Source organism: Lepisosteus platostomus, chromosome 7 (assembly GCF_059453375.1).
Source record: "Lepisosteus platostomus isolate fLepPlt1 chromosome 7, fLepPlt1.hap1, whole genome shotgun sequence".
Lineage (NCBI taxonomy): Eukaryota > Metazoa > Chordata > Actinopteri > Semionotiformes > Lepisosteidae > Lepisosteus > Lepisosteus platostomus.
In genome coordinates, this window is record NC_142617.1 from 62,637,889 (window position 1) to 62,780,959 (window position 143,071).

Consider the following 143,071-nt stretch of genomic DNA (forward strand, 5'->3'; position numbering starts at 1 on the left):
TGTTGCAGTGACAGTATGGGGTAGACTACAGTAGAAAATTGCACTATAGGAAAGCAGGCTATAGTGCTTTAGTTTCTAATGCAATGTGCCAATTAAACTGTCTGGGATGATCCATACAAAGTTTGAAGTTGGTTACACAGTGGTTTTACATGAACACCACTGTAAATATTGTAATTGTATTTTCCCCAGGATAACAGGATTTGGTCTGGAATTAAGTGGGTAGACTGTTTTAAACATGAGCCATTTGAGGTTTACTCTCTGATGTGATCAATTCTTACTGTGGAATTTTGTTGTGAAGGACCATATCTGATCATTCCTAGGATGATGCCTGCTGACTCTGAGGTGGCATGTAAACCATTTATGAACCCTGGCAGTTCAAAGAACTGTTAGATGGCCTTAGGTTTTTTTGAGGAACCCTATTTTGCTAAATGTTTATAGGATGAAAAGCTACCACATTTTCAATTATTTGACCAAATGTCCCTTCTTGAATGGAAGGTGTCTGTGGTAGAAGCCACATTTTTCACCTGGTGTATATTACCATCACAGCAGTTGTGTGGTGCAAAATTTTAAAACATCTGGGTGATGACGAAACCTGCCAAGATTCTCTTGGTAGAGCATTTCTCAAGAAGAGCAGATATGAATTGAGACCAAAATAGTGGTTAGAATGCACTCCTGGTTTTCATGCCGTTGTAAACTATAAGTTTCCTTATCTGTCATTAACTCTGTCAGCCAATTTTGAAGTTGATCGACTACGCTATCCAGTTTGAAAAGTAATCCAGAAAAATCCTTACAAGGGTTTTTAGTTTTATCTCTTGCCTCACTTTGTTTCTGAGGGAAATGGTCCTCTTGAGTTATCTGAGCCACTAAATTGTATTGGACTGCAATAAAGTTTTACTTTTTTTTTCTTTCCAGGGCTGAAAAAGACCAACAAAAGAACAAAGATGTCATCTACAAACCAGCTGCTGACAAAGAGGAGGTTTCAAAAGTATAACTGGGAACCCCAGAAGCAATAGTCATTGAGGCAGCAGAAATACACTGGGCAGAGGCTTAACTTTCTTCTCCTTAAGGACTTCTCCTGCAGATCTCGTCAGTTTTCCGTTGTGCACCCTTTTCTTCCTTTACATCCAAAACACTCGCGGCTCGTATTTTACTCCTTATGCTTTTTGGGGGGGGGACTAGAGACTTATTTTGGAACTGGAAATTTAAGTGGACTACTGCAATCCTTAAATCATATGCCATTTACTTGAGAAGAGAATTGTACAGTGCAAGGACTGGAGATAAGCTCACCACAGTTCCATCAAAGTGCAGCACTTTTAAAATGCAGATGTAGGATAAAACGGAGGCTTGTCTTTGATGTGCCACGGGTTATTGCTACAAACCCCCTCCCCCAAGCTTGTCTTGCAAAAACTCAACTCATGCAAAGTTCTATTCTGTGATAGGGGGCAAGGCAGCAGGGTGCCATTTTGCTGACATTTTTAAGGAGAGGGTCATTCCAAGAAAAAAAGACTAGAACAGGTTTTGAAGAAAAAGAAAGCATCTGTGTTGTAACAGTGGAGACCAATCTTAATTCCCACAGTAATTGGGCTAGTCTTCCATTATGTTTGCAATAAAGCAGTATTATCATAGTGCTGCAATGATGGATAGATGTGAATTATAGATACAAAGCTTTTGTTATTTAGGCTGGCTGTGGGTCAACCCTTGACCCCAATGTACAGAGGGGGGGAAGGAAACAGCCAATTGGTTCAGTATCCTTCCACCTCTGCCTTCCACAGCACGAGACTAGCATCTTGCTGGACCAGCAGAAAAGAACCTTTTGTGCTCTCCTTCCGTTGGAGCTCAGCTGATGCTGAGAATGGACGTGTTCACAGTGAGGCTGCAAACAAAGCCTAGAACAAAAAGCCCTTTAAAGGATTATTTAGGTATGGAAATGGGGATTTTTTTTTACTGCCACTTCCCATATGTCCTACAAGATCTTAAGTAACATAAGTTGAGTCTAGACCTATGATTTGACCTCAGATTCTGAATTTAGCATTGCAACATTTCTAGAATTTTTAGGTGGGTTTTGCTACTGAATCAATTATGCACATACTGGATTTAAACTTAAAGCATTTTTTTACAATAGAACTGGAACTATTCCCAAAGAAGCTTGAAATTGATCACTTCTTAAACTGGTTAGTTGTAACTGTTGTGTGTATGTGGATTGTTTGAAGATTTTTTTTTTTCTTTAAATTCAAGAATTTGTTTGGAATAGCAATTTCTTTTTAGATATTTAAACTTATCACTGCATCTACTTACATTTCAGCCAGCCTTAGGGGGATGGAAGCATGTTTTAAACATTTAGCAGATAAAATACTTTTTGTTTACTTATAACAAAAAAAGCAAGACGATTAGCAGACTCCTAGGCTTCTTAATCACAAGTTCACAAATTGTTCTTTTTTTTAATATTAGAAGTCTTTTGAAGCAAGCAATTCCTCACACAGAGCAAGGTATTGATGAATGTGCCATACATTGTTCTAGTTGCAAACATCAGAAGCCCAAATTAAGGTCCGATGAGGAAGGTACTCCTGGATTAAGCAACATTGTCTCTTTTTAAAATAAACAGGCAGCTAATAGATTTGTGAGACCCCTTCAACTGGGTAACTTCATAAGGAAGCAGAGGAGGGGCTCAGATACTCAGGGATCAGAGAAGGCAAAAACTAGTTTGTCTTTAGTAAATGTGGGTGCTTGTGCTGGGGAAAAGAGATTTGCCTGTGGCTTCAGTATAGAAAGCCATGGGCTGATTTTTATGGTTTGTCTGCATGGTTTCACTTCAAATATGCCAATGTCATGTACAAAACTTGGTCTTCCCTGTTGTTACTGCAGTGGTTGGTATTGTTTGAAACGGCCAGATCTGTGATGTCATGGCTATTGTTGCATTGTTCATTTGTTGCCAAATGGTTTTTAATTGTACAGTTACGTTAGATTTGCCTTTTAATTGTAGCTTGCCATGTTCATTTGACTCCAAAAAATTGAATAAATAAGCTGCCACTGAGTTTCTTTTACAGTGCAAATACAGTACCTCAAAACTAAAATCCCAATCAACTCGATAGAACTGCCACCATCTTGCCTCAACAATATCTAGCCACACCCATTGTCACTCTCCCCAAAGAATAACAGTGTGACAAATGTTCTGCTGGAATAACCCAGTGTATTTCATATTATGCAATATTAGCCTAATATTGAGTGATTTCTGAAACAAACCCACTTCTTAATTTGGTGCAACGTAAAGCATCTTAGCTTACCACAAAGACCCATTCCTGGAACGTATACAGTATTTCATGAGAAGCCCATACTGGCTTCAATTCGTTCCCCCCCCCAACTGAAAGATAAATTATAGCTTCGTGGAGCATGTTTATGATGGGCTGAGAGGGTATTTAAAATATTAGCACCCCTCTGGTAGAGAGACTGAAGTGGGGGGGGGGGGGGGAGCCCATTCCAAATTATGAGCATTGCTAATATACATGATATCTACTGTGTTACCCTAGTAAATTGGAGGACAAAAAAAATCAGTTACCCAGATCTTAGACAGCTTTTCCTGTGCCCTTTAACGATCATGTCTTTCTAATAATCCCCATTTCTGAATTGGATTCATCACTCTATTCTTTCCTACTGAGAGCTGGTGTGTGATGAGGGTACTGGTGCAATTTGGCTGCTGTCACATCACCCAGGTAGGGCTACACACACTGGTGGTGAAGGGGAACCCTACTGCCTGTAAAGTGCTTTGAGTGGAGTGTCCAGAAAAGCACTTTATATGTGGAAGGAGTATTATCGAAAACCAATTTACTGAGTAACTGCAGTCACACTACAACACATGCCACACTGCCGTTACAGGATAAAGGAAAATAAAATCAAATTCGTTTTCATAGTTTAATAGAGAAAAGTGCCTTAAATGCATGGAGTTCCAAGCCCCCTACTAAAAGAAAAGAAATTCAGCAATTAAAATGTTCAATCAATCATCACAAGGCCTGGTAGCCAATCAGCCCTAACCTGCCTGGCAGTGAAAACCCACATGGAAAGGTTAAAAACAGTCAAACTCCACACCTCAAATTAGACCAGGAAGAATCAGCATGCAAACACTTTTATATGAAAGGTTTCCAAACAATAATTTAGGTCTGTGGAATATTTCGAAGTCACTAGTCCCTGTGAAGCCTTCAATACTTTATCAAGCAATAGACAGTTTGCTTCATGAATGGGCCTTCTGGAATGGAGCTCATGAAACCAGTGAAACCAACTGGCCCTTCCTTTCTTCTGGTTATTAGATTTCATGGAATGTTTATAGTGTCAAGACAGGAAGTCATCTCTCCAAAATCACTTTACTTGGCAAATTTAACTTTATCTGTCCTGTCCCAACTTACACTAGTATAAATATACTTGCAGAGACCTACTGTACAAACCTGTGCAAGAACAAATTGAAATTTTAGTATTCTATAATAACATTCAAAAGGGCTAGGCAAAGGCTTCACTTTGTTTGATAAGACGGTAAAAAATTACAGTAAAGAGGAGACTGCATGGAAGTAAATAAATCAAATCACTATATATTTTTGTGAGCAAAGGTGTCTCACATTGGTACTATTTACGAAAGCTATAAGGTACGTCTGGAATAAAAATGCATGTTCAAGGGATGCCAAAATCTCTTCCAATTTTCATTTGTAAGATCAATTAAACTACAAGAGTGCAGTTAAAGCACTTAAACACCAGTAAGAGCAGCCGGCTTGTTTTACTGCTCTACAGGTAGCATGCTTGACAGCTGTAAATGACTTTAGGAGTGTACTGAAAGGTCACCTCAGAGTACCTCAAGTGCATAACAGTGAGGAAATGTTCTCAAACACTTGTTACCAACTAAATTTTGCCTGAGTTGTACTGCAGAGTTTGCTTTTGAAAAGCTAGCCAGACAGCATTCACTTTCTACTAACAAATTCGTACAAGAAAAGCATAGTTTATTTAAACTGAGCTATAAACTGCAGTCAAGAGGTAATGTAAGACAAAAGCATCATTCATTGAACTCCAGCATAACTCTTAATCATCTTTGGACTTCTTGATTCTTACAGTTCTTTTTCCTCACCTAGATCTGAATCTGATCTGAATAAACACTCACTGCTAAAACTCATCACTATAAGGTCCAAAAGATCAGAGAGAGAGAGAACTCCTCTCCCTGCAGTGTCCATCTCCTGGTCAGGCATTGTCACTGGGGAGGGTTTGCTGAGGTACTGTTCTTTAGAAGGCAGGAGAGGTTCAGCATCCTCTTGGTTTGATGAAATTAGTAGTAGAGTCCTCTGGACAGGAGGTCAGGCCTGTTACCATTTGGAATCAGACATAAACTGCCTATGCAGTCAGGAAGATGCCTTAATCCAGATCAGACATTGAGGAACTCCTCATTGATTTAGTTCTGCAGAAGAATAAACTCTTCTGCCATTCAGGGTAAGGATAACCACCCTGATTGTTCGTGAAATCCAAATTATGACATGTTTATTCCTTTTGTTTTTAAACTATTTCCTTGAACAGTTTCAATCAGAACTGGGCTGTGACAGTGGTGGCAAATCCAAAAATGTACAAAAAAAATACAATAAAAACTAGTGAGAACTGGTGTGAAGCCTTTCAATTTGAGCGATAATGTGAAAATGCTTTCTAGAACACTCTCCCCCTATATTACACCAATTGTACAGGATGAAACAGAAGATTACAAGCTTGAATGTATACGCATGCTAAATTTCACTCCATACTCCTGCAAACAGATTTAGAATCAGGACACTACCTACCAGGAACGTGATCAGAAACTCTGAGGTAACATGATTAGGTTGGATTGCTACAAAAAATTAGCAGCACTAACTTATAAAACTGATTGTTATTAACAAATAAATTGCACTATACAATGGTATACAATGGTTTCAAACTACACATTTATGAAAAACAATCTTACGTCAATTGTTGTAGGATCGTTTGAAAAGGAATCATTTCATTTATACATTAAGTTGCAAATTAAGTTGTGTGCACAGTAAAATGGCTGATCTTCTTAGACCAGATAACTGGTTATCACTACAGTTAATGTTTCTTTAGATTATAAATTAGTGTATTAAGCTTCAATGGGATTAGAATACAGTATAATCAACAACTACATATACATTGCAATAACTAGAATTTTAAATTATCAGGGATGCAGATTTTTGTCATCTTTTCAACCACGAAACAGCTAAAATGCGGAAAATGTTCTCAGCCTTATCATTTAAAGCACAACAGCACACCATTCGTCAGACTAGCAATGAGGCCCCATTAATGAAAATGCTTCAGAACAAAGAGCTGAGGTACTATGTACAGTGGCTAAGTATTAGGTATGGTTAGAAAACACGGCTAACTCAAAAAAAGACCTGTTCAGGGAAGGCACAGTAACAGAGAGAGCACAATCCAACTGGTGGCAGAGTACAGATTCCACAGGAATGGAAAAACAAAAATGAAGTAACCCACCACTACATGCTCCCTGACTGGAGGAAAATCATACCAAAAAGGAAAGGCTGAATACAAGTAAAAAAATAATGCTCACAAATCAGATGTAATTTATATAGTTTCCCTAGACTTCTTCCAGTTCAAACAAATCTTATTTCTGCATGCCCAGATTCACATCCTGTTCAGATCACGGGCAAAATGGATTGGGTAGCATCAACAGTCCACACACTGACAAACCAATAAGTCTACTACAGGTTAAGAAGTTGTCTGGGCCAGAAACCGATGATCTCAGAGGCAGACGCACCATCATCCTCTTCTTCAACATGTGATCCATTCAGAACAGTGAGACAAAAACCCATTCAGCAGGACAAAAGAATGAAGATTGTTGTGTTGAGACTCCTCAAACTCCAAGCGTACCTGGGGATTTGGAGGATTTCCAGTGCCTATCTACCCAGAACCTTTCACCACTACCACCACAAAATGCATGTACATATGACTCAAAAAATAAAAAAAATGCAAAGATTTAATTTAACCAGTCCTTAATCGTTTTGTATGAAAAGAGTTTTTTTTTTGTGCAGAGAGTCCCTGTTTGTGACTCTGTTATCTTGGCCTGTGGTTGGCCAGCAGAAAGTCCTTGTCTTTGCAAGTTAAACAGAGTTTTAGGTTCCTCAGGGATCCACCGGCACAGGAGAAAGCCCAAGAGCCCATGAGAAACATTATGACATAGGCTGGTATGAGGCTGCCTTCATACTGTGGGTTCAGGAACGTCTGAAATACAGCAAAAAAAAAAGTCACATGTGAACAAACACAGTTTGTTCACAATTTGAAACAGTAGCCTCAGAGAAAACACTGCTTCAGCAACGAGCAGTACAGTCGTTCTCAACCATTTTCTCTGTGAAGGACACTTACACATCCATCTCCAACAGGCCCCTCCCAGCAAAAACCCATCGCAAGCAGTCATTCATGATGACCTAACTACAACGTGTCCCATTCAGCTTTGCCAGGAGCTAACACCTCCTACGTCCCAGGAATACTAAGACAAATTTCAGGGAGTAGAGAGGTTTTTCCCACAATTAAAAAAGAATCGGGATGCATTTTAATCTTTCTGCGGGTTTTTCCCATTACGCTCTCCTTTGTGTCACTCAATTGTCTCAATTATGACATTTTTCCCCACAACGCTATCACCTGGCTTCAGGGGACACGCCGCCACGTCGTTTCACGGTACCGTAACCCAAGGGGGAACGCTCATTTCCCACAAACAGATCTTCACTTCCGTGAAATACGTACCAGGCAGGACACGAGCAGGTGGCTCAGAACAACGACAGCCACAGACCACCACCTCTTCTTCTCACAGGAATCAAAGAACACCACACCCCAAAACATATGCAGCAGAATGACGGCCATAGTCATGAAGGCTGAAAAACAGTGTTATTTAAAAAAAAACTTACTTTTATCAACAAACCTGATGCAATCAGCAGCCTGACCCATACACAGCTCATCTCAGATTCTGCTTGGCATTTAAATACACTGTGATATCTTGTGATGCATGAATCTCCCTTGATGTAGTCTCTTTCTGTTTATCTTGTTCGGTTTGTGCCCACCTTTGATCTCATAAACAATCTGAACTTTAACCCCATTTTGAACTTTAAATCTGTATTTTTTTCTTCCAAGTGATCAGTGAATATTGGTTTAAATCCACACAATGAGGACTTACAAATGTAAATAAGGGGTATTTTCAGACTTCATACCATGATGCAATACAAAGTAAATTTCAAAACAATCCTTGTTGCTTTCCTTCATTATACATTAAGCACAATTTGCCAGTGAAACAGCCCGACATAAGCTGAAACGGTAGCATCATCTAGTGGACAATGTGAAAACTTAAAAGCATTACTACAAATATTACAAGTATACTATTTTGCAAAACGGCTTTACACCTCAGCTGCTAAACTACATGTAATTTGTTTAAAAGTGTCATGTTCTGTATTTACACACTTGCAGGACGACAGTGTGAAAGACGTTTCAACGCATCTTCCTTTGTGTTAAGTTTGCAATTTATAACGTTTTTAGACAGATCTGTCTGAGTTAGCATTCTTTCAAATGACCCTTTTTCTGCTCTTTTGACATACTTCTCTCTCCCCTGCTAAAGCTTCTTCTATTTAATTAGAGACAAGAGCCCACTACCCTTCCCCTAATCTGGCTTAAATAAGATAACCTTTTCATTATAACATCCAACTAAAGGTGTTTAAGGAAGTTTTTAAATGTAATTTTAGCTACTGTCAGAATCCGGAAGTTCCTTACTAAAGAGATATAGCATAACCGTGATGGCAAAACCTCACATAAGTGATACTCATCATTGGTGCTGACACTAAGCATGCCTGCCTTGCTATACCAGATCTGTGTTTTGTAAAGGGTATCCACTCCTGTTTTACATGTTATTCTGAATTATTTCGATGACTGGCTGAGGTCCAATGTTTAGCATTCACTTCCATGACATTACTGGGCTAGGTGATGCTGTGATTTACTTCAGGTACTACAGAAAAGCCTTCCTTTGGTGACCTCTAGTGGCCATTTCATGCAATCACACTCCAAGTTAGTTTTAACAGAGTGAATCTGCTAGGACACCAAACAACCCATAGTTAAACACTACAAGACACCAAAGGGGGTTTCTGTTACCTATAAATAGCAACAGGAAATGTGTCCCATTAGTCCTAAGGCCTATTTCAGAAAGCACATTGGACAGTCCTTCACAAAATTTCACAGTGAGGCAAAGCCAAGTCAACCATGTAAAACAACCACAATAAAGGTTGATCTGTGTGTTACAATGATTTCTGTAAGAAACGATCTGTACCTACAATCTATAGCCCCCTTTTTCTGTGCTTAAGCCCCTGTCTAATAGTACTATTAAGTCCTATAAGATGTGATAAAAATCAAAATGAGATGTTTTGAGTAAGAGGTTAAACTGAGGACCTATTGCTGTTACATTCATTAAAGATCCTCTGAATTTCTTTGTGGAAGAGTAGGGGTGTTTACATCGTCTCACGGTCATATCTATCTAACTTGTTTCAGCTTAAGCCCCGATTTCCCGCTTTCTGACACACAGGGAAGGCCTGGGAGCGCACACACGCTCCTCAGTTTAGAACTTAAAATGGGAATCGAGGGCCGAGAACCGAGAGGCAGCAGGTCCAACCACTGCTTCACTGCGCCGCCCTTAAAGGGCATGACTGTGTATTTATTCCAACTGTGCAGGCAAGGCCCGAGGCACTGAGGTCAAAATGACCTGCTTGGCTGGATATGAGCTTTCTTTACCTGAGGATATGAAATAGTGCTGCGAATCTCCGTGAATCCCCACCGCGCCGGGGCCGACAGAATCCGCCAGGATGTTGACGACTGAAAAGGCGCCGCTCATGAAACCAAACCCCAGGCCGGACACTGGGAAAGACAGGCCGAGTCAGACTGCGAGCAAGCCGGCAAAACGCCGAACGCCCGTGGGCCAAGATGGAGACTCACAAGCCGACGACAAAGACAAAGCGCTAGATTGCTACCCTCCCACACCCAGGTCCCTGGGGCACAGCACCAGAGAAAGATGCGATGTCTACACACACAGCGATGGAGGAGGAGGAGACCGTTCCCAGTGACTCCCAATACACTGCACCCAACTCGCACATACCGAAAAGGAAATGAACCCCACAAAGTGCTGCAGACTTCTTTTGTCTGCTGCACAGACTGGTCAGTTCTAGCTATCTGGTATCGGTCACCTGACAGTTCCACACCTCGTTTCTTTCAACATACCATAGGCCAGCTGCCGCAAAGAAATCGGCATTGCATCTTCTTGACTGAGAGCCAGCAAACCTTCATTAGCTTTCCTGGATAAAAACATAGTAAAAAAGGAATAAAGCATTAAGTGTTTTCATTACAGGTTTATCTTCAATTGCATTCTGAAGACAAAAAGCATCAGTGTCAGAGTTCTTTTTAATGAAAGCCCCTGAAAGTGTTGCTTAAGGGTTTACATTCAGCGAAAGTAAAAGAGGAATGTAACTCAAGATAAAATGACTCATTTTCCCAGGCTGTTATTACAGAAGTGAAACTACACATCATTTTTCATTTTTAACTTCTTAGCTGCTGTTTAAAATAGCAGCATATTTTCTAAACCTTAATCTGCTCCAAGCATGTCCACATAATGACATCTTCTAAATAAAATTATAATATTGTAATTGTTATATAATTATCAGAGCTTTGAAACTCATCATGCAAGTGGCTGATCATGACTTTCCAGTGAGTCATACAGCCCAGCGAAGGACAACAATCATTACTTAACATGCCAACGCAGTACTGTACATACAGGCAGGCTTCTTGTGGTATTCAACAGAAGATTAAATCACCTGAATTTTCCTGAAATTTAAATTCATCTCTCAAAACATGCTTTGTGGTCAACCACTGTTATGTCTATTTACATTATTTGTTTCATAGCATCAAAACAGCTCAAAAACAAGCTTCTAAGAGGAACTAGTTTAAGAAAATATTCATGTTATGTATGCTTGACTGCATTATGAACATGCATCTCCTGAGCATTTCTTTGCTGTCACCTATGAGGGATCTATAGAGCAGCAATTGTTAATGGGAGAAAGTTCACTTGGCATGTCAGAGCAGAATCTAAAACCAGCCATACTCCTGAACACTGTTGAACCAGACCAAACACACAAAAATACAGACGACAAAACCAGCATCCAGCTCCTTTGAGGAGTAATACAGGGGGTGAGGTGGGCTTACTTTAGCAGTTTATAGTAACCAAAGCGGAAGGTCTCTTGCAGCAGCACAGAGAGCACCACCCCGAATATTAGGAGCCCTTTCTGTTGGGAGGGGCTGTCTCTGTTGCTGATCTGGACAGCGATGAACCAAACTAGGGAGGACAGCAGTAACGACACCAGCCAGAAAAAAGCCCTGGAAGAAACAGCAAAGACACAAGGCCTTAGTGCAAGCAGCGAAGCTCAAAGGATTATCAAGTCATTAAACAGAAGGAATACAAGACATTTCTACAGTAAGTAGCATAACCTGATTAAATATCTCAGCTGTGCGTGTCATTTTCAGTCGGCTAGTCTTATAAAATTGTGAGAGACTGACGCTGGATTTGGTAGCCTACCTTCAAGTCAAAAGCTGGTAACTTGTTGACTTGTAGTACTTCAGTCTTAAGCCTTCTGATAAATCACGAGATCAGCTAGCTAGACGATATTAACGACTACCATTTAAAAAAAAAATTTCGCTTGATCAGCTGTTGCGCTTTATTTACACGTGGTTCAGTTGGGACAAGGACATCAAAGCCCACGGATTCGCAAAGGCTGTTTAACACAGAACATGGAGTTCACCGCAGTAATGTCTTTGATGTTTTTGATAGCAGTTCTACAGACTTAGGTTACAATACAACCTAAGAAGCTAAAATACATTATGCACCAATCCAACGGCAGTGTTCGGACTTCCGATTGCTTATATACAACCTATGTAGGACTTGTTCAAATGACTTTTACCGATGTCTCTTGATAAACTCATTTATCCACCTATGTAGTACTTGTGTTGATATAGGTAGTGAGGTAGCATTGTTTTAGAGATTGTAGCATGACCATTTTTCTCCGAAATTATGTACGACATATGCTCAGCCCGTATTCACTGAATGTCTACAGAAACTCACCTAACACTAAAATAAACCTTTTTTCCTGTCTCATTACATGGCCTGCACGGACTTGCCCCGGCAGACGAGCGTTGTTTGCGATTACCGGAGGAACACACGAAGGGGCTACGTGCACCGTGAGCCACCAACCAAGACGATCGGCGGCCAGTACCTTCCTCCTTTAAATAAGTCACGTTATTTCAGACCGCACACTCACCCAGCAATTAGAAAGATGACTCGCAGGGGATCCCTGGCGATGGTGAACACGAACAAAGCGATAGCTGGGCCGAAAGCGATGAACGCACAGCCGAAGAACACCGATGTTGTCATTTCTGGGTTGGGTCCGGAATGAAGTTGTTTAAATCTCTGTCCCCCGCAAAGCTCGGCATGCGACTCCCCACAGCGCCCAAACTGCCCAACACGACAACTCTCATATGAATCGCCACTAATTCGGATCAAAAAAATACAAATCTTCACGTGTATTTTCTCTCTCCTTTTAGTTCCATTCAGAACAGCACAGCACAACCGATGCTGCTCCTACCCTAGCGCGACCGCAGATCGCATGACCCTGAGTCGAGGCCGCCGACGGGTTTCAGGGAGTAGCGCCACCTCGCCGTCGGATGACTGAATGACAAAGGCTTTAGGGAGCCGTGCGGTGTTCTATGGATGTAATCCGCAACGCAATGTTTTTCTGTCATCTAAATTTATTTTTTTCCCCGTTTTTATTATTAATGAAATATTGAAAACCGTGAATCCGTAGTCACAGACGTTTTGCAATTCTATTGAAATCATGTGTGGTAAAAGACGATTTTCATCCCTCGCACGAAACATTTAACTCCATGACCTCCGTTGTATCGGCTACATACTTATTATTTCGAGCATTCATTGTAAAACAGCTGAAGGCAGAGTTACCGAAGAAGCTGCATGAAAATAAAGCGAAAGCCTGTCAGCGGCAAATCCTGTTTGAGAGTCAATGTTTCTTTGTTAACTGGCGCTCTGGCATTTGTTTCGTGTGCAAATTCAGCAAATTTGTAATTTAGAGACAGTCTCTGATATTTCCGGGTTAGGAGGAGCATGCATGAATCTACCACTTACTGAATCTCCCTTTCTGTCTGTTGTGATCCTTGCTCTCTCAGTGTTAGTGAACGTCTTGGGGACAGTTATTGACTCTGCTGGACAGTGTATCTCAGGCAATGTATCACCAGCCAGTGCTGAAGAATCGTCGGACGCTTTTGGAACGAGCAGAGAAGTTTATCTCTGACATTTATTTCACCGATTGCAATCTTAGAGGAAGGTAAAAAAAAACAGTGAATCTCCTTTACTTGTCAAGGAGCTACAGTGCACAGTGTTTTGAGGTTGCTCCATTAAAAAAATACCGATACTCTGCTTAGAATGGCGGTAGCATGAGCAACCAACCATATGATTAAATCGAAAAATTCAACCGTGTCTGCATTCAAAGCTTGGAACACCCCCACTTCGGACATTGAGCACTTTTATGCCACTAAGAAATGCAGTTAACAAGACCTTTGATCGCGATAATGTAAAAGTATTGTTGCATTTGAATGAATGCTTCTTATCTTTATATTACTGTTATGTACTTTAGTGACTGAATGCATCAGACCCTTCTAAGCTGTCCTGAAATTGACCGTGAGTTGGAATGGACCAAAACAAACCGTGAGCTGAAAAGTTACTGCACTCCTTTCCCTATTTGTAACAAGTATTATCATGTCTTCACAGGCTGTATGGTGACAGTTGTCCATTAGAATCTCTCTCTGTGTTCCTCACCCCAAAACGAATCTCATTCTCCGAAGCTGTGACACAGACCTTTCAGCCGTGCAAGGTTGGGGACAGTTTTGGACCTACGTGAGTAAAGATTCCAGGACCATATTCGAGCCACCATTGTAACTTTGTTGACTCTCTGCTTTTCTTTTTGTATCACAGAGCTTTAACAAAAAGGAAAACTAAATTCTAGCGTTCTTTCTAGGTGGTGGACATGTTGGTTCAAGGTGTCCTTGACAATACCTGATTGCTGGGCGGGGAAGGAAATTCACCTGCGATGGGAGAGTGATGGAGAGGGGATGGTGTGGAGAGATGGGCAGCCTGTTCAGGTTGGGGAAGATTGCTCTTACACGTGTACTGTAGAATGCTGCTGCAGCCATGGTTTCAAAATGTAATATGCAATCGTCTTCTCTTTCTTAGTGCATTTCACAGTCAGCAGCCTAATGGAGATTTTAACAAAAGCTTTCTAGGGATGACAACAGCCAAGTTCAGTAGCACTCAGCTGTCTACAATTTCAAAATCACTTCTGACATCATTTCCTCACCTAAAACATTATATAGTGTTCGTAATCTCCTTCTCTCCCTCGCGTACATCTTTTTGCATCTCACCTCCACCTGATCTCCACCTCTGCAGCCGCCCCTGGGTCACTCCTCACTCTGCAGGGGGGTCCCAGCCTCCTCGACCCCTGGCCAGGAGATCAGCCCTCAGCCGAGGGGGTTATGCCAGATTTAGACTAAAACACTCCGTAATCCTTTCAGTACGCTTCATTCTTGGGTGTTGTGAATCCTAGTGACACCCAGGAAGAGAAGACTTCTGGTTCGATCTCTTAAATGTACAATAAACACATGAAGCAGCAACTGGATTCGCTACTGGAACATCAGAATGGACACAAATGAGAGAAGGTTATTTGGTTTGGTGTCGGTTACCTAAACAGTATCAGGACCAAACCCCTGAAAAGGGTTAAAGTAAGCAATCAAACCTAACCTCTATAGGTCTGGGGGTGGGAGATAACAGGAGCACCCAGCAAAAATCCACACGGATATAGAGGAGCACACGATTCCATATGGACAGGCACCCAAGCAAGAAATCCCAAACTACTGGCACATAATTATTAGAGTCAGGGATTGCATTAGCCCCTAGAAATTCCATCTTTTTTCTTTTTGTCTGTGTGTTCTGAAGAAACGTCACCAATACAGCCTTTTTTCTGCCTCCTGAAATGCAGGGCTTAACAAAAGAGGGCGAGAAAACGAGCTATATTTTGTCCGAGAGCCTCCGGGAGGAGGAGGCACACAGGTGAGTCTTGTCTGTTCCTGAGTCTAAATTATTTCCTCGTGATGCTTTCAACATCAGTGGCACCTGTCGGCTTCCTGGCAGTTAATCTGCTTGGACCTGCTTTAAGAAATGATCATAAATTGAAAAGGTCAATCTGCAGTTGCTGACGTCAAAAGCAATATGAATTCTAATAACGATTGTTTTTCACTTTAGACCAAAATTGTATGTGCGTTGTTTATGAATGGGTCATTTTTGTATTTACCATAGGTTCTAATGGTACCAAGTTCAATCTCCCAGGTGGAGTCTTCATCAAAATTGATTAGTTTCCCTCAGTTTGTGAAGTTTGTATACTATCTCTGCTTTTAGCAATGGAATCAGTAAGCTTATATTTAAAGTGCCATGCTCTTAAACTGAGTTTTGCATTGTTAGTCATACATGTGAGGTTTTATTGGGTTTTTCCATTCCATCCTGGAAAGCTACTGTAGAACTGTGACACATGGGCCTGGTCAGGGCCAGATTTTGGTGTCCGTAGGCCAGAGGCACATTCACTCTGAAATGTGCAAAAAGAGAGGTAAACGCCACTTGAATGACGTCACCTGACATGACGCACTTTAAACTGTCCCAATGCTAAACCAGGTGATTGACGGAGCGAGTCGAGTGACCATCACTGCCACACTTCTAGTGTCTAGAACAGCCGCTAGAGAGCGTGTGGCTATTGATTTGGAGCACCTAGATTTGATTGCAAGCATGTTGTTTCAGCTCATTTTTCGTTAGTCACTAGTGTTTCCCTCCTTCGTAGGTCCTAAAAATGTCATAGGCCCCGAGGCACTGTGCCTATAGTGCCTCATGGGAAATCCGGCACTGGGCCAGGCAGTGGTCTTGAGATAACCACACTCACTCCTCTATGTTGCAGTGTCACCCTGTATGTGGAGGTGGCCTGTAATGGACTGTTCGGGGCAGGACAGGGCTCGATGATTGCGCCCCCTGACCCCCACAGGAAGTACTCTGTCCAGAGGGCGGAGCTTGCAGTATTCAACCGGGGCGTCCAGGAGCTCCTGACTGACTTCGAGATGCTCATTGATGTTGTAAAGGTGGGGAACAAAACCAATCCATTATCCAACTACCCAATTCATAAAGCTGACTGTAGCTTGGTTCATGGCTTTGGGCTTGCATACTTAGAAATTTGTTTTAAAAAGAGTTGTACTGTGTACAAAAGTTAGAAGTAGCTATGGTAAGTAAACTTGTCAATAAAGAATTAGGTTATAAATACTTCTACCAAGAAAAGCAGGCTCCAGGAATTTCGATGCATAATAGTGAACAAAATCAAATACAACAATACAATTCATAATACATCACACCACCTGGGTGCCACATGTGTAATTCTTCTGTCTGCTTTGTACTTGTTTGGCCTCTGATGTGGACCAATAGGTGCTGGGAGAGAATGAACAGCGAGGGTACCAGGCCCTGTTCACGGCCAACGAGATGGTGAACCTCTGTGACCCCTCTGACCCCAGCACTTTCTCTGCTGCCCGCCACTTGGCAGAGGTGTTCTTCAGCCAGAGGAATGGGCAGAGCCAGCACACAGTCCACGCCATGGGCCACTGCCACATTGACTCCGGTAGGGCTCCGACACGCCCTGTTCTCTGCAGGCACGCACCTGTCCTCTCGCTTCCTCACACATCTTGTTCGCATCCGAGCAGCGATTCTTTTAGAAAGTGATAAATAAAGTGATCTTATTCTATTTGCAGATTTGTTGTAAAAGTTTTAAGATCATAATTAACATACTGATTTAATATTTCTGTTTTGTGCATATGGGAATATATATATAGAGAACAATAAAATTGTTAACTGTGTCGCTGATTTTACTGCAACACTGAAGCAAACAGAAGTGTACGTTTTCCAGCATTTAAGTACCAGCGTGACAGGGTAATGCAGTGCTCATTTGATTATTTAGCAAACTTTAATAACCCTCAGAGAACTGGACCCGTGGCTCCGAGTGTATTTTGTGAAGCCTGCGCTCTTTATTCTGGTCATCCCCAGCCTGGCTCTGGCCCTACGAGGAGACCATCCGGAAGTGTGCTCGCAGCTGGGTGACGGTCATCAGGCTCATGGAGAAGAATCCAGAGTTCATTTTCACCTGCTCCCAGGTACTGCAGAGACCCCCCAACCCACCCGCCTCCCCACCCAGCCTCGGAGTCCTTGCCTGAAGAATAAAAACAATCTGTGTTTTACACAGACCCTTCAAAAGCAACCATCCTGAAGAATGTTACAATACGTCATAAAGCCTATTTCACAAGATAAAATGAAAGACAAATATAAAAGGAGATACAAAAGGTAAAATTCTATCAAAAAAGCCTTTGTGAAAAAAACACCTCTGTATGTTCTGTCTGCAGGCCCAGCAGTTTGAGTGGGTGAGGAAATGGTACCCTGGCCTCTACTCCCAAATCCAGCAGTTTGCCAGCAGAGGGCAGTTTGTACCTGTTGGAGGCACATGGGTGGAGATGGTAAGTCGGTTGACGGGAGCTTCTGCCAGCTGTTGATTTACAGAGTGCCTGCTTTCCCTGGTTAATCAGATGGGCAGCTGGGCTGCTGGGAAAACCAGGTTTTAAATGTGTTTTAAATGGAAACATCCTAAAGGCAGAATAGTTTAACCAAAAATGCTTTGTCAGTAGCTCGTCATAAGCTGACCTGAGTGAAATTACGCATTGCAATGTCAACTGAAATCTGTTAAGAGGACTTTTTTCCTACTCTTCAAGTGGTAAAGTAATGATACAGACTGAAACAGAGGTGTTGTGCTGAAATGCAGTGTATTTATTCTTGCTTGTGTATTTATACTTGGAAGTATAGTTACTTAAATACAACCAGCAATCTACCAGTTTGTTTCCCAGAAGAGATCTCTGTATCGCACAGGCGTGGATCTTTACTGCGATGCCGTGATCTTTCTTCGTGTGTCTGCCAGGATGGGAACCTGCCTTCTGGCGAGTCTATGGTCAGGCAGTTCCTGGAGGGGCAGCGCTTCTTCCACCAAGAGTTTGGGCGGTACTGCACTGAGGTGTGGACAGATGATTGGCTAGTATTCAGATCATTAAAGTCTCAGCCTTGCACTGATTTTAATAGTACAGTGTTTAAGAACATAAGATTGTTACAAGTGGCAAGCGGCTATCTGGCGTATCTAAACCATTTGGTAGTTTGTAGCATATTTATCCAAAGAGAAAAAAGCTGTTTCTTTAAAGAAGCTAGGATTTCAGCAACATGGGTGGGTATCGTGCTCTATAGCCCTATAACCCTATGCAATATGACAGGCTAAGAGCATTTAATCTTTCTAGCCTTGAACAGAAGAGCTACGAGGGAACCTGTTTCAGGGATTCAAAATCCTCAAAGAGCATGGAAGAATCAATACAAATGATCGCTTCAGAAACTAAAGTGAAATCTGAACCAGAGGATACAAGTGGAAATCAAGGGGAAGTGCATCTAAAACTGTAAACAGGATGCACATTTTTTATACCAATGTGTACGGATGGAACAAACTGCTACCACACGTTGAAAAAACTCAGCGCAACTGCTGAAACAGACAGGCTAGATGGGCCAAATACTAGTCTTCTCCTGTATGTAACCCTTCTTATAGTCCAGACGTGGTCTTTTTCATGCATTCAGTTTTAGCCTGTTGATACGATAGGGTCTGGTATGCAATGCGACACTATATGGTTTAAAACATCTTTTATTTGTCTTTTTGGCTACAGTTCTGGCTCCCAGATACTTTTGGCTACTCTGCACAGCTGCCTCAGATCATGCAGGGCTGTGGAATAAAGAGCTTCCTGACTCAGAAGCTCAGCTGGAACTTGGTCAACACGTTCCCTGTAGGTGTCTCCATCACCAGCACAGCAGGTGGAATATGAGCCGCGAAGAGTGCTCTGGCCAAGACTTTGAATAGCAGAATATTTCATTATACTTAAATATAGAAGCTGGACTTGGCCAGGTTTTGCACTGCAATCTATTTCCTAACTCACACCAGACACCATTTTGTATTCATTAGCAAGCCATACAATAGAGAAAGTAACTACATTTGTTTTTGCATTTATGCATATTGTTGGTTTTCACTGTAGAAAATATGAAGTAAGGTCACACTTACTGATTTGTCTGTTGATTAACTTCCCTAGACATAACTTTCATCAGACATATGTGTGTTCTGCAAAACACACATAACTTCTTACGTTTTAAACGACAAGCTGTTCAAATTGTATTCACTTCCTTTTCCTCCATTACATTACATTTCCTCCACTGCATTATTCCAAGCAGAACAAGCTGGCCTGATATTGAATACAATGATTTCAGTAGCTCACAATGTTTATCTAATTGCAGTAAGTCACACTGAAAGAGGCAGAGCCTAAGTCTTAGACATACTGTATGTTCCTTGTGAAAGACTTGTGCGTGTGAATGCTATCACTCCACTAGATCTGAGCACGAGCTCTCACTCACAATAACCGCTCAACGTTTCACTCATTTGTCAGCACAACACCTTCTTCTGGGAAGGCCTGGATGGCTCACAGGTCTTGACACACTTCCCCCCCGGGAACTCGTACGAGATGAAGTGCAAAGTGGAGGATGTGAGTCCGTCTTTCTAGAGTTCTCCTCTGCCCTTCAGGACGTCACGGCTGAGGCTGCTGACGTAATGTCTGTCTGCATCCCTGCGTCCTGTCTTCCCTCCCAGCTGCTGAACTCGGTGAGGAACAACAGGGACAAGGGGAGGGCCAACCACAGCGCCGTGCTGTTTGGTTTCGGCGACGGGGGCGGAGGACCCACGCAGCTCATGCTGGACCGGCTCCAGCGAGTCTCCGACACAGACGGCTTACCCAGGTGAGGTCGCAGGGCGGAGCGACACAAAGACAGCCAGGAAACACTGGCTTCCTGAGCGGCTCATTCTGTGAAGCCATGCTTCCCAGAGTCCCAGAGCAGTTTGAAATCCCAGGATTCCAGGTGCACTACATAGAGGGAGCTGAAGTGACATTGAAAAGCAGGCCAAATGCCAAACAAGTTGGGGTGGGGCTTCTGACCAGTTTCCTGAGGTGCTGTATGCAGACCCAGGTTGACTCCTTGGCTGTGTGAACTCCATTTGGAGACAACTGTGAGGAGAATAGGTCACTCAGTTTATTCTCTGTAAGATCATAAATCGACCTCCTACATATTTATTTGAGAATGAACCAAATATACAGTTAAACAGTCCAGTTAGATGAAGTCAAAAGCTAAATAAAAATGTAGTATTTAAAAAATACCACAGGGGCTGTAGTTTCACTGTTTTTTTTTATATCTGTTCTCCCCAGTAAGGACCATACTAAGTACAGAACAGAAATCTGCAATTTCCTTATTTACATCTGCTGATCCCCTTTAGCACGGGACAGGCCCAGCATAGTGTAGTGTAGAAATCTCCATTTCATGGCAGTAACCACACAATTTAAAAAACGTTTCTGTACAGACCAAGACAATGTGCCCCATAGATTGTACTGCCACTGTGGGCCTTTCTTTTCCTCATGGTGGTGCTCTGTCTCTCAGGGTCCAGATGTCCACCCCCGACCGGCTCTTCACAGAGCTACAGGCTGATTCTGCACTGCTCTGCACCTGGACCGGAGAACTTTTCCTGGAGCTGCACAATGGCACCTACACAACCCAGGCACAGGTATTCACTGTATACTGTATGTGCCCGTCAACAGACCCCTACATAGTAGTGACAAGAATATTAAACAGAACAATCAAATTCTAAACAGAATTTTATCTGTGCAGTCTATTTCTTAACTCATGCCAGCCACCATTTTTTATTCATTAGCAAACCACACAATAGAGAAAATTACTACCTTTTTGCTTTTAATGCATGTTGTTGTTTTGTACTGTAAAAAAGATATGAAGCAAGATCACAGTAACTGATTCGTCTTTTTATCAACTTTGTTAAACATAAGAAAGCAATGGAGAACACGCATAATGTCTGTGTTATATTTAAAACTATAAACTGCTTGCTAAGCTGTATCTACTTCCTTTTCCTCCATCCCCTTCCCCTTTCCGCCAATAAGCTTGAATGCAGGATCAGTGTTCAATGTCTGTTCTTGTGAAGATGATATATTGTAATGGTAAGCAATGGGTATGGTGAGAAATGACTGTCTCTGTTTTTGTCACATGCGGTATTTAAAGAGCATGGCTGCTTTTGTGCTTTCTGTGCAAAGATAAAGCTGGGGAACCGTCAGTGCGAGGCTTTGCTTCATGACATTGAGATTGCAAGCAGTCTGGCCCTCTGCAGGAGTTCGGGCTTTCGGTATCCTGCCCAGGAGCTCCGGGAGCTGTGGAGGTAAAGCCGCACGAAGTCTCCTGTCATGACTGGGTACCTGGAGATCTGCTGAGCACTTACACTGGATACCACCGGAAGCATACTTCCTGTTTGCAGGAGATGCAGCAGAAGGATCTGCAGTGATGAAATGATTTCACAATGCTGAAGGCAGTGGGTGATCTCCAGACACAAGCGAAATGTCAGGCTACATGCCGCACAAGGTAGTTAAAGAAATCTGCTCACTGCAGGTGCCTCTGAGTTTTTGGACGCACATTAACATTTTCTTTTGTGTCTGGAGATTGCCTGTTGCCGTCAGCGGTCTGAGCTCATTTCCTCACTACACATACAGTACGTCTGCTGTGTCACACCATCTACTGTATACAGTAGCTGCATCTGCTGCATTCCCATCACGCAATGACTCACTGTAGAACCACAAAGCACTGAAGGAGTTCAAGTTGCAATAAAAATAAGTCTATTTCATTTGCATAAAAAGCATGACATACTGTAAAGAAAATGACTTCCTTATCTGCTGACTTCCTGTGTTGTGCAAAGTCGTGCACCTGTATGCTCACTAAGTTGCACAGCTGTCCTGTGTGGTCTTTGCTCTTCTCTGTTGCAGACTGCTGCTCCTCAATCAGTTCCATGATGTCATTCCTGGCAGCTGTATAGAGATGGTAGTGCAAGATGCTCTAAAATACTACCAGGGTAAAGAAAGCACAAGACTATCACAAAACGTGAAATGCAAATGCAATTTTATTCACTCAGTAGGAAATGTGTCACATATTGTATAATGATTGCACAATGAGATGTAAAATCAATCAGATTTCAAATACTGTTCAGGATGTCATTAATCTATTGTCATTGGTCATTGGTCTATGTTTTCTAGAACCAGAATACAGTCGACCAATTCGATTCTTGGCACCAGCGGTCACTGGCAGTGTGTGATATGCCTGAAATGACCCATAAAGAACTAGCACTTACATGGCTCTGCGCTATGGCTGGCTACAGTGACCAACACTACAGTATTTTTCTCCTCTGCAGAGATCCGCAGCACTGGAGCAGGTCTGCTGCAGGAAGCCTATAGAGGACTCTGGGGAGTTGATCCACAGGGCGCTGAGAGTATGGCTCTCAATACCCTGCCCTGGGAACGTACTGAGGTTATCGCATTGCCGGGAAGTGGAGGAGCTGAGCCAAAACTGGGTAGTTACAAAAATTCCTTAGGATTTGTAATCCTCTGTAGCAAAGGCCCTCTCACAAGCCGCTTTTCCAGGGGGTCATCCGTGAACTTTAGTAGCCAGCGGCTCTCCAGCTCTCTAGAGAGTGGTGGACAATGGGACAATGAGACACGCAGGCAGGAAGTGTGGGATCACGCCTGCCTCTGCTCCCAGCTGAAACTCTTGAGAGTGGTGACAGTGACTCACTGCAGGTCCTGACCCACAGTTGGAGTTCCCATGCATTAGGACGTTTTCTTTTTTCATTTTGATTTGATTTTGAAAGAACAGAAATGTTCTGTTTTGGTTTCAAGTAGAAGAATGGACACGTTCTTCACCAACTATATAAGATACAATAAGTTACGATTAAAAAGAGGGCATTGTATTTTAATTGTACTGAAATATTATTTTGCAATTTTATTTTTTTGTATTTTGTACTTTCATAAACTGACAGTCAAGTAGAAATCCTTTATTTTTTCACTAATGTCTTTAGGAAATTGCGATTGGAGTTTATTGCCGGTTTCTCTGTCATGTCTTCTCCAGCCCTGGTGCAAGTATCAAGTATTGGCTTTGCCACAGTGACCGAATCTGAACCTGTGTATCCTGTTACTGTTGCATTTCAGGTAATTCACCTCATTCTAGTGCTGTCAGACTGTTACAATGTGTCAAGTAGAATTACAAACACCTGCCAGTCCCAAGTGAAGTAAAGGAAACACATGGAGAGAGGTGAAGGAAGTTAAAAAAATATATACAAACTTGTTAAAACTAAACTGACATTGTAGGGACCACTGAGAAAACACTCCACTTCACCTTTGCAGTAAACCAGTCTGAAATTGAATTTAATGAATTCACAACATTATTTTTGGTTTCCAGTGACAAACTAAACACCAGTCCTCTGAGAGGATGCAGTGTTTTCACCGAGTTAAAACCTAAAATGTGTGATACAAATAAGAGGGGTAACAAGTAAGCTGGGAATAATGAAAGAAATGTGTAGCAATTCAGTGTTCTTCCTAGATGTACTGTTTTAGCATTCCTGTGAAAACCCCCCTGTTCCGGCTCTTCTTGCCAACAGGCTGATGGTTCAATTCTTATGGAGAATGGGATTCTACGAGTTGTCGTGGACAAGGCAGGAAATGTGGCGTCTCTCTGTCTTGTTAAATCAAACAGGTGAGGGCTTCCTTCGTACGTTTGAATTCTCTTTCCTAGGCCTTTATATGAGAAATCCTTGCCTTCACTTATCCTGTTGTCCTATCCTAAAGCAGTAAAGGGGTTTTCCTTCAGAAGAATAGCATACCTGCTCTGAGGAAGAGAGCTAATGTCCTGCTTCTGTTTTGCATTGTAGAGAAGCCATTGCTGATGGCTTCAGTGGGAACCAGTTTGTTCTGTTTGATGATGTTCCTCTATACTGGGATGCCTGGGATGTGATGGACTATCACCTTCAGACCAGGTAGGAGCATCTATCTGTGATCCAAAGAAAAGCATGTTTAGGCATCTAGATTAAATCCCAAAAATCAGGTCCTAACACTACTCATCTAACTGCAGGTAAATTTTCAGTCACTTTAATTTGTAAGCCCGTGTAGCAAAATGTCTTTCCTTTGACTTGGGAATCTCTGGAAGTCTGCAGCTCTTGGTCTGAAGAGTTACCCCCAGTTGTGTGTGCCCGGCAGGACGCCAGTGCGTGAGGTCCTGCGCCCAGCTGAGATTGCGTGTTCTGGTGGGCTGAGAGGCAGCGTGAAGTTCTCTCTGAGGATAAGCGGCAAGAGCTCCATTTCCCAGGAGGTCATCCTCGATGCCATGTGCCCCTGTGTCAAGTTCCACACTCAGGTATGAACAAAGCACACGTCAGAGACGCCTGGCTAAGAAGTCTGTGGATTTTGAGGATGCTAAAAAATTCAGTGCCAGTGAGTTGTCTTGGTTGGTTTTGTTGTCCTTGCCATTCATGCTTGAGCAAATGCTACCGGGAAGTCCATCTGAGGGTAAGATTTGCCATTGGATTACAACTCGATACTCGATTATATATTAAAAAGTTTTAAAAACACACCACATGCTGTTTTTGCAGTACATATTGTTGTGTTTTTATTACCTCTCAATATGAATCAGTTCTTGTCAGTGTTAGTCCTTAGAGTAGCCAGTTAACCATGTTATTTAATTGCTTAAGATTAATGGTCGGAGCTGTGGTAGCTCAGACAGCAAGGGCGTCTAGCTCCTGACTGGAAGGTCCCGGGTTCAATCCCAGGTAGGGGCAAGTGAGGTAGTTCTAATTCCTTCCACACAGCTCCCAGGTCCTCTCAGCCTGCTTTCCAAATGAGTACCAGGGTTTAACCCTTCCGGGGGTAACAGGCCGGCCGGAGCGTGATGCTGACCACATCACCACCAACTCCAGTGTCGGATGGTTGAGAACAATGGTGGCCCTTGCCCTCCAATCCCCTTGGGCCTTTATGGCCTGAAAAGGGGACCTAACCTACTGCCTATAAGAACAGATTATGAGCAGGATTACGTATTTCCAGTACCCTCAAAGCCCTGTGTTATAAATTATACATACAGTAGATCGCGGAATGGCTCACTTGACACCCCAGGTAGGGTTAGGGTTAGCATTCACAAACTACTTAGGCCATTTTTAAGGTCAGCGCTGGATTTTGGGGCTCAAGTCAGGTTAGGATGAGTGGTTTTTGGCCTCTTTCTGAACTTTTGTTTTCTAAAACTATGTGGCCTGGATGTCGCGGTGCACCACACCATAATTGCATCCTGAAACTGTGTCGGTCACATCAACAGTTGTAAACAAGCATTCTTGAATCTCATACACTTGCAAGAGCTTTGATCAATGGTCTTGATTGTTTCCCACTCATACTTTTTGGTTTGGGGAACATGTCAAAATCCGATGCCCAGAGAAGGTCAGATTTACAGTATGTCCAACCTTGCTAGTTGCTTACAAAGTTGTTCAGGCCCTGATGCCTGTGTCTGACATGAGGTGCGTCTCTCCTCAGGTTGACTGGGCCGAATCTCACAAGTTCCTGAAGGTGGAGTTTCCTGTCAGGGTGCGCAGCCCCAGTGCCACCTATGAAATTCAGTTTGGCCACTTGCAGAGGCCCACTCACCGCAACACATCCTGGGACTGGGCCAGATTTGAGGTAAAAGATAGGACAGCTGGCGGATGTATGCTAAGTACTGTAAAACATTTTGTGCTACCACTGTGCAATGAAGAAATTCGACACCTGAACTGTTTTTCTTCAATATAAGGAGCAATAGAAATACAATTAAAAAGATAAGGATTCCAGGGATTCACAAGGATTGTGTCCGTGCCGAAAAAGATATTGTAACTTAAACTGTACAATTAAAAACTCCCTCTTGGTCTTAATCTCTCAAATTTGTTGTTTCACAGGTTTGGGGACACAAATGGGCAGACCTGTCCGAACACGGCTTTGGTGTTGCGCTGCTTAACGACTGTAAATACGGATATTCGGTTTACAGGAACACCCTCACCTTGTCTCTGTGAGTGTCTCTGTGTCTTTGCTCCATGGTCGCAGTGCATGATAACGCACATAAACTGGGGATGATGTCGTTGGTAATTAATTCTTTTTCTTGTGATAAAGGATAAATCAGTCCATTTCAGTATCTTGAGTATTTTTGTTTTGGTTTCTCAAATGCAGTTTGGGCTTTAGGCTAAGGAAAGCATCATTGCTGTGTTAGAATGTTGATTACAAATGCCTACACTCCTGCACAGCCAATGAGTACCCCCAATAATGGAGAACAGACAAAACCTTGTGAATAATTTAAAAAAAATGTAGTGGCTTATCCAGTAAAGGCACTTACATGACATGCAGTACAAGCCTTGGTCATGTCTCTAGCCAAAACTGACAGACATTTCCCAAGTGCCCAAGTTCCGATTAGTTGGCAAGGGGCTTTCAGCCTCCTGGCAAACAGCTGCTCCTGTGGGCGACTGTAGACTTGCAGTGACTTCAGTGAGCGAAGGGCCGTTACTTCAGTCTGTATTAACCCTCCTATCAGACACTGTGGAGACTTTGCAGCATCACAAATGACATACTCTGGAGGTGAGCGTGTTGGAGACACACATTTATGTCTCTCATTCCCTCCTGAGCAGCTACAGCAGGGGTATTGAAGGCCAGTGTATCTTTGGGTTTTCATTCCAACTAATTTCTTAATAAGCAAAATCTGCTGGTTACTGGCTTAACTGGACTAATTTTACAGCTTCTCCCTAATCATTATGTGCTGCAGCTTCAAAGAGACCTAGGAAACGTGCAGACACACCGGCCCTCTGGGACAAGGATTGGACAGCCCTGGGCTGCAGGTTACTTTGCCGGAAAGCCAGGTCTTCAGAAACGATTGGCGATTCCAAATAGTTTGAGTGTGTAATAAAAATAGACTTGGCTGTTCCGTTCTGCTCTGTAAAAAAAAAAAGGAATGCATTTCCCTTAATGTATCTCTATTTTATCTCCCCTTTACTTCAGCCTTCGTGCTCCAAAAGCTCCAGATGCCAATGCTGACATGGGCCAGCACCAGTTCACTTACGCAGTAATGCCGCACGCTGGTAGGTCTTACCAAAGAACTTTGGGTTTTGAAGTCAGTGAACTTCATGTGCGTACAGTATATTGCCACCATTTTATCATTGAAAAGACAGGTTTCCTTCACTTTAGCTCCTCACCTGCCATCTTCAAAGAATAAAACATAGCAAATTGTCCCAGAGCAAATAAGGCTCGTTAAAAGTAGGACAAACAAGACGACAAAACTGAGGAAATGAGGGGAGGGTAAACTTTCCCTTAATTGAATCTACAATCAGAACAATGTTTTTTCCTTTTTCTGACTTCCAGGTTCCTTCCAGGACTCAGGAGTCATTCAGTGTGCTTACAACCTCAACCTGCCCCTGCGTGTGATCCCCATGGTGATAAGTGACCCTGCCAGCAGCTCCTGGAGTGCTTTTTCCTTGAGCTCTCCTGCCGTTATCTTAGAGACAGTAAAACAGGTACCTCTATGAAGGGAGCTGGAAACAACAAGTCAGACCTCACTCTGCTCACTGGAGAAAGGCTTAGAACGTTTTACAGTAATGCAGAGCTTTTCAAAGGGCTCTCAGCAGTCCGAGGGCCACGTTAGCTGTTGCTTGCCTAACTTCACTCTTCTGAGTGCAGTAAATGTTTCAGTTGTGATAAATGCCGACTCTCCCAGCTGCGCTTTCCTGTTGACCTTGCTCCCGTCTCTCTCCACCAGGCGGAAGATCAGAAAGACGCCCTGCTGCTGCGCCTGTTCGAGTCCCATGGCAGCAGTGTTACCGTGACCCTCACTACCGCTCTGCCGGTGAAAGAGGCTTTGCTGTGAGTGCGCCTCCATCCCCAAAACTCTCAAGCCCATTCTTATTTTTCCCACCCTAATCAGCTGTGTTTGTCCATCAGGGGAATTACTAAAGCTCTTTCGAAACCGTGGGCGTTTTATCATCATTTATTTAACTTTCCTGTTATTCTAAAAGAAGTCCGCTGTGGAATGAAAATAAGTGAATTTAATTACGTTGACGGCCGCTCTTCATAGTTCTGCTGACAGCACAGTTCAGTGGAAGGGAATTAAAAGAAATGGCTGGATTTTTGGATCTTGGTTTTCAACTTTCAGCATTTATTTTGTGATGGGATCGGCTACTTTTAATGAAATTAATGTACTTTTGATTACTGAACTGTACCAAAAATCATTTCTATTTTTCAGAAAATAATTCATTATTCCTTTGCAGTTGAGTACCCAGCTTGGAACAAATACCAGTGCAGGAAATGAGCTCTTGGAGATAACTCTCTTTTGTCTAACTGCTTTCTGGTCTCTCTCGCCCCACAGCTGTGACCTGCTCGAGCGTCCCGATTCGGCTCACCCTGCTGCAGTCACGCCCTCGGGGATCTCGCTCAGCTTCACCCCCTTCCAGATTGTCTCTCTTCTGCTCGTTCTCAAGTGAACCCCTCAGAGGTGCCACCAGTGACAGAAGCACAGCCCCTTGCCCAGCTCCCTTCTATCTACAAACCACCAGAAAGCATGTGTTTTTCCATTGTCCCTCACACCTTGCCTAAACACCTCATTCACTGAAAAAAAACAGTGTGAACATGTGTATATCTGACCTGTATCCAAACAGGATTCTCTTTAGAAACTTGATTTGTAATTCCAATGTTGGGGATAGCTGAATCATATAAATTAGGGGCCTTTATGATTTAATAGTGCAGAACCACAGGAGTATTTTCCCAGATCATGTGATTCAATCACAATTTTAGAGGTGCAAACTGTGACAAGGTAGTGGACAAGAAAAAAAATGATACATTATTAAATTCAATATGCTGTATAAAAATGTTTAAATAAACAAGTTTGAGAAAACCTTAAGTAATAATAGTGTTGTCAATCTTTTAAATGGTTTGTAATATTATAATGTATGTAAAAAGACAATTGTATTTTTTAATTATTTCCAAATATGCTAGGTATTACATTTATGGGGGCTCTTCAGAAAGGTCCTTCCCTTCTTACTTACATTTTCTAAACAAATTATTTTCATGAATTCTTAATTAAACTAATACTGACTATTAATATGAGTAAATTGATTGAACATGTGCAATATACATTTCCAGTAAAATTCAGCACAAAAAGGAACCACCCAGAATAAAAATATACTTTTTTTTATTAATGTTTGCTTCAAATTTTATCAATTTTAAAATACCAATTTTATTAAAAATATCCAGAGTTAAAAAAGCTTCCATTATAGTAGCTCTGGCGGTAGCTCACTTGAGTCACTCAGACCTCTTGTCCCTTGGACTGGTTTAGCTGGTTTGTTTAGCACTGGCTCGGGACGACTTTCTGATTCGCTTCTTTGAAACTAGAAATAAATGAAAACTCAAATTAATCAAAATAAAAAAACACAAACAGGTATGCTGTAAAAATGTACATCTACTGAACTTAGCACAGGTAGCGTTTCAGATGGAAATAACTTCTAAAACACTGAATTATCTTAAAATCCCTCTCCCCCCAAAACCTCTTAGGGACTGAGGCATAATCAACACAACAGTCGACCAATTCACTGAGGAGCAGAGATATCGCGGGATAAAAAATTAACATCACACGGCTCCTCCCAAAACACCCACACTTCAGGTCCCGAAGGCCTGAGCGCAGCCGTACGTCCCACTGGAAACACAGAAGCCCGAAAAACGAGGTTCTACACAGTCTTTTCCCACAAAGAGCATTCTGTCGTGCTCCGGCCAGCTTCAAAAGGCAAGGCCCGCTGACACGAACCGTCTGGCTCACTTTCTCACCTGCCTGCCCAGCTGTGGGAGTCTTCCTGCTCTGACTCATCTTCCTCTTCGGCACTGGTGAGGGCGTTCCCCGATCACTCTGGACCTCTTTCCCCTTCCTCCTCTGCTTCCTCTTCGACTCCTTTTCCTCTTTGACCTTCTTGGCTGGCTCCTTCTCTTGGACCACCTGGAAAAGCAGGGGGCATTAGGGCCGAGACCCAGGGGACACTAAACATCATTTACCCATTCCTAATTGACAGGACGAGAACCAACAAATAAGAAGTGCACCATCTGCCTCTGCAGCTCACCTGTGCATCATTCTCGCCATCTCCTGTTTTCTTAGCTCTCTTCTTGGCTTTGGGAGATTTGGAGGCTAAGGGAAAGAACAGTCAATACAGTTGCTAAGATTTTGTTCTTTTTATAAGTAGCCACCTAGAAAAAATCATTTGTGTACAATATCACTTCAGACTGACTGAAGCTAGATTACCATTAGCTAGTAATAGCTGGAACAGCTTTAGAAACGATAACATGATTAAAAAAATCGCAGTCAAGTTGCAAGTAGAGTTCTATAGTAACTAGACTATCAATAAGACTTGGACCTCCATATTGATTTTCATGAGGTATGACTCTGTCTCCCAGATAATGTCTTGTTATTGACTGTCTTTTCTGTCCATCTAACAGATTGTCTTTGGCTGTTGATTCTTATTAGGTTAGAAACTTCTGGCCGTGAACAACCCAGACAGAGAGCAACAGTGAGCTGACTTAATGCTACTTCACTATAACATCAGTACAAGGTGTTGTGCTCTCCATATGTAGAATGTAAATTCCTTTCTGTCCCTTCTTGATTTTCATCAGGTTCGACATGACTTCATCACCTATAATCATTCACCTCTCACACTAATGAGGTGATTTAGTGCTTATGCAAGTCTTGAATGACCATTTAATCAAATGATGCCAAAATCAATAAATAACCAAAACCTGTATATTTCTTTCTTGAAATGTGCCGGAATAAACAGAGAGATGCTTCTTTTACTGCTCATTATATAAGATTTTAAACTGATGTTGTCTCCTTCCCACTCCTCTGTGTTGTACAGATCGAATCCAAATGTTTATTACCTTTGGGTGCCATGGGACCAGGATCTCCCTAAAATTAAAATGTGGTAAAACAGCAATTAGAACAGATTGAGTGGTTCTTTTCACAGCACTGTATGTCTAAGCAAAGGCCTACAAAAATACATTCTTGAGCTGCCCACTTCTAAAGCCTGAGAAAAATCTTAGAAAAATTAAAGTTCATTATTAGTTTTTACAGACTGTTGTCCTCTTTTCATATTTTTTTTAACAGACAAAGGAAATAAAATCCCAGATGTTAGCCTTTTGGCCAAATACAGAGAGCATGATAATGCAATACCAGAACTAAGTAATTAGGAAAAAAAACATTTTCCTAATGTTTTGTAAGTACAGACTCTGTGTCTAAGCAATACAAAATACAAAAATTGCATTTGGTTCATTTATCAACACTCCTGGTCTTCTCACCTGGAACCACATTGTCCTGCCATTGTGATCCCTCAGGGACTTCATTCCTGAGACGTAGTAACACTGGAGCCACGCCTCAAAGTCAGAGTAATCTGCTTTCTCTGGGTCATACCCCTTTCCCCCTGAGACAGGACACAGACAGTGGTCAGTCTCTCAGGGAAACACTGCCATCGCTGGGTGTAATGATCGCAGAAATGCAGAAAGTGTTTATAACCTTAGCTGGTCTACTCATACAGTAAGTGGACTAGGAAATACATTACAGAATAAAGAAATGTCATACAGTTACACACGGGGCCATGTGCAACCCTGCCTTCCTTTTTGGGTTGAGCTGAGTTGAGCACATCTCGTCATGGAATGAGCTACTGTCACAAAGTATTATTGAGTCAAACCCATTCAGTAATGGTCTTGAGGATACTTTTTACATGAAGAACGATGACTAGCTGTCATAACAGAGAAGGGACCACTGCGGCAACTGTACCTATCTGAATGACTTCCAGAGGCACGGTGTGGCACAGGTTGAGGAGGTCTGGGCTCTCCTTTTTCAGCTTCACCTTCTTGCTCAAACTTATCTCTGGGCTCTGGAACACAAGACAGGAAACAGAGGAACTAGAGCAGCAAGGTTCGAAGTGGTTTTGTTTGAAAAGTGAGCTGAAGTGTCCTCACCTGAGGGGATGCACACCCTCCTTTGACAGGCTTCACATCCAGCTCAGCATAGTCCCTCGGCAGCAGTCCCTCCAGGACAGTCCGCGCCTTCACAAAGGGGGGGATCTTTAACCTGGGTGGGCATCAGACACGCAGAATGTTAAATTAAGGACACAGGGGTTGTAGATTTGAGTTCTTACTTCCAAAACTGCAGCTTTTTATTTGAACTAAAAGTTGGTTAGTATTTTGTTTAGGGGTAAGCAGATTCCATTTAGAAATTCTCTCTAACGTTTGACATTAACAGAACAGTAATAAGAGTTAACAGCTTGGTATGGGCTGTGCCCTTGCAAGTAATAAACATCCCCCGCTTCTTTTAGCAGTTCAAAGAGTTCTGGAATGTTAAGAAGATGAAAGGCTTACAGTGAATACTGTCCCATGCTGTTCAGAAATCCAAAACTTCGCTGTTGCAGGTCATCAAGGACCAAAGTCAGGAGTTGTACAAGTCATGTCAATAGTTTCTTGAATACCATTCACTGTGTGCTAAGATTTCATTATGTTTCTCAGATACAGATATTCTGATATTCAGATATTGTTATAAATTCTTGGGAGTTTTCTAGGATTGCTTTTTGGAAATCTCACAGAAGAGGAAAAAGGGAAGGGCATGACTTCTTTTGAAAATTTGAACAATACATAAAAAAGCTTCAGAAGTACACTTTTACACTTCTTCTTAAAAACAGAATATTAATTATTTAAATAGATTTGAAAAACTAGCAAAATGGAAAGCATATTTGAAGAACAGAAGAATTATTTATTGTATGGTAGGCAGGAATTCTGAGTCTGGCTCACCTGTACAGGATTTCTGCTCGCAAGTAGTTCCCAATCCCATTGAAGTATTTCTGGTTCAGTAAGGCTTCACAGATGGGCTTGTCAAACGCACGGTCTGAGAGGTTCGACAACACGTTGTCCCTACAGGGAGAGAAGAGACTTTCATTGTGCTCCTATTCTGGCCTGTTTAGCCCTAGGAGTTGCTTTTAGAAGCTGTGGTATCTCATGAAATGAGAAAATGACATTAAACAGCCTGTTGTTTATGCTTCAGACAATGTAAAACATAAACAGATTTTTTAAAAATATATCCTACTTTAAAAATACTACCTAGACAACATTACTGCTTCCCATTCTTTCCCCTCTCTATTACCGTACAGCAGGACCACAACACTCCCACATACAACAGGCACTTTGTGAAGACACCCTCTTAACTGTCATCTTTCCAGCTCTCAGCACCTGAAAATGTTCTCTATGTACAACTGACTATCGTCAATCACAAGCAGTATGCAGTTTCCCGAAACCTAGAATTGAAATGAGGTTTCCTTTGTTTTTCATGTCTTGTCAGTTGAACGTGCATTTTTTTGTTTATTTACAATTCCCCACTTATTTACAATAACCTGACGTACAAACTAACACCTCCAGCAAAAAAATAAAACTCATTAAGGGTAAACAGAAAATCATTATCGAGCTGATACTGCACAGTAAATACTCTGCCACATTTATTTACTTCGGAAACCCACACAGAACATCCCCCTATGGCACCAGGCCGCAGCAGGACTTTGTAAGAGGAGAGAGAGGTCTGCAGGCTGCGTCATACCTGAAGCTCTGGTACTCAAACATGACGCAGGGACCCCTCTCTGCCTGCCAGGTCCCATTGGGCTCCCAGCTGCCAAACCTTCTGATATCCACAAAGGACAGCACCTTCCTAGGTTTTTCCTTGGTGTAGAAGCGCAGATGGGCATGCTTGGGCAGCTCGTCCTGCGCCGTGTAACGGAAAAATCCCGACATTCCGAACCGGAAAACAATATCCATGGGCTTGCCGCCCCCCCCCTCGGCGCCCTCGTCCTTGATGGGCGTCAAGGTGAGCCGCACCTCCTTCCCCCGGGAGACGGCCGAGATGCGGTAGGCGGTGCAGGCGAAGGGCACCTCGGGGTTCTTGCTGACCTCCGACTTCTCCACCGCCCCCGAGAACACCACACCCCCACACACCCGGTTCACGAACTGGCTGGCCATGTGCAGCTCGGGGCCCTCGGGCATCTCGGGGTGCAGGAGGGGCAGCTGGGGGAACACATGCAAAGAACAGCAGAGATGTTTTGGTTCCTAAGAGGCTCATCAGTGCCAGTGTTTTGGCAGAAGCTCAAAGGAGAGAATACTCACTATGTACTCAATTTCAGAAAGGCTTTTAGAAAACAAAAGTGAAGATGCTGTGAACATTACAGAATTTGGTCCATTTTCTAACTGCTGTATCCAATATACGATTGCGGGGGAGCCAGAGCCTATCCCAGCAAGCAACAGGCACAAGGCAGGATACACCATAGACAGGACACCAGTCCAGAGCACACAGACACACACACTCACACCTGGGCCAATTTTCCAGAAGCCACTTAGCCTAGCAGTAGGTCTTAAGACTGTGGGGCAAACCAGAGCAAACACAGGGAGAACATACAAACTCCACACAGACAGCATCCTGGGAATTGAACCCAGGGCTGTGAGACAGCAATGCAGACCACTGCACCACGTGGTCTGTTTACAGTTTGCTCTCATTTACCTTTTGACAGACCCCTTTCATTAAAGAGTGCTGCTGTTCAAAATACATGCTTGTTGAAATATTGTATCTTCCTAGTCTACAGTGGATGCTCAGTCTTACATCAGGGGTACATCTTAAATCATGTGCAACTTCTACACTGACAGCCTACTAATTCTGCACTGATTGTGCTCCATCCGATAAAACAAGCACTTTAGTTTGCTTCCCTCTAAACTAACGATTATTTTGAATACAACGACAAGGAATACAAACTCTGCCTTCCACAGAGGAGGATGTGAACACCAACTTTACATTCTTTCTTACTCGGTGCACGCACTTGTGGTCTTCGCTTGTAAATCAAACCACAGCCGCTAATGTGTGAAGATGGTACCGCCATTAACTTACAAACTGGAAAACAACCGGTAGAGATTTGCATGCCACGGATGGATAAATTAGCGGGCAATCGGTTAAAAAAAATCAGTTTCCGTTTATTTTTCGCAGATAACGCAACTCTGATATTAAAAAAATAAAAATTTCATTTTAGTAACATGCGAACAATTGAGACTCATTTAAAGTTCGCAAAGTAGTTTAGTTTGGTTATTCCGGCAACGAACGCTATGTTGCACAAGAAGCCAGTCTGACCAAGTGCAGGTTATTGCACTATATAAAAATAAATTGAATTGAGTTATTGCTAGTGAAGAGTTATTTCGTGTCCCTCATGTTGCTGTTTTGATCCATAAAGTTTTGAAAGGTTTCCTCCCCGTGCAACAACGTACAGATGTCAACCTCACCTTGTTACAAAACTGTAACACAAAGACGGCATCATCGTTTCTACCAGAACGTATGGATTTAAACACATCCTACTACTTGATTGAATTATGAAATGCACGATAGACATTAGGCACGCAGTTACTCTAAATAGTCGGAGTATTTTTTTCTGTGTAAATTACCTGTAGCAGAAACGAAACGACCCGTGTCCGAGATACAAACAGAGCTCAGCTTCAGCTCCTATTGGATAACAGGGGGGACGCGAAATTGTTTTGATGGGGGCTGATGGGAAATGTAGTCTAGTGCAAATGATTTCGGGCTTTGGATTCAGTATGATATTGTAGCTCTCCGGGGTTCACGTGGGCGCCCCCACCCTCGGGGACTCGAACCCGGGCCTCCGGCGTCACTCAACAGGGATCCAGGCTCTTGAGCCAAAGGGAAATCTCCCGTCAGCTGCGGTCCCTGCTGTTCACAGGGAAGGGCGGTGACGTCAGCTCTCGCAAGCAACGGAGGCAAGGATCTGCGCCTGTGGCTGGAAGGTTGCCGGTTCAAATCCCGCAGCCGGCAGAGGAATCCTACTCCGTTGGGCCCCTGAGCAAGGTCCTTCACCCCAACTGCTCCAGGGGCGCCGTACAATGGCTGACCCTGTGTTCTGATCCCGGGCTTCTCTCCCTGTCTGTGTGTCTGTGTGTCTCATGGAGAGCAAGCTGGGGTATGCGAAAAGATAATTCCTAATGCAAGAAATTGTAAAGGGTTAATAAAGTGATGTTATAAAAAAAAAAACTCTCCCCCGCTTAACTCGCCGTCCTCGGTGAAGGGCTATCCCATCCCACATCCCTCGCCGCTGCCGCATCAGGTCGGACCCCACCGTCGGGGACTCGAACCCGAGCCTGCAGCGTCACTCAACAGGGACCCAGCCAGCAATGGAGGCCGCATGCGTTACAATATAATATGGAAGCCCGTTTCCGCCAGGGAGTTAAAAAAACGTGCTGACTTAGTATCTCAGAATTGCGACTTGAAAACTCAGGATTGCGACTTTATATCGTGGAATTGCGACGTGGAATTAGCCCATATTTCATTGTCTGTCCTTTTGTTATTGTAACAGATTCGGGTTCTAGGGCTTGTGCCCTCGCCGCTCCCACCCTAGTGTTCTTTAGCTGAGCTGGCAAGACCCGGGTTCGAGCCAATGCAGTGAGGTACTAACTAGGGTGGGAGCGGCGAGGGCACAAGCCCTAGAACCCGATTTTTTAACCTTAAAACTTTAAACCTGAATTTATGACCAAAAGATTTGCCTTAATATTTTCATTTACAGTTTTTTAAAATCATAATCACTAAAATTAAAAATAAAAACAATTCAGGTTATGTATCACAAGCTCCATGTTACAGAAACAATTATTAACTTTTGTCACCAAAGTCATTTACATGGAAACACTGTGCGATGATTTGTCATTTATCTTTTAATTTTGGTCCAACAGAAGGCGGTTTATTTTACACATTTCTCCACAGTAACACAAAAACGTGCTCGATGACAGAGTATCACCTGCAGAAGTAACATTTAAGGATTGCAACGCTATACTGTAATTCTTTTGTACACATACATTTTATGGTACTTTTGAACATCTATTAAGACGTACACAAATTAATTCTCTTAGTGTAAAAATTAATCTCATATTGGAAAAGGAACTAAATGACCCAATCACTCCCAATACACATGAATGCACAATTATACAACAGTATTGTTTGTACAGCTGTTGTTATAATTTCTATAAGTTATGTATTGTTCAGGGTACAAATCACATTGCACAGTCATTCACACAGAATGAGAAAGCACAGAAGGATAATTATGAGAGTGGCTGTTTATGTGTATAATATACACACATGTAAAATCCTAATATGACCAGGGTAAAAAAACAAAATCACAGCTTTTCTTCAGTTTAGGGAATTCATCACTGCCTGCGCTTGCTTGAGCTCTGAAAAAGAGGACAAAGAAGATTATGAATTTTTCAGGAATCAGCTGATGGAAAACTGATGAGGGTGATCTATAAATTATGACAGCAATTAAAGAAATTGAACACAGGTGAGAACTGTATTTCATTCAATAATATTTTACAAAAATAATGAAAATCACTCATTTCTGAGCTTAGACAAATGCATTCCCCAATTAAAGCTAAAAAATAAAGTATTATATTCTTAACCTCTTAAACAAATCTAGAGGTTTTGCTTAGTAATGCACAAGACTTATTTAATACATACTATTTTCCTTTTTGAAGATGCCTATAATTGCATTCAGGAACTGGACACATCTCTAGAAAGATGAGAGTGCTCACAGGTATTCACTCACCTGTGAGCAGGACGCGGAATTTTTCTGCAGTGAGAGAGATCATGCTGGTCTCTGTTACTCCTGACTCGGCACCCTGCACCTGGAGCTTGAGCAGTACTGTGGGTTCATTCACCTCCCTCAGCTCGCTGGAGCTCAGAGTGTAGTCCACCCTCCAAGACACTGACTCCAAACGGCTCACTGAAAAACACAGACAGAGTCCGTGCTTCAGCCTCATTATCAGCACAACAGGCAGGTCGACATCTGTGTAATGTGCAAGCAGTTCCCAGGCAGATACAGTACATCTGCTGCAAATGTTTCACCACACACAGAACATCCATCGGAATCCTAACTTTAAATACATTACTTTACCCACTCAACATAATCCTGGAAACCACATCTTTGTTTGAGTGAACTTCAGATTTATTGCAGGTAATGGTACAGATCTTTTTAGAACAGGCTAGAATGCACAATTGCAGAGTTTAACCTTCTTTCAGGTGTCTCCCAGAACACCACTCACTGAAGAAACAGCAACAACTGCGTCCTGTTTGTATGCAGCAGGTCAAGCAAGACCATACAAGCACTAGATGAAACAGTTTTACAAGCCGTGCAATCTATTCCATGGCCACAATTAAGTTCACTACTCACATCGCAGACTGCTCTCCCTCAGTTTCACCTGCAGGGCGGAGTGCTTGTCTTCATATGACTTACACAGTCCAGTTGTGTGCTCTAGACAGGGACACAGGGAACTCTGCATGAGGAGCAGTGAGCATATCCACTCCATCACAAAGACAGACACCTGGTTCTGAAACTTTACAAAATATTAAAAACATGTTTTCTGTAAATGAGTGGGTGTACTTACCCTCAAGAGTTCACAAGTGAGCAATTTACCATTGCATTTTTACATTTATTTAGCTAAATACTAGAGCGCCCAAAATAATTATTACCTTTTCATGTTTGAAACCGCTGACAATGTTTGCAACAGCAGACATATTCAAAGCTCGACTCTGCAATGTCCTGAATGAATATATTATTAATATTATAAACCTTCATTGCCCCTGAGGGGAGTTGCCTTGCACATCAAGAGCTCATAAACATATAACATACTGTATAAGACGATAATACAATCCAACAATGGTACAATACCATGATACTTAGCAAGACAAAAAAAGATTAAAAAATAGTTAGCTTATAAAGGGTCTAAAAACAACAACACTCATAATTTTTTCATTGTGCAACACTTGAATGCTTTTAGGTATAGAGGAAGTAAATCTTTATTCTTTAGACAGGGGATTTGGTACCTCCTTCCAGAAGGTAGGAGAGTGTATTCTAAAAAGAGTGGATGAGAGGGGTCATCTACTGTAAGATTTTCTCTGCAAGATTAATAATGTTTGTCCGTTAGACATTTTATTTAGTCCAAAGATGTGCTACTATATATTTTTGTTCAACTTATTTTTGTTCCACCAGGACAAAGCACCTCCCCAGTTTCTGAATACAAAACATTATGATGCTCTGAATAAAAATCCTATAAAAAGTGTCAACATTGTGCTTTCTACATTACAATCTCTTAACTTCCTTATAAAATACAACATTTGCCGTGCCTTCAGCACATACCTTTCCTTCAGATTGATGGTCCATGTCAATTTACAATCGATAATAGTGCCATGGTATTTATTTATTTAAGAATTACTGTTTCAATATCAGATCCATTAAGAGTTACAGATATCACAAAAATAGAACATTTCTTCCTAAAAACAATCATCATTTCATTTGTTTTGTTTGTGTTTAAAAACAGTGAATTATCCTGACTCAAATTATATAAATGATTTATCTCCTGTCTGTAATTTCTTTCAACATCACTCTATATATAAAATATAAAAAGTACTATAATATTGTTTCCGTGATTTTTAAGTGGAATCGATTGCTAGTTTTATCAGGAGTTTGACAAAAAGAATTTAACGATCACTTTTGTCTGTCTTTCATACTGGTAGAGAGTTGCTAACGAGGATTAATATATTCACCCTTGTCCGTTTCTCTAATTTAAAAGTACAGTGAGGAACTGTTTTTGCTGGAATGCATAGAAGTACAGATCTGAGTAGAAAGTTGAGAAATAACTCAGAATAAAACACCCACCCACCAGGAAATTAAGTAAAAGCAAAACCACTAACGCCTGCTGCTCGGTTAAGGTGCATTTCAATAGGCTCACAGAGCTCATACTGTACCTTTAGGAAGCCCAAGCTGTTGCAGCTCACTGGAGAGGGACTCACTGTCTACGTTATGCTTAGCAGCACTGGAGAGGATGAAACTCAGAACCGCAACGCTGGCTTTTATATCCCCACTCTCTGAGACAAGGACACAAACAGGCATCATCACGGGGATCAAAAAACAGCTCATTCTTTAACTCCAGGTCGGTCTGCAACTCTTATGAATGGATGTCAGGGCCAGCACTGAAACAAGTACCTTTCATGTGCTTACTACTTAAGACGTGAGAAGATGATAAATGTTATACCAACAAATACAAGTGATAATCAAGCCATTATCAATAGGCTTCATATTCTGTTGAGGGTTGTGGTAAGTCAGAGTCTACACTGGAAGCACAGAGCCGGGTTACGAGATTCTGCTCTATCCCTGGTTTAATCCAGGCCCAGAGGAAGATAAGGACAACACCTTATCACCTAACACTTAGCTGGCATGTCTTTGGGAGGTTGGAGGAAAGCTCTGCAATTGGCAAAAACCCATGTGAACACAGCCAAGGTGACTGAGCCCGGAATGAAACTCGGGACCCGGGAGCTGTGAGGCGGCAGCCCTACCTGCTGCGCCGTCATGTTGACCACAGGAGGTTGGTACTGTTACTTGTTCTCTTCCAGTGGTGCACAACTCCAGTCCTGGAGTGCCACAGCTTCTCCAGGTTTTCAATCCACATCTGGACTTAATGACATAACGGAGCTAATCGTGATTTCAATTGGTCCTCCTTAACATGTTTCAAAGGTTTTCAGCTTTCTTTGAAAGAGCCTCGAAACCCTGCTGGATTCCGGCCTTCAAGGACTGGAGTTGTACACCTAACCTTTAGAGAGAAGGTGGGACACAGGCCCTGGAAGGCAGAAGTTGCGTATGACTGGCTTCAGCCCTACATGAATGAGCTCCTACAAGACCTTGTCAAATGCTGCCACTATTGTGAATTTCAGGTATGCAAGAACAAATAACTGCGAAATGTGTTCAAGGAATCTTTCAGTTACGAGGAGTTTATGGGTCACAGATAGTGCTGGCATGTATAACATGTTAATTATGTTTCCAAATATAAACATGAAGAAAATCAAGAATGCAGATTTAAGCAAGACAAGTTGAAAGTCACAAACTTCTGTGGGAGGCACGATCACACAGTTATTAGCATTGCTACCTCACAGTGATGGGATCCGGGGTTCAGTTCCTGGTTTGCTATCTGTGTGGAGTTGGTATGTTCTCCCTGTGACCACATGGGTTTTTGGTTTCTTTCCACAGTCCAAAAAAACACTGGGAGGTGAAGTCACTTCTGGGGAAAATGGCCCTGGTGTGAGTGTGCATATGTGTCTTGTGATGGACTGGTCTCCCATCTAGGGTATACCCCTCCCAGCGCCCGCTGCTCGCTGAGATAGGCTCCAGTTCATCTGCAAGTCTGTATTGGGTAAAGCTATTAGAAAAATGGATGGATAGATCTTTTAACTGCTCTGGCCTCCTGTCTTAAAGACCTATCACTACCCAAACGTACAGTAATCAAAACAGCACTTACCAAACTTGGCATCTGAAGTCAGTTTAGAAACTTTATCATACTGAATAAAAAAAGAACAGAAGACACAAAACAGCCTTTTCATTCTGGAAGTCAGGCAAGTGTTCACGTTAAAAGGTGTTTCCTCGCATTAGTATATTAGCCAGATCTTAGTTTGTTTTAATCTTCTAACTATGACTGGACAAAATGAGAATTCAGTCTAGTACTGTATACTGATGTGCCTGTTTGGGGGGGGTTTGCATTAATTCAAGATTCAAGATTTTTTGTTACACCCACTTGTTAGGAATTTGCCTCAGTGTGCTCATAACAGTTAAACAATAAGACAATAAAAACAATAACAACAAAATCATTATACACAACATAAAACCATGAGGTAACAGGAAATAATCTCATACAATATTAAAATAAAATGAAATAACTAGTGCATTAAAGGGGTTTATAGTCCATTTACATTGTAAATATTCATCATAAGATAATGATAATTGGAATTGGAAAGCTGTTCAGTATCCGGATAGTCTTACAGTAAGTACTATTAAGGAAACTAAAGATTTGGGTCTTAATGGTCCTAGGTCTTTTTCCTGAGGGAAGGGGTATAGAAATTGAATTAGCAAGGTGTCTAGAGTATTTTCAATCCTTTGTGCTGCCTGCTTTCTGAGAAAAGGAATTCATAGGGGCATGAGTAAAAGAAGAGTTCTAAATCTAAACATAAAGACGAATAATTCATCAAATTAAAGTATACACAGGGCATTTCGGTGTGTTAAAAAAAAACATGATTAAAAAAACACCACAACGCGTATTCGGTTTTACGTGATGTGTTTTGGTGTTCTTCAGAAACTTCCCACAAGGGCTGATACTCACATCAATGCCTTCCCCGAGCAGGTCCTTCAGTACTTGCACACACAGCAGTTTCATCTTCACGCTAGACTGGAATATACAATATTCCTTGCCTTAGTATACGACACAAACTGGACTTTCAAACCCATTCTGCGCTGGGTTTGAATACTGTAATACTGTATATTACTAGGACAAATTTAGCAAATTTAGTTATAAACGAATACACTATACCGTTAAAGCAACATTAACCTACCAACATTTGAAGATTTGTGTTATTTTATTCTTAATGCATGATTAAGGGAAATCCGGTTCTTAAAAAAATAATTCTCTCTTAACATATTGAGTACGTTTTATAAGACGTGTGTAGATGTTTAATTTAATTTAGCTCTTGGTAACTAATTGCACCACAACATTTCTATACAAACTAAAACACAAGCAAAAATTTCACACATACAATCATAAAAACAAAAATCTATTCTTGCCACTTAACTATTTTCGCTAATGTGCTGATTTCTGCCAGCACCCAGTCCGGGCAGTCCAAGTCTCCACAAAATCGGAATCGCTAGGAAAGAGAATCAATATCACATTTCCAATTGTCAGTTACAAACGTCTTCTTTGTAGAGAAAAGAGAAATAAAAATATTGACAATACTGAGACATAAAAATCTATTTTAGGTGATCACATATAATCATATATAGATTAAATTCATCTACTCTTAATATTACGACGATCGCAATTAATTTATTTAATCCCTTTCAGATAACAAAAACTAAGAAAATCAGTAAAAATAACAGAAAGATTACCATTTTTCTCCCTTGCAAAACTACTATAGTCAGCTGATGCGAGTCGGAAGCAGGACAATAGATGACTTTCACGGAGTTGGACGACCGCTTTAGTCGTTTTTTTCAAAGCTGTTATTATGTGCAGCACATAAAATGAAGTGGTCTGGGAAGAGACCCCACATTTGAACAGTATAAAATAGACATAAGGGAATATCTCCAGATTTTCTAAATGTAAGAATATGAAAGCGATGCGAACTGTATTTTTATGTAACTCATTTAAAAATGCTTAAATGCATAATACAGTATATATGATACCGCAAATGCATACTACGTTGTGTGTATTGTATATATTATTGTTGTTACGATAAAAAAAAAGTTTTAAAAAGTTTTATTTAACGTTGTACTCGGGTATTTTCTGGACTAGGCGTAATCGCATCCATTTGGTTAAACACGAACATGACAAGTCCGAATTTTTTATTTTCCTCAGTAATAATTGCTTACGGACGTTATCTTGGCTTGACTGCCTCAGCTCTTGGGTTCTGGGTAGGATTCAAGTTCAAGTTTCAAGTTTCAAGTTTATTGTCATTACACTCATATACATGGTATATGGTATAACGAAATGCTATTTAGGTGAAATGAGCTATACAGGAGGTAGCTGTGTGAATCCGTGGGTTTGTAATAAACTGAAGTGGACAGTCGGGGGTAGCTGATGGAGAAGTTGATGTCTAGAAACGGAAGAGTAGTGGAAGATATGTTAACCGTATATTTGAGGGACGGGTGGAAGTTGGTGAAATGATGCAGAAAGTGCTCAAGCTGGTCGTTGGAGCATGTGGCGGCACCGACGCAGTCATCAATGTATCGCTTGTAGAGGTCAGGGACATAGCCAGTGTAGGAAGCGAAGAAGCGTTCTTCTACCCAGCCGACAAAAATGTTGGCATAGCTGGGTCCAATTCTGGTGCCCACGGAAACTCCATTAACCTGTTGGTAAAAAAGGTAATTAAATGAGAAGGCATTCAGTGTGAGAACCAATTCTGCAAGGCGTACCAGGGTGTGGGTGGGTGGATCAAGCATTGTGCCTTTGTCCAGCGTGTGCCTGAGGGCTGTAAGGCCATCATTATGGGGAATGACGGTGTAAAGAGATGTGATGTCCATGGTAAAAATGTAGCATTCGGGAGCCATGAAATTGGAAATCATTAAAAACTTGGAGCGCGTGGTTGGTGTCCTTGATGTATGAGGGAAGACCTTCAACCAGCGGTCTCATGAGGCTGTCAAGAAAGGCAGAGATGTAAGTAATCGGACAGTTGTATTCTGATACAATGGGGCGTCCAGGGGTGTCTGGTTTGTGGATTTTGGGGAGGAGGTAAAATTGAGATACCTGCGGATGTTCAATGATGAGCCGGTTCGCCTCCCGGGGGAGCTCCTTACTGCTGATAAGAAGGGAGATGGTGGATGCCACTTCCTTTTGGTAGTCAGTGGTAGGGTCCTGCTGTAAAGGGAGGTAGGCAGGTTAGTTGTCTAAAGGCTTCAAAGATATATAGGTCCTTACGCCACACCACAACAGCGCCTCCTTTGTCCGCTGGTTTGATGACGATATCATCCCTGTTGCGGAGAGACTGGAGCACCTGAATTTCTCCTTGGGTGAGGTTGGACCTGTGTTTACTGGGTATAGAGAGTGTCCTGGGAGCTTGAATGGTGCATTGGTTAATGAAATAATCGACTGGTGGAAAACGGCTCTGTTTAGGATTAATATTGTTAATGACATCAATAACCGGATTGTTGTCAGCTGCCTATGAAGAGGAATCGTCAGCAAAATGTGCTTTGAGACAGATTCTGTGGTAAAAGCAGTTAAGGTCGACTCTGATCTGGGGAATGTCCAGCTTCCTGGGAACTAGTACAAAACTGAGGCTTTTCCTGAGGAGGGATCGTTCATCCTGTGAAAGCGAAAGGCCAGAAAAAGGTGGCTTATGTATTTTATAGCTTATGTACGTTCACAAAAAGGTTTCAATTTGTTTTAAGCCCTCTGACCAGCAATACAGCTTGTGCAGTGAGGCATTGCAACTTGCCAATCACACAAAAGCTCGTTAGGTGCACTTTTACCCAACGAGGTCCAGGTGGAACAATGCCTGATCAGGTCACCTTTAAAAAGGCCTTAATTCAAACATTAGGTCACTGCAAGAAAAAGGCCACACTTAGTCAGTTTTCTGTGCATTCTATAATGCCTCGAATGTCACCAGGAGCAGCGTTGCCAGACACTATGAAGTAAGCCGCTCCACTGTGTCCCGACTGCAGAGAAGGTTTCAGCAGACCGGCAGGACAGATGACCGTCCAAGATCCACCTGCCCTCGAGTGACCACACCTGAGCTGGACCGACACATCAGGCTGGTCCATCTGAGAGATCGTTTCAGATCTGTCACCCGTACTGCTGCTGAAACTGCCAGCAGACCCAGTGCCCACTTCAGTGACAGGACAGTGAGGCTCCATGCTGCTGGCCATAGAGGAAGGCGACCTGTCAGCTCACACCTCCTAGACGTCACACCCAACTGGCTTGGGCCAGACAGAGGCTGCGATGGACTCGTCAGCAGTGGCATCAGGTCCTCTTCCTGGATAAGTCACTCTTCAGCCTGTTCCACGCAGACGGGAGGGCCAGAGTGTGGAGGAGAAGGTGTTGCATTTGTTTTTTCCATCAGTATATATTAATGTATAGTTTTCTATTTTGTGCTTATCTGTATTTGTGGAAAGAAAATAAAGTTCTTAAAAATAAATTGAAATCGGCCTCTGCACCAACCACAACCCTGTACGAGGTGGTGAGGGGGCAACTGGTTGCTAGAGAAAGGCTGTGGATTCCTAGACTAGTCAGGGAAAGGATGCAGGTAAAAGAACTGGACAATAAGATAAAGGGCTTCACCTGGATGGCAGTGCACCAGACGCTGGTGACCAGAGAGGTCCTCTATTGACACTTTCTCACCAGGAGTCTGTATTGCCCCTGGGACACGTGTTTGGTCGAAGAGATGCAGGAATGTGTGGTCCAGAGCTGTCCCTTCGCCAAAGCAGTGTGGGGCAGATTGGGCAACACTTTGCAACTCCTGGGAGCAGGAGCGGTGCTCAGTTACCAGTGCATCCTTCTGGGGCTGGCACTGACTGGATTGGGCAAAAAGACACAGTACTTGCTTTGGCTTCTTGCATCCCTGATAAAACAAGGACACTGGAATGCGAGGAATGCTCTCATCCAGCACAAACCAGAGTGGGGAGTGAGGGGGCTAGAGGAGAGGAACCTTGTGAACCTCAGAAGGAGGATGAAGCACAACGTCGCCAAATGGGGCTTCTCAGCCGCAATGGAGTGCTGGAAGGGTCTGTGGGCCCTGTACAGGGACTAAAGAGGAAATCCCTGTTCCTTGGAGCTCCTCCAGAGGATTGGGCGACTGCAGTTTCAGAGCCGGGACAGGAAAAATGCATGGACAGCAGCAAAGTGGTAGGGCTTGGAGGGACTCTCTCATTGTGCAAATCGAGCCCCAACATCCACTTGCTCTGATTGATAAAGGTCAATGGTTTGTTAGAGTGTGTACTTATTGTGAGATGTTTCTTGTGAAGTTTATTTTGATAGAAAAAAAAGGATAGTGGAACCAAGCCATTCAAGAGTACTTCCATTCCTAATTTTCTGAGAGACCATCGGAACCTTCACGAAAACCCTAAAAGACCTTACACTGTGCAGACCTCCGCTCAAAACCTCACAGAGGAACAGAGCAACACTCAGCACCAGCAGTATCAACCTCAACCCACAGAAAAACAGATGAATGACCCAGAGAAACCTGCACCTACCTCCTGGACCGCTCCGGCATCAACACCCCTAAACCAAACCATCCCAGCCCACAGGACTCAAAATCAGTGCACCCCTCAAACCTGGACCAGCAGCAGGATGGGACTAATGGAGAGCACCCCCTATCCCAGTGTATTGCCTGTCTAATGGTGCCATATACAAAAAATCATAAAATATTAAAGAAAAGAATCACATATGAAACCATGACCATGACAGGTGAGGGGGCCTGCCTGGTGTGTAAAACACCTGGTTGTAGCATTGTGAGTGATGTGGAGCAAAAGCTATTGACTTGTGAAGAGCACCCCCTATCCCAGTGTATTGCCTGTCTAATGGTGCCATATACAAAAAGTCCTCAAGAAATAAACTTTCACAAAGCAAAGCTGTGAAAAGTCAGTCTAAAACCTTTGTTTTTGGTTTGAACATCATGGGTGCTGTTTCTAAAAAGCTGTTGAGTACAGAAGAGGATGTTTCCTGCTGTCAGCAGTGTTGTATACTGTATATAGTTGACCCTTACCTGAATGAAAACAGGACATAAAGAGAGGGCTCCAGAAATAAAACAAAGCTTTATCCCCGCACTTACAGACTGGATAAATGGAGACTACTCTGAGCCTGTCTCTGTGCTGTTCTGCTTCCTATGGTAGTTTTTGTTCGCATGAACACCTCAATTAAAAACCTGAGGTTTATAAAAAGACAATTAGCTCACTGATAGGTTTATGAAAAGGTTGTGAACAGGTCTGAAGCCTTCGTGTGTTTTCCTTGCAAAGGTATTGCAACTTGGAGCTGTACTCCCGTCCTAAGTCAGAGGTATGGGTACACAACGCTCTACTGCCCTCCCACCTCACACAGACTGAGCTGTGCCTTCGCTGTGGGAAGCGTTCATTCCGCTCGAATACGCAGGGGGAAAGAAAATTCTACGTATCTATAGCGATGCTAACTTCACGACCAAAGCGTTTTTAATCAGTTTTTTTCGACAAAAATGCATTATGAGAGGATTCTGATTCTGATATGCATTTTACAGTCCTCTGTTGAATCTCAGGATCTTGGACCCAGACTCATAATCCGCAAGGGTAAGAAAAAAACAGCTATTAAAATATAATGTACATGTATTGACATTAGAAACATTAGTCTGTTTTCATTTTCTTCTTTTTTCCTTGTAGTCGTCAGGATATAGAATTAAATAACACTGTACAATGAAGGATTGTATTTGGAAATCATAAACAAATAGCGCTCAAAAATAGAATTTAAGGTGCGAACACCCTCTTCATTATATTGTAATATGTGATTTATTCGATTTAACTTGCGTCGATAGTTTCACACGCTTTCCTGAAATTAATTTACAGGATTATGAATTGGTTTTGATATACTAAAAAAATGATGTTGGTCTCGATGCGTCACAAAATTCAAAAGAATGTCTTTGCTATGACGCTGACATCAGTACATGATCCTTTCATGAAGGAGTATACTGTATGTACCAAAATGCATGCTAGAGTCTCTTAGCTTTATTTTTTCCATCGTAGTTTTAATGTATATGAAAATAAAACTCATCAGTTTAACAAACCTGTACATTTGCTCTATTCATTTGAGATAAGAAGTTTTGCTTAACGAGCTTGTGTTGTATTGAGTATTGTATCTGATATGTGAGGAACAAGGCATATGTCCGACAGACAAGGGCATAAACGTACGCTCCAAAATACAGAGTTCCCCCCCTCACGTTCTTCTAAAAAACGGTCTAAGAAAAATATAGAATCCAAAACGTTTTTCTGTGTAGAGACGTGTTTTTTTTAAAGAAAAGCAGCGATAACGTGTTGCATTCTCACATACAGTACGCCTCAATCACCAATCACTCGAACATGAATAATATAAAAAAACATCAAATTTTTATTTAAAGAATCACATATTTTATTCAGTTCGCCTGAGACGGCTTCCCAACAAGCTTATTCACATACCGCTGTCTCGTAGGATATGAGTCTGTAAATACAAGGGCAGCAAGAACGCAGACTTGTGGGTCGACAGGGGATGACTCGGCATTAACGGGGGAAATTCTCATCGCGGTTTCTTTGTAAAAAAACGGGACTGGAAATGTTTAAAACTAAGTTTAAAATGACTAATTTGTTGAGGACTATCTGTACTTGAACTGCAGGCAAAAATACAGTCCTAGTCACCTCTAATAATGTTATCTTCTAAGTGTAACATACTGTAGCCTAAATGTTGCCGGTTGAACTAATTTGACAACGATGCTCCTTCGCTTATTGCACCCTCCGTTAACCCAGCAAGTGACAGTAAAATATTCCAGTGAAATAACTGGGCAGTTCAAGTCACTTTAAGACTTTTTAAAGTGTTGTTTTTTTAAAGAAAAGTATAATGATCAACTTTATTTTATATAGCGCCTTTACAAGTGGTTTCTCAAAGTGCTTTACAGTAAGACAAAAGTCCACAGTGAGAGGAGACGGCATGATTACACAATCACAAAGAGGGTTTGGAATAAAGTAGGAAAGCAGTGGAGCAGACAGAACAAGTTAAATAAAAGCCTACAGTATACAGTATAAAGAAGAATGAAAAGAATGCCAGTGGAAAGATCTATACCTTTTCTTTAGTAAATACAGAACAAAACTGCAGTGCTTTGTGTCAGATGTCACAACTTTGTCTGACACCCCTATATGGATGTTGAGTGACATGTCTCAAACACTGAACGCTATGATGGCCGTCTATGATATACTGTTTCGAGCATTGTGGTGAATGGCTTTTGTCAGTCATCACTTTATCACTGTACTCTTAATGCAATCAGGAAATTAATTATTTAAACGACAGGATATTCAACATGCGAGTCTCTGGGGAACAAACAAGTTACACTTTACCAGCAGCTGGTGAAGTGGTAACAATACAGGCTTGAGGAGGGTATTACAGCTGAGAACACCATTGTGAACAGGAAACAGACAGCCACGCATCACAGGTGCCAAGATCTAACAGCAGCTTGAAGTAAGACAAGCAAGTAAACAGGTAGACATATCAGACCTCTTTTTCTTGGGCTCAAGTTCCCACCAAATGTGTTATGGTCCTGAGGCTTTGTCTGCTCCTGATACTGTATTTTTAGGTGTACAACCCTGGTAAAAAACAGACAGCTAAAGATTGAAATCCTTATACTTAAATGCTGTAGTTTCCCGATATCTTTGTACTTTGCCTTCCCATTTATTTCGAAGGTGCCTTGTGTTGTGATGGGTAGTTTGTCCCATACTTGTGGGAGTACAGGACAAGATAACCAGCCATGTTGTCAAAGCCAATACCTTGGCTTCCTTCAAGAAAAGGCTGGAAGAGATCCTAGGCTTAACTAGCTACTAACTACTAAACTGGCTAGATGGGCCACATTGTCTTATTTGCGAAGGTTCTTATGTCTCCTAAATTCTGTATTGCATCATGTTCCAGGAGCTGGTTGATAGTAGATTATGAAAACAACTACAAGAAAGCGAGACTAAGCTCTTTGCCTATTCCACAGGGAAGAAAAGATAAAGAGTACAGTATGTGTCTGAGAGACACAGAAGCAGATGTTATTATTAAAGAAAGATTAAATTCAGCACATTTTGAAACATCGATGCTATCAATACAGTGAACATACAGATGCCACGGAACTGGTAGAAGACAGTCTGCATGAACTGGCAACAATGTCCTTGGTTTCTAAATCTTAACAGAAAGCCTGATAGGAAAAACGACAACCTGCCTTTGCTTATTTCCAGATGACGACGCCGACAGATTATGGTACAAAAGAAATCAGAGCCACACTGTGTTCTTCCTCCCTGAAGGCTCCGATGACCTGTTCGTTGGTGTTACAGATGCCATCTACAGGATTGACCTGAAGCAGAACAACTTCACACAGGTTAATGCAAAACCAATGTTCAGACTTTTAGAAGTGGCAGCAAACTGTGAAACTATAGCCCAACTTCATTTCTCTAGGTCATGTTTCCAAGGCTTAGTCCAAGAGAGCTCTTGTGCTTTTTGGTTTCTGTTTCAGCTGCATTCTGAATTAATTGAGCTTTCTGAAGGCTTGATTGGTATAATCGTTTGATTTTAAGTAACTCTTCGCTGCTCTCATGTCATGATTCAGAATTCATCTCTTTTGTGAGTATTACTTTCAAGAAATGTCACAGCAAAACTCCATACCTATTCCAATTCCATTGCAGATGATTTCTAAATTATTTAATTTCAACAGTGACCCACTGAAGTATTGAGACTGTTCCAGGCTTGAGAAATGGCCTATTTGAAGGTCACCTATAAAAGTGTGTTGGACTATGGCTCTAAAGGAACACTACTGGTCAGCCCTGATTTATCACATGAATAATTTTGCAGTCCAGGATTGTTTAAGTGAAATACTCCAACACTAGGTGCTCTTTGTCACTGGGGCAAACAGTTTATTCCCTTCTGCATGCACAGATTTGTGCTGAATTCATCTGTGTCTTTTACAAGGATTTAGAACTATCAAACCATCTTACATGTTGCACTTGGAAATTCTGTCTCATGTACACTTTGGGCAACTGATGAACAGTTGTGTTAGTTATATTGTGTCTATTAATAAGGTTTTGCTTTCTGCAGAAATTCTCATTGAAAACAACTAGAAGAGACTGTGAAGAGGTAATTGTGTTCTCCTTCATGTTACATCTCTGCTGTCACATGTGTAATGTGCATATTTTGTTTAGTATTATAGCAGACTATAGTTACTATACTTGTAATATAATATTATATTGTATGTAATATATAATAGCATAGTAGTATGATTTCTTTTGTTGCTATTTTTATGTGTTAAAATCACTATGACATAAATTAAAAGTAAATTAAAACTATGACATAAATTAAAAGTTAAAATAACACCAATAATATTAATGTGAAAATTATGTACAAAAAGTAATTTATGTGTTTCAGCAAAAAGAAACCTCTAAGTACATTTTTGAAAAAAAAAAAGTACATAACAGAACAGAGATTAAACCTTCCTTTCGGTGCTTCACTGGTTAAATATTACAACTTGGTATGACAAATATCTTTAGCTGTGAGGAGTCTTCTCCAATTGTAGACTTCTCCTGTCTCAAAATAAACTTAAGAGTCACACTCCATTACCTCTTTTTGAAACATCTGCAGTATTAATAGCAATGAGCTTGTAGGTTTTTTCCGCAGAACTCTGGCCTGCAGCTTAATGCTTCCTGTTTAATGTTTAGTGTATGTTAAAAAATGAAGGAATTAACTGAGGAGTACATTTATGAGGGCCCATGCACCTGTGAAGGGCAGGAGTGAAAGCTAAAATTTATATCCAAGCAGCATTTTGTTTTTACACTCTGTTTTAGGACTCTTGTGAAAATGTCATCACTGTCATGCAGCAGTTTCAAGACAGCCTGTTTGTATGTGGGACTAATGGGATGAGACCCCAGTGTTGGAATCTGGTAAGTTTTTACTGGTTAAAGCAGTCCCCATGCTGAACAATGAGACAACAGCAGCAGCAATTGAACACCCCATGTTGTTAGCTAAGCGATATGCATTTCAGATAATTGATCATTGCTGTGAGAGTGACATATTGGCCATTTTTGTAATAAAGTGAGATTTTAAAGAACAAATAGTGTGCAGGGGACCTTTTCTTTTTCATGTTTATGTAGTACTACTGCTACAATACACTGTGAAAAGACAGTGAAGCTTTACAGCGTTTCTCACTGCAAAGCTTATGATAAAGTTTTACAAAACTAAACGTTTAATGATCTGGCCTTTATCTATTTTGGTCTCAACAATTTCCTGACAGAAATTATAAACCTCTGACTTTATATAAGGTTTTAAGCGGGAGTAGCTATTCTTGCCTTTGTTTCCAGCATATGTTTGAATTCACCCACAATAAATCATATAAAACCACATTTCAATTATGCTTTATCCAAAAATTGACAGTTGTGACTAGAGAGCTATAATTTTCTGTCACTTGTGAAAATAATATTCATGGGAGCAGGTTAATATACTATGACTCCTTGGCAATCCTGGTCAGTATAATTGGTACAGTGTATATGTTTCTGAATTACTATATGCATGAATGAGGTAACAAATGTCTTTGACTTTTGTAAAATGAGGTAATGTGATATATAGAGTCTACAACCTTGAGTTCACCAAGTCTGCATGAACAATAGCTTTTATCTTTGGTAGCTCTTTTTCATGCAAGACATAGTTGCATTGCCCTTACAAAAACTTCCAGGATAGGCTCCAATCTCTGCAGTCCTCACCAGGAATGAGCTACAGTATCTGATACCTCATACTGAAGGGATGGAAGGACTCTATGAAAATAAAGCATGTAGCATGGTAATGTCTGGAGTGACCACAATGCAAACATGTCTGAAAAAACAGTGGAATACTGAACCACTGAAGAAACAACACATCCTAAAGCATTTCCTTAAGATGTCTACACTTTATATGAGAAAAATATTTTACATTTTTGTCTGTAACAGTCTGCTGGATGTCTGCGTTTTCTTGGTACGGGTGTTGTCATTAAGAATGCTTCTACTGACTACATTTTGAGTAATTAAAAGGTATTTGTTTATTCCATGAAGCATCCTCAAGGCAGCAAGATTGTTGAAAACTGTGATGGAGTTGGGATTTCTCCATTCAGCCACACTCAGAATTCCTTGTCGCTGTCTGTAGGTAAGCCACTGGAACATTAAGTACTCTGAGCCTTAGACTTAAATGAAGCATATTTAATAGGTCTTATTCATGGCGTGTCTGACCTTGATTTTGCTGGAGCACAAGTCACAGGAAAGGCAAAGAAGAGTTTACACATAAATCCAAACTACAGACCAGACACTTACCAATGTGATGATTCAGACAGGGAACGCATTTCCTCCACTTGAACCAAACGTGTTCCTTGCCAATTCACTTCCTCTTTTCTGTGACGCCAGAGATATAAGATCAGGACGCTCATTAGCTAATTAATCAAACCGATCCAATGTATGGCAAGTACTCAGCTCCCCCTCCTCTCTGGCCTCCACCTGCTTTCCTGGGTCTGGACAACATGGAGAGCCAGTATACTGCCCCTCCTCCCAGCAACTGCTACTGGCTGTCCAAGCTTTTCCCAGGGACCACTTGGGGAAGAGGCTCCCTGATGACCAGGGCCAAAAGGCCCTGGAAGTAATCAAACGCACAGTAAATATTTGTTTCCTAGGAAATTAGTTCTTCCTGAATACGTGTACACTGCCGTGTCACTGTAAATCTGGGGCAGACTGATTAATCTAAACCAAATTATTCTGGAGCTCTAGCAGCTGTTTCGCTAATGACATCAGAGATGGGGAGAAATACTGTACACTGCTAGAGGCCACCGCCACAGATTTAGTAGAAGTGTAGCAAAATGGACAGAGAAAGTTCTGTTACAGGTCATCTTTACAAGATCCAGCATGTTTTAGCATAAAGAATGATTGATAAGCGGTATCTGGGATTAGCTATAGGAGGCTGTTTTTATTCCAGAATGGGTATTTTAAATCCCAATTCAAATGAATTCCTTTTATAACATGGAGGTATGAATTATATTCCATTACTTGTGGCTTCACTATATACCTTATTTTTTGCAACAAAATATTCCCATTTTGGTCTGCCAGAATCAATCCAGTTTTAATTAACCCTAAGGTGAGATTTTATTTTTCTTTATATATCTGACTTATTTTTTACTGTAGTTCAAATATCTATTTTCCATTAACTTCCTCTTGCATGAACACTCACTGGAGGCATTGTAGAGGATAGCGCCCTTGTTTTTGTTTGTTTTTGGAAATGATTCTAATGGATGATATTACAGTAGGGATGTGAAGGTTCACAGAGAGTGTCACCTGCCTAAAAACAGAACCTACGTCCTCTTGTTTTTGTCTTTTCACAGAAGGGAATCTGTACGCGGCCGCTCCTTTGCGTGTGAAAGGAGCGAACCTCCAGTTCCGGAGGATGTGTGGCAACAAAACGAAAGTCTGGATGTACAACAGCTGGACGGCAGGTGAGTTTACTGGTTAGTGTCCACAGCTGGTGTCGCAGTGTCAGGCTTCTCCCCCTCGGACTGCAGCGGTATCACCCTTCTTGACTGAAGGAGAGCCGAAGTTCTGTCCGTCCTCTGTTTTCACTGTGGCACAATCTTTCCCACTCGCTGGCATCATCCTGTTTACAGGACTAGGACAGAAGCCAAAGACCTCAAACTCCTTCACCCGGGGTTCAGTGACTAATGTATATTAGTGCTCTCTATTTTTATGCAATGTTTCGAGCTAATTATATACTTGGAGCTTGCCGAAAGCCATGTGATATTCAGCTAACCTTTAGATCATGAACTTGTAGAACACTATAGTACAGACAAAAGAGAAACTCTAGGATACTTTTCTGGGAATATCATGCCATTTTGTCCCATAGTCCCAATGATTAATTACCAATATTAATAATGGAGCGTTTCTGTTATCATGACAGAATTGTTCTTTATTGTTCTATTATAGACACCATTGTCGTTGGATTGTAAAAATGTGAAAATTTCCTATTTCAATTATTTTGTAAAAGGCATTGAAATTAAATGCCTTATCACAGAACTAACAGTTTTGTAGAGAGAAGGGTTACACTTTAAGATTAGACAGCTAAGCATCAATCCCTTACGCACTGGCCTTTATATAATTGTACCTTTAATAAAACAGATCTTCTAGGTAAGTAAGGGATGTGACGTGTTCAAAACGTCTTACAAAATCTGGGCTTAAAGCCCTTCTACTCCTTTCTAAATTCACAATCATAGGGTGGTTTATTGTTTAATCTCTCAACAGAGCCCACCTTTATTTTTGCCTCATGGGTTAGCAGACAAGAGGACCCTCAAAATGATAAGATTTACATCTTTTTCCGGGAGAAGAACTCAGACAAGAGCCCTGAAGCTGACCCATGGATTTCAAGAGTTGCCCAAGTTTGCAAGGTACAGTATTAACAGTCAAGCCAGCTACATCATAACCCACAAGATATACAGTATGTATATGTGCTATATGGAGTCATAACCTACGAGAGGATGGCACATACTTCAGAGTGTCAGCCTGCTGCTGTTATTTGTGTAACTGAAGGAAACCTGTGCCTTTTGTGATTTATTTTGTGATGTTTTAGTCACAATAAAACCTAGCTTAACCTGCTTGGCTGCGGACTAACCTCCTGACCTGACGGGCAGGTGCAGAGGTGGAGATGGGGTGGAGGAGGGATGCAAGAGACTTATGTGAGACACAGAAGGGATTATGTACAGTTCATTTTAAACTGGTTTGAAATTGATACATTTTTCAATTAGAAACATCAGCACTGGAATTTTTCAGAGGTATAGCTAAATACTGTATGGTCTTTGGAAGTGCAGGACACAAAACTGATCTGAAAAGCAAAGTCACAAAAAACATTATACATTAGTTGATGCAAACTGCTAGCTACATAATCAGCACTTTAATTACTGAGAGAGAACTCACTGTATTTGTGGCTCCTTTTCTGAAGGCTCAGTCAGCACAGAAAAGGCTGAGTGCGACAGTAATACTGTTGTTATAGCTGAGCTGTTCCTGCATGTACTGTACTGTGAACTCAAGACCTTTAATAAGTATGCTAACTGTAAAGCTGAGGTATGCAAGAAATTGTTTTCATTTGGTCAGCTCCCTGCATGTCTGAAAACCTGCATATCGCATTCTCATTTCACAAGCAGAACATTCACCATGTTCAGACTGCTGAGTGATCATTTCATCGAAGAACAGGTGAAAAAACAAAGCTATTCAGTGCAGCTGCATACAGCTATTGCCTGTATGTGTAGTGAGGAACATACAACATAGTGTACTGTACACTATCATTTGTATATTTATAGGTATACAGTAGGCTCATCATATATTTATATATATATTTTTTCAGATGTTTTATGTTCACTCATTCAGTAACAGAATTATGCAACTACACAAAATAAAAGGAATATGAACAACACAGACAACATAAATTCACCACAGTAATAAAATGTTTCTAGAATGTTATCATCATCATCCCATTTGTGTTTCAATGATTATTAATGTGCAGGAAACTGAAGGATTAATGGTTGGGGATTGACGTGGATGGAAACAGTCCACTGTGGAGATCTGTTTTCACATATTTAAACACTGCAATACCTACAAAGCTTCATTGTAATAGGAAATCCTGAAGTTTTTTTATTCCATAAATTCAAACAATCACTTCCTGCGTGTTCCCTCAGCTCCATCTGCTGCTGCTGTTTAGCTTTTCCCTTAAATGTTCATTTTTTTTATTTTAACGAGCACACCCCCTAGACTCCCAAGTCTTTGAACACATCTTAACTGTATAACTGGTTAATTGTACTTAATGTTTGGATTTTTACATTTAGTTTTCAGGGTCTCTACCTCACCTTTTGTACATAGAGGTTACATGTAAGTCCTGGGTAAAATAAAGCCTAAATCTTCAGTTTTAAATGTCACATACTGTATGAGAAAAGAACACACTGTTTTTAAACAGTGTCTTTTAAAAATATAATATCATTTTTTGGCAAAAAAACTACTAAATCTGGGCAGTGTGATTAAAGCAGAATTAGGTGTTTGTGAGGCAGAGCTGTCTTAGCTGTTGACTAAACTTTTGACTGACTAAAATATCAGTTGTCCAGTGTAGCTGTACAATTCGATTATTGTAATAACCAGAACCAGAACCTGCTATGTTGAAATATTGTTTCAAGTAACTGGAGAGAAAGGCAATCCTCCACCTCATTTAGGTTCCCCGGCATGTTTCTCCTGTTCCTGACAGCTCATTTCTCATCATGCTGTCTTGCCTCCTCAGGTGGATGAAGGAGGCTCCAAGAGGTTGTTCCAGAACATATGGACTTCGTTCCTGAAAGCACGGCTAGTCTGTGGAATTCCAGCAGATTCGCTTTATTTCAACCGTTTACAAGACATCTTTGTACAACATGCAGACAACTGGAAACAAAGCCGAGTTTACGGTCTCTTCTCCAGCAGCTGGTAAGCATGTTCCTTTCAGCTCAACCTCTTCACATATCCCTGGAGTACAGTTTTCTTAAAGACAATTGGTAAGCACCATGGGTAGTGTTCTGTAATGTCCTGGTGTTTCAATGTAAAAACAACACATGAAGCTAAGAAACATTGTCCTCATGTACAGTATGCCAAGGTGTCTCTCCTAATGCACGAACTGTCTCTGGATGTTTATAGGAACTCCACTGCTGTTTGTGTTTACTCAATGGAAGAGATTGACCGTGTCTTCGAGCACTCTGCCTTTAAAGGCTTCTCAGAAGAAATACCTAATCCAAGGCCAGGAATGGTAAGCAATTTTCTTTCCTTATGTGTCAGTCAACCAAGGTGAAATGTTTCAGTTAAATACATAATCTCTTGTTTATTTTTTAAAGGGAATGCTTGGTATATATCCTAGAGTTCAACACAAGGCTTGCCTGCACTTTGGATAACTTGTCAACATGTATACTTTTGCTGAGGTTACATTACACCACTTTTGCACCTTCTTATCTATTAAAATAGAAGTTCTGTGCATTGCTTAAAATTAACACAAAAAAACTAAACTGCCTTAAAGACAAAAGGGGATACACAGGGGAGGCACTGATAAATCCTAGAAGATAGTCCAATCTTTTACATTTACTTTACAGAAATCTTCCTGTTACTCCTCTTCAATTCATTTTTATTCCTTTTTCTAGTCTGTGGTTTTGGTCTGACTCTTCTAGCTATAACAGGTGCAATTAACCCAGTCCAGCAAAGACCCATTTGCTCATTTGCACATACTGTATGTAACTGATTACAGCCTAAGAGAAATGTCTGTTGTTGACCACATGTACCAATAATTGGCTAATATAAAGTGAAATAAAAGTAGGCTTCAATGAAACTTCAGATGTGCCGGGGGCCGTTGAATGAACCCCCATAGTGCAAAATTGTTTCCAGGGCTGTAGGGCTGTACTTCAGAAGTGAAGTCTTCAGTTAAACGAGGCAGTTTTCCATCGGTGTAGCTGAACTACTCTTTTGTGTGTGGCCAGGGCTGGCAGACATGTGAAAGAAAACATGTTTCATCCAAATGGACTGAAATCTGATGGCAGATAGGATCAGATTCCCCACTGTTAGGTTCAATATTTAATGATTAAAGACCCAAAGTGTTTAAATCTGCACCAGCTTCGTCTTAAATGCATGAGGTGTTTCACATCAGCCTGAAATGAAAGGTTGTGTGATGTGGCAAGGTCCAGATGTTGGGTGGGTGCCCCAGATGTTGCTACACTGAACGAGATGCCCACTGTCTAGATGTAAACTATAGTGACACTGTACATTACAATTATAACCTATAGGAGTCTCAGAATACTAACTTCTTGATTAAAAAAAATATTTGGAGATTTTAACAAAATAACTTAAAATATTTTTTAGAAGAAAATATGATACCTAGACTGAAATGTTTATTTATGTATCTTTAAATCTTCTAAAAAATGAATAAGATTAGAGTTACCCCGGTGCTCAATCCATACCATTGTATAGGAATGTAGTGTGGCCTAAGGGACATACTTTATTGTATCACAGAACATCTAACCTATAATTTTGGATTACTTCTAACACTGGGTGGATTGACACTCTGTCAAGATAACAGACATGATACAACCATTAAACCAGTAGGAAACTACAGAAAAGTGAGAAACATCTGGATGCTTTTACAGCAGTTAACTTCCGTAAGAGTTTGGGTGTACCAGAAATATCTTCCATAACATCCGACCTGTGCTCCCTGCTTTTTGTGTTGCAGGATCCTTGAATGACTTGAAATCACTTCCTAATTCCCTTTATTCTTCTTGACACCTGACCCCAAAATGGTTGTTCTTTCTTTACAAAAGCAGGCCCTTCCTTCCCCACTCGCTGCTAAACAACTCCAGGCTTTATTAAATCCGAGACAAGGCATGGCATGGCTCTCCTTTACAACGTGCTTATCAGAGTCCTCCTGACAGACATTCTCCATGGGTTAGCATGAGGTTTTCTACATAAAGTATGAAGTACTTGGTACAGATAAGCAAATATTTGTTATCTCTAGTTTTATTAGATGATATATTTAAATCTTTTGTATTTCAGTGTGTTTCTGACAGCAAGAACCTTCCACTGTCCACCATCAGTGTAATAAGAGACCACCCTGAAATGGAGGACTGGGTTCACCCTATCCAGCGCACGGCTCCATTCTATATTAGCAGCAACAACTATACAAAAATCACAGTGGATAAAGTCATGGCCGCTGATGGAAACTCACACAATGTGTTGTTTCTCGCTACAGGTTTGTCTCTGCAGTCTTATTAAAGTCAAAGTTAATTTTTCACATTGCTCACACGGCTTTCCTCTGCTTTCTGTCCCCAAAGGTAAATTTCAAAACACACAGGCCAAAGTTCAAAACTTTGAAAACAACTGAGGTGGCTCAGAAGGACTGGGGATGAGGCAAATATTTTTGTAATACATAGCCAGCAGCTCTATCTCTATATACAGTATATAGCCAGCAGCTCGACCACTCTTCAACTCACAACTGGTAGCCCGGTCTGTGTGGGTCCTAATGCCCCAGTATGGTGACTTGGACCTTTTATACTGGAAAAAGGCACCGTCCTTCTGATGAGATGTAAAACCGGGGTTCCACGGTCATTACAAATCCCAGGGTGTTTTTCGAAAAGAGAAGGGATGTTAACCCTGGCCAAATTTCCCCCTGGCCTTTATCAGTCATGGCTTCGTACTAATCCTTATCTTTGAACTGGCTTCATCACTCTGTTCTCATCCTCACTCCTCAGCCAATATGTGCTGAGCATACTGGTGGTGGTGGAGGGGAGTCCCCATTACCTCTAAAGCACTTTGAGTGGAGTGTCCAGAAAAGCGCTGTATAAGTGTAAGGCTATTTATTTTTGTTAACCTCTATCTGGGCAGAGAAACCAGGTAAGCAAGTGAAGCAGAATGAGAAAGATCTCTCTCACTGCTAGCCCAGAAGTACACCGCCTATTGTTCCTCACTTCTGACCTGTAGTGTATGCACTTCAAGAAACACACATGCTGCAAGTGCCCCTTTCTAATTTTTTTGAAACTACAAAAACTACTAAAAAGGAAGTTTCAGATATGGACACATTTCCTCAACTGAAGGTCTGTACAATGCGTGGAATGTGATAGGAACTGCCCTGTTTATACTGTTTATTGCCAAAGAATTGTGACCTTGAGTAACCCCTGAGAAAACACTCAAATCTTAGTATTTTACCTTTCTTCTTTCATTTTTGTTTAATACTTTCATTATCTTAGACTGTAGGCAACTCAAACAAGAGTGTTTTTCTTCACTTTTATACAAGTGATTTTAATAGTGATGTAGTGGTTTATATGTAAGATCACCAATCTGGAACACCAACTGATGCCTTTGAGATTATGAACTACAGTTACCTCTTATTCTCTAAGTGTCTAGAACCACTTTCTCTTGCTTAATTCTTCACCCCTCCCTATACTGTATCTCCTCGCTATTTTTGTGGAATTTAGAATGTAAAGTATGCATGTTCCACACCTTGGTACTTTGATAACTAGTATAACACAACATGTCTCACATTTTAATCTTCCAGTGCCTTGAAGGTTACCTTCTAACAGACCCCCTTATAGAACATAGAATAGAACATAGAATAGAACAAATATGGCTTTTGAATTTGAGAGTGGATTTTTGTCGGCAGTGTGCATACCTTTAATATCGACAAGTCTGAGGAATGGTCCTCTTTGCCTTGCTGATAAATGAGAGACATGCGATCCGAGCTGTCCTGCTCTCCAGATTTTCTGTGTTCGAAGTTTGTGGTCTTCAATTTCAAAATTAAATTGCATCAATATAAACTTCGCATTAATACACAGACTTCTTCCTAGTATTGTTGACTGAATTGTTTAAAAATAAACCAAGGATATTTGTGGTACTTCAAGATAAGAAAATTGGCCAATAAACTATAAAGAAAACAGCCTTTATTTTGGCAAGGCTTAATTTCCTGTGCATTATTTATATTTTTATAGACAAACCCCTGGTATCTACAATGTAGCATCCTCCTGTTAATGTCAGACTTAACAAAAAGTTATATGGTGATCAGTGCGGCTCATTTTTTTGTTTTAACTTTGAGATAAACCTTTATCATATACCGTTAAAACATTTTTCCCTGGCCTCGGCACCACTTGTTCTTAAAATTTCCTGTTACCAGATGCTAATTACTCTGCTTACTTCCTTCCCCACAGAAAGTGGAAGAATCCACAAAATCTTGGAGAAGAACTTTAAACCCTTCGTCATTTCAGAAACTCGCCTGTTTGACCAAAGTGTGCAAATACAGTCCATGAAACTTGTTCCCCAGAAGGTGAGCTTCTGAAAAACATCCTCACCACCTCACGGTGAAAAAGACACATAGATAAAAGCCAACTGTAAAAATAACATAACCACACTTACTGGTTTAAACTTCCAAAGGATTCTCTTAGATATTATCCATCCTGTTTTTAAATCTCTTACATAATGTATAAGTAATATCTGTACAGTTGATTAACATATGTAGGGTTATCTTTTTGTACTAAAAAATATAGTTATATATATTTTTATCTATAAAACCAAATAAATCTTACCCAATATGGTAAGAAGTATTGCATTGTACTATATCCTGGGCGAGCTTTCAATGAAAATTGTGGAAAAAGTAAAGTTGTTAAGGAGGTAATATTACAGGATTTGTGTTTAACAAGCTGTTGTTCATCCCTTTCCAGAAAAAACTGTATGTTGGATGTGAAGATCAGATAGCTCACTTAGACCTGCAAAGATGCAAAGACTATGGCGAGACATGCGAACGATGTGTTTTGGCCCGTGATCCGTACTGTGCCTGGAGCCAGTCACGATGCGCTCCAGTGACCCCGTGAGTACAAGAATATTTTCATATCTAATGAAGAATACAGCCGTGTTCTGCCCCCAGTGATAACACAAGTGCCTTTTCTGTTTTCATTTTGCAGAGGAGCCATTCAAAATGTTACAGAAGGAAATATTGATGTTTGCCACCAAGACAGAAAAGGTAGATCCTTGCACCAAAATAAACTGATATAATAGTTGTTTTCTTTCACCAAACAAAGAAATCCCCTGATATAATATAACAATGGCTTGCACATTTTGTGGATCTGTGAAGATGAGGATCTCCAGAAGATGTAAAAAAAACCAAGAGGCTCTTTACTCACGTTCTGTGTCCGTTCTTTCAGATGCAAGGAAGAGGCAGAAACGCAGCAGCTCTGCAAACTCATCCGGCCAGTACACCGTCCCTCTGAACTTCCCACTGTATCTGTCTTGCCCCATAAATTCCCTGCATGCCACTTACACCTGGGAGCACAATCACAAGAGGAGTGAGTGCCAGCAGACAGAGTCCAATTGCCTGCACCTCATCACAGCCATGAATGAGGAGGATTATGGGAGTTACGCATGCATCTCAAGAGAGCAAGACTACACGGAGGTCATAAGGGAGTACCAGCTAAATCCTGTCAGCATCAACGTGGCACCCCACATCTCAGCTCTTCAATCAGTCTGTTCTGTTGTTGCTTCTTTGCTTTTCCAGCTGGGCATTTAAAGCGATCGACTCAACTGGAATCATAGCTGAGCAGCTTAACTATCTCCATTTCAGCCTGGCTCAAGGAGCTTCACAAATATGGCAAAATGTTCTGAGTGAAATGTGGTGAAAAGTGTCACCCACTGATCACAAATTCAGGGAATGGCTCATATTTTATGTTTGATAAACACAAGCTGCGGTGCTAATTTTGTTGAGGCAAAGTGCTTGATGTCAACAGATCTCGTTTCCTCTAACTGGGCTCATTCAGTGAAGGTCCACTGGTTCACTGAATTTGATCCATGTTTCACTCGAACATCCGGGTGTTCTGCATCACAACTGTCCAGTAGAGCATTGACATATTTTGCTATAAAGGGAGACTAGCAGCAAACTACTGTATATTTAAAAAAATATCCTAAGGGAAACTTTATTAATGTGTAGTTGTGCTTTGCCAGGAATCTGCTCACATTAATACTGATCTGTGTTTTAGAGTCTTCATAGAATGTAAATACGTATACAAGGGTCCTCTGCTTAACATTCAGAGCAAATTTACATTTAGCAGATGTACAGAATTTGGTCCAACCAGGATAAGGAGGAAATGTTTTCATCAAGAGAGCAAGACTACAGTGAACACTCTGGTTATCATGCAGCCACTGTACTGGTTGTGACAGAGCCTGCCTGGTTCACTATGAAGGTGAAAACAATAGGGTTTGAAAAAATGAAGTGTAGATATCAACTGAACTGTGCAGTTATCATGTACTTACAGTGGATGAGTAGCAATAAAAAGAAGACAGAAGGCAGGTTATGAGTTGAGATTTGCCATTAAGAATCCATTTGGGTATCTCATTAACTTAGACTACAGGGAAGAAAGAAACATCTAAAAACCAAGAAGGGAAAAGTTGTTAAAGTTAAATCAAGACAAAAATGGTTAAGGTGAATTTAGGTTAAGTGTCAATATTGAAAATATATGACTTTTAGCACTATGGAGCATATGCAATAAAGTCTGTCTAGTCTACAGAACGATTTGGGGCTTTACAGAACTGTAATGAAGTACAGAGATGTTACAAATATTTATTATATCAGTACTTAAGATAAAAATGTATTTATTTTGAAGTAGATATTGAGAAAAGGACGTGTGCAAGCTATGTCTTTAACATCCCTGGAATAATAACTATAGAGTTGTCAAGAATTATTTTCTTAATGCTGTGAGAGTTTATTTTTCTAGGATCATTTAAATACATGGGATTTGTAGTGTGATGGGACATGTTGTGGGGTTTTTACAACAAAAGACAAACAGTACTAATGTACCACTTGGTGTTGGTTCTTCAGTTATTGATAGCGTAAAACACTGCCTTAACCCTGGAATGTATCTGGTTGCTTTTCTCTGGAAGGATTCCAGATATTTTCTACAATATGGTGACCAAAGTTGGACACAATATTGTTAATAAGTCCTTAATAGTGCAATTGTACTGTAGTTACTGTACTATAATGCACAATTTTGCTATAGATGTACATTATTCATTTTTGAGTATATTTCTTAACATTGCTTTTGCCTTTTTATTGCTTTCCTACAGTACATTCAGTACATTGTCTAGATGATAAAAATGAAGTTTCAACATAGACACCGGCCTTTTTGTTTATGAGGACTTTATACTGTAAGTGTCTTACCTAAATTAACCTCTCTTATCTCAGCGTTTTCCTTTTTATATTCATAGTTTGTTTTTTTGCTACCAGCATATAAAACACTACACTGTCTGCCAGGTATTTGCTCAGTCCTGATTTAGCTATTTTTTATTTCAATTGCCACTTCTGCAATGTTTGTTAATCCTCCTAATTTGGTATCATCTGCACACGTATGTTAGTTTACTAACTGTAACAGGATATACAGCAGATCACACATACAGTATATATTAGGAAGAGCAGTGGTCCTAGTACAGATCCCTGTGGTACTCTACTAATTACACCACCAAGCAATTGACCCAGATAACCAACCTATGTTGGGTCAGTGATGCTACAGTATAAATTTGTTTGGTGGACATTGGTTCATTGTTACATCTCTACAGTTGAGATAGTTATAGTTTATTCTTGACCAATCTCATACTGTGTTTGGTTCCTTTGTTTTCAGGGATCTTTGATATTGATATTGATCTTTGTTTTTGGTCAGTCTCCTTCTTATAGCTACTTATGTTGAGAATAATGTCTTTGAAAGACTTCTATAGGGTACTTAAAACCCCCCAAAGATATTAGAAAAAATATAATGAATTTATAGGGGAAATAAAGGGTAAGGATTAGGATACTAAAATGCTTAAAACTATTAAATTGAGATATGGGGTGTCTCCAGTCACACACACATACAGTATATAATGATGGCTTGTTATGGGGTAAACCCATGTAGAACAAATAATGTCTATTATATCTGTTTGTTATGGTGTGATTCACAAGTGTCTGTACATCATTAACTATACACTTGGTCATGGGGGCCATAGAGGGCAATAAATTGAATAAAAGTGAGGAGAAACTAGAATACAACTATGTATGCTACAGGTCGTGACAACAATGCTTTTATACTGTAGCAGGGTATTTGTGAAACCAAGAATTGGGTACAAGAAACAGTTTGAAATGATCTAATCAACAAATAAGTTCAACTTAGTGAAAATATCTGAGGTTTACTGATGGTGGGAGACAGTCTCGTGGGGGAAATAAGATCACTTTATTGGCCATATACAGTTTCTTGTATTAGGAATGTGTCTTTTCACATACTGTACCCCAACCTGCTCTCCATTAGATACACAGACACACAGACAGGGAGAGAAGCTTGGGGTCAGAGCGCAGGGTCAGCCATTAATACGGCGCCCCTGGAACAGTTGGGGTTAAGGGCCTTGCTCAGGAGCCCAACGGGGTAGGATTCCTCTGCCGGCCGTGGGATACGAACCAGCAACCTTCCTTAATGCTATTTAAGAAAAGTCATTGATAAAGGCAACTTCTGTCAATTACCATCATTCTAAGATCATTCAAAGGTGTATTGGGTGGCACAGTGACATGGCTGGATTAATTGGTGTGTAGGTTGTCCATGTACACTTGTGGCTGTGTGTGTCCTGAGGCACTCTTGCATGCCATCCTGGTTCTAATCCTGGTCTTGCACCCTATATTTCTAGCACAAGCTCATTATTGCTGCAAAACGTTCTAGGAATAGGTCGTTTTCTAATAATGGATGGATCTGGTGAAGACATAGAGCCCTTCTATTGTAGAAACTTTCCATGCCTAATGCTTTCTGTACAGGGTTGAGGACTGATGTAAGTGAAGGAAAAAACCTACGACAGTACAGCAAGTATTTGTAGGAAAACTTGAACAACCGGATAAAAGTTTGTCTCAAAAAAGTTACCTTGTCTTCTGTTACTTCACATTACGCAATCCTATATTAAAAGTCTTTAGAGTTATAGTGCATAGGTATACTCTGAGCACTGCTGCTTTTTCATCAAGTGTGTTCAGAGTTTTCCAGCAAGGAAGGGAAATTTATACCTCTTCAATTGTTAATGCTTGTCTCAGATAAATGGAAAATGCATTTATAATTTACTCCATGCTGCAAACTATTCTTATCCTCTTGTATTACTTTGCTGTCTTTATAAAAGAGCAGTGACTCCATAACAAGACTCACTGTTACATCTCATTTATACAGCACAGGGACACAATAACATAGTACAGACAGAAAGCTCTTTGTCATTGCCTTTCCTTTCTGGTGTTCTTTTTTAACGTGTTGCCTTTTTGGATCTCCCAATGACTTGAAACAGAAAAGGTGTTTGAATTGATCTCTCCAACTGCATATCACACAGACGTCCTCTTTAAATTCCCCCCAGAAGTAAAATACAAAGACAGTAAATGTCTTGTCATTCCATTATCAGACCATACCAGAGACAGGATTATTTATTTGCACCACGTCATCCAGCTATTATCAGAATGCCCTTTATTCTTGCCACAGGCCATGCCACAGCCTGTTCTGGAAGCATAATGCACAAGGCAGGACTACGCCTACCACAGAACCCAGGCACGAATACTAGGACCTTGTGGACATACTCATTACCCCTGACAGTGTGTCCTTGGATGGTGGGAGGAAACCAGTGCACCTGTAGAAACCCAGGCAAGCACAAAGATTACTCAAACCCCACACGGAAGGCCAGCCAATCTGGAATCAAATGTAGGACCTAAGAGCTGGAAGGCAGCCAGACTATTTACTGCCCCACTGTGCTGCTGTAATGTGTCACTCTTGATGCTGCTACTGTAGATATTAAACTGGTTAAAAGAGAAACCAGATTACAGTACATAACTCATAAATGACTGCATGCTGCTTTGCTAGGCAGTCTTTATCTTGATGATCACATCATCAAGCTCTGGTAAATTACAGTTTTCTGATTTTGGTCACAATTATTAACAGGAAAGGTGGAGTTACCATTGGAATTCTAAATATACCCACGCAATGTTAAAAGACACTCAAGCAAAGTTCAGCAACAACAACTGAGTCTTATGAGGAATCCCAAACATTAACTTTCAATATCTTGATAAATTTAAATATTACAGATGAAACAAACAAGTCAAGTAATACAAACAATTTTTCTGGTTGAAAGGTGCCACTGAGTATTTTAACTAATTCGTTGATAAAAAACATAATGTACATGTTTATTTGGTGGTAAGAGTAACTCTTTTTTTTACGTTGGGGCTCTGTAAAAAGGTTCTTCCTTTATTGTTTCCAAGACCAGATAGACGACTGAAGCAATTTTTATATTTGTTTTGTCTTATAAAAGAAAAGGGGGAAAAGCACAAATATCCAACTACTGTCCACTACGTACATAGTACAACACAATGTAGGCTGTGAATTAGAGCATCATACTACTGTCCTCCCCCCCATAAATTAAGATCATTGTGTGTATTTTTGTTTGTGCTAAAATTGACATGAAAAAAAACAACTGTCCCCTCTGACATCCTCTGCAGAGCACGTGCACGTTCGTCCATTGTAATTATAAGGTGATTGTGTTTGGCAGGAAAAGATGTTGTAAGCAAAAATGTTGAATGTATTGTAAATGTATTTTCATAAGAGCAATGAATGGAACCTGAGCTTTTATGTATTTTATTGTAACCCCAGGACAAGTAAGTGAAACGAAACCATCTGCACAAAACTATACACCAAGCAGAAATTCTTTTTCTGATCTGAATTGCTTTCAAGACAGATACTGTAGGAAAAAATGTTATCAGGAAGTCCTTGATCTTCTGCTGTATTTTCACCATCCATTTGTGCTGGACATGCAATACTGACGTTATATCATGTACTCACGCAATACTACATTAAAAGTTATTTTTTCACTCATCGAGATAAGTGGATTAAGAGTCACCCATTCCTCTCTAGCTATCAGACTCAATGTACAATTAAGGAAGTCATTCATCTCGAATACATTGTTGATTTATGGTACCAAGTTATTGTTCATTTGTTACTTAAATAGACATTAAAGGCTGGGAAAACATGGCACACTCATTGTGGTGATACAAACATTCCATATTCATGACGCAAGGACCAGAACAATTGCTTGTGATTGTTTTCAAGTCAGACGCCTCACAAATGTCTGGCACTCAACTGCATCTCATTGCTGACAAATGCAAACTACTATGGACAGGTAGTGGGAACAAAGACCATCATTAAAAACTGTGTGGCACTGAACCTGCTCGAGCAAGCTACTGAAAAGGCTTTTGGTCTGATGATGATTCTCATTTTCTGCAACCAAAAGCAAAAAGACCAAAGTAAAAGTGACAAAAAAATTAACATACAGTATAGTGCAGTGAACCAAACCATATCCTTAGGGAGCTGTCATGTCCACTGTGACAAAAGGCCAGCCAAGATGAAACTAAGCAAAAATTCTACTTTTCTGCGATTTCTGAATGCATACCCCATTAAACAGTATTCCATTTTGTTGTCAGAACTTTCTTTACAGTTACGTATTCTACAGATTCTTCATTATTGTTATGCTCATCCAACATTCATCCTAAAGTTGTGTTTCATAGAACACAGGATACACTTCAATCTGTCTTCCCTGAGTGTGCCTGCCTTAAGCTTCGGAATTCACACACCTGCAAAGATAAATCCCATCGTGTTTTGCCAGCTGCCTGAAAGCCAATGCTTATCTTTTCACAGGGATGCCTCATGATACCACATACAGCAAAATTCTAATTAACCTTTTTGAAGCCTTACAGATAAATGTAATATTTCTAAAACCCAACAATCTGAGACAGAGCTTATTATTAACACAGACGTCCCTGAGCTAGTTATCTAAAAAACACTTGGGAGCGTTCATATCTACTGTTTTCCGAGAAACAGTTTTCCATTTTCACACTGCACTAAAGAGAAGGAAACTAAATACCCTCTAAATTGTTAGTCCAGGCACTGGCATGAGGAAAATATAATGACAGAAAATTACCATCTCTCCTGAATCTTTTGTGAACACTTCCCTTAGAATTCCAGCTAGATTCCTTTAGGTATAGACTTTTCAAACACCCACAAAATTAGCCTTACAACTACAATTAAGATTTAAAGTTAACCGATTTGACTGATATACATCTGGGAAGGACTAAATGCACTCGTTTGGGGAATTTTTGTTTATATAAAAAAGGTTGTAGTAATTTAATTTGAAACAATATGCAACTTAAGATAGTTATGTTAGTAGCAACCATTGTCCAGTCATGTTCACTGGGTTTACACACACATTTCTAAACAGGAGAACCATGAATGTCTTGTCTGCTGAAGATATAGAAAAGAAAGGTATTAAAGGGATATAAGACTTAAAATAGATGCTGGAATAAGCCTAAACCGCTTATTAGACTGAGAGTTCCTGGAAAAGATGCAATGGAGAATCCTCTGTAATCCAAACTAAATCAGGTCATGGGCTACTGCATTTACAGTCAGCATCTGAGTGGGGATCTTAAAAGAGAAATTAAAGTGCACTACAAACCAGATGTATCTTGGACACTTTTGACATTTGATGCAATATTTTTTTTTGTCTCTTTTATGTTTTGGAACTAATTGTGGGCATGTCTGTGGATATTTCTGGGGACTGCATAACAGAGCTGAAAAAAGTCCAGTGTGAGGTAATTATTTCTGTTTCAAACTCCCCTGTTGCCAGGGCTTTATAGAACAGGTCAAAACCACAAGCTGGAAGACGCGTCCATTGGTTCTATTTTCTTCCTCGTGCTCTCAGAGGAAGTAGCCCAGCCTGACTAATGACAGCAGATTAGAGGAGAGGAGGGAACCAGGAGACAAGGTCAGCACTGCACAACGCCAGACTGCGGGTTTGGAAAATCAGCACAAGACTGCTGCTCCTCAGCTGTCAGTTTGCCATCTGCTCAGGTGGCACATGTTGACACCTCTTTTATTTTTCCATCACCTTTAATTCTATTTAGCACTTCTATTTGGTTAAATTAACTAACAGCATTGGTGCCATTTTAACCTTTAAAGACTCCCCTGGTAATAAATGGTAGCTGCTGTGAGTTCCCTCTACTAAACCTGCTTTGAACAAACATAAACCTTTTTCTTTTGCTCTGTCCTATCCTTGCATTATCATACTCGTGTCAGGCTTACAGTTAAAAGTGCAGTGCGCCCTGCTGATAATCTTTCTTATCTGAAATTTTGACTGCATTGTGGTCTGTCACCTTGAATATTTAGATATAAGAGCACCTGTTCACAATTGTACTGCCTACAGATAGACAAGTTTAGGACTAAAGCCTGTCTGTGCCAAACTAAAAGTCTTTGTTTAGTTTCATTACACCACGTTAATGGGCTAAACGAGTTAAAGGTGAGTTAAACTGTGAACTTGCAGTTCAAGGCATTTAACAGAAGGTTATCCTGCTGTCTACTCAATATACTGTATGTGCTGCTTTGGGAATCACAAACACTACTGGCATATGACCACAGAGAAACAGAACTTACTCTTTGTTGTTAAGAATTACCTCTTTGTTAAAGCATGCCTTTTATACTCAGAACAGGAGCCTCTCTGTTAGGACACTCGGGCTCTTACATTGAAAGGGAGGGATTGTGGCTTGAGGAAGTCACAAGAAACTATGAGAAAGGTTATGGCCGACAGGAAGCCATCCAACCCATCTTTCTCATTAAGTTGTTAGTCATTTAATAATACAGTGATCTTTTCTAGCCATTTCTGTCAAGATCCCAAGGATTCAGCTTCAACACCATGAGTAATTATTTTGGTCCTGCCACCCACAACTTTTCATATAATGAAATGTCACCTATTTGCCTTTCTAATTTTTAATCTATGTCTCTTGTCCACGTGGTCCATTTCTGTCCTTGTGACCAATAAAAACGCTCAGAGCAACTGAAGCTGCAGATGCAACTGCAATAGTATTCAGTGACAAACAGCAAGTGAAAAATACACTCAAATATGAGAAAATCACAGTCGACAAGCATGTTTCAGACTGTTCAGATGTTCTAGGAGGAGTTCTAAATTTCTTCCATTTTGATCTTAAAGTACAGCCTGACTTTAACCCACGGAGAACTAACCACAAGTCAGGAAAAAAGAAAAGAGAAGAAATAATAAATAAACATAACGAGAATGTTACTTCACACAAGAGGAAGAAAATTCTCCCGCTTTCCTTGATCCTACACATTATTGTTTTTCAACCTGGCAAACAAAATTTTTAAGATGGGCTTGTCTCCCTATACATCTGATACTAATAAGAACCACAGCCACAAGAGAAGGAAAACAAACCCAATCATCTCAGAATCATGCATGTAATCAGGGTGGATAGTATTTCTCATAACTCATAACTCTGATGCAGCTTACTTTCCTTAATAATTCAGTCATTCTGACAGCCTGAACAGTAAAGACATTGCACTACATAACAAGAAGAGCAGAGTGAGCCACACTTCAAACTACGCAGCTCCTCAAGTCTGAATCTGTCTAGTGCATAGCCACAAGAAATTAACAAAATATGTGCTTTTGGATGCTGCCAACAGAAAAAAACATAGGTATAAATGAGACAGTTCAGTCCAGAGAACTAAGTATTGTCCTACTTAGAAGAAACAATACCTTTCTAATTTCACCTTAAAAGGTAAAGAAAAGGCCATATAAATAAACATTGAAAGCCCTTTACAGTTACAAATGTTCTTTTATTCTTTTTTAGAGAATCAAAAGGCTAATTCACTGCTTATCGGCAGGATGATAAAAATGCAAAAGGCTAACCAAACTGCTCAGTAGTCCTAGTACTGTATATCCAACTACAGTGATAGACTGATTTATCTTACGCCAAATACCGCATGTAGCCAAATATATTAAAATAATAAGGCCCAGACACAGGCAGTATTTTTTCTCCTGAGCTTTCTTACTCTCTCTCAAATCCGATTTTCACGTGAAGGACAAAAATCCCTCTGTTTTCCTTTTGTTGTCAGCAATACGGTGCACAGGAGGGAGCCAGTGACAGGGAAGGTTCCGGCATTCTGACTAACGAGACTAAACAACCAACAGACCAGCTTTCTGGCTTTCCAGTCATTGCGTGACCTCGACAGAGATACAGACATGCTACAGAATGTGCATAAATACTAGCTGGTGATCATTCAGACCCCAGGAGAGTTTTCTTCAAGAACCCAGTTAAAACGTGTGTGAAAGAGCTCCAATGCGTATTGCACTAAAATACACGGAAAATGCAAAAGTGATGTTATTGAATGTTCAAGCCTATAAGAGATATTAAGGTTGCATTCGTTTGTTCTTTAAGTAAATATAATAAATTTGCTCACGCTCGACACAAAATGTAGAAAATTAAATGGTGCTGAAAATAACCTGGTGTTTCCTATAATTGAAATTTGACCTTGCAAAACTGTATGCCAAGACACCATCAAGCAAAACAAAAGGTGTTCTTTGGCTCTGCTATTGTTAGATTATGGTAAATTCAATGTCATTACATTATACCTAAATATAGCATAGATCGCATATTAGCTATAAATATCCTATACCAATGACTACTGTAACTGATTGAATATTTTGACAGCACTCCAGATTTTATTTTGTGAGCACTACAAATAAACATTTAATTTTGTCAAATTTCTTTGGAACGGAACATTAAAATTGTTCCCATGTCTTATTCTGATTGCACATCTGTTTAAAGGATGAACTGTATCATCCAGTGGCCAAAAAAAAAATACAAAGCCCAGATCAATACAATAGTTTGCAAGATACATCCAAACAAACATCTGAAACAGGGCGTATAGGCTTTATGGTTCTGAGAAAGCAGTCGGTCTGTTTCTGTAGTTTTCACCCCCAAAAGATCACCACCAAAAACACCAGATGAGACAAAAACTCTCCATCATTCTTTACACCTAGTTTCAGCATTCTTTCCCTTTTATTGCATACTCTAGTTTGCGATAATAAACTAACAAGTATATAATATAATAACACAGTGAGTGTGCGCAGGTGGTTTAACTCGTGCGGCGGCGTTTGTTAATAATCACTTGCTGCTGGGGCTGATTAGCTCGCTTATGATTTGGTCTTGACTGCCTGGTGGTCGTGACATTTAATCCATGCTGAAAAGAAAGAAAACAACGTTTCGGCTGTGGAGCCTTCTACATATGCTATATTGTTCACGAAGAATATTACTTTTACTAACCTGTAAACATTCGTTCTCCGTTTTACGTGCCAGCCTGCATTTTTACTTTACTGTACAAACTTTAAACGGAGCTGATCCATAATAACGTCCATACATGGACTGCAAACTGCAAGTTTGGCCACATGGTCTTCCGTTCAGCTAGGAAATGACGTCTCCAATGTTCAGAAATACAAAACAAAATCAAAAAATGAACAGAAATGGTATCTAAAGCTCAAGCACTTTTTATATTTGCCGAGGAAACAGAAATCCGAGACCGATGCAATTAGAGAGTATCGCGGATAGCAAAAATACAGAGTTGGGTCGTAAAATTGAACTCTACCTGTGAACTTCACGTCTTTTTAAGGGAACACCTTTACAGGTTACGGTGGCTATGAGTTATGTGAATAAATACAATATTATTAATTCCTGATGTTTCATAACGCTGGAAAGGAGAATGATCCACAGTAATCCCGCTCCACAAGCCATCGGTCACAACACTTCCAGCGTCCTGGAAAACAGTTTATGTGTTCCGACAGGGTGTATCACATTTGAGCTCTATACCTACAGTACCTGTACACATGTTCTTTCTAGCGTCCGCACTGTATTGGAGCGCCCTCGCCTGGCGCTGCGGCCCAAGAGCGCCCGGCTGGGGTGCCCGGCGAGGGGCAGGGACTGGGACTAGGAGAGCCGCTGGCCAGTAGGGCTGACCAGCGGAGGAACCGGTGTACACAGTCGTGAGATCGCCCGGACTCGTGTAGCTTCCCTGGTGTTGCACCCCTTTTATACATGAACCCAATTACCACCCTATACCTGTGTAACTGTACCCGAATTGACCCCAGGGTGTCGTAGGCTGTTAATGATTTTCTCTCTCTCTGCTCCTGTAGTGGTTGCTGTGTCGGACGCACACCCGATTAATAAGGCGCCGTGTTCTCCGTTCATAAGAGCCGGAATTCCCGTCGCGTTACAGTATGTAGGAAAATTCACTTTTGTAGAGAAAAACTTAAAGAATGGCTACGGCTATTGTAACCTTTTACGCGAAATGCACAAGACGTGGTCGGCTTTATTTTCAACAGGCGCGAAAATCTAAAACTTTTTTTTGTTTCTCTGTTAAGGAAAAAAATACATATTGGATGTCGTCCTCAAACAATTATGCCTTCAACCGCTTCTGAGGAGTGTTCTGTATTTTCATTATATATAAGTTACAGTTCTGTGTAAATATCTATATTTCAACAATTGTAACAACGATCGTATTGTAAAACAATTGTTCCTGTAAGCGGTTTTCATTTTCATTACCTTTGATCAAATAATTATTCAAATCACGGCGGAATTGCGAGATTTTCTGCACGGGTCATCGTTAGTCTTTACAATAATTTAACGGCAGAGGACGCCCTATTCCAACACATTAAAATACGAAAAAACAATCAGTTTGAAACGAGAAGTCGACAAATGTTAGATTTGCATTGTGATGTTTTCGTGCAGAGACAGACCGAGCAGATTACTGCGGATAAATGTATTTTTAATACGGGCTGTGGACAGTGATTTCATGAAATTGCGGTAAAGACATTTAAAGATGCTCACCCGGTTATTATTTTCAGGGACCAATACGGGCAACATTTAAAAGTATGTCCAAAGCACAATCGATGAAGTTTGTAGTCGACCACCGTTATTTCCGTTAGACAAAAAACCTACAGGCACTTCATCACACTGTAATACACCTCATTTACGACCGTGTTTTCATTATCTCTCTTTCTTGTTCAAAATGTTTCAAAACTACTTAGCTTACCCTGTGTCCAGTATAGATTTCGGACAGGGAAATGTAACTATGGTATGTTTCGGTTTTAACGTGGAAGAGAAAGTTGAATGTAACGTGTTATAGTTTTAAAATGTTTGTACAAAAATTAAGTGTGCAAGGGTGGTATTGGGTTTTCCACAATTCACAGCATTTCATTTCTGTAACAAAACAAATGTGTCTATGCGCAAATCGAATTACTATCTTTTAAAACTAGAGTCCTAGTAGATTAAAGCCTAGTTCGGTTTTTATTTGCCAGATGCAAGAATAAAGGTCGAATGTAATTTACAGATTTACTTTACTCTTGATGAACAATAATTAAGTTTTAGTAAAGAAAATTGAGTTTTATATAAATATTTTTCAACACTTATGTATGAAAACTTGATACAGTGTTTTAAGGGCACTGACTATATACAGTAGCATACATATATATATATATGTGTGTAATTTAAAACACTGTTCAAATACAAATATCAGTATACTGTACTATGAAAATAAATTCTCTCCTTGGAATCCTAATGGTTTTCTGTCATCTTGTAGTAATTATAGAGTCTCAGGTTGTTTCAAGACGTTTCTCGAAATCACCCTGATTGCTACTGATGATTAAAGGAGGCAGAAAACAAAAACACTCGGTGCCTCTTGGACATGGAGAAATCGGACGATTATGGACATGAACAGCTCTGGTGCAAGACTATAAAGAATCCACAAGACATCCTAGCTGTAACTATGACCGTGACCAAGACGTTCAGGGGTAATGAGATGGTTACTATTCCACTAGGAGAAAAGAGAAAATACCCAAGTTTGTGGTAAAAAAAGTGCTTTTATGAGGATAACGCAAACGCAATGACAGCAATAAGGATTCTTCAATGAACTCTAACATCATAAGGTATATTGATGATAATCGGATTGTTAATTAATAATAAGACGCGTAAATTGTGTTTATTTTGCCACTGGGTTTTTAAATCTAAAATACAAACTCCTAATGTTACAAAATGAAGCAAACCATTTATTTGTCTTTTAGTAACTCGTGAAAGTTTTGACCCCAAAATCTTAGGCGACCAGTGCCAAGTCGTACTTTAAAAAAAAACAATAATATTAAAAATTAAAATTAAATGTAATCCTTCCTGTGAAGAATAGAACACTATCAGAAATGTTTTAGTGTTGATGACATCTTCTGGCCGTGCTGAACTAGTTGTAAGTGAGGAAAAGATTGCAAACCTTTTAATCAAAACCTGATGCCTTCTGTCTAGAAATCCAAGCATACACGTGGACTTCATAAGCTAATTACAACACAAAGCGTCACTCAAGCGCAATGGCCAAAGGGTTAAGAAACCATCAAAATCGAATGGATATCATAGCTTTTCGTAAAACTTTTATGGTATGCGTTGAAGAAAACGTAAAATCCCGGTGGTGTGGTCGGATAGCTCTTATGAAAAGTGTGAGAACCGTATACGCTGTATAGTGCTGTATACAGTACATGTACATAAATTTGCACATCATACATTTAACATCTAAAGCCGTACAAATCTACAGATTTTGATTTACTTCTATTTGAAGAAAGCACTCAATGTGCAACTGTATTTTCATGCGAAACCTTTAGTTACAGTTCATCAAGGGTTTGAAATAAAAACAAACATAGCTAAGAATAGTGTTGATTTCTAATCCTCTGTTAAAACATTGTTTATACTTGTATTTATTATAAGTGTACCATTATAGCTGTGTGACCCTACAAGATCTGTATACTGTGCATAATGAGATGGATAAAAAACCCAGGCGTTGCATTTTAAATGTCTCTCATCGCAAAGAATATTAAAAAATGGTAGATATACAGTAAAAGCCTGCGTTTTTGTTTCTTTTTGGATATTTCAAGCTTTACAGAAAAAAAAACAATCATGCCAGAGTCCATACTGTAAATACTGCTATTAAAGTATTGCTTGTTCATTGGGCAAGCGCGTTTTGTATTACTATTGCTGTCGAAAGGATTACCTGCATTTCTGAATTTAAACCGTTTAACCGTTAAAACCTACAGAAGCAGTTATAGGTGTCAAAGGATGTGTTCCAGATAGCAAAGGGGGATAAAACGCGCTTTATATTAAGATCCAGATTGGAAATCGATAAGATTTTTCAAAAATATTTTTAATTTTATTAACCACGAGGTGGCAGCAATTGAGAATCGAAGGTACCATACAAACAACAATTAAAGTGAAGCGCTTTGTAGCAGTTCAAAATGCTGTAAATAAAGTCGAACAAAACACAGCAGCCCACGTTCCGTACAGTAAGTGACTCTTTAGAAATGCTGGCTGCTACACTTGCTAATTCAGCCTTTATGCTGACATTCGGATTGAAAATGGTTTCTTGTGAGTTATATATATATTTTTTTAAACCAATTTTAAGTGCATTTTGTCTATTCAAAACCAGACGACTAACGGGCGAAATTAAAGGTCTACAATTTAAAATGTAAAAAGTAAATAACAGACTGAAAAGCATTTAAAACGGTGTCAGTTTTAATACAATGTCCAAGTGGCAGGTCCACGGTTTGAATGAGAGGGAAAGAATATACCAAGACCGTTTATATATACCCCGATTTTTCTCTATGAAGAAATAAAGTTGTGTTAGGCGCTGTTATGATCTACTCTTGTTGTGCAAGACCCCGAAATCCTTTCAGTCCCGGGGCGTTTTCTTGCGTGATACGTTTTGCGTGTTTGCAGTACTTTCATCAACTATCAGCAAGAAAAGAAACATCTCTTCCGACATTTACGTCGTCAAAACCGCGGACTGCAATTGTTTGACGCGCAAGTCCTGTCACCGCTGTGGGCCCGCCAAGTCGCCGGATCGCTAGAATGCATCCACTGCTCGTCCTCTGTGCACTATCTGTCAAAACGCTTTTAAAATGGTCACTCTTCATTAGACCACGGCTGGTCTCTTCTGAGACGATCTCAGATGTGACACCGAGGCCAGCTTTTCCTCCGCGATGGTATAATAAAACTAGGAGATTGCTTTTCAGCAGCTTGTCAGGCGTGCCTTGATGTGAACTACATTAGGAAAAAACCCCAGCTGTGAATAAAAATACACAATTTTCTTCATAGAAGCTGCAAACCTTTATGTGAATTATCAACACAAGTATAATTAAATTCTGTGTAGTGCCAATCGTTCTCAGCTGTTTTTTTTCCTTATTTAGGCAGTATATGCAGTTTTTCTCAAATCTACACGCTTTGCAGCAAAAACTCCATGCCGCTTACACTCTAAAACATTGTAGAGAAAAGTATTGGCAATAATGGTTTATGTAGCCTACTCAGAGCAATCTATAATGTTAAATAAGTAAAGCAAAAGTTTGTAAACGTTACAGAGAGGATGTCTAAAAATCCTGTTTCACACAGCCACAAATAGTCATGCAAGCTCCAATATGTACTCGTGACACGATTATTTTATCTTCAGAAAAACGCGTGTTCTGTACCTCTGCTAACCTCTCAGGAGTGACCTTGCGACACAATGACCTGTCTAATTGCTCCGACTTTCTGGGCGTCGAAATCCCATTTTACCTTATTTCTGGTAATTTTATTCATTGAATGGCTAATCGACTCTGTTCTAACATGATCACAAGGAGGTCTTATAATGTCAACCATTAAATTTCACTCGGCGGCCAGTGCCTCTAGGGCTGATTTCCTCTAATGCTGAAACAACGTACTGTACCAGTCTTCACTTCTGTACGACCAGCACGCTTGTTGCGGCACGGTCTGGTTGCGTGGATTAGATATATATACACCTAGGGGCATATGTGCTGATTTTGACATACAAACGTTGCACAGTAGATTGTCTGAGATGACGCTTTTATGTTTGATTAATAACGCATGCAAGGGAACAATGAGTAAAACGTTATTTTTTTTTAGGAGAAATGTGTGAAGCAAAACAAATATCAATTTCCATAGTTTGCTGTTATTCAAAACAGATTTGAAAATGGTTAGAAATTGAAATCCGCGTTGTATGTATCCATATTTTCGGTAAAGAAATAAATGATATATATATAAAGCATCAGGAAACATACTGTAAGAGTCGCGCTAAATTGTGTGAGTACAAGACGCATCCTAAACGGGCTATTTACCTCATAGTTTTACTACTGTCAAACTATTTCACTGCAATTGAAATTAAGACTGAGATTCAGTCACGAGTCCGCCACTTGGTCACTCAAAGCTCCGTGTAGATTGCCGTCATGTAGTTTACTATATATTTTCACAATTCCGCCAACGTATGGGCTCCTCAAGTAAGTGTATTAAGGAGTGTAGGCTATGTAGGCCACAAGAGTTTATCTGGAATTATAGATGGCGACTGCCTTAGGGTCAGATACATCATTGGCAATTTAGAGCAGGCACACCTAGTATAAATGAGATCTGTAAATCTGTAATTTGTTAATAAACATATCTGTTTGACTAATGTCCGTACTGTGGTTAACTCACACAACATGCCAGCCGTTGAGTTGTTTGGGCAAGATTAGGCTAAGCAATGGCTTGCAAAATTAGGACGCACATTCAGTTGATTAGGCCGACGTGTATTTCTTGACTAGTCAAGAAAACACATTTTAAAAATGTTAAATTACAAGAAATTGCAAACTAGTTCGTTCATTCATCCCGCTTAGCTCTTTTCTATAATAATAATGATAATTTCGCAAATTTTCTGAAATAAAAAGCGGAAACCAGAGTTTCCTCTGTAAAGACAGCACCGCACCATTGCAAGTGCTTCGTTGTGCGTGTGTATGCTGTACTTTACTAATGAAACAGGCTACATTTTTGCACACCAATTTGTAGGGCAATACCCAATCAGTTTAGTCTGAAATATGATACAACCGAGGTAGCCTTAAATAAACACTGCAAAACACAATGTCTCCGTAGGCCCACAATTAGCGGAAAGGTGAGATTGTTCGCTCCTGGATTTGACAGAGACAGCCGCAGAACCGTTACAAAAAACAAGTGTGGTGACGCGTTAAAAAATCAGAAGAGATCCAGGTAGACAGGTGTGAATTCTTAAGGTCGAAAAATCAGAAACTGACAGAATTATGTCTTTGGAAACAGACGTAGAACGTCTTCTCTGAAGAGCGCAGCCGGAGAACACGTTCTCTTCACTTTTACAAATACACGGTTTGTTTCCTGGTATGTCCGGTTATACGGGAGACACCCTTATATTAGAAACAATTTCAGAAGTAATTAACTTATTAGGTTGGATACAGTTTTAATGGAATAGCGACACCTTAGTCGTGAGTACAAATCTCATGTTAAGTTTTCAAAGCACTTCTAAGAAAATATGATATAAAATATTTACTACAACACTAATAACACTCTTACTACTACTGTTAATAATAACAATACAAGGTAACGAAAGCAATGATGTCTTCTTTGGTTCCAAAAACTATTCCTTTGTGCCAAATCACCTGTTTTTTTTATTAGAAGGACAGCATTAGGTGACATTTTTATTAATGTTGCATAATCATCGGTAATTTAATCTGACAAGTTTACACTGTTTTTAAAGACGTCTAAAATGGTCGTAAACTAATTCAATGATAGGAGCAATTGTTGCAGTGATACTGTAACTACCAGTATTTTAACATATATTGTTTTTCAGTTAAAATTAAATTAGATTTCAAGTATCGATTTCAGAACCTTATCTTCCATCTTGAAATTGGCGGAAAGTCAAATCAGTCACTAGACTTGAAAATGATCATATTATGATCGTTTACTGTTGGCAGTAAAAGTCGTTATACAGCACTTCGTAAAAATGCTTTGATTTCCGTTTACTGACCCTTACGATGAACGTTTGAAATTAACTTTGTGTTGCAAAAACAAAAAAACAAAAACCCAACTAAGTTGAACTAAAATGAACACCAGAACAATACAACCCTCTTTCATTGTTTGGGGGAAAATAAAATACAATTAATTGAATGCTGTGGTTTCCTTCGATGTTCGCATTCAAGTCAATATCAAGAGAATGACATACAGGACTGTAGATGGGCTGATTTTGCAAAACTTACTGAGCTCCAGTGAAAGGTGTTGGGGCTGAAGATCGTTGAGATGAGAGTTTCAATAATAAAATGTTGATTAAAGAAGAAAAACAACCCCGAATCTAAACGATAAGCAATCTACTGTATATCGTGTGTCAACCCTCGGCATCTTCAGCGGGGATATATATGCGGGGTGGGAGAGGCTGCGCGCTCACCAACACGCCCCCTTACTCCTTGGAGGCGGGAGCGCGCAGTAAATCCTAGCCAAAGTGAAGCGCGAGGAGAAGGCATCCTCCGGATTGCTTGCCATCACACCGGGAGGAAAATGCCTTTTCCGCCAGCTATGATCAGTCTAATTCACGCCGCCAAAAAGTATGCAAAGGGAACCACTGTTTTCGCAGGAGAGATATCAACTGGTTGTTAATTATTTTTACGCGTAAAAGTGGCCTGCTAATCAGAAGGAACCTGCGAGGACTTGGACCATTAGTGGACCGGTAAGGATGTTTTAAAAAGCCGGCTGAAGTTCTGTTCCCCAGTGCTCACGGTTTGCATTCTGAATGTGCAATTTCAGTTGTTTTACTGTATATTAAGAAATATAGGATTGTTAACGGTTGGGTATTTCGGAGACATTTCCGTTAGCTTTTAATTTAGCACTGAGCACAGGGAGGGTTTGAAATTCTGTTATCCTTTAACTATAATCTAACCTTAAAAAGCGCTCAGGGCTGAAAGCTTTCACTTTTGACGTTAGCGTAGAGATTAACTCAAGATTTCCGTACATCGGATAGGCACGTTTCGTATTTCAGAAACAAGCTTTTCCTTCAGAGTAATAAACAAGGGGAAGTGTTCTTCAGCTCCACTGAAAATAAATACGAAGTATTCGCAGTTTATTAAAAGTTAAAAGACTTAAAGCAGAAATAAAGAAAAACTTTTCAGTACCAGGGACAGAGAACGCCGAGACCCTAAAATCCAGACAAGCTGAAGCAGAGCGTCGCAAAGAGCTTGTTCTTGTCTTTCTTTAAACCCTTACTACTGTACAGTATATCCATTAAACCCTGAACTAATTCAAGCTACAGCATACAAATGTTTATGATTAGATGGCTTCGTTGAGCAGAATTAAGACTTTTTTACATTGGATTACATTTTGACAGAATGCATTGCATGAAACAGTTATACAGTACATTGAATTTCAACTCTGTTTAAGTTCAACTTTTTATCGTAGCAGCAGACAACAGTATCACAGAAACGAGAGCAGTTGAATACGTTCTTGAGCATGGAAATGACATAAGGACAATTTGCTCAACTACCAATTATTTTATCTAAGCTTTACGGTTGACTTCTTTATTGGAGTAGTATTCTAAATTGTGCAGAGCTTTGAGAAAAGAGAGATTACTTTTCCCAGCATTTTTTCAGCAGTAGTGTGGGTGTAATAACGTTATGGCTGATCAAATGTGTGTAGTACAATTAGATATCACCCATTTCTTGTTAGGCTAACATAAATTCTCCTGGGTACTGGCATTCCCCACAATTGTAGTTATAGAAGTATTTTGATATCGCATCAGCAGGATGTGGACTAATCCTATGACAACACACTTCTTCCAGGTAACAGCAATGGCAGGGATGTACCTCTGCTACCTTGTGGCCTTGTGGACTGCATTCATTGGCATTGCACAGTGCTGCCCAGAGCCATGTGTCTGTGTGGACAAATATGCCCATCAGTTTGCTGACTGCGCGTACAAGGACCTGCTGGTGGTGCCCGAGGGGCTGCCGTCCAATGTGACCACCCTTAGCCTCTCGGCCAACAAAATCACGTCGCTTCTGTCCAAGTCCTTCATGGATGTCACCCAGGTAACGTCGCTGTGGCTCGCCCACAATGACATTGTCACCATCGAGAAGGGTACACTGGCCGTGCTGGTCCAGCTGCGGAACCTGGATCTCAGCCACAACAAGATCATACATTTCCCCTGGGGCGACCTCTACAACCTCACTGCCCTGCAGCTCCTCAAAATGAACAACAACGAAATGGTCAATCTTCCCAGGGACGCTTTTGCTACGCTCAAGGACCTGAGATCGCTGCGCATAAACAACAACAGATTCACGTCGGTTTTGCAAGGGACTTTCGACTCTCTGAGCTCGATGTCCCACCTCCAGATTTATAACAACCCCTTCACCTGCTCTTGCTCTCTCGAGTGGCTGAGGGATTGGATTACCAATGCCCAGATCTCCATCCCGGAGCAGAATTCCATAGTTTGTGAAACCCCCGAGAGTCTGAAAGGCACCCAGGTTGTGAAAATCCCCAACTTGAAATGTGAGGCCCCCACTGTTCGCATAACATACCAGCCCAACATTGAGAATACCGAGCTTTACGAGGGCTTCATGCTGATCCTGCACTGTGAAACCACTGGAAACCCCAAGCCAGACATCAAATGGAAAATACACGCAGGGAATCAAGAAATCGAGTTCAGTTTGAAGGCTAATGAAAATGAAAAGAATGACTTACCCATGGATAATGCTAAGCAGGGTACTAATCGCTTCCTTGTGTATCAAAATGGGACATTGATCGTCCCCCGTATGAGCAAAAAGGAAGGTGGTAGTTACACATGCTTAGCTACCAATGACCAGGGTAGTGAGGAGAGCTCAGTCAAAGTAGCAGTTGCAGGCATGCAGAAACACGCAGTCAATGCAATGCACGATGCAGTGATAGAAAAGAAGCAACCATCCGAACGCAAACCTGCACCGAAGAATTCTAAAAACAGTGTGATTACCTGGCCTGACGACGGGAGCAAGCGCTTACCAACTGGGGCAAGCTACATTGCTGTGGACACTGAAAATGAAGGCCAGGTGTCCAGAGTGCCATCTTTTACCAATAAATGTGGAGTCAGCGATGGCACTCAATACATTTCCAACCACGCCTTCAACCAGAGCTCTGATGAGTTCAAACAACATACCTTCGATTTTGGGGTCATTGCCTTAGAAGTCTCAGAAACCGAAGCTAAAGTTCAGCTTAACCCTTTTCAAGTGTCTGTGAGAAAAGTGCCCTTGGACATGTTGTACCTGTGCGTCAGTACTGGCAAAGGTCACTCTGTGGTGCAGTGGTCCAAGATTGAGGAAGGTGTCAATGCCTACCGTTTCCAGGGCTTGAATCCTGGCACCAATTACACCCTGTGTCTGACTTACACAGGAGAAGACTGCCAGGTCCAGGTGGTTTTCACCACTAGGAAGAAAATTCCTTCGCTGCTCATCATAGTTGTGGTGAGCACGTTTTTGCTTGCCTTGGCCACTGTTCCCTTGTTAGGGGCCACCTGCTGCCACCTGCTGTACAAATACCAAGGCAAGACGTACAAACTGATCATGAAGGCCCAGAACCCCGATCAGATGGAAAAGCACATGTCTGCCGATTTCGACCCCAGAGCTTCTTACGTCGAGTCGGAGAAGAACTACAACGCCAGTGAGTCGGGAGAGGGCGAGGGCGAGGGCGAGGCCGAGGGCGAGGAGGCGGAGGGAGAGGAAGAGGTGGAAGGCAGTATGGTAAACGAATCCATCCCGGAGTCGCAGTCTAAAACGAACCAAGAGGAATTCGAGGTGGGCTCCGAATACAGCGACCGTTTGCCACTGGGAGCCGAGGCCGTGAATATCTCTGAAGAAATCAACGGCAACTATAAGCAGCCGGGTCGCTGACGCATTCCTAATACCCGGAATTCATGTAAAATTGGTACTCTAAAGTAGGTTAAAAACCAGGTAACTTCTTAAATAAATCATTATTTCACATGAGCCCTGATAAAGGCGGCGCGCCCTTTTAACATCCATAAAAAACAAATCCACGCTGGCCGAAAGGGAAACATGTACATAGCAACGAATGAGGATAATTCATGATATCAACTCCACACACAACATTTGGAGTCATAAAACGTCAATGTACTCAAAAAATATACGGCTTAAAATGTCAAAATTTGGGAGCATAACTCCTTTAGTTGATTACGTTATGGAAGGTGCGATTGAGCGTTTGGGGCACCTATAAAAGCATATACAAAGAAAATGTGAACTGGGCTATTACACAAATAACAGCCTACTAATAATTATTGATATTTGTATATTAAATGGGAAATAAGACGCACTAAAACGACAGAAGCAAAGCATCTGAACTTCTCCTTTATGTAGGGCTTTAAATCGCTTAATCTCATTGTGGTTTTCACTCGCCTCTGTTTCAGCAGGTCGCGGTGCTGGGTAGCGCCGTTTGCTGACGAGTCTGTGCTTTGTCCCGTAATTCTGTGAGATCTGAAGGAAATTTCACTTTTGCTGTAGCCAGGCCTCTGGAAGTGTTGGAAGACTCCGAGTCACGTCCAAAAGACAAAAGTGTTCATGTGCCGTGGAGCTCCGAAAACGTGTGACTTTTGACCTCTTTTAAATAAATGGGTGCTTAATATCCTCTCGCTTTTTCAAAAAATAATCTGTCCTCTCTTTTCAGAGATTCGTGTCCATGGCATGTCACACATGAGTATTTCAACGTGTCTTTTTAATATATAGCGTATAGGACGTTAGCTATTCTTAATGTCAGTATGTGATGTAAGCCCGGTAAATAAAAAAAACTGCCTTCTCTTTTACTGAAAACAGAAGGTCAGTTTATGTCTGTTAACGTTATGCGTCTAAACGTTTGACGGCTTTAAGTGTTCTATAGACAAAACGACTGCTGGTTTTAAGTGACTAAATGTCAAACGATGTTTTAAAAATACACGGACTTTGAACCTCTTTTGATATGATTTTATGTACGTGAAGTTAATAAAAACATTGAAAATGATTATTGCAGTTTTCTCTTTCTTGTGACCAGGTCAACTTTTCTCATCGCACTGGGACGTTTGGGGACATCGTCTACATTTAAAACGTGAAACAGTGAAATAGCTTACAATGAAACTAACCGCTAATTAGATCTCTTTAAAATATTTGAACCCGCTTTTTATCGCGTTTTAATGGCTTAGAAGTGTGTCCTCTGAAATCTAAAAGACTAGGAGCCGTTTACGCGAAACGGATGCTGCTCAGCAGAAGTAAATGATAAACCCATGTTCAGGCGCGATCAAAATCCTGCGATTGCCTTTGAGTTTAGCCGTCAACAACAGCCATTCTTTACCCGAAAGTCCAGGTCAGTGACCTTGTATCATTTCGTATTTCGTTTGAATGAACCATAAACCTTTATAAATAAAAATATTTAATAAACACGTTATAATACATGATTAGAGAGAGGTCATCAAAATCGGCGCATAAAGTTGTAGAAAATGCAAGTCTATTACATTTTTCTATTACAATATTTTTTAATTTGTGTACCCAAGATTCCCTTCTTCATAACGCACTAAATCATTGAGAATTAAACAATTTTATCCCTCTGAGAAACGTTTTTCAGATCACGCTATTGTAATTCAGTACGTTTAATGCTCCCTCCTAAAATTTCGGTGCGACTCATATTTAAGGCCTTTAATTAGGACTTCAGGACAGTTTTCTTTGAGTAAACACATAAACAAGGTCCGTAACACTGTATTACTATAACGAATGTTTTTCTCGTGTAATTGGAATAGTATATATACATGTGCAAGTCAAACGAGTGCTCAATGTTAACCCTTTTCTATATTGTATTAATGCTTGGACTATTTACCAATCAAATACTATTATATAGGACCTTAATTTGATATAATGCTATACTGATCTCTAACGTCAAGGATAACGTCTGGATTTTGGTAACTATTTTTAGATAAATACACACCGCGTATGTAATCTTGTTAATCGAATTTTTGAAACTGTATTATAATTGTTATCGTTTGAATTTCAGAAACCTTTAAGTTCCTTTTTGCTGTCGGGAACCAATTGAGAAACCGCGGGGGTTCATTAGTCTGTAAGAATGCTGATTTCTTTGCAGGACTACTGCATAACGATTTGCCTCAAAATTTGCTAAAAGCGTTGCAAAGAAAGGCGCGCCATTTCACTACTGGACAAGATGTACACACCCTGGCGAATCTAAATTCATCTTGGGTTTTTTTTGTGTGTGTCTGGCGCCTTTAAGAACAGCTCTCTTTGTTGTCTGAACCTAAATGTTCACAAACGTTCTGTAAGTGTTAATTGCTAAGTGACACTACAGAGGTTTTTTCTGAAAAATAAAAATGAAGTAAAATATTGTAGCCTATAAAAATACATATGCTGTTTTTAGACAAAAAAAATAGCATCTGTTAACATCGGTTTTAATCTCAGGCAAAGGAGCATCAGTTCTTTGCATGATTATGAGTGCTGGTATCCTTGCTTAAAGCCCATCATTCCTGATGAAGAAACTGCACGAGCAACTCATGGGGAATACCGTATATTCACTTTATGGAGATTAGTCTAGGGAAGCAATGTCTGCCCATCCCATAACAAGGCTCCCCGATTTTGTCTGTCTTTTGCATTGAGTGAAGTGCTAATTATGGCTATAGGATTAATACATATCCCTTCAAAACCGATTTTATTTGCTAATAGTAATCCTCTACATTAACGTATATACACTAACTTATTTCACAATCTATTTCTCGGTTCTTGTATTACGCAGGCACATATTTCCACATGTTCACCAATTTCGAGAATTCCCATGGCTGTTAAACTTCATATTCATATCGCAGGTTTCAGCGTCACAGGACACAAAGTAAGATCACTTTCAGAATTGCCGCGGATAGTCTGATGCTTCCAGACTGGTTAAAAACTAACTGTAAGAGATAACGGTCTTTAAAAAAACAGACAACAGGGCTGCTAAAGGGAGTGGATATCTGAAATGCGCGTTAACAACACCACAAAACACACGAATTAGCACAGATTACAGTCGTTTGGGTTCTGGGCAGCGCAGGCGGACATATGGAGAGATCGCATTAAACGCGCAGTAACACTGCAGTACAAGAAAGAAATGACGGTAATTGTCAGTGCAACAAAAAATTTTAATCTCATTTTTTAAAATTTCAAAAGAAATATCTGGCACTTACGATTTATCACGTACATGACACAAATATTACAGTAACCGCACAAAAGTATCTGCTGTTCCATGTGCGCTGAGAATTTTTACTTTGAACGAAAGTCAATGCAGATACACTCAAGAGTAAAACCAGTTATGGAGTGCTGCTCTTAACTTCTGTCAGTATAAATAATTCTACAAAGATCTACAACTGCTTCAGCTTCGTAAATTTATGATTTAATTTAATTAGTTATCGGTTTACTTCTTCATGGTGCGGCTTCATTGTCCTTTGACCTAGCCATGTTAAAACCCAGGATGCATGTGAATGAAAGTTGACTATGACATGAAGAATATTTGTACATTCATGAATTCACAAGTGTTAACCATGCACAATGGTCAGCAGTTAGCTGCAGCTTTGAAATTCTCAGATGAGTGATTCTGGATGAGAATTGAAAAAATAAAAGAGAATATGGACAACATATCCAGACAAATTGTAAATTGTATACAGAAGCTATAGTATAAGTTTCCTAAGGCACTGGTCATGCTTACTTATTGACAGATGAGGAGCCATTTCTATACTTACTGTAGACAAAAACACAAGCCCAACAATAACCAATACTGTATCAGAAGAACCTCGCTGAATTCTTCTACTTATTTCTGGGCCTTGTTGATTAATGAAAACATCTACTGTCAATAGCACTTAGGCGGCCAGCTTCTCTGGTTCTTTGCTGCTGTCTTTGGAGGCGCGGTTGAGCGTCCCATTCAGAAAGGCATCTGAGCTCTGGCACTGGAAGTGCTTCCTGGATGCCACCAGAGAGGGGTTGTTGACCAAGGTGAAGAGGAGCAGCCAGCGTGCCCGAGCCCTCCTGGAATTGGACAGTTTGCTCTGCTTCTTCTCCTGCTGCACCAGGTGGATTCCTGCGAGCATGGAAGACGCTGTCAGGACAGAGACCAACGCTTCACAAAGGGGTAAACCTGACACAGATGGCGAGCTGTTAAAAATTCCAAGAGGTCTGGAGACTCTCCAGAGCACCACAGACCTTGGCCTTTTTTAGGGTCCATCTGGTGCGTTTTGCCTACTGTAACTATGCATTTTAAATGCAGAAGCAGTAACAACAATTACTACTTTTCAGGCGTGTACAGTTAGGCAAGGGGAGAATGATACTGGCTGTTTTGAGGCATGGTGACAGCAAATCTCCATTTAGCTATGCTTGCATCCCCCTGTTTAGACTTGTTCATTTTAACGATAAAATCAGATGACCAAGACATACTGGCATTATTTGATAATACTGGTCAAATCAAATGGTGGTGGTGAGATGTAAAGTCAGCTAGAGGACTACAAAGGAACATGAAAATGATCATTTCTAGTTATTTCTACTCAGTTACCTTTCCAGCTTCATTTCAGGACGTTGCCAACACTGCAGCATTATGACTACAAGTACTAAGATCAGTTGTGAATTCTGTTTGTGGAGCTAACTAGTTGCATTAAAGCATTAAAAATGAGGTTCAAAATTTAACAGGGAGCATGTTCACTTCTGCACAACATAGTAGATGTCCTCAGGAAACCGGTTACCGTTCCACGTGAATCCAAACCTTGAGCTAACCGCCAATTACAGCTCAGTGGCAGCTGTTGTAGCAAGAGCCCTCGTGCATCCACCCACCATAAGGTCGAGCCCTAGCGTTTGTGATCACTGGGTGTCCAGACCATTTCTTTTCAAAATGCTTTATTGAGTTATCAACTGCTCTCTCGACGTTGGAAGGAGGTCAGCACTGTAGCTGCCTCATTCACCAAAGATTCCAATTCTAAGAGAAGGTAAAGCACCAAATCCGTAGGCTTGTCATTATCGCAGAAAAATGTTTTGTGATCAAGGTCCTGTGTGAGCTAGAGAAGGTGCACATGTACAAATGCATCTCGCATGCATACGTATACACATGCCGGTAACCGGTATTCTTCACTTTAAAATCATTTTTTGGGGGGGAGTCAGTAGAATATTAATAATAATAATGTAATGTTTCTTTATTAGCCCTACTGTATACAATTTCTTGCATTAGGAATTCATCTTTTCGCATACCCCAGCTTTTCTCCATGGAGACAGAGACACACAGACAGGGAGAGAAGCTTGGGGTCAGAGCGCAGGGTCAGCCATTGTACGGCGCCCCTGGAGCAATTAGGGTTAAGGGCCTTGCTCAGGGGCCCAACGGAGTAGGATTCCTCTGCCGGCCGCGGGATTTGAACCGGCAACCTTCCAGTCACAGGTGCAGATCCTTAGCCACAGAGCCACCTCCGCCCATATATATTATATATAATATAGTGCATGCAATGTATGTACATCAAATCTTACCAGAGTTCAATTAAGCGAAAAGCTTGTCATCTCGTAATTAGTTTTCTAATGACAGTGAATGCAATTAAAAATAGGACCATCAATATCACCTGGACCATATTCAGTGCTTTCAGTGAACACCTTTGCCTCTGTCCTTCAGGTAACATTAAAAAGCAAATGCAGGTGGGTCACAGTAAGTGAGTATGATCTGCTCTTTTACAGTTAATACCGATAATTATTATCTACTGTACATAAGCATAGAATCATTTCCAAGCCTTGGCACGGTTATACACTTCAGCTTTTGCAAGTGCCAGTCACATGATGTCATTACCGGATATCTTCGAACCACAACAGTTGTAAAATAACACACATACTCCCATTGCTTGGACCCTTTTCTGTCCACCTCTCATTTTACTGTAGATTTACTTCTGCGTGTTACTAAGCTGTGCAACCCTGTCACCTCCAATTAGGATTAAAGGACTGCCATGCCAATATGGTGCTGATTTGTTCCTGCCTGAATGCATTTCCCCATCTGAGCCGCCTGGCATCAGCACGTTTGCTCAACACGTACAGATTGAAGTGGCAGGAAAGGCTGTAGCCTTCAGATTTCCTCACATTTCTAGTATCTTATGGTTGCTAAAATCCTGTTAGGTGTTCTGCTATAATTGTGCAGACTGTAACCAAGTCCATTCCCGACTCTCCGTTGGCTAATAATCTAAAATCGATCCAAATTTCTAAAGATTAATTAACTTTATTTACACTGCTGTTTACAATTTGTAATTGGCAGTAATCAAAAAACAGAACTGATCCTGACAAAACCCATGTAGAATATCTGTTTGGAAGGTCCAGTTTTCAACATCCTTGAAATAACTCTTTAAACTCTTTAAAAAATCTTTAAAAACACAAACCTTTCAGGCTTTAGATAGATCTAATTCCAGTCTCAGTCTTCCTGAATCTTTCTGTAATGTCTAATCCATGTGTAATCATGCAGCAAAGGTCTTTAATCATGTGTTAAAACTAGTGTAGAAAATGTGTGATGGCTGTAATCACACAAACCATCAGTGCAGGTTGATAATAATGATCTATAAAAAACAAAACGCTGCCCCTCGATGTCCCTGCTATGATGGGGTAAAGACGGACATGTTGTAGAGGGACAAGAGAGAGCGCACTGGCAGTCTGGACCACGCGGTGCAGTACAGGAAACTGACCTTCTTCCGCATCCCGGATTTTCTGTTCAGCACTGCCCTCAGGGGCTGGAGACTGCAGCAGCACCCCGCAGAACGCTTTCATGACGGGGTGGGACTGGCTGACCTCAATCTTCAGGTAATGTGCATAGCAGCGATACCCTGCAGAGGGGAGAGTAAGAACACGAGTGCTCAATGCACTGAGTTTCCCCGGTACAGACCAAACAGAATGTACCTTTAGGCGCATTTAAACAAGAGTTTATGTCCTTTCTTATTAATTTACAAAAATCAATGATAAAGAAAACAGAAAAGACACTTATTTTATTGCAGACACTGCCTTTATGCACTGTGTAATCATACCCAAGCTGTTCTGGCCAACATTCAGTTTTTCTCCCGCATCATCTGCTCAGAAATTGATCGGTGTTTATGTTGGAGCACGTCAGAAACACGAATTATAGATGCTGTTTTTAAAGAATCTATAAAACGGTCTTACTGCCTTTCCCCAAGATGGAGTTTATATCTTCTTTTTTTCCTGTTATTACTTTTAGAATCACAAGGACCTATAACAGGGTCTCTGGTGTTTTGTTTCACTTCCAGCTCAGTCACAGCAGAAAGACAAACACATGTAACTATATAGAATCTCTATAATGCATTCCTCTGTTTATTGGAAGAAAATTGCCAGGCTTTCATAGTAAAACACAATAAAGTTTACCTTGGAACACTCAATAACATACTGTTTTTGTTTTAAACATACTTCTGTAAAATGACATCTGTTTTCAATGCATTTGGAGAAGCTAAAGCTGTACATCATTGATATAATACAATATTACATGTGTCATAACTAATTTGTCAAACCACTTTACAGAAAATGTATATCTAAACTGAGAAGAGTAACAAAAACCTTTAAGCAGCATGTAAATGGGAACTGATAGACCACACTATTCAAATGGAGGGGAAATGATTTATAAGGGAACATGAGACTTATATCTTATACACATTAATAAAAGCATTATGAAACAAAATTGATTTTGCTGGTACTAATCTGTAATGATGTGAAGATACAAATCCAATTTAGGTTATTTAGACTCAACTTAACAGGTCAGAATGCATTAATACAAACAATATCAATGACAGGCTTCCAGTAGAATTAGAAAGGAGGCATTTAATTTCTGCTGCCCTGAAACTGTAGATTGTTGGTTCTGCTTAATGTGCACATAATAATGGGAAAGCTTTTGAAAAAAAGTGTTGAAACGGATTATATAAGCATAAAAAAAAGATTTACATTGCAGAACTTTAAAAACAAAGCAAAACTTTAAAATCAGCAATCCAATAACTCCTTTTTAGGGAATCTGGATTACCTGTAATATGGTGGACCCCAGAATGCATCCTGGCAATTAAAATGAGCAGCACACATTGCTGTTGAATTGTATTCAAGGAAATAAGTTTGCTCAGCACATTAAGAAGCTGTGTGACATGGAAGGGAACATCATGGACTTACCAGGGTCAAAGCCCTCTACTCCACGGTTGAGAAGGCTGATGTCCAGTCGTCCCAGGTGGACAATGTTGAACAGGGCTGTGATCACCATTCTCCAGATGCCCAGCAGCACCCCAACGAGTACATTGACAGGGAACAGGAGGTAGGTGAGGAGGAACAGGCCATTTCTGCAGGGTCAGAGAAAAAATCCAGGGAGTAAACTTTTTAGTGCGATCTACTCATTTTTGAACATCTATGCATTTTTTCACATAGAGGAGGTTCAAATTCTTCAACTTCCCAAAAGATTTAATGTTCTTTAACTTGTGGTAAATGTTATATAAAATTGGCAAACACTTGTGATGATCTCAAACAGAAACATCAAACTAGGTGTTCAGATAAAACTACAACTTTCAGAATTTTTTGAACTCCTATCCAACCATGAAACATGCCTTATACAGAATTTGGTTTATCACGTGGTTATACATTATTAAAAATGACATGGTTCATTTTCCTGCTACAACAGGAACTCCCAGACATTCAGATGTACCTGTTGTCTAAGTCTCTTGTCCCTCCATCTTTTTTGAGGAAGGCAAACTGTGCTGTCACATGCTGAAGCACGACAACTAAGATCAGCAACAGCCAAAAGGGCCTGTAGAAAGAGTCAATATGAGAAGAGACTGGAGAATGGAACTAACTTCCGCACCACAAGTGTACAGACAAAGATTAGGCCAAAGAACTTTTAATACAACTGTTCTTTAAAGTCAAGGCAAAAACCTTCTGAGACCAGAAGGCCAAAATTAACCATTCAGCATCAATTCCATTAGTAATCTAGACAGTCATAAGAAAGAAAGTCTATAATTAACAGAATTAAAAGTTTAGCAAACATTGGAAATAGACAATGCCTTCATGCAAAAGGAATCCATAGCCTTAAAAAAAGCCTATCCCCATCCACAAGCTGTAATGGGTAGGGAAGGAGAGCACCAGTACTCACCACATGGTCTTGAGGATGCGGAAGAGAATGAGGTTCTGGCCATACAGGATGGGGATGACGATGAGGAACACGAAGAACATGATGCAGATGAAGAACACCAGAGTCTGGATCAGAAGGCCTGGCAAGAGAGTTAGATATGAAAAACAGCATCACGGGAAGTACTATCTGATGAAATCTGAACAGACATCAGTGTGGGCTAGCTGAAGGTCAGGAGGACATTAAAGCTAAACGTATGCTTCTGTAATTAATGTATCTCTAACTTATAATGACAGATGGAATCTGTGGACATGCAAATCTACAACCAAAATGTTCAGAGTTTAGACAGACTCCGATAATATTCTCATATAAGTAATTTTATTTTTTATCCAGCAACTAACGTTTGGCTTTTCCTTGGTTGCATTCTTGCCTGTGCGCCACTGCATAACTCTGTTAATACGTATTTGAGTCTTAACTGTAACATGAATTAATCCTAAACTTTGATGTTCCAGCTTGAATGACAATGAGTCTATGTTTCACCTTTTAGGGAATTATATCACGAATTAGATGCAAAGCAGGAAAAGTAATCAAAAAACAGAACAGGACATTATGCCAGCAGCCATATCACTCTGCAACTCACAAACCCACTGAAGCTCAGCAGGTGTGAGCCTGGTCAGTACCTGGATGAGAGGCTAAGGTTACTTTTTCCCCAGAAGGTGGTAGCGCTCACCCCGTGGTCTGTGTGAGTCCTAATGCCCCAGTATAGTGACAGGGACTCTATACTGTAAAAAGGTATCGTCCTTCAGATGAGATGTAAAACCAAGGTCTTGACTCTCTGTGGTCATTAAAAATCCCAGGGAGTTTCTCAAAAATAGTAGGGGTGTAACCCCCCAGTGTCCTGCTAAATTTCCCCCTGTCCTTTACCAATCATGGCCTCCTAATAATCCCAATCATGGCCTCCTAATAATCCCCATCTATGAACTGGCTTCATCACTCTCTTCTCCTCCCCACCAAAAGCTGGTGTGTGGGGAGCGTACTGGTGCACCCTTGCTGCTGTCTCATGATCCAGGTGGGGCTGCAAAATGGTGGTGGTGGAGGGGATCCCCATTACCTGTAAAGCGCTTTGAGTGGAGTGTCCAGAAAATAGCTATATACAGTAGACCACATAATACAAGTAGCTCTGACAGGAAATGGTGAAGCTCAAAATTTGACATGTAGAAAGTCTCTTGGACCAATAAAGTTACCTAAGCAGATGAGAGCAGCTTGGTAACTGGTGAAGCCCATCCAACAAACAACTGCCATTCGGGATGGGCGAATATTTCTCTGGCAGTTGTACACATTGTAAATGTCTCCCCGGTACAGGCCTTTGAGGTTAGATCTGAAGAAAAAGAACAAGACAGTCGAAAGCAAAGACTTCTGGGAGAACAGCACCCAGTTTTCCCATAGAAGCTGCACTCTCTCAAATTCATCCCCTTAAATTCCAATTGTTAATGAGGGAAGAGGAACAAGGACAAAAAAGTTGTGCTCTGAATAAAAGGAAAAGAAACTTTGCACATGCTAAAGAATGCAAATTGTCACCTCATTACATCTTATCTGCCATCACTCTATAATCGCCTCGTTTGCATTCTCTTAGATAATAGTTGTTAGCCCCAAGTTCCTGTTATCTGCACAATTACAGTATTATAAGGATTTAATTTGCTAAATATTAACTCTGCCCTTGCATTACTGTAGCCTGGCTTGGAGCTACTTGAAATCTCATTACAAGCACTGCACGTAGAAGATTTGGCTGAAGACTGTAGAATTTGAGCTAAACTATATTAAAATTATTTCAAGCAGAAACAGCCAAGGCTTAAAATGCTCAGACATGTATGTTTAAGCGTCATTAATTTTAAATACAAGCCCAACAGGCTCCCTTCGTTGAACTAATATATTCTATGTAGTTCTTGATAAGACTAAAAAATGGTTTATTTCTAGAAAATCATAATGTGTACTATTCAAAGATATACAAATCTATGCACACTTATTCCTCTATTAGTATACAGTCACATGTGCACAACCATTTTGAAGTTAATAATATATTGCCACTTTTCTTTAAAGGATCCCTCTCAAAACACTGCCTGAATGGACTCTTCCTTTATCTCATAGTCCATAAACTGAAAAAAAAAACATTTGCTCAAATAGCTTAGTTGATAGCCTACTTTTAAAGTTTGAGATTGAGAGAAATTAAAAATAAATATAAAATTTTATAAAATAGATAGCACCATGTACTGGATTATTTCTTCACTGACAATATCAAAAGAGCTGTACCCTAGAAACAAATATATTAACATTTACTATGCGCTGATATTTAGGAAAGTAAGAAAAGGTTGAGACAAAAGACAAAACTTGAAAATTCACTTTAAATGGATGAATTCAATTTTACTTAAAAATGTCCATGTTAAACTAAAATGCTGAGAATCAGGGTATAAACATACTTCTGATTTTTCTGTGCTTTTAGGCTTTTTTTCCTGGTCTAGACCTGGTAAGACAAGGTAAGTTGCCTGTACAACAAATCTCTATTGTTCTGCAACTTTTCTACAGTGCTAACCTAGCAAATAATTTCACAATGAAGCCAGTTGTTCCACAAATTCAAAAATAAAGAAGCTTTCAAAAGGGAACTATGGGAACAACAGGACCTTGACACTACCTTCAGGAATCGGTCAGACACAACAGGGTTGGATCAGGGTGGAGACGGTTTACCTGTGTAAAACCATGGATCTCATGAGCATGGTGAAGGTCACTAGACAAGACAGGGTCACTGATGAAAGGTAGCACACTGCAGAATAAAAGCACATGATGTCACACAAACTCACATGGTGCCTTTGTTAATTTGGTACTTTTTGAATAAGGAACAAGAGGCTGTCTCAGATACATCATGTAGTCTACGTGGCATTAGGGTTAGGTCTTGGGTTAGCTACAGAGATTGGAGAAACCCACAGCCAAATAAGGCGGACATGGGTTTTTCACTGAACAATGAACTGTGTGATATTCCCATGCAAGAATTCATTATCCATTCACTTTGACGTGTAATATTGAGACGGCACAAGTCAAGTAACCGTACATAAGTCCCAGTCAAATACTGACACCAGGAAAGTACATTCCAAAAATATTTCCAGGTCTGGCTTTTAGTAAAGCACAGCCCTTCTAGAGATTCTAGTATACCTCATCAGCTTTCACTTCAGACTTTTCTTTAAACACATAGTACTTAGGAAACTTCAGCAGTGAGCAGACAGCATCAGTACTTTCAGGCCTAAGCAGAAAGGCACACACCTTCTATACACCACATGTAGTAGCTCACGATCTTTACCACCTCCGCCCGGTCTTCAGACAGGTGGATGTTGAAGCCAGCCAAAAGGAAGGCAATGTCTTCGTTGACGCCTGCACGCACTTTCTGAAGGGTGGGGACCACAAACGTGACCAGTAACAGTGCCACCTGAGGTCAAAGAAGGCCGTTTCAAACACGATGGAAAAAACATCGTAGCTCTGGTCACTGGACTATAAATGTCAACTTACTGTACATCAAATAGGCCAAAGAGTGGGTAAACATGTCACTGCTAACAGACACTTTAATTTCACATTTAATCTAACTGCTCAGAATGCACCTTAATTGTAGAAAAAGGTTAATAATATCAATACAGTATTACCAATAATGATAAATATGAGCAAAGTCACTTTGTACCTGATAAACCGAAATGAAGGACACTACTGCAGCAATTGCCAGCTTCAAGGGAAACCGGAAAACTGTAAGGAGTGGAATTAAAGAGTTAAATATTGGTTCATAGCATTTTATTAATATTTATCAGTATGTCAGCCATGTCGAATTTTTTTATCCATTGTTTTTGACATATGGTAAAAGACAAAGAACTCTGAACCTTATAGTCCAGTAAAAGTTGAAGACTGTAGTATGGTTCTTTAGTGAGAAACCACCAGCCACCCCATCCCACTGATGCTACTGTATAGCAGAACTTGTGTGTTGTACCTTCTTCTGGTGTGTAGATATAAGACCTGAGAGACTCAAGGATCCTTGCAGACAGTGTAGCCTCTGCTGTGCAGGAACTATGGAAGAGAAAAAAACAGAAAATCAGTTTCTTATTGTTCCACTGAGATACACTGCTAAGACTAAGGGACAATCTTGAGAGTAGTCCGAGTGACATCAAGCTGTAGTCTCCCTCCTCTTACTTCACTTGTACTTGTGCTCCAGATTCTGCTTTTGGCTACATAGAGTATTTTTGCAAGACCCAAAAATCTCTGCTCGGTGTGGTATCATAAGATTAGTGCCAAAATCATGTCACCTGAAGCTGTTTAAGCCTACAATGAGACAAATAAAAGAACACGCTGCTTTAGGAATTCTCCAAGTCTGCAGCACACATACTGCAAGATTGAGACATGCTGTGGCTCAGTGAAGCAGTGCCATTGCATCTTTTCTGGTGGCTCTGAAGAAGAGAAGCAGTTGGCGTGGGTCAGATGAGAACTGGGTATTCCATTTGATTTGGCAAATTACTCCTTGTAGTTTTTGATCATGCGATTAAAGCTCCCTCCTACGCAAGCTATTCCTGCCAACTGGGCACTGTGCTGCTCTGCCATTACAGCAGGGCAATCTGCTCCAAGGTTCTTACCAGTCACATTCCTGTGTGGGAACACATTTGCATTGGGAAATAACAGTGTGACCATATTTCCCCATCCAAAATCAAGATAACTGCTGTTCAGTCTCCTTCCCCCTTGCAGCTGTGTAGCGTCTGGGGAAGGAAGGAGCCCTCCTTTTGCCTTTACAATGAGGGCACTACACGTCCTAGACTAGCAGTTTTGTAAGGATCTCTGGTCACACTGCACTGGCCTGTGCTTTCCATGTTTTATTTACATAGCACACCCCCTACCTGCAGCAATATAAAATTTAGAAATCTTCAATTAAAGAAACAAACCATGCAGAAACGGTCAAGTAAAATTTTCCAGTTATGTTTTTATTAGGGGGTTCAGACCGAGAGCCTGCAAGAGGCTATCGAAGCACTGCTAATGGAAATAAATCTTCCCTACAGATAATAAATATGAAAAAACAAAACTCAGTTTGCTCTCATAGTAGCTTTTTAATAATTATAGTTTATTACCATATAAATAAAAAGAAGACGATAAGATATAAAGTTGAAGAATTCAAGTGTAACAAAAAATACAATTAAAACAGTACACAGGCCATGTGGATACAGAGCAGTAGTGGACTCCCTGTAGGTACTGTACGTGTTCTATGCTTGCAGTGAGAAGATCACATTACCAGTACGAGAACGAAAATCATTAGGGCGATATAGAGAATGAGTTATTGAAGGATGTAGGTGAGAGCTGGAAAGGGGCAGGTACTGTGTAATCCAATGAGTCCTGAGCAGGTGCCAGAAGCTGGTCAGAGACACAGCAGCTCTGATTCCTGAGTGAGGGGTGAAGGTGGAGAATGAACAGGTTCTGGAAGTGGGATAACAGAGAAGGAGCACAGAAAGTCTGCTGCAAGAGGAGAAGTGTAGAAGAGGGGAGGGTGGAGGGAGTGAGGACAGACTGGAAACAGACAGGAGCAGAGTGGTTAAGACAACAGCAGGTGAAAACTAGAACTAGGTAAGCGAGGACTTTTTGTTTCAGGCAGGAATACCTCTACTTGACTATATGCCATAAGAATCTTGTTTGTGTGGAGATGACGGGCATCTATCTCCGTTGAAAAAAAACACAAAACCTGCTCATGTATAACAAGGAACACAAAGACGATTTCTAAATACCAAGAGCTCTGAATTATTAATTTTTTTCCTGAAGATGCATTGCCAGGAAGAAGTTTTCTCAAGAGGCTTAACCGACCTACTGCAGGACAAGCTCTGAAATGGTTTGGAATTGAGCCCGTATAAGCAAGAGACGCGACCCTCTGAGGGTCTCGCCCTCAAAGAAATAGCTGCCCTGTGTCCAGGGCAGCCAGCTGGAAAAAGTCTGGATCTTGTTCAAACATCGAAAATGCATAAAGGTATTCAGTTATAGGCTTTGTTGTGTTTGACAGTTCCGGCCAAGGGAAAATATCTTTTAAAAGATCATTCCTCTAAGCCTCCCATTTATATGCAATGAACAACTATCCATTTCCCACAAGATCATAGGGCTACAGTGCAAGACGTCACCAGGAAGTCTTCTGACAAAAAAAGTTCAAACATGTATTTATTCCGATTCTGTAAAAAGAGAAATAAATAGAAAATAGAAACATACCCTGTAAACACCACTTTCTTTTAACATAGATCATTGGTTGCCCAGGAGTTTCAACTTGTAGAGTCTGGTTTCTGGCGAACATATGTTGTGTTTAGACAGTTTAAAGCGTAGCTAATGGCTTTCAGGGTCTTACAATGTAGAAATTTCTTACCATGAAAAACTAAGAAAAAAACCCAATCTGGACTTAGAACAAGATCTTCAGCCCACACAAACCGGCTCAAATCCTATAATCCACATCCTCCAACACAACATCTATCAGATAACTTTTAAGATTTAAAGCACAAATCTCAAAAGTCCATCTTAAGATGTCAAAGCTCACTTGCAAAGGATTTGAAATACGCAGGCATAGTGGAATATTGTGAAAGCTGGAATTATTTCTCATAAACTCTCCCACCTGTTTTTGGAGGGCTTCTTCTTCAATATTTCCTTCACATAGTCTTTATAATAGCTGCTGTACAGGTCCTGAAACACAGGAGATATTTGGTGCAAGTCTAAAAAAAAATTCCTGAGCTGAGGAAGACAATCATCAGCTGAAAACATTTGGAGTGTGATGTGGTCCCAGGTCTAGTTATCCTGATACTTCAGTCAGCTCTGCGTCACAACAAGGATTTTCCAAGAGATTATCAACAAATAAACACAGCATTGTGTTAGCAAAGAATTGCTGTGGGAACAACACATCTTTCCCCATAATCTGTTCAGAAACTCAATGTAAACCAATTACATCAAAGCAGCTTATAAAGATTATGACTCTGGAATGTTGTTTTGGAGTTTATATGTTTCTTCTGCTTCAAGTCTTTTCAATGTAAATGTCTTCAATCAGGCCACTTTGATTTTTCTTCAGGACATGCCACTGTGATATACATCTTAAGGACGATTGAAAAACAAAATACATCTAACAGTGTAAGTAGGAAAACAATCAGGAAACAGAAATTAAAGAAGAGTACAAAGTTTTACAATACCACGCGTTTTTCTGCAGCAAAGGATTTAGGGGTCAGAGTAAAGCTTTTTATCAAGAGAATAATTTGCTTTACCTGCTTTATTCAGATAATTACTTCTCTAGCAAAATTTCTTATTGTATACAAATCAGGTTCTCATTAGGGTAGTGTATTTTATAATTATACAGTGGCTACATAAATAAATAAAATTAAACAGAAATGCATATATGAGCTCAAATATTAATACAAGTCAACGAGGTAATCCAAACCCAGAAGAGTTGTGTTACATGGGAAATGTCAGTAACAGCAACCTTTTTAGAAGAGTAGTCCTTTGCATAGTACATGATCTGCCTGTTTTCTCTTACTGCACACTTACCTCACTGGCGTAAGTCTGCCCAGTACCCCTGGAGTTCTTAAATAAGAGCAGGGGATACTGAAAACTTAGGAAAGCCAGGCAGCCGATCTGTGGCAGGCTTGTCAGTAGAGAATAATATTTGTAGATCTGGGGGGAAAGCAAATTATTTCATCAGTTCAAGGTACAGAATCAGCATGAGAGCTTCCTACTGTATCACTGTCTTTCACTAGCATGACTTGAATTCCATCTCCCTACTTATGTCTGATGCTTTCTCAAAGACAGTGAGGATACCTTGGCAATGTTAGGCTGTCAGAACCTCTCACTATGCACACCTGTCATAGTCATCGATTAGTTCACTTCAGTTCTCATCTGGAAAAAGAAAACTAAAATATCTTCTGTTGAGACAAATAGAAATTCGATAGTTTCAAGATGAATAGCACAAGCCTATTCAGTACTCACATGAGCCAGACAATAAATATTTATTTCTGTCTGTTGCTGAAACACTAACTACAGCTACAGTACACATTTGTGCATGAGATACCAAGACTGGTATCCACAGAATTAGAACAGCATAATCTATAGGCAGATAAGAGGGCTACAAAAGCACCTGTTGGGACTTATGATGAAATGTTTTTAGTCCTTTTTTAAACAAGATCCCACTGAAAAGAGCATTTCATGTGAACAAACTAGATCTAAATTTCTATCTTCTTACCCTGCTCTTCGGCTATTGCATGTCTCATAAGTAAAGTTTTGGAGTGGCCGGAAAACAATGCCAAAGAAAGAGGAAAAAAAAGTTTTCAATGCTAGTTTAAGAAGATAAATGTTCCTGGATTCTAAGCTTGGGAGCATTTCACATTCCAACTCACAAAAGGGCTAAACTGATTAGCCAGGGGAAAGAGCCTCACTATAGAGACAGGCTCTCAGCTGAACGGATCAGTTGTGAAGTTCCTCCATTCATTCCACAGCCTCCAGAAAACAGAGCTACTGTGTGTGGAACATTAAAGCAATTAGCTGAACTCCACAAGCATCAATACTTACCTAGGGATCAAACTGGCTCAGGCTTCACTGAAACCAGGCAGGGTGAAACTGGGTAACAATTCGAAACTTAATCATCAACTCAGAACAGACAGATTGGAAAAGAACAGTCTAAGCAATCAATAAAGTCATCAAGCAAAATACTAAACTAAACTGCATTTAACTATAGCATATAGATTTTAGCTGGAGCCTAAAATCTTTGCATTCCAGTAATGGACTTAATTTCCATTAAGAATGACTTATAAGTAGAAATGGTCTAAAATCTTCAGAATATGTTGCATTCATCCATTCAGTAGGCTTGGTTAGAGCGAGATGCTTTCATGCCTTTTCACTTAACATTTTGATTAAAAACGCTTTAAAAAGTAAAATATGTACTGAAGCCCTGTGAACAAAGTCTGCGCTTTTCATAATTACCGCCTATCCCAGGACACTACAGAAAGATGTGACATGGGTCTTTCAAGAACACCAGAGACCAGAAGACCCCATTCAGCCACAGAGATTGCTGGGGGCTCTTCCAAGGTCAAACAGAAATGTTAAGGTTTCCTATTTATATCTAAGGAGTAGCTCCTTCAGAGTCCCAACATTGAACCAGAAGAGGAAGAACAAACTAGCCTGAAACTGTGCTCAACACAGGATCTAGGAAAGACTTGAACCTCTGATCTTCTCAGTAATGTTTGAACATCCAAAATATCCGACTTCCTGCTTAATGTTTCTGCTGCGCTTTCAATGTGGTGCGTTTGTAATTTACTTTGCTGTATTGACAGATTGAATGTTTGTGCGGATGACAGACAGCGTTTGGTCTGTACTGCTCGCTGTTGTTTACCTCAGTCGTCTTGGGACAGTCCACTTTCTGCCACACTAGGATGGCAAAGTGTGTCCAGGATAGCAGGCTGCCCAGCACATAGCCAACCTGGCTGTGCAAAGTGCCACAGGCCAGCAGGGGGTAGTAGAGAGCAGGGTAGTAGAAGAGGGACATGATCTTCCAGTACTCTGGAGGAAACAATGTGCTTTCCTTTAGAGTTGAGGTGGAGAGCAGAGTAAGTTCAAAATGCTGATCTTGACAAATGCAACGTACAAAAGAGCAATTGTGTCAAATGTGCTGAAAGATCTTAAAAGGTGTCTGAACCCCACAGTTAGACTATGAAATCAGAGGACAGGGTGGTAAGATCGAACTGCCACGGGTCTTTGTGAAAACACAGAAGCAAACAGGAAACAAATCCAAGACAATCAAATTGGTGATGTTCTGCATTTAAATGCACATGTATAAAAATCAAGGTTACAGCAAATTTTACAGTGGCCTACATCTCGACAGTAAAACATGCAATGATTCTCAATTGATAGATAAATATACAGTAGATAGCCTGCCCTGTTGCTGACATCTAAGTCTTTGGACTATAAATAATAAGAGCATGCCCTGTTGGTGACAATCAATGCTGTGAAAAACTGTATTGAAGATACAAACACCTTTCAGTTCAATCCCTCACTAGTTGCTGGGCCACATTTAATCAAATCTGACATCTAAATGCCAGTAATAAAGTAATAACTCAGTACTCCATGGGTGGATTTCTATTGCGTAGACAGCAGAAGCACCCAGACAAGCAAAAAACCCCCCCCTCCCCCCTCCCCATCAACTAGCGGATTTATAGTTTGTGAGTAGTGGATGAGCTGAGGTTTTCATTCAATCCTAGTGTTTGCCAAAGATCACAAAATGACCTCTAATTCCTTTGATTTCATAACACTACTACACATATACATAACACCACACACCCAAATAAGGGCCCCAACAGCTGAAACATTGTGTTTTATTTTCTCTTAAACATGGAATTAATCTCTATTGGGTTTTTTGCCGCTCACACACTGAAATAGCTCTTCACTACTAGTCAGCATCTTACTACTAGTACTGTTGATAATTCATTGCATATACGGTGCAGTTCAATGTATTTCATCCCTAAGGATCCTCAAGCACTTTACATATAGGAAGAGACCCTCTTCAAACCCACCCTGTTGACTTGGGGCTGCCATTCTACACCAGCAGCCCCACAACACAGGTAAGGAAGATAGGCAGGGTAGGGAGAAATGTCTTCATCAACTGAATAAATGGGGAATCTTTATGTATGCCAGACTGAGCCAACCCAGAGTGGAATTTAGCCAAGACGTAAGGGTTAACAGCCCTACTTAAAGGTTAGGTCGCAGCTGTAAGACACCTGGAACAAAAGGCAAAAGCCCAGGAAATCTCATTCAGCCAGACAGATTGCTGGGAACTCTTTTGTTGCTAATAGTGGTGTCACAGTTTCCTACAGTACAGTATGTACAGGATCTCTCCCTAGTAGTTGCATCGCTGTACTAGAAGAGGTAGAAGAATTGTGTGCAAAGTCAGTAGTGCGCCCTGATTTTCCTCTGTGATAAAATACAAAAGAATTCAGCACCGTTTCTTCGGATTTGAGCTGAGACCCTGTGGGATAAAAGTGACTCATCCTGCTTCCAGGATGATTAACCTCCATCTCGTCTTCTTCCCAGAAAAGACATACAAATGAGGATCCTTTTTTTTTTTTAAGAAGCCTGCTATTTCTCCGAACTCCTGGCTGTAATTCAGTCATTTATCACATGATGCTCTGGCCTGTTACTTAGTCAATCACTTTCAAGGTCTCCAAGGGGATAGATAATACGGTTGCTACAGCACACAAGCATCATGCTTTCTAACTTGCATCCAGATCCATGAAAATGTGCAAACTACGGATTGCGTTAGGCAAAAGCCTCCTCACCTCTGTGCTCCTGGGTAGAGTTTTTTGTGAAGGGCAGGGGGTTCTCAGCCAGCACCAGCACACACAGCTTGCAGAACAGAACTCCAAAGACAGCCACAGCCAGGCCCTTGTGTCGCGTGTGATCCAGGAAATTTACAGGGCTGAAGGCAGAACAACCCCGAATGAACACCATGAGCACAGAACCAAGTACATCACCAGTCTGGCTGGGGGTGGGGATGATACAGCCAGACAGATACTGCACACCTCACAATTTTTAAATTTTTTTTTTACAAAACAGCACAAGCAAAGTTTCAAAAGTAAATCCAAGTCTGAGGTGGTTTGCATTTACTTTACTCCAAAATACATTGTGGCCCTCTGGTGCATTTGGACAAAAAAAGAGCATTTTTGGCAGCACCTTTTCAAATCAACAAATTACACTGCGCAGTGCTAATTTCACTTTGTTAAGCTTTATGGTACAGAGCATTCCAATCAAACCATAACAAGAGATGGTTTTCAGCAAGAAGTTAATTAGGAATCATATTAAATTGTCCAGAGTTGCTGTTAGTAAAGCATTCTTCCCTGGCTTCAGCAATTCACCTGCATTAGGTGCTACACTCTATCACTGTCACCAAGATGGTGAACAAATTGAAAGCACTGGAAGGCGCTGACCTCACCTGAGCAACCCTGGAATGCCCTTAAAGCAGTCCTGAGCCAGTCTCTTGCGTCTGGTGAAGCTGGCAAGGACTAAAAGCACAATGATCTGGGCAATGGAAAACACTTCAGTTAATCATAGGCCACACACACCTTGAAAAAAAAACAACTCTGTTACAATGCTTAGGTTTGATACACAGGGTAATAATTACAGCATCTGTAATGTCCACTCTAGCAACACAAAGGCAACAAAGGCCTCAGCTTGCACAATAAACCATTTAGCTATTCGACAGAAAACCTTGTTTGTTTTGAGTGTTTTCAAGTATTTAAATGTCTCATTAAGCAGATTCCATTCCACATAGCTTCCAGAAATAAACATAAGCAAGGACTGGTTTAGTATATGAAAACATTGATTAAAAAAAACAGTTCAGCATGTGAAAATGAGTATTTTCAGCATGTGATATATGTTAATATACAAAAAAGTGTCCGCTGCATTTAGAAGTACTTTAGGGATACTAACTCTGGCGTCACTCTTTCTTGTTAATTCTGCTCCACATAAGTGGACTAATACTAAGTTGTATTAGTGAGAGCTATTGTCCAGGACATTCCAGGAGAGGTTTAGTGAAATTGGGCAACTTTTGTCAAGTTGCGGATAAGTGAACCAGCAACATTACTGCCTGACAGATGTGACCTGATGTCACGACTTTCACATTGCGCCCGGACAATTAACTGCAGATCGAGAGAAAGATAGCATGAAACATTTGGAAAGGTTTTACGATAGATTCTTTATAAGAAACTGTGTAGTGTTCATTTTTATAGAATTTGTTATAGGGTTATGAAATGATTTTAATGGTGAAGCAAGTACAATGAACAGCTGTCAGAGTTCCAGACTACAGGAAAAATTGGTGACCGAAAGCTCTAATACTGTATAATAAAATTTTAATCTATTTTAAACACTTACAGAGATTGCAGCAATACATGTGTGGTACAGCCTGTCATCTACAGTAGGATCACATTGCAGGATAGTGCTGAAATGATAAGACAGACAGATCACTAAATATTAAAATCAAGGATTACTAACTAAAAACAGTTTTGGACCACTTTTCTGTCCATAAGAAGTGGGTTTGTGATGAAAGCAATATTACTACTGTACACAATGATATTTTAAGCACATTTGTGGAAAAATAACAATACAATAAATGCATTTCAAATAAATAAGCAATTAACTCAGCAGGAAACAGACATGGCAAAAGAAAGCAAATTCATAAGGACATCTTGTGTGAACAAGGCAATGAATCCCTACTATTGTCTGTCGGGAACAGATGGTAATAAAGTTTATCTGGATACACTGAGAAAGTTCTCTTGAGATTGACTTGTAAGAAGACACTTGTACTTGAAATACATATCAAAATAATCTCAGATTCTTATACTGTTGTTCCTGTTGATTTTAAGAGCTGTCACAATGGAATCAAAATTATATTAGAATAATTAGTTCCGCTAAATATACTAAATATACTGGAAATGTTCAACACAGAGTCACTACTGTATCATCTAATAAAAATTAAAGGAAACAAACTCTCAAATGTCAACAGGGCAGTTATCATCCTCTATAACACGATCAGCTTTCATGCTTAAAGAGACACACACTTCATTTCCAGCTTCAGCTGACTTCAAACATGTGATATACCATTCGATATTACCAAAGCAATTAAGGAAACGTAAGCAAAAATGAAGGATAAAAAAGTATGGAACCTAATTAGATGTTCAAAAGGAAGAAAAGAGCTGGCTCACACTCATTTCACCCCTGCCTGATTCATCTGCTGATTCAAGAGCCAAAACAGAAAAAAAACACCCTTGAGCTTTTGCACTGTGCTGGGGACCACTGTGTATAAGAGTGCAGACTCCTATAAACTCCTAAACTCCTGCCCAGATTTCCTCTCATTACCAGCCAGACCTGGATATCAAGAACAATAGACATAAGAACTCCGTGTATTTCAAGATGGATCGACCAGCATGTTTTTCTACATGTACCACTCTCGTGCACAGCATCTATTCACTTAATTTCATCTTGGCAGTCCTGCACCTCTGAGAGGAACTTGAAACTGTACACTGGCTCACCTCAGGATCTGACCCTGCACACAACAGACCCCTGCAAGATACTCGCAAGGCCTGTGGTTTGGTGCTCTTATGTTCCTGTTTCACAGTCGGCAAGCTTTCATGGGCTTTTGAAAGAGCAGTGCATCAATGCAGCATGGAAAATCATAGTTCATAATTTAAGATCAGGGAAGTCAAATTCCGTTTAAAGTGGCTTTCTCAAAGATGTAAGGTTTTGTTTTTTTATCTACCATCTTCTTTTATCAGCCTTTTTATGTTCACTGATCTATGATGACTTGTCATGAAAGGAGCCTTATAAAATAATGATTATTCATTTAATTACTCTGAATCTAGAGGACGTAGGATCTTTCTTCACGGGGGACTGGTTATCAATGGATATGGAGAGCAGAGTAAAAGTTGGGTTCTAGGATAGAATCTGCTTGTGAAGTCACCTAAAGCATTTTGATTAATAACTAGACAAATTCTCAATGTACATTATACACATACTTATGAATATCATATCACAAATAACCCTGTATTGTAAATAAATGCATTAAATACCTGTAAACCAACTACTCATTTCATTTTTCCCCATATAATAATAGTAACTGAAGGTTACCAGACAACTAGTTTTTATTATTGCATGTAACAATTATGGCATCATCCTAGAATCACACCCAACTTTTGAACCTTGAAAAAACAGATTCAAAATAAATTTCCTATAAAACAATTACCTATATAAAAGCACTGCCATAAAACATTTCTAATATAATGTGATAATGACAAAACCAGGCAAAATCTGATCCTTCATGCTGCTGCACAAACAATGCAGTTTAGCAAAACACAGATCTGGATCCTGAAAAGGTAATAAGGATTTACAGATATAGAACTAATGAGCTTGGCAGGGTTTCACGAACATTGGAAAAGGACATGGAGGGGTAGGAAATGAAAAAAGTGTACTTACTCTTCAGGAGATGTTGTGGGCTCCAATGGCACATCATAGTACTCATAGCTATAGTCATCCTTGGGGACATCAATGGAAGCCATTGCTTTACTGCCGATACAGGTGCACAGAAGTCCACCACCTTCCTTATTTTAAAAGACGAAAGAAGGAAAAGGAAAGGTGCTCCCAATTTCCTCTCTTTGATTAGGTACGGTTCTTCTGCACCTTTTGCGAAACTTCCACAAAGTTTTGCCGATAGTTTTACCAGGGTTGTCCCTCTACCGCACTCAGGTGCTTCCTCTGCCCCTGTGGTGGTGGTGAACTGATGTGAAAGATCCAATAGCTTCAATAACCCCCCTGCTCTCAATCAGACTCTTTTGCAACAGGGATTACACAGCGCTGGGAAAAGGGAGAGAGGGAAAAGAGGGGGAGAGTGAATTTGCAGAGAAAGTGGCCAGTTTGTACCAGCTCCTTACAGATTATGCATTTATATAAACTTCTGCTGCATAACTCTTCAGTCCAACAGGTTGCACCAAAAGTGAAGAGAAAGAAAATGAGTTTTTCCAAGTGTGTGTGTGGATTTTCAGGTGTGGGGGCTGGTTACCAAATGCCAGAAGACCCTGACTCATATAGGGAGTGAAGCCTAACTTGCTCAATAATGACAGCATACTGGAATTTTCACACACACAAAAAAAAAAAAAAACACCTTCCACCTTAAAAGTGAACCAAACTGAAAGACTGACCAATGATCTCGTTCTGTACGTAAATGTCAATACCAGCTCTGAAATCAATCAGATGTGGCTTCAAAGGAACTTTAAACAGTTTACGTATATTTCCTATTTGTTTCACAAACAAGCAAGCCACGTTTGTTATAGTACTGTATATTTGTTATAGTGTAGTAGTTGTTATAGAAAGTATATTGCTGTGAAGTGTTATTCTCAACTAACACTGTTAAGGGTAATAACGTTTTATTTTTCTAAAGCAGTCAAACAGGATACTCATTTTGAATGTTCCTGGCAAAATATCACAGGAGCATCCTTTTCAACTTTTTTGGGAGCATTTGAAGATCAAGAATAAATACACCAAGATTAGCGGTAAACCTATATCACATTGCACATTGTAAAGAGGACTTTACTTGTTAGAGTGTTCTGGATTTAGGGACTAGAGGAGAGTCTAGTTTGTGAAGAATGTGAAAAAAAAAACAAGAACCTTTACAATTAGTTGTAAGCAGAATGCTGACTATCCAGTCATGTGCAGAGTGGGTTGAAAGTTAAGGAGCAAAGGTCATGTGTGTGTTCTAAACATGCCGTCCTCTTCTATTAAGAATTTCTGCTGAGCCACAATAGTGCTTTTGAATTGGACATCACCAACAACACTTTTATCTAAGCCTCAGTATCCAGAGCTTCTGCAGTAGGCAAAGGATGGCAATAAATTAATTTTGCATGCAGGATAAATTCTGTGCATTGTTGATAACTACTCTATCCTATAGCAGAGGTGAGAGAGTTAAATTCTGTAGTGCTGTCTAAATCGCAGGGGCTGACCTGTATTTCATGTTATACAAGGATTAGGGTCAAAGGTTATGGACAACAATTAATTTTTAACACACTTTCATTAGGAAACTCCTCCAAAGTAACATCAACAAGTTCATACCCAAATTAACAATTACCCCTTTGCAAAAAAGGAGTTACTATAAAAAAATGTTTTTTAGATAACTTATTACACCACTATATACTGTCTTGGCCAGTTATATTGAGCTGTAGCTATTTGTACATGGATGTGATGCATATTGGAAAAGCATAATGAATCAATAAAATTTAAAGGCACTGTCTAAACATAAGTAAATAAACAGCATGGCCAAGTTAAATTAAAAAATAAACAATATCTAATTTGGTTACAGATTTCAGCATCTGCCTTAACCAATATTATGCTTCTAATTCATGAAGGCCGAGTGCCCTGTTTCAATTTTTATACAATAGATTTGAAAAGCTTTTAATTTTAAAGACCAAGTGTAGTGCTTCCATAAAGACATAGCAGTATGTGCCAGCAGGCACCCTGATCACATGACCATGAATTCATCCTGCTATGCCTGTAAACAACATACTGTAGGGTCTAGGAGGGGTCTATTCTATGTCACAAGTCATTTTTCAATCAACATAATCAATACTCTTACAGTATTGTGAGTAAGATGGAGGCAGTTCTCCCAATTTCAAAAACCATTCTATCCCAGCTAGCCATAACAAACGTTTCATTTCCAATCGTTTGGTTTTTAAAGACATGACCTCAAGCAAATCAGGACACAATTGAGCTCAGCACAGACTTTGAATTCCTTTAATTTATGCAAAAGAAATTAGTTTGTTTTAACGACTGTGGAGCGCAACTCGCCACTGCCGTACAGTATGTCTTTGCTTCACAGCAATGCGATTCTCTCTATCGCTCTAACCTTTTTCCAGCAGGGAAAGCTTTTGATCAAAATGACACCAATGCTGTGAATGCAGGAAGATTTATGTTCCCCATAATGACCTCATATCCAACCTAATCATTCAGCTCCTCCAGGGAACAGTTACATTGGCCATTTATAAAACGGGTCCCATGCTGTTTAACTAGACATCCAATTGACAAAGCAAAGCATTTAATTAAAAAAAAAAGAGATAAATATCTCTCTGCCATGATAATATTGTCCACATAACCAACTGGTAAAATGCTGCCAACCACCGAACTCTGAAATCTAAGTTCTTGAACACTAGATAGAAACAGAACAGAGAAAAACAACCAGGTAACAAATATGTATTTAGCAATCTAAAAACTACAGACATCCACGACACACCTAAGAGTTGTTTAAAAAGTTAAGATTAAATATTTTTACTGTATACTAGACAGGTAAAAACAAAGAAAATTATGACATAAATAATGAACATAGATTACAGTTTCTACAAATAGTTTAAAAAAACAGATGTGGTATTCCAATTCATGGATCTAACATACAATTTTCTTATAAAAAAATATACAGTAGGTAACAGCCTTAAATATTGGAATTACTTTTCAAAACTCAAATGGTCACTGTAAATGACCTACTGTAATGTCTAGGTTACTGGTATACTTTGAATATGATAGCTATGGATATGACACGAATATTATACTTTGATTATGACAGACCCATCCACTATCAAAGGTTTCCGTTATCTCACTACCTTCAAAGATTTGTAAAGATTTCTTTTCAATGCAAATTAGTTCTTGATGAACACATGACCATTACATAAAAGGGTGTTAGTGTACATGAAACACCCAGTGTTTATAGAGATATGTAGAGGTCCAAAAGATATTTTACACACAAAAGCGCAGCTTTACAAAACAGCACACTTCTCTGGCATAGGGAATCATGTGGTGAATCCTATGCTGAGAATCTGACTGCTTCTCTATTGTCTGTCCAGATAGAATAGTGACAGATTCCAACAAGTATGGTATGCTTCAGGTTTAAACTCACTCCCATAGATAACATCCGGCAGTAAAATACCTCTTTTTCCATCTTACACTTCTCCATTTACCACATAAATTAGGCCTTACATATTAAGATGTTATTTACAAAAGTCAAACGTCTTTCCCCTTGCAGAAAGCATGCAAGCACAACCCCAAATCACCATCTCCTCTGATGTACTGTAATATGCAGCAATAATAATCCTGTCCCTCGGCCACAGAACAAAGGACTTCAGTTGTGCTCCTGATTCAGAATGTATATACATTACTTTTTTAATAAAGAGACCAGACAGTAAGCAGAGCTACTGCCTCTGATGTCTACTGTTTGATCTTCTGCAGATCCCAACAATGGGCCTTTTTATTTTTATGGTCTGAAAACTAGGGGGGAAAAATCGTCACTCGGATTTAGCATTGCACAGGTGAGCAGGGAGAACTCTCCCTCACCCCGCCCCGCTCTCAAACTTTCTGAAACCTCTGCGGTAGCTTTGACTGAAGCCGACTTTGAAAACCACATCAGAGACAATCTTGCTTTCATTACAGGGATGCTTATTATGTGACCTACAGTATGTGCTCATAAGCAATTCACAAGCTTACAGTCCCCATGTTTGTAACGGATGGGTAGTTACAGTTGCTGCCAGAAGCCGTATCTTTCTGGGAGTTGTGTGAAAGAGGGTGGCACGAAACCTGGCTACGGTTTTCCCGTTTTAAGTTTCAGTGGTACATAATTCTCTCAAGAACACGACATTACGAATGACATTAAATACCTGTTCTAACAACATTCGCTATCGAATCCATAGCGTTTTAACACCACACAGAACCGAAGTCGTTGTGATATTTAACACAAAATCACAATTTTAAGCTTTCTGCCAAGACAATGTCTGTTCGGTTCGGGTAGTACTGTATGCTCTGTGTTGACGAAACTATCGACTGCATTGTGCGTGTGTTGTTTTCAAAGACTACCGGATGAGCTAAAGTAATAATACAAAGGGCTATGTTACTAAAGTAATTATTCATAACATATCCTTAAATTACACTTGAATACATGTCAGTTACAAAAAAACAACAACACGTCTAACTTGCTTAACTAATTCTAGTAATCTCGGCATTAAATCACAGAAATGATATTAACACATAAAACGAATTCTATTAAGGGTGGTTTAATAATTTTAATTTGAATGAGAATTTTATATAAACCATGTTTGTTAACCCCCCTTGTCATGGATTACGTTCTCGTTAGTCTCTTTATTGGCTATAAAATCTGGAGAAGTTAAAAAATCAGACGGCTGCTTCTAAAGATTTAGTTGGCCAGGTAATTTGGAACACTCTTTACTCAATAAGCAACTTTATAATCATCGGCTTGCACTGAACCCAAGCTTAATTATGTAAGAATATAAAACAATCAAAGGTAAATAGTTAAGTACAGTTATTGTTGTATAGTAATTTTAGCTAGAATTAACATTCTCTTTAAGATTGTTGGTATTAAAAAGTGTTTTAATGGAAAAATTCACCCACATTTAGACTATAAACATACTGTATAAAATAAATATCGTTAAAAAAATTAGAAAATTAATCTGAATGATAAACATGTCTTTTTTACATGAAACTAATTTAACGGTGAACACGTGGATAAACAATTTCGTGTAGACTAATCATTGATCACGTAATAATTCACTCGCTATCAACACCTATTCTGTTTACTCGGCACATTCAGAAACGCTGTGTGCTTCCCAAACACATGCGTGCAGTTTCAGGTAAAAGGAAGGGTATGCGATTTATTTAAATCACAAATTAGTTACTTTAAAATAGCAAAGTCTTTACCTGTCATTTCCCGCTTACCGGTCATTTGTTTTTGCGCAGACAATAGTTTCTAAAGAAGCACTTTAAAATTTCAAATTAACCTTCCATAATACAAACGAGTTTGCACGAAAAAAAGTAACAAATTAAAAAGTCCACATACGAAGCTCCCAGCATGTAGTTCATAGGTCAGAAACTTGTTTGCTAGTGATCTTCAAGTCACATTGTCAGCGCACATGATGCAATCTCAGGTGAAACTTTAAACTATGTCCACTGTCGCTGTGAGCACACAATAGCGCTAAATAACCGGATTAATTAAATAAGGTTACTTCACTGACACCTGATGAATATACATCAAGTCCAAAAAAAAAAGGTGTGGCTTTTATCAGTCACAAAGGAACTGATACTCTAAAAGCACAATAGGTTAGTGTTTGATCGATATGTAATACTTTTAATTAGCTACTACCAACCAAATGGGCTGCGTAGGCCTCCTTTGAAACCTCTCTTATGTTTCAGTTTATATTAATTTTTGTAAGGTAAACCTACACTATACATGTACACCGCTGTAACCTAGAAACTCTGGCATTTGAAACCTTAAATGTACTGTAGAAGGCTGTAGCTGATTAAGAAATGCAAAGGTGAAAACTAAAAAAACTTTGACTGCAATCGGTCTCACAGTCTCCCCTTTTGAATGTCATTGGCATTTTTCCCCTAACTGTAAGATGTAAATACAATGTGAAAACTGATGGATCATATACTGTGCATTGACCTTTGTTCACAGTGGAAGTAGACACGACACATTGTGTATCACTGAGGTGTGTTGAAAGGAAACAGCTTCATTCAAATCACCTGCATTGTTTGCTTCCAAGACACAGTGGGATTGGCTTAGTGCTGGCTTCCTTAGCTGCAAGCATAACAAATGTCCAGGTGAAAACTTTCAAAACCTGACCTGCAGCCGATCTCACAATCTCCCCCTTTTACGCCAACCTTTTGTTCCAGTTTCAGAACCGACAGAAAGGTGAGATTCTCTGATGTCTGGTGTTTGTGTATTTCTAGAAGTAGAATGAAGTCCTGGATGATTGTTTAGCCTGGTAACCGGGGCGTGCATTGTATAATTTCAGCTTGTTTTCTCCTCTCAAAATCAATCTTTTCATTTTTTTGTCGACTTGTTTCTATTATATATTACTGGAATGTATTATAATGGCCGTTGTCAGAAATGATCACGTCTTTTACTGTTGTGTATCCTTCACAGTGATTGCTTTTGCCTTCAGATACCAGTGTGGACAAGATCCATTTTGCCAAACTAATTTATAAAGTACAGCTGTTGGCAACTGGTACAGTTACTATCTGAAATTGTGCTGTGAATACCATATCATTTTAATCTTTCTCATGGGACAAAAAGTAAAAAAGCACATGCCTTTTTTGTAGATTTTTGTTACTGCCCACAAGTCCACCCCTGGACGGGCAGCAATGCAGAGAAGTCGTCTCAAGATCGAGGAGAAGGAGCTGGACTTTGAGTTTGAGGTGGTGAATGTTCAGTTCAACGAGCTTGGCAGTTACGTGCTGAGGCTGACCGTGGAGAACCCTCTGCTGGAGGACTGTGGGACTGGCGTGCTGCTGAGGGTCAATGATGGCGACGTCCTCTACACCAGCACTGGGACCACTGATGTCATTGAGCAAGCCAGCCTGGATGAGATCTACACCTGCCTTCGCTACAAGTTTCTCTTCACCCTGCCCAAAGGTACTGCAAGCATCCACATCCTCAATCCAGGGCGATTATTACATCGTTGTGTGCATGAAAGTACAGTATGCAGCCATGTCTTAACTGATTGTCCCCCGATCCTTTTTGACCTTTTATTATGTAATATGACCTTAATTACCTTAATGGGTAAAATTACCTAATTGGTAAAAATTGTTAAATGGACAAGCTGAAACCTCTTTCCTATTCTTAAAAATATGGAGATTTTAAAGAAACCTTTCTGTAAAACCTGCTGGACTTGGGCTGTTAATGACCAGAGTTGGATCCACTACACCCCTGCTATAGTGTCAAAGAGTCCTTTTTTTTAGCCAAGTAATGTGAGTATCTTAAATGGATGAATAGGCTTGAATGCGAGAGTCTTCTTTCTACTTTTCAGCGCCAAATTAACCTGGTTGTTATATGGATATTTTTTTTTGCTGAGGCTGTGGCTTTGTGTCTAAGTGTACAGGCAGAGAACAGTGTGGTGCCACTAGGCTTATGAATGGTTTTGAAGACCTAAAACTGCTAAATGTAAACGTTTTAACTTAAGTGGCAGTGAGTTGATTGCTATGGCTGAAAAAAATAAAATCAAAATGTCCGACAATCTGCTGTATGACTGATTTAGAAATGGATAATTGTAACCTAAGAAGAATGAAATATCAGATAAAAGTACAGAATCTCTACTGGAGTGTTGTTTGCAGTTTGTTTTGAATAAATCTGGCTATGAATTGATATTCCTGATCATTTCAGCCGTGCATCTTAAATCCACTAAAAAAAACTGCTGGTAAGATCTTGCTGCATTTCTCTAGAATATATCACTACTGACAAGTTCCTCTGTCTCTCACACACACCTTACAGGAGAGGTGAGAGCTCCTCTGTGTTATAACGAAAAGTTAATTAATGCATGTCACTGCTGTTTCAAGAAATTCTAATATAACACGCTTGTCTGAAATGGCTGTAATTACATGGAACACCTCTGAACATGTTCACTAACGAGCAGTGCTTTTTAAAAATAGAATAATTTTCAATATTTTTTCAAATCTGTATCCCTGTATGAAACGTTGTTTGAATTTGAACATGAGTTACCCAAAAATAAATTTGAGAAAAGATTTAGAAATATCATATTGGGGATATTTGGAAAGTTAAATGGTTAATTGGTAATAGTTAAAATATAGGGAAATGTGATAATATTATTTTTTTATTGTCCTCTGAAATCTTCGTTTTTGTAATGGCGACATTTTTAAGATCAATCGTCTGGTGTAAAAGGGTGTTTCTTGCCAGAAGAAAATTACGTTCAGAGATTTTTTGCAGTTTAATTTTTTTTTTTGCTGTCGTCTCCAAATTTGATCTTGTCATGGTTTAATGCGGGTCTTATGTAAAGAAAAAGAAATATGATTATCGCAATAAATATTTTAAAATGGTTCCCTTTTAGCTTAAAAAATTCACATCTGACTATTGCTTCATGGTTTATGAATAGCTCCAAGCCTCGAACTTGAGAAAGTGAGACACAGAAACTAGATTCACAGACCATTAACGGGCTCCGTTGACTCCTCATCCTGACCAAACAGATGCAAAAGATGTGGATCCTGATGATTTTGTCGGATGCTTGCTTTAATTTGGGAATTGGGAATTGGAATTCCAATTTGTGTTGGTTCTTCCTTGTACATTTCCAGGATTCTGCAAGAATGATAAAAACCACGACGTCAGGCTGAAGGTCGAGGCCTTGCGGCTCACAGGCTCGCAGCCGAGCAATGGCACCAAATCCGGCGAAGCTTTCTTCGCCATCTACCCGCGCACCAACGCGCCCCGCAGTAACCTGTACGCCCGCCGGGACGAGGAGCTGTACCAGTACAGCGGCATCATGGCCCTGCTGCGCGTCCACACCGACTACCTGGCCATGCACTGCGGGCGGCTGGCCTACGCCGTCTCCTTTCACGAGTCCAGGCCGCTGCCCGAGGGCCGGGCCAGTGCCTCCCGCATGCCCTCCATCCAGGAGGAGGACAAGGGCGGGGCGCCTTCACCGGGTCCCTCGACTCTCCAGGTGCCTCCATTAACCCTCGGGCCCTCCCAGTCTCCGTCCCCCGAAAACACCCCGCCTCAGCCCACGGAGCCTGCGCTTCCTCAGCCTCCAACTCCCCAGGTAGAGAATCGGCCCCACTTGAACCTGCTCTGACCAGTCCCGCTGCGGTTGTTGTCGTGTGTTTCCTGCTCCTTTTCTGACTCGGTCTCCTTGACTCACTGTATTCGGTTGAAAATTGCCCGTGACACTCTGGTATCTTGGGAAGTGTATTCCAAGCAGTAACTAACTGGACTTTTGGTTTTCTTTCCTTATTTTGTAATTAAACACAAGACAAGTAAAATGTCCGCTTTGCAAGAGACCCACAGTATATATGGTTCAAGAGTGTGAAATTATGATGTGATATTACTGACAGAAAAATACTGGTCCCTCTTAATTGCAAGTTAAATGTGCACAGCCACGTCTTTTATACATTTCTACATTCTTCTATAAAGTATGAAAAATCTGGTATTTCGTTCCTTTGCATTTAGGGCTGTTTTCCTGCACAGTGAAAACACAGTTGTCCCGACGTGTTAATGGAGGACTTTCTTTTCTGTCAGTGTCCGATCCAGCATCCTAGCCCAGCGCCTGTCCAGCAAACTGACCCCGAGTCAAATATGAGGCTGTCCCCTGAGCCCAAGCCTGAGACTTCCAGCGACAGCCTGCCTCCCACTCCAAGGAGCAGCCTCTCGTCGCCAAGGCAACACGGCGTGTCCAGCAAGGCCAGCCTGCACTTCCCCTCCCCAGAGGAGACGCCCGTTCCGAGCCCCGCGCCGTTTCCTGCAACACACGTGAGTGATGGTATACCACTGCTGGAATATGAGTGCAGTAAGAAAAGTTTAAATATTTGACTCAGATTATTTGTTTGAATATATAAATATAAAGCCTGGTTTGGAAGTATCCTAGTGAATAACCATGACATTAAGTTTCTTTCCTGAAGAGCTCTGTTTAGGAACATAAGATAAGACTTTATTGATCCCGAGGGGAAATTGATGTAAATTGATGAACACATACTGTATGTGTTCTGTGTTTACAGAAACATATATTTTACCTCTAATGCCTCGGTTACTAGCTCTCGTAATCAGCTTGAAGTGGTTGTTGGGGTTGCCTTTGGGTTGCATCATTCGAATCCCAGCATAGTGTTTTCTGCTCCAGTCTAAAGAAGCAGAGTCCTCTTTAAAACGGCTCAGAGTTTATAGGGCTAAAAACAGATTTACAATGGCCTCATCAAGTCAATGCAAATGTATCAGAGTTGTTTATTCTAGTGAATAATCAGCATAGCTCATGCGTTTGTATAACTATGCAGAGCACTTCACTGTTGTAATTATCTTAAAGCTCAGTGTGGGGAATCTACAGTACTCTGAAGAAGGGTCTTTTTTATTCAGGTTATAACAACGTTCAGGTACATTCATCTCATACATGTGGACTTCAGACATTTCTGCTCATTTCATGAATGGGTACAGTAGTTGTGATTTTTGTTTTATGTGCCCTTCATGTGACTTGGACAGCGGACAGCGAAAACCGGAATCCTCAACACGTGCAAAACTCAACACTGTGGCACAACAGAATTGCTTCTGTGACCTCGGAATTAAGACAGGACTTATAGACGCCTCTAGGGCTCTGTGGATCCTGTTTGGAACTGGCACTGCGCAGCTCTTTTCATTCCACAGCCTAAATTGTAATCAATGAGGCTTGTGACACTCGATTAGAAATTAATTGGATTGTGTGTATTTTTGGTCAAAGGCTGCTTCTGGAAGCCGGAGCAGATGATCAGACTCGACATTTGTAATGCTGGTAAATTGAGTCGTCCGTTTTCATTCCAAGCATTTAATAAACCAGACCATTTTGTGGCTCATCTGAGCATTCTTCTTTTGTTGATATCACTGCATTCCTTCTCCTCACTGTTGTATCCAAGCTACAAAATATGTAAAATGTGCATCTGCTAGAAGACAAAAGCCTTTCAGCATTCATGGAAGATTTAATTTAAGTCATTTTTGGACAGAAAGTAATATTTTTTAAATGTAATGGTGCTTGCCCCACCAGTTTTCTGTGTTCTGCCCTTATCAAGTAATGTTATGGATCTTATTAAAAATTATGTATTCTTACAGTATATCCCAAAATTAATTGATTTGACTTAAATGTAATGAAATTATCTGCTCATAAAGCATTAGCATTAACTTCCCTCAGATACAGAATACTTGTTTTTTTTCCTTTATACCACATGTGTAGATGTTTTTTTGGGCAGAGTCACAATGAATTGAAATGATTAGTTATGTCTTAGCAAGAATGATCATACTACATTACAGCGTTTTCATCTTCCTGTGCTTTACTTTTCCAGTAACTGATACAATAGAGATAAAACACAGGCAGGAAATGTAATTGCTTTCAGGACAAAATCAGCCTGCAGTGCAGTATTTATAGCCGTCACAACATATATTGACCGTAGGAATTGTGGACAGGCTCAAGTGATTCACAGCCGAACAAACACTATTCAGATTTTGACAGAGGGCCCAAACGTTGTAGTCATGACATCAAAGCATGATTAGATTCTCAAAATGGCCCCTGACTGCCATGTGAAAAAAATCAATTGCAATCAGCAATGGGCAGTTGCTATTGTGATGTTGTGTCGGTAATAAGGAAGGATGAGCAAGCTGCAGTACGTACAAGCCACTTTTATCTTGGTTACCTTTTGTAGACCCAACAAGAGAGATCTACCCTCGCTCAGATCATTGAATATCTAAGGAGTGTCTGACAGGTACAAATCTTCGGAATGGTTATTAAACCAGCAGCAATCAACAGCACTTCAGACAAACTGTTGTACTGTGCTTCACCTGCCAGAATTATGCTGGGGAGGCCTGACAGGCATTGTGAATTGCAGGCAGACGATGACAGGATCTGAGTGGAGATGAAATTGATTTCCTCAAATCCCAGACTAATGGAGACATCACCTGTATTTTAGTTCATGCCATCCTTGCTGTTTCTGTTGTTATTAATAACTTTAAAAAATAATATGCCTGTGTACTCAGTCAAGGCTTTAAGTAAGTGTAAGTGTTTAACATCATGCACTTGTTTTTCTTTTAGAAATGGCCCTGCAGTCTGTTTAACATTTTAAAAATGTCACCATCACATTTGGTGATAAATGAACCTGAATCTTACACAATTTAAACTGTAAACTGGTGTTCAGTGTTTAAAATTCTAGGTTATTGGGCATAAAATGGCACTTGAACTACTGCCAGATAATGGAGCACTATGAATTTCATAATGTGGAATATTTGAAAAAGCATTAGTTTTACATTGGAATTGGAAAATAGCTCTTTTGAAATGCAGTCTTTGAGTTTTGTGTTTCATTGGAGATGCAGCATTATCTGAAATCTGCAATAAACCTCATGTGGAATACCAGAGGAGGTGCTTGAGTCTTACCCAAAGTCGTCTTCATCGTGGTCAATTATGGACAGGCAGCACTGTGGTGTGCAGTCCCCACCCCCTGAAAACACCCCAGGTCGTAAGCTCTTGGATTCATACCGGTTCGCTGTCTATGTGAATTTGCAAGTTTTTCCCTTGTTTGGATGAATTTTTGCAAAGGATCAATTTCCTCTCACCCTCCAAAAACATACTGGCTGGGTTAATTAATGTTAATTATCCCTCTGTTGTGGTGTATGTGCCCTGCGATAGAATGGAGTCTCATCCTGAGCATCGTCCCACTTTGCACTGTATTATTCTAATACAGTCTCTGGGCTACTGCTACCCTAACAAAGAATACGCAGTTTTCTGGTGATGGATGGTTGTAATCAGAAAGGGCATTTGTAAAAATCTTTGACAAAGAACAATGGATTTTAAATAGTTTCATTACATTGTCAAGGGAGGGTCAGCTTTTGAATTGGATCCTAAACATTTTAATTGCATATAAATTGTTTTTTGCACTGATTCGGTCAGAGTATTTTTTTTTTCTTAAAAAAAAAGACTAATGTGTGCAATTGTTCTCAGAAGCAATCTTGAATATAGTGTACATGTCTTAACACAGATCCCTTGGTATTTTATATTCTCTAGTAATATAGAACTGTAAAGAAACCCGAGAGTTGCTTTGCCCTCATTATCATACTAGAGTTGTGTTGTGGGCATTTAATACACTGGCACTCCAATGCAAGTGTATGAGCCAATCTCCCGCACTCATCCTGCACGTAGAGCTTGTAAATGAAAGGCTGTCTCCGTTGTATTTCATTCTTAAGTGAATGTCAAACAATGCTCCTATGTGGCATTTTTATGTTTGGCAAGGGAGGGCCACTGATTAATTCAGCAGCCGCACATGAAGAGCCCACCATGTGTGTGACAGGGCCAGTGGTGATTCTTAACGAGGACAATCGCCGATGTGCCTCGTCCTTGGTGAAGAGATTAAAGCCCGAGTTTTTACAGTGGCTCTGAGTGATTAGTCCTTAATTACTTTTCATTTGGTGCCGCATCATTAGTGTGTGGCGGCTGGGCTCATTAGGTTTTGCTTGTAAGACAGGATGGAGGTGCATGTGGCAAAGAGCGCAGATTCAATGAGCCCAGACTGTTCCAGCTCCAAGTGCTTATTGGAAACGCGCATAGGCTGGCTTGAATTGTAAGGAATGAGTTTACCCCAGGTTGGAGAAAAGAGTTTTTCGGTCACCAGGAAACCAGTGTTAAAGCTTTTACTTTATTCCATTAACTCATCTGTGCTAGAGATCTTGTACTGCATTGTTTTTTTATGAATCCTTCAATGAATCGGGTTAAATATATCGGCATGCCACCCATTCTAAAACAAATAGTCATAGAATTATTTTACTTTTACTCGAGTTAAAACCGCACACTGTTTTTTTTTTAACAGGTGTAATTAGCATTATTTTCTGTTTTTAAAATTTGCAATAGTTTTTTTTTTAATTGCACCCAATTGGGAATTGGTAACTGTCTGAAGCCTTGGGACTCCAGCAGTGACTCCTCTGTCTTGCTGGCAGAGAATCATGCAAGTGGACGAGCTCCTTTGACACTGAAAAACTAAGGTTGCAGCTGGAAGAGGTGTTAGTGGGACCAGCAGGGGGCGCTCACCCTGCAGTCTATGTGGGTCCTAATGCCCCAGTGTAGTGACGGGGACACTGTTCTGTAAAAAGGTGCTGTCCTTCGGATGAGATGTAAAACCGAGGTCCTGACTCTCTGTGGTCATTAAAAATCCCAGGACGTTTCTCGAAAAGAGTAGGGGTGTAACCCTGGCGTCCTGGCCAAATTTCCCATTGGCCTTTACCAGTCATGGCCTCCTAATAATCCCCATCTATGAATTGGCTTCATAATCTGTTCTCTTCCCCACTGATAGCTGGTGTGTGATGAGTATTCTGATGCACTATGGCTGCTGTTGCATCAATGTGGGGCTGCGCACTGGTGGTGGAGGGGATTCCCATTACCTGTAAAGCGCTTTGAGTGGAGTGTCCAGAAAAGTGCTATATAAGTGTAAGCAATTATTATTATTATTATTATTATTATAGCCATTCCTCTTTCGGCACATTGCGAGCATCAGACAGAAGAGAAGTGTCCAACCAGAGTGGAGATTCATTTTGTTGTGACGTTACTGCAGTAGGTTGAGACTAGAAACCCTTTGCCACAGCTGGGTAGTGAAGTAATTAAAAATGGCATTATTATGTAGTTTCCATTTAACTTTTTTTTGTAGCGTTAGTACAGGTTTGTTCCTGCATTGTGCTCATTGTTGGTTAAGTGGTTAGAATCTGGATGGATAGCACAGGCTTGCACTTCTTTCTGAAATAAGGAATGGGATATCCAGCACATGAGAAGTTCACAATGTAGAATATAGAGTAATGTTAATGTATATGGGACACATCCTTAGAACTTCCTTTTTGTAAAGTATTTTATTTTGGTTCTTTTAATATATTTGTGTGTTATTTGCCAAGCAATATGGACTTACTGTAGAGTAACAGGTCGAAGGGCAAAATTGCTATTGGCGCCTTCATGTCAAAAACATAGGAATCCTTGCGTTTATCCAATACTCCTGTCCATAATGTGAAAGACTCTAATGAGCAGACGTATCGGATAAATCCAAGGATTTTATCCAGTTGACTGACAAAGACATGAAAAGCCAACTGCGAGATTCATGTCCTTGCGATTTTCATTTTCTGTATCTAAACGTTTGCAAAAAGCCTTAATGTAGGGACACAAGGCAATCTGCTTGCACTTTCCCGTTTCTTCTCTGATTAGCAGCGCCCTTGGATGAATGGGATGCGTTTCGATGAAAATAGAAACCGTCTCTCTTATCCTGGGGTTGGACTGACCTTGGCAGCAGTGTGTGATGCAGGAAGCTTTCAGGCATTGCTCACCCACAGGCCTGTGGAGTGTGAAAACAATCCTGTTGCCATAAAAGAATACTCTAATAAATTAGTGCTGTAATTAAAACAGAGAATTTACAGTAGTTTTCTAGTCTTTTCCCCCAGCACTCCTCTGCTTACTGATTGTGTGCAGCAGGCCAGCAGGGGAATATTTTACAGGCCTGTGATAAATGAGGGCCTGCCAAAACCTTCAATATTGTGACAGGTTGCTGGCCTGTGTGTGCCCCTTAATAACGAGCACAGAGTGAGGTGTAAATACAGCCTGCTTTGCCACAAGCTTGTCTCAAGTTCTGGTAAACCAGGGATCAGGGAATATTATGTATACATAGACTCCTTGGCCATGTGAGAACTGAGAGGCCTGGAGAAAACCAGGCCTGGATTGTCTTGATAACAATAAACAGGTGATTTTTGAAAATAATATTTCCCAATGTGGAATAACCACTGTCAATGACTAAGAATGTTCAGATTGTAGTTCACAGTATAAGCACCAACATAAAGGCCACTGTTCTGAGACAGCCTGAAATGCAGTGCATTATTTTATTCGGCTGCCCAAAACAGCTTTTAATGTGCAGTTACATTTGCGAAATATTTCTATATATTTTCGATGGAGGATAAATAGTGCTATTTGTTACAAAACAGACAAGATCATTAACAGCAATGTGTCTTGGATGCCTACCATTCTATTGAACCCAATGTTAAGCTATTTATTAACTGTGAGCACAAGTAAAACATTAATGAAACACATTGCAGAGATGAGGATTCCTTTACTTGCTTTTTTCCTCCACATAAGAAACCCAATACAATGCATTTTAACAAAGATAACACAAAATGTAAGACTATTGCAGCTAAACATCTTTTATCTTAACTTACTATATCTAAATAGCTTTGTTTGTATTGAACTACGCAATAAAAGCCAAGAGAGTGAACATAGCTTATGTTCACACTAAAATACAATATTTCCTCTCAGTACATCACCCACGGGCTTTAAATTTTGCCTGTTTTTAATTCCATCCAAAATGTATACCCAACATGGCTGGATAATATAATTGCTATTAAAATGAGGGATTAGTAAGTACATCCCTGAAGGATACAGTTTTGAAAAATTAATAGGGAGGTCTAGGGAATTTCAATTCATCTTTTCATGTGCAAGAAAAAAATCTTACAATCCAATGCTGGGCTTTTTAATAATTTAGGGCTTTGCTTTGGTCTGAAGAGATGCGTTAGAAAAACTGCCTCTCCGACATGTGTCTGATCACAATTTAACGGCCTAGTTAGTGAATTGTGTACTAGAAAGCAGAGTACTTGTTCTTTATAGTCTTTCTGTTCCCCTATTTCCCACTATGTATCATTTGTAAACAGAGCAAGGAAGCAATTTATTTACTTGCTTTAACAAACGGTGAAAAGTCCAGTGGGATCTGAGTATGAGAATTTGGGAATCCACTAGTGAAAGTCATCTTACACCTCTGACTTAGTATGGTAACAGTCTGTTTGTTTGACTAGAGTTAATGATGGGTATGGCATAGTAGCTGTTAAGGAAGAAATTATTTTAGCAGTGTGTTTCATTAGAGGTATTTGTCATAGAGTGTCTGTGCTCTTTGAGTTCACAGCCTGGTTGTCCTGGTGACTAACGACAGACCTACTATGCTAAATTTACTAAAGGTCAGTTTATAGTCCTGAGTTTTGACTCAGGAGAGCATTTTTAATTTAATCTCTCCATGTCATTATTTCACTTAAATCTTGATTATGGTTTTACATGTTTTTTTTTTATTCTAAATGGTATGAAATGGTCGTGTTCTATTATACTTCGTGACCAGTGAAAATCTGGCTTTAAAAAAAATGCTTTTCATTACCCTGACCTGGATGAAAGGGTCTTACTTTCTTTCTTGTATAGCAAATGTCTATACATTGCAGAAATCTTTCTCACTCGTGCCCTTGAATTTTATACTTCAGATTTATCTAAATAACTTTGCAAAATTATGCTCAGAGGTCTTCCTGTATTGATCCCTGCATTAATGTGTAAATTGCGTGCCATGTGTGATGTGCCTGTTGCGTATTGTTTTAAATAAATTGCTTGCACAACACTGCCATTTAAAAGAGTATTTCAGTATGTTTAATTAGCTCAAAAGTTGGGAGTTATTTTCTCCTTCAGATACTGAAGCTGTTGTTTATTGTGGAAGACCAGAGCCTTTTGTTATATTGAAAGATCACAAGAAACAGCAAGAGAGGAGGCATCACTCTTTATTTGATTGAAAATCATTTGACTAATTTGAATTATTTCTGTCCAAGGCTGGGACACATGTAGAGATCTTTCACTTTTCTTCAGAAGCTGTGGGCTTAGATATGTCTATGTAAGAAGTCAAAGAGTTGCTAGGGGCTTATTCTTGACATGCAAAGGAAATCAGAAATAGTAATACCTTTTGTGTGTCATGTCTAAGATTAATTAAGAGATTAAAAACGTCTCAGGGTTTCTAAGTAGAATTAAAAGCATTCAAGAAATGCGTAATTGTTGCATGACCTAAAACAATTGTTGATGTTAGTTTAACAGGTGTTCCATTGTACTTTTTCCAAAGGGACTCGCTGTTAAAAGAATGCTTCTCAAAGATTAAAAAGGTAAGGAATAATGCTAAGCAAATTACAAATTACTTTTCTAGCCTATTGCTTATGAATCACAGTTGGAAATGGGATAATGGTTCAGTGGTGCCTTGGTCTAGTTCTCCTGTTAGGAAAAGCCTAATGGCAAAGGCACACCTGGCTTTGTAAAAGTAGGTTCTCTCAATGAAAGCAAATTAGATGATAAAAATAAAAATCTTGAAAAGTGCAAATACAAATTGCGCGTTAGTACATTATTGTGGGCTATTAATAATATTTGACAAAACACATTTCGTGGTTCCAGAAAATTACAGGATATCATGAATACTGTTCAAGCAGATTGTTGTTGGGAAAATTAATCTTGAGCTTTTTGCATTCCCGTCCTCCTCAAGATGATCCGATACAATTAAGGAGAAGTGTGATATGAAAGCGCTTTAAAATTCTCTAAACACAATCATCTCAAAGGGTCTGCAGTCACTGTTGGGCCCCATAACATTACAGTGATTGATTTTGCAGAATATTGTGGACCATGCTGCTATCATCTGGGACAGGTGTAATCAGATTTCATGGCATTGCTGTTTTATTGCTGGGTTATTGCCTTTCAGTTGAGAAGGCTTATTGCTTTGTAGCAGTGGCAAGCTGCAGTCTCCTCCATAGAGGAGCTGACCTCAGAGCCATAAACCTTTTTTTTCCTATGCATCTCATCATTGCCAATAACATCCAATCAAAGAGATAAGCTCCAGTCAAGGCAGCTCCATTAACAGTTAAACAAGGAAGAGAACTGTGCTAAATTGCATTGTATGCTTTAGTAGCCTTAGTCTTAATTTGATAGGCGCAGTCTATGTTTTCCTTTCTCTCCTTTTTGTACTTTTTTTTAGCCTAAGCATTCAGCTTGTCCATTGGCTTCTTCATGTACAGTATAAGCCACAAAGAGTGCACTTTCACAAATCAGTCACTCTCATTCTGTTGACCCCTTGCCACCTGCGGTCACATTTTCTGTTCGATATTCCGTAGGTTTTTGTTGTTGTAAATGTTCATTTATCTTCAGTTTGTTTTGGTACAGTGCAATTGGTTTGTTGTCTTAGGAGAGTTGAAGCACTTTATCCTAAGCATGGTTAAAGATTTTGTATCTTCTAAAGACTAATGGACTGTGAAACCTATGAAGGGAGGAATTAGAGCTTTTTTTTACCAGGTCATAATGCACTCCCACTCTGAAACTGCCTTATTTCATTTCTAAATTCTAAATTCTCTTCTGTCCTTATTCAGGTGTACAGTCAGTGTATAATTTCTCTCCTAATACCTTTGTCAATAACAGCTTTAGCTCTCTTATACAATTCATCAGCTACAACACCACCCACAGTCCGACATTCAAATGCCCCACCTCCACAACCTAACACAACTTTTCCCACAACGGAGCTCATAAAAGCAAAGCACTAGAGGTTAACGGTTTGGTAGGGTACATTCAAACCAATTTATGAAGTGATAGGAGAGTACCAAGTAACGTTTCATTACTGTTGCAAGAAAGAACTAAATACTAATAAAAAATAACCGTCCTTAAGATTCAGTGAGGGAAACCTTGATATTTTAGTTTTCAAGGGACATAATTCGCACTTTAGAAGGTGTTAGTATGTGATCCATTTTCAGTTTTTTATGGTTGAGGAGATGGATGAAGGTGTGATATTTCCAATATTGTATCTCTTAAGGGGGAGTGCCTGAAAGACTGCACTCTTGAGCAGATTCTGGTAATAAATGAATCTGTGGTGGCAGAATAGTTAAGGGGGGTGTCCAGTGCTTGAAGGCATGGGAATGGTCAAGAGTTTGTAGGGGAGAGATTGGTCCGATGTACAGTACTGTGTATCCTTTCATTCCTGGGCTTTCTGAGGCTGTTGATTGTCCCACACATCCCAGAGAGCCTGCCAGATACCAGCCTCCTGCTGCTTGTCAGGAGACATTATCGGAAGAGGATTTCCGAGATGAAGACAGAATTGTTTTCTTTTCTGTAGCAAAGCAAATACTTCTACTTGAGGACTTCTGGCAACCGAAGGCTTCTTATGTCATTTATGTCAATTGTAGCTATATATATAAAAAAAATACGGTCAATGAAATTCGTCCACCACTAAATAAACGTGTCCACAAATGTTTACTTTTAGAACTGGCTAGCTAACAATTTTGTGGTCTTGAGAACAGGGTTTCTTGCATATTTATTTTGTGTGCTTATTAATACCTGCCAAAAATGGCTCAATCTTGGCCTTCAGGGCATTACATCAACACGCTGAATTATAAATACCTACTGTAGAACTAAATGGCTCAGACTAAAGTGTGTTCAATATCCTAAACTAAAGAGTGAAGGGCACTGAGGTTTGCTTAATTTCTATTAGTGCACATGTTTCAGCAATAGATGATGCTGTTCTGTTATACTGTAACAGCTACTAGCTTATATTTATCCTTTATTGTAGTTTGAAAAGGGTTTTAACCCTGGCGATTACCTTTTCTTTCAAGTGTTTCAAGGGAGCCTCTGGCAGGGGTGTTTGAGAAGATGCGGTGATATCAGAGGACAATGAAGGATTTCATACAAGAGCCCGAGTCCGCAGGCCTGCTGGATGCTTGTGAAAGCTGTCAGCTCCCAGGAATAAAGCACAGTGTAATTGTTCCCCCATCTTTCAGTCAGGCTCATGCTGTGAAAAGCCTGGCAGAGGAGTCTTCAACGTCTGTTAATCACAGCCCACTGGCTCACACTGCTTTTAGGTATCATTAGATTGACTTGCAGAATAATGCACGTACTGAAGGAAGGGGCTACAATAAATGCAGGAGATGTATTAGAATATGTTTGATCTTGCTGAAGTGATCTAACTAAGTGCTGCCCACCCTGTTATCTTCTGTGGGGCAACAGAGTACCTGACCATCTTTCTCAATGTGACAGATCTCATACACTCTTCAGCTATCCAGGCATTTAAATCCTAAAATAGAGGCACGTTTTGGGAGTTGCTCGTTGGTGCCTTGTTAGGTACTCTTACACTCAGTACATCCAATCCAGGATAAAGAAGCAAGAACCATGAGAATAATACAGAATCATGTACTGAAGAAGTGGTTTTCAAATTGGGTTTTTGTTTTTAGGCACTATAGTGCTTTGGCAAGACTGTAGGAGATAAAAAGTATTTCCTGATTAGAATCTTAAAATTGGATTTTTATCATTTAAAATTATAAATGTAATTATTGCAAATGTAATCAGACCCTTTCAATGGTGTCCTATGCATTAATCAATTTCATTTTTTAAACCTAATATTTTACTCAACAGGAGTTTTCAGGTCTTTCCCCTTATTCTCGGTAGGATTCAAGTCAGGATTTTGACTGATTTTGCAGGTCATTCACCTTCTTATTCTTAAGCCACTCCAGTAAAGCTCCGGCCTTGTTCTTTGTGTCAATTTCCTGCTGCAAATTGAAGTTTTGTCCCAGTTCTAGGTATGAAGCAGGTTTTCCTGTAAGATTTGCCACGACTTTGCTCCTTCTATGTTCCCATCAGTCTTGACAGGTTTCTCAGTCCCTGCTGCTGAGAAGCAGAACGATAACAGACGTCTGCCACCACCATGCTTGACAGTTGGACTGGTGTTGACAGTGTCATGCCTGGGGCTGGCTTGGCGTAACACTTTGCGTTGAAATCATAAAAAGAGCCAATTTGGTCTTTTTTTTTATTTCAGAACTTTGTCATGTGTTAGCAATATGACTTAGGTGCTTTGTTGCAAGCCCTATGGAGGATTTGAGATGGGGTTTTTTTAAGTTCCATACAAGCCACCTTTGTGCAGTGTCTGAAATATTACTGAACCAGGACCATTTTCTCCCATCTGAGCCACTGAAGTCTGTAGCCCTTAAGAAGTAGCTGTTGGCCTCCCTGACGAGTTTCCTCCCCGCCATGCTGCTCAGTTTGGAAAGACTGCCTGATCTAAGCAGTGTATACATGTAGGTGCCTTTCACTTCTAAATGATCGACCTCATATTCGATTAAATAAACGTGATATTAAGGGTCTTTGAATCTGTGCCTTTGTACAATGTCATCTATCTTTTGTTTTGAAAGTTCCTTAGTTTTCCTAGTTGAATCTTTGTTTGAAATTCACTATCTGATGGTACCTTACAGAGAGAGGAGTATTTATTTTAAGAGGTGTTAGTGGGGCCAGCAGGGGGCGCTCACCCTGCAGTCCATGTGGGTCCTAATGCCCCAGTATAGTGATGGGGACACTATACTGTAAACAGGCGCCGTCCTTCGGATGAGACGTAAAACCGAGGTCCTGACTCTCTGTGGTCATTAAAAATCCCAGGGCGCTTCTCGAAAAGAGTAGGGGTGTAACCCCGGTGTCCTGGCCAAATTTCCAATTGGCCCTTACCAATCATGGCCTCCTAATAATCCCCTTCTATGAATTGGCTACATTACTCTGCTCTCCTCCCCACTGATAGCTGATGTGTGGTGAGCGTTCTGGCGCACTATGGCTGCCGTCGCATCATCCAGGTGGATGCTGCACATTGGTGGTGGTGGAGGGGAGTCCCCATTACCTGTAAAGCGCTTTGAGTGGAGTGTCCAGAAAAGCGCTATATAAGTGTAAGCAATTATTATTATTATTAATTATTTTGAAATCATGTGAATAAATGTTATTGCCTATAAGCGACTCAACTACTTATGTAATTTATTAAGGTAATTTAGTGCATCTAAATTAAACGGTTTGCCATAGATTTGAATACTTATGCAATCATGAATTTTCCATTTGCTTTTATTATTACTATATTTTACCAGTTTTTTTTTGTTTGAACACATAGAGTACGTTGTGTACTGTTGTATGACTGCATTTATAGCAAAAAATGTAAAAACTTTAAGGGTCTAAATTCTCTTGCAAGGGATTGTATACATTGTCTGCATTGAATGTATTAGCACAATATATTTTGCATACAATAACTTCACCCGTAACTGTGTATCAGGAGAACAGACAGATTTGTGACCTGTTCAGGCGTATTTCTGTGCTTTTTAAAAAGTTTTTCTTTCTGGTATGCAGTCAAAGCATACAGTATATGCTTTAACTGGTTAATTTTTGGTAGAACAGTAGCTAAAGAGGTTTTTTTGTTCTTAAGGGCTCAATTGTTCCTGATTGATATTTCCTTCTTGTATTCTGCATAATCTTTTAGAAAATGGAATGATGATTAGGTCTGCTTTTATCCTGGGGTATTTTATCAGCATAAAAGGAGTTTAGAATTTCTTTGAATGAATTTTGTTCTATCTCAATCTCAATGTGTGCTAGTATCTATCTGTTCTTTGGTGTACTGCAAGAAGCATTTCACTTTGATTAAAGATACATCTTGAGGTTTGGCTTTGGATGGTGGAATGATTAGATGCTGAAGAAATGCAATCAGGTTTTCTCATTGTTGTGGTCTTTCCCACGTCTGACTGCTTTCTTGCAGAACATTTGTTTAAATTATGCTGGGAAGGTGTATTCAAGCTTTTTGCATGCAGAAGTGTTTGAACTGGAAGGTTAATTCAGTTAATTCTGTGTTTTTAATTAAACATGTGTAATTTTAAAATTAGATTTGAGATTTGGATTGCACTGCTTCATTTTCCACAAAAAAAAAAAGCTTTAAAGTTTTACTTCTTAACTTTAGAAGGAGCAGAAATCCTGTGAGCTGGCCAGTATTTTCTACAAAGTTCTGGACTTAAAAAGTTTTCAAGATCCCTGATGTCCTCCCTCAATATGGTGCCCCTATCCAGTTACATAGCCCTAGTGGGAACACATCAACAGACCTTCTCCCCTTCTACCTAGCAATTCTGATTACAGCAGTGCCACCGAGAGGCAATAAAATAATCAATACCGACCCCCAAGGTATACCTAATATGTAATAATTTGGGGTATCATATTATGCACAATTTTCAAGTTACATTAATTATGTTATTGCCTTTTATGGAGGTATCTACCTTGGAGGCCACTGAAACACTGCACTGTTGTTGATAATCGCCCTTCTTCACATACTCCTCCTCTTCTAGCTGAAGGGCCAGATCCACACAAGTGTGAGTGTTCATTATTCAACCTTTCTAGCCATCCTCTGCTCTGTTTTTCCCAGCTCCCTCTCAGTTACCATGTTTGTCAGAGAGGTAGAGATGCGAGGGTTGATGTCAGGAGAGGCCACGCTGGTACATGAGGCTTGAGTGCATCTTTTGGTATTGGAAGGGTGAGGGTGAGGAGGGGGGCGTTTGTTGATTCTCTTGAAGTTATGTTTCTGGATTTGTTGGGAAGAACCCTGGTGGGTTGGCCAGTTAAGAATCTGTGTACACGTGAAGCGTTTGCTATGCAATTCGTTCTGCTGCTTGCGATGTTGACATTTTCCCTCACGAGTGTAGTATTTTTTAATCATCAATACTGAGGAAAAGGGAATTGCTGCAACACCGATGAGCATGTGCAGTAATACTGTATTGACCTGCTCTGTTTTAAGGTGGTTTGCATGTATTTTATTTTAATAATTAAACTTGTACTTCAATAATAATAATAATAATAATAATTGCTTACACTTATATAGTGCTTTTCTGGACACTCCACTCAAAGCGCTTTACAGGTAATGGGGATCCCCTCCACCACCACCAGTGTGCAGCCCCACCTGGATGATGCGACGGCAGCCATAGTGCGCCAGAACGCTCACCACACATCAGCTTTCAGTGGGGAGGAGAGCAGAGTAATGAAGCCAATTCATAGAGGGGGATTGTTAGGAGGCCATGATTGGTAAAGGCCAATGGGAAATTTGGCCAGGATGTCGGGGTTACACCCCTACTCTTTTCGAGAAACGCCCTGGGATTTTTTAATGACCACAGAGAGTCAGGACCTTAGATGTTACAGTGTATGCTATAAGCAGTCTTTGAACAGGATTCTGAAATCTTTCCAGTTTAGTAAAGGTTCCCATTCTACTTGTATCTTCCTGCCCTTGTGGATAGATACATTCTCTGGTAACAGTGAAACAGCCCGCCTTATCAACACAGTGCACTACTGTACATGAATCGCATTTCATTTTCAATGAGCATTAACGACACTAAAACAACGGAAAGGTTGTGAGCCTTTCCCAAACCAGGCTGGATGGGAGTGAGCCCCACTTAGCAACCTGGTCAATAGCTGGCGAACTCCGAATGAAAGTGGGTTCAAAGGTCATTCTAAAGTGAGATCATGGGACCTTGGCCTCCACTGCACCAGAAACAGTGAAATCAATGGAAGGCATCAGGGAGGCAGGGAGCGACACAAGGCCGGAATCGATCTGACAGCGGGAGATGAGATGCTCATGACCATAGGGTCATTTTCGCCAGCCCATCTGAGGAGAAATTCCAGGAAAAGAGAATAGGATAGGATGGTAATATGAGCAAGTGCAAGTGAGGCAGAGGGATTAAGTTTGGATCAGATGACCAGATACAGTACATTCTGACACCAGGAAATCAGGGTCCCTCTGCCATCATGCTTTTGTTTTTCTTTGCTTTGTCTAAATCCAAATACTTCTCAAACAACTGTAAAATCACCCTAGATGAAACAAGTAACGAACCTGTCCAGACAAATTACATGGCTTTGTTACTTGATCAGTGTAAAGCCTTTTGTCTGTTTTTGTTATCCTACTCTTCAGCTTGTTTCAGTGTATTTGCTCAAGAAGAACCAAATGGATCATCAGTCTTGATGAACGTGATCACAGAGGGTCTAAGGAGAGCAGATCCTAGGCACATACCAAACAATTACAGACAGCGCTAATCCCTTTGCATTCTTTCTGGATTCTATAATTAAATCCTTGACCTTGGACTCATTTCAGTGCAACACTGCTACTGGAATCGAATGTATCCTTTTCCAATGCACATATATCATCCGGCATAGTGTCTTATAATCAATCACATCTGTGTTTTTGTTGTAAACACCAATTTATTTTGTCAATTTTTCTGTGTGCTTGTCTTGATAAATCATACAAAGTTGCAGAAAAGTTTGGAAAATCCTTTGGCTTTAAAACTAGATTTTTGTATATTTATGCAATGGTGTTTCAGTCATTAAAACCAGGTTCAAGCACAATTTTTGTGTTACTGTATATGCTGAATGACATTTATGGGATATTTAAATTGCTGATCAAATCCTTTTGCAAAATGAATCAGGTTGCTGGTATGGAGTGCTGATTCAAGGCAGTGGTGTATGTTGTCACTTAAACAGTATCTTTCCAAATATCGGACTTTTAGAATGGTAATAAGGCTACAGAGTTTGGTCGTGTCATCCCACTGTTCTGCACACAAGCTGAGTTTGAACTTGGAGGTGCTTATGAAATGGTACTATTGGAGCAATGTTACGCTTGGGGAACTTGGAATAGAATTGTTCAGAAGAACATTATCGTGAAATGCTTTACTGATGAATCAAAGTCAGAATTGTTTTCTAGAGCTCTTATGACCAGCCATGATGGATTATGGATTATTACTTTGAATGAATTAAAGCTCTGGGTTTATTGCTTGCATGTATACACTGTCATTTCTCCTTCGATATACAGTGTATGTCTTGCAAGGAACTCCTTTCGGGGTTATTGTGTGCTGTTAGAGTCTTTAGTGGCTATGAATTATAGAGATGAATATCAGTGATCTCTTTCCATTTCACGATGTTGAGGGGGTGGAAATGTTGAAATAAATGACTAAATCTGGTTCACATTAAACTGCTCAGGCTTCGCCATGTCACACTGATGAACTGTAATAACGCTGAAACAACTATCCCTGGCTACTACCTTCGATTTCATACACACAAAAAATGGATTTGGAAGCTTTGTTACTAAAGATCAGGGTGTTTCACGCCTTGATCCTGGACAGGTATATAGAATTCAGTTATTCTTATAGGTCACCTGTTTTTGAAGTTTTGATGACACCTGTAAGCAACTAATCCGTTCAATGACGAGACCTTTAGACCTGGAGAGCTGAAGAATATTTAGATTTTAACCCTAACTGAACTCTACATTATTTAATTTAACGAATGATCTGTTTATTTGATCGCAATGGAATTGTTCCACATCCTTAGAAGTTGGAGATTGAATAGTGACCTTCACACCCTGCTGTTTTGGGGCTCTCCAGGACCAGGGTTGCAGATCCCCGCTCTAGTTGGTTTTGCACCCTCGACATTGTGATATGACAAGAGGTAGTGTAATTCATATTCTTTCCTACTGTAGAATAACTTGTGTTCTTAATGTGTTTTCCATTTTCATTTTAACTTCTGACTTGCGTGTTCCAACTGCTGTCGCCTGGGTATTCCTTGTTGTTCTTTGAGATGTGCAGATGAGAAATGATGAGGTCAGGCTATTTCAGGCTAGGGAAACGTGCTTAGCTGATTGAACCAGTTTAACAAAATGAATAGCATTTTTGCAAGTGTTATATTACTTTATGTGGTCCTGTTAAATGATATTTATAATCCACTGTGTATGCTGCCTGGTACCTTATTCAGAATGATGAATTCTGCATGGTTTTCAGTGCTAAACACATCCGTTAATCACTCGATTAACGGATCTGTATGAAACGGGTGGCAAAAGATACAGTAGATGTTGCCGTGTGGCTGGATGCATGTTTCCACTGGTTGTGATTCTCATATATTATCACCAGTGCTACTGCAACACATATTTATAAGAAAACAGATTTGCATTAAATTATCACAGCAATGATAATGATGTGGTTTAAATTATAAGGGACTGTAATTATCAATAATTTACATCACATTGACAATTTAAGACATTCTTGTCTTCAGTAGGACTGCTATTCTTAAATGCGGTATATGAATAATGTTAAATATAGAATTTCTTTAGTCTCTTTACGTTAATTTATGCCTGCAATTTACGACTTATTTTTTTTACTTTTTTAATGACAAAAATGATTTATCTTATTGATGTGGAAAATCAACATGTAAGTTTTTAGATATGCCTCGATAAATATACTTTTGTATAGTTTAAAAAGGCTGTTAATTCAGAGAAGCATGTAATGTACAGTAATTACCATGTAGAAATTGCTGCTTGTCTTGAGCATGATCTAAATCGTGACATTTTCACATGGGATATACATATTACAATGAATCATTGCTTCAAAAGAAAGGTTCAGAAAGCCCAGAGCTTAAAAATATATTTGCATTTCTTGTCATTGATGTCTCAACCCCCCAACGCCCTCCATCTCAAGCTCATAATTTGTGAGCGAATCCCAATTAAATGGCTGCATGTGCTGAAGCAGCTTTTTTGGAAAAGCCATTTCCCAAGAGAAGGAGAGAGGGAGAGAGAGGATCAGGCAACACCTGAAGCTGGGGTTCAAACCGCGGTCAATAAGTCCTGTTGAAAGCGACACAGCTTCCTCCTGCCAGCTCCCCCTCCAGCTGAAAGGAGCCCCGATCTTCAGGTTGCTCGGGCTGTTGCTCGCCTGGCACGTCTCTCTGCACGCAGGCGAGGAAGAAACGATCCCATCCTCGGGAACAGCAGGAGTTCCAAAGCAGCCTGCTGGAAAAGCAGCCCCCGGTCACATCACTCGTGCCTTCATTAGCACTCAGACAGATTGTGTTTTTACATACCGAGGTCCCAGAGAGAGGATCAGGGGGTAGGGGTTGCAGGGGAAATTCGTCAGCAGGCCCTAGAGGTACAGTCACTACAAACAGGCCCTTATTATTACTAATTACAGTGGCGCAGGCAATTATTACCTTTCAGCGACTAGAGTGGCTTTTTAATGGAGGCTGAACAACCTCTTATTTTTGTGTGTGTGATAAATTAAAGTCCTCAGTTTGGTTGTTTTTTCTCCAAATTATTTTGTGTATAGTGATGTTATTAATGACTTCTGTTTTGCTCTCTGTATAGTAGGATGTTTTCATTTAATTGGTCTGTTTAAGTGGTAGAACAATCCAACCAATTGCAAAATAAAGTCAATTTTAAAAACTAACAGGTCTGCTGATAATTCTCTCTCTCCAGGCGTTCAAGTGGTTTGAAATGAAAGCAGATGGGACTGATGGTATATTTAAAACATATATGGCAATCCTACATCATCTAAGCAGTTATACTGTGGAATTGCATAAGCAGAAGGTACTGTAGCACCCATGAAAAACTGAGGGAACTGTGTATATTCCCTTATTTGAAGGAACAGATAAAAGTTGATTCTATGCTGAAGAGAAAAGGCTCCGTGGTTGTGTCTCTTATCTTTTCAGCATGGAATAAAACTTTACCTGTTCCTTTGCAGCCTATGCATGCTGACCCAGCTACATACTTGATCTTCTATTCCCTGTGCGTTTCTCCAGACTTTACCCTAATAATACATTTGTTTAACATATGACCTAATAGGGTGTTTCATATATGTGCATACTGTACAAACAATCCCAAATTTGTTACTGAAACAGATAATGTAATAACGCACAAAAAAATACAACACTACGTAAACCAACTATCAGTATACAAGTAATTGGAGAATTAATAAGTACAGGGGCCTTGTGGTGGGGTAATTATGCATGAGAGTAGATTGGCAAACCTCACTATTATTTAATATTAGAGGAAAGAAAAAGTCATAGCTTAACAATTTTTTTTTTTTTTTGTAAGCTAATATAATGAACCATTCCCTGTGTTTTTAGAAACCAATAAAAAATGGAAATATGTGCCTGCACATGAGACACACACACACACGGAATTACTGGTGACCAAAATGTATTCTCTTGACAAATAAACCAGTTACATTTTGCTGAAAGTAAATGAAATAACATCAGACTGCCATCTGGAAATTGACCTCCAAGGCTTATAATCGAGCCTGACATTAAATCGTAGAACGCAGAGAGAAAGGAGTGTCTGTTATAGGTTTCATGTTGCCTGCAGCATTTTTATCTCTAAAGAAGTATCTCTATGGCAATGTGTATGATAGTAAGGCAAATAATTCAACCTATAAGAGACAACAAAAGCTTTCTGGTTTCAAGGTCTTCAGTTTGAAATGTCTGGCCGCTGTTTTACTGTGCCGAACGTTACTTCTGCCTTGCCATTGACGTCCCTTGTCTCCCAGTAAGTGCTTGTTTTGTGGACTCGGCAGGCTGCCTTTTCATGGAAGCGCCAGTGTTAATTCAGTGGACTCCGCAATCACACCACACAGCAGGCGGGAGAGGACCAACGCCAGCCAGGGCAGGAAATTACTTGTAGGATCTGTAAGCAAAACGCATTTTGATGCCTTAGCTTTTCCATTTCATGATTACAGAGTTGTCTAAGATGCTGCTAATGGGAATCAGCATTTTAACTTTCGGATTACGATCTGGTTTTTCTCTGTCCTTCGATTAAATGTGCTGTATCACACGTTTACAGAAACGCTAAAGCAAGTCAATAATAAACTCTTCACATTCACTTCTGTACATGTACATTTCATTGCTGTGGACTTAAAGTCCAATTTTCCCAGAAGCCAGTGAACCTACCAGTACAGTTTGTCTTGGTGTAAGTGTGTGTGTTTGTGTATCTGTTGCTTGCCAGGATAGTCTCTGGCTCCTTTGCAATCTTATATTGGATAAAGCAGTTAGAAAAAGGATGGATGGAATTGGTGGACTTAAGAGCTGAACTTTTCACTACCATGTAATATCAGGAAACTCATTTTGTAACCTCTTTAGCTATAGTCGGACGACTGTTCTGGCACTCAGTCCTCATGGGAAATCGACAGGGGGACCTGTTCTGAACGGGGTGCTTTAAGCTGTTTCTTAAACCCCTTGCTATCCAATTGAACTAATTACTCAATTATAGTCTTTCAGTGTCTTTCAAATTAATAGAAGCTTGTTACAGATTACATTCAAAAGCAAATTGAACAGAAAGCTTACACAGTACAGCTTAAATTTTAATTAGAAAATTACAGTTTGGTACAGTAGACAAGGGAGTTTCTCACTCCAGAGTATTATTTGTTAATGTAAAAATAGATAATCAAGCCATAATAAAGGATAGGTCATGAGTATGAGATTGCCTTTGCCACCATCACTTGCGGGACAAATTATATTTCCTTTTAAGTTCTGTGGCATGTACCAAGCATACATGTGTGTAATAATAATTGTCATTGCAACAGCACAGACGCCATTTAAACATCTACTGTACTGTTACCTTCAGATTAAATTGAGATTTAATTTGAATTATACATTCAGCTAATGGAAAAGCATAAATATCATATTTAAATGCAAAGTGTTACTATATAAAACTACTTCTGCAGGATGTTTTTTCTCTGTATATTTACTGTATATCTTTATCAATTAAAAAAAAACATTTACAAAACCTGATGACCGTTTTTGGGATTTGTGGTAAAATTCTACTTTGGTATACTTGTTTTTTTCCATTGTCTTAAACCTCGGTAATTGTTGAAAAATATTTAAACAAAAGGACAAAAGCAGGCAGTAAACCTGTTTTTGAACATTATTCATTTGCATTTCTAATAGGCTTTCTCACAGTTACAGATTGCCCACCTGCTTTCTATTATGTCAGACATAAATTACCAATACTCTTCTAATTTTCTCTTCTTTGTGGTGCTCAAAGTGAAGATTTGTTAAAAGTGTTTTTTTTTAATCATTTGTGATTTGTGCTTCATTAAACCAAGACAACTTCAACATTCTCACCCCACTAATGAGCCTCAATGTTCGATTGTTTTTTTCTGGTACTTTTGTATATTACAGAATGCCTGCTGCATTTCTTACCGGTGTTCCACTGGTAGCACAGCGCTTATTTCATACAGTAGTTCTCCCCTCAAACAGAAAGGAAAAACCTCAGACATGCAGGAGGTTAGAAGAGTTTTCTTCCCATCAAGGCAACAGCTTTTTTTTTTGTTTTGGAAGGAACGTGAAATTGAAATTTTTAGAAGCTGTGAAAGGAGGCAGCTAACACGTTTCTGCAAATGCAATCTCTGTCCTACTATGGGGGAAAAGAACCACAGGAGATTGACAGGACAAGGCCATTAGTGCTGCTTTGGGAATTAACTGGAGATGACCATGTGACTAGAGGCTCTAAGCCAACATCCCTGTCTTTCCCACAACTTTCCTTATCCTCCCTCCTCCTCTCCCCCAATCCTCATTTGTTTCTGTCTTTTCCCTCTTTTTCCTTTTATCTCCGTCCTTTCAACCCCCAACCTCCCCATTTATTTTCTGTGGTTATGAAATTTCTTCTGTGACTCTGAATTATTGACCAGGCTGGTTGTCCCAGGAGGGGTCACGTGCTTGACTGAAGCCTGTCTCCATCCATTCTGAGCCACCTTTGTGGAGGCCTCTCCACTGAAGTAACCCCAGAGTCGGTCTTCCAGACAGAGCCTGCTTGTTAGAAGGGATGAGTAATCTAGCACTGCATTGCAGGTCTGAGCATTTAACTCTTTGCGTGCCCTATTGGCTTTAGCACCTACAGTGCCATTTCGCCTGCTATGCACCATTCTAAGCAAGGTAAAGGCATCATGGCATTATTGAGATGTAAAATGCTCTTATTGTATCAGATGCAATGCACAAGGGAAAAAAGCTATTACCAAAACCCCAGGAATGAATACGTCATTTAGGATTTGCATGCCTTCATAATGTCATTAAGCCCCATAGGCAGTTAATAGACTTTTTTTTCTTTTTGAATATTCAAGTTGTATGATGATCTTTATTAACATCGGAACTGCTGTCTCTCTTAAATTATTTTTAATCTTTAGATATGAAGTTGCTATTTTGTTTTTGCTAGCTGCTGTAAATTCATATTGCTGGAAATCAAAGATGCTAAACCCTCTATGTAAATGTTTTTTTTTATTCTTTGAAGAGGACTTATTTTGAATTTCCCCTGTTACTTAAGTGAAAAGAAAATTGTGTCTTCTGTTTTTCTGCATTTAAGGCACAGAACAGAGTACAAAACGTTTGCCGATGTCTACCTAAGCCATTATGGTGTGCATGAGTGGAGATTGATGCAACGCCATGGTGCAGTTTGGGTAGAGTCCCAGTGGATATGAATAAGGCTGGACCAGCCACTGTGCACAAGGGGGAAATCAGACCTTTCGTCTGCGGCTCTTCAGTTCCACTGTTTTCTGGGCCAGTTGAAATCAAAGGGGATTTCCAACATATAACCTTGTGGGCTCCAGGGTGAAAGTGAAATGCCTGTATGATGGAGATTATTGATTAACAATATCGAAGGGTGAAGCTACCCCTAACAGTTGATGAGTGCTGGAGGATGGTGTCAGGACTTTCACTGCACTTCTAGCAGAGCATTCCAGTAACTTAAACATACTGTACCATGCTGTCTA

The 143,071-nt window shown here is 40.2% G+C and overlaps 8 protein-coding genes and 1 long non-coding RNA gene across 13 annotated transcripts in view; 4 read left to right on the forward strand and 5 right to left on the reverse strand.

Annotated features, from left to right (window-relative positions):
* Positions 1–3,892: 3,892 nt before the first annotated feature.
* Positions 3,893–12,490, reverse strand: aph1b (aph-1B gamma-secretase subunit). The gene is made up of 6 exons (XM_088641660.1): positions 12,357–12,490; positions 11,248–11,418; positions 10,270–10,343; positions 9,787–9,909; positions 7,765–7,892; positions 3,893–7,245 (listed from the first exon to the last, which is right to left on the reverse strand). The coding sequence occupies exons 1-6, from the start codon at positions 12,467–12,469 to the stop codon at positions 7,078–7,080; spliced, it is 777 nt and encodes a 258-aa protein (XP_088497786.1). The 5' UTR covers positions 12,470–12,490; the 3' UTR covers positions 3,893–7,077.
* Positions 12,491–12,683: 193 nt separating this feature from the next.
* Positions 12,684–29,062, forward strand: man2c1 (mannosidase, alpha, class 2C, member 1). Of its 2 annotated transcripts, XM_088641657.1 has the most exons (27): positions 12,684–12,819; positions 13,276–13,433; positions 13,877–14,002; positions 14,124–14,247; positions 15,141–15,211; positions 16,104–16,281; positions 16,619–16,808; positions 17,231–17,337; positions 17,584–17,694; positions 18,150–18,242; positions 18,931–19,047; positions 19,699–19,794; positions 19,899–20,044; positions 20,738–20,861; positions 21,400–21,521; positions 22,120–22,205; positions 22,542–22,700; positions 23,255–23,334; positions 23,784–23,878; positions 24,054–24,158; positions 24,379–24,535; positions 25,696–25,839; positions 26,091–26,200; positions 27,178–27,257; positions 27,538–27,689; positions 27,932–28,035; positions 28,538–29,062. In XM_088641657.1, exons 2-27 carry the CDS (start codon positions 13,333–13,335, stop codon positions 28,650–28,652), a joined length of 3,093 nt encoding a protein of 1,030 aa, XP_088497783.1. In that variant the 5' UTR covers positions 12,684–12,819; positions 13,276–13,332; the 3' UTR covers positions 28,653–29,062. The 2 variants fall into 2 exon arrangements, with proteins under 2 accessions (XP_088497783.1, XP_088497782.1); XM_088641656.1 differs by lacking the exon at positions 12,684–12,819 and having other exon boundaries at positions 13,157–13,433.
* Positions 29,063–29,342: 280 nt separating this feature from the next.
* On the reverse strand, positions 29,343–35,758 carry neil1 (nei-like DNA glycosylase 1). Its single transcript, XM_088641659.1, has 10 exons — positions 35,662–35,758; positions 33,785–34,245; positions 32,989–33,108; positions 32,164–32,275; positions 31,979–32,078; positions 31,501–31,622; positions 31,084–31,111; positions 30,276–30,340; positions 29,989–30,154; positions 29,343–29,555 (listed from the first exon to the last, which is right to left on the reverse strand). Exons 2-10 carry the CDS (start codon positions 34,222–34,224, stop codon positions 29,500–29,502), a joined length of 1,209 nt encoding a protein of 402 aa, XP_088497785.1. The 5' UTR covers positions 34,225–34,245; positions 35,662–35,758; the 3' UTR covers positions 29,343–29,499.
* A 1,160-nt stretch (positions 35,759–36,918) lies between these two features.
* commd4 (COMM domain containing 4) lies at positions 36,919–43,308 on the reverse strand. The gene is made up of 8 exons (XM_088641661.1): positions 43,197–43,308; positions 42,884–42,955; positions 42,418–42,483; positions 41,563–41,602; positions 40,019–40,138; positions 38,445–38,525; positions 37,821–37,997; positions 36,919–37,449 (listed from the first exon to the last, which is right to left on the reverse strand). Exons 1-8 carry the CDS (start codon positions 43,197–43,199, stop codon positions 37,409–37,411), a joined length of 600 nt encoding a protein of 199 aa, XP_088497787.1. The 5' UTR covers positions 43,200–43,308; the 3' UTR covers positions 36,919–37,408.
* A 4,456-nt stretch (positions 43,309–47,764) lies between these two features.
* Positions 47,765–68,902, forward strand: sema7a (semaphorin 7A (JohnMiltonHagen blood group)). Its single transcript, XM_088641662.1, has 14 exons — positions 47,765–48,056; positions 50,718–50,857; positions 51,571–51,609; positions 52,314–52,409; positions 53,550–53,640; positions 54,860–54,970; positions 55,770–55,912; positions 57,787–57,965; positions 58,173–58,281; positions 60,066–60,261; positions 62,210–62,325; positions 62,720–62,865; positions 62,960–63,018; positions 63,200–68,902. The coding sequence occupies exons 1-14, from the start codon at positions 47,966–47,968 to the stop codon at positions 63,559–63,561; spliced, it is 1,878 nt and encodes a 625-aa protein (XP_088497788.1). The 5' UTR covers positions 47,765–47,965; the 3' UTR covers positions 63,562–68,902.
* Positions 68,903–73,950: 5,048 nt separating this feature from the next.
* Positions 73,951–74,749, reverse strand: LOC148659440 (uncharacterized). The gene is made up of 3 exons (XR_015940595.1): positions 74,504–74,749; positions 74,185–74,336; positions 73,951–74,101 (listed from the first exon to the last, which is right to left on the reverse strand). It is a non-coding gene; the product is annotated as an uncharacterized LOC148659440 (long non-coding RNA).
* Positions 74,750–82,187: 7,438 nt separating this feature from the next.
* Positions 82,188–86,730, forward strand: islr2 (immunoglobulin superfamily containing leucine-rich repeat 2). Its single transcript, XM_088641663.1, has 2 exons — positions 82,188–82,432; positions 83,538–86,730. The coding sequence occupies exon 2, from the start codon at positions 83,547–83,549 to the stop codon at positions 85,611–85,613; it is 2,067 nt and encodes a 688-aa protein (XP_088497789.1). The 5' UTR covers positions 82,188–82,432; positions 83,538–83,546; the 3' UTR covers positions 85,614–86,730.
* A 2,125-nt stretch (positions 86,731–88,855) lies between these two features.
* Positions 88,856–115,372, reverse strand: stra6 (signaling receptor and transporter of retinol STRA6). 3 transcript variants are annotated; one of them, XM_088641666.1, is made up of 18 exons: positions 115,277–115,372; positions 109,870–110,247; positions 107,773–107,839; positions 106,835–106,920; positions 106,182–106,321; positions 104,243–104,409; positions 102,406–102,531; positions 101,489–101,556; positions 98,855–98,931; positions 98,555–98,616; positions 98,146–98,308; positions 97,576–97,651; positions 96,081–96,214; positions 94,861–94,978; positions 94,417–94,518; positions 93,894–94,057; positions 92,420–92,557; positions 88,856–89,808 (listed from the first exon to the last, which is right to left on the reverse strand). In XM_088641666.1, exons 2-18 carry the CDS (start codon positions 109,950–109,952, stop codon positions 89,591–89,593), a joined length of 1,989 nt encoding a protein of 662 aa, XP_088497792.1. In that variant the 5' UTR covers positions 109,953–110,247; positions 115,277–115,372; the 3' UTR covers positions 88,856–89,590. The 3 variants fall into 3 exon arrangements, with proteins under 3 accessions (XP_088497792.1, XP_088497791.1, XP_088497790.1); XM_088641665.1 differs by having other exon boundaries at positions 115,156–115,369; XM_088641664.1 differs by having other exon boundaries at positions 115,138–115,369.
* A 603-nt stretch (positions 115,373–115,975) lies between these two features.
* ccdc33 (coiled-coil domain containing 33) overlaps positions 115,976–143,071 on the forward strand; it is a 97,502-nt gene continuing 70,406 nt past the window's right edge. Inside the window, exons 1-4 of one of the 2 annotated variants that reach the window (XM_088641667.1) lie at positions 115,976–116,131; positions 116,542–116,854; positions 118,525–118,991; positions 119,468–119,698. In XM_088641667.1, coding sequence (XP_088497793.1) covers positions 116,584–116,854; positions 118,525–118,991; positions 119,468–119,698 — 969 coding nt within the window. In that variant the 5' untranslated portion in view covers positions 115,976–116,131; positions 116,542–116,583. The remainder of the gene's footprint in view (positions 116,132–116,541; positions 116,855–118,524; positions 118,992–119,467; positions 119,699–143,071) is intronic. The other variant, XM_088641668.1, reaches the window with a different exon arrangement.

Bases quoted from the DNA above. Each gene is read 5' to 3' on its own strand.
- neil1 (XM_088641659.1), bottom strand. From the start codon at position 34,224: ATGCCCGAGGGCCCCGAGCTGCACATGGCCAGCCAGTTCGTGAACCGG. The intron at 33,109-33,784 runs GTATGACGCAGC...CTCTCCCTGTAG, and splicing joins TTTGAGTACCAGAGCTTCAG to GGACAACGTGTTGTCGAACC. The intron at 32,079-32,163 runs GTGAGGACACTT...CTTGTGTTCCAG, and splicing joins GAGGGTGTGCATCCCCTCAG to AGCCCAGAGATAAGTTTGAG.
- commd4 (XM_088641661.1), bottom strand. The intron at 42,484-42,883 runs GTTAAGTGGCAA...TGTATATTCCAG, and splicing joins TCAGCACATTAGCGAAAATA to TCTAGCGTGAAGATGAAACT. The intron at 40,139-41,562 runs GTAAGTGCTGTT...TCCTTGTCTCAG, and splicing joins GACTTCAGATGCCAAGTTTG to AGAGTGGGGATATAAAAGCC.
- man2c1 (XM_088641657.1), top strand. From the start codon at position 13,333: ATGTATCACCAGCCAGTGCTGAAGAATCGTCGGACGCTTTTGGAACGA. The intron at 14,248-15,140 runs GTTGGGGAAGAT...CCTGAAATGCAG, and splicing joins GAGATGGGCAGCCTGTTCAG to GGCTTAACAAAAGAGGGCGA. The intron at 19,795-19,898 runs GTGAGTCCGTCT...CTTCCCTCCCAG, and splicing joins TGAAGTGCAAAGTGGAGGAT to CTGCTGAACTCGGTGAGGAA.
- aph1b (XM_088641660.1), bottom strand. From the start codon at position 12,469: ATGACAACATCGGTGTTCTTCGGCTGTGCGTTCATCGCTTTCGGCCCA. The intron at 9,910-10,269 runs GTATGTTGAAAG...TGTCTTTCCCAG, and splicing joins TTTGCGGCAGCTGGCCTATG to TGTCCGGCCTGGGGTTTGGT. The intron at 7,893-9,786 runs GTAAAGAAAGCT...ACTGTTTTTCAG, and splicing joins GCACTATTTCATATCCTCAG to CCTTCATGACTATGGCCGTC.
- sema7a (XM_088641662.1), top strand. From the start codon at position 47,966: ATGCATTATGAGAGGATTCTGATTCTGATATGCATTTTACAGTCCTCT. The intron at 52,410-53,549 runs GTAAGTTTTTAC...TATTCCATGAAG, and splicing joins GACCCCAGTGTTGGAATCTG to CATCCTCAAGGCAGCAAGAT. The intron at 54,971-55,769 runs GTGAGTTTACTG...ATCTCTCAACAG, and splicing joins GTACAACAGCTGGACGGCAG to AGCCCACCTTTATTTTTGCC.
- islr2 (XM_088641663.1), top strand. From the start codon at position 83,547: ATGGCAGGGATGTACCTCTGCTACCTTGTGGCCTTGTGGACTGCATTC.
- stra6 (XM_088641666.1), bottom strand. From the start codon at position 109,952: ATGGCTTCCATTGATGTCCCCAAGGATGACTATAGCTATGAGTACTAT. The intron at 107,840-109,869 runs GTAAGTACACTT...TTATCATTTCAG, and splicing joins CCCACAACATCTCCTGAAGA to CACTATCCTGCAATGTGATC. The intron at 97,652-98,145 runs GTGTGTGCCTTT...TTTATTCTGCAG, and splicing joins CTACATGTGGTGTATAGAAG to TGTGCTACCTTTCATCAGTG.